The sequence below is a fragment of the Vigna unguiculata genome, chromosome 6, assembly GCF_037176805.1.
Source record: "Vigna unguiculata cultivar grain cowpea cultivar isolate G323 ecotype 2 chromosome 6, ASM3717680v1, whole genome shotgun sequence".
Taxonomy (NCBI): Eukaryota; Viridiplantae; Streptophyta; class Magnoliopsida; order Fabales; family Fabaceae; genus Vigna; species Vigna unguiculata.
This window is the reverse complement of record NC_140797.1, coordinates 48,578,346-48,692,364: the sequence shown is the minus strand read 5'-3', so window position 1 is coordinate 48,692,364 and position 114,019 is coordinate 48,578,346. Positions and strand designations below refer to the sequence as shown.

General features: G+C 32.7%; 14 protein-coding genes and 1 pseudogene across 19 annotated transcripts; 9 read left to right on the top strand and 6 right to left on the bottom strand.

The window, feature by feature from the left end:
* Positions 1-2,245: 2,245 nt before the first annotated feature.
* LOC114187887 (potassium transporter 7-like) lies at positions 2,246-8,042 on the top strand. Its single transcript, XM_028076285.2, has 10 exons — positions 2,246-2,689; positions 3,414-3,642; positions 3,724-3,972; positions 4,176-4,226; positions 4,548-4,808; positions 5,166-5,218; positions 5,325-5,439; positions 5,527-5,781; positions 6,342-6,864; positions 7,114-8,042. The coding sequence occupies exons 1-10, from the start codon at positions 2,438-2,440 to the stop codon at positions 7,646-7,648; spliced, it is 2,523 nt and encodes an 840-aa protein (XP_027932086.2). The 5' UTR covers positions 2,246-2,437; the 3' UTR covers positions 7,649-8,042.
* A 1,992-nt stretch (positions 8,043-10,034) lies between these two features.
* Positions 10,035-17,333, bottom strand: LOC114188135 (protein FLUORESCENT IN BLUE LIGHT, chloroplastic-like). 5 transcript variants are annotated; one of them, XR_003605381.2, is made up of 8 exons: positions 17,035-17,332; positions 16,884-16,937; positions 16,570-16,723; positions 14,266-14,375; positions 13,247-13,409; positions 12,673-12,996; positions 12,181-12,536; positions 10,035-10,386 (listed from the first exon to the last, which is right to left on the bottom strand). XR_003605381.2 is itself a non-coding variant. In XM_028076681.2 (7 exons), exons 1-7 carry the CDS (start codon positions 17,254-17,256, stop codon positions 12,334-12,336), a joined length of 1,230 nt encoding a protein of 409 aa, XP_027932482.2. In that variant the 5' UTR covers positions 17,257-17,332; the 3' UTR covers positions 12,077-12,333. The 5 variants fall into 5 exon arrangements, 3 of the variants coding, with proteins under 3 accessions (XP_085530949.1, XP_085530950.1, XP_027932482.2); XR_003605380.2 differs by having other exon boundaries at positions 10,035-10,380; positions 17,035-17,331; XM_028076681.2 differs by lacking the exon at positions 10,035-10,386 and having other exon boundaries at positions 12,077-12,536.
* Positions 17,334-20,468: 3,135 nt separating this feature from the next.
* LOC114187131 (calmodulin-binding transcription activator 2-like) lies at positions 20,469-31,732 on the top strand. Its single transcript, XM_028075263.2, has 13 exons — positions 20,469-20,639; positions 21,908-22,027; positions 22,601-22,716; positions 22,887-22,975; positions 23,527-23,569; positions 25,115-25,247; positions 25,596-25,721; positions 25,824-26,128; positions 27,078-27,611; positions 28,638-29,329; positions 29,549-30,131; positions 30,823-31,146; positions 31,237-31,732. Exons 1-13 carry the CDS (start codon positions 20,600-20,602, stop codon positions 31,348-31,350), a joined length of 3,219 nt encoding a protein of 1,072 aa, XP_027931064.1. The 5' UTR covers positions 20,469-20,599; the 3' UTR covers positions 31,351-31,732.
* A 5,731-nt stretch (positions 31,733-37,463) lies between these two features.
* On the top strand, positions 37,464-40,973 carry LOC114188278 (putative protein phosphatase 2C 10). The gene is made up of 6 exons (XM_028076879.2): positions 37,464-37,760; positions 38,098-38,247; positions 39,155-39,394; positions 39,729-40,005; positions 40,194-40,348; positions 40,459-40,973. Exons 2-6 carry the CDS (start codon positions 38,221-38,223, stop codon positions 40,597-40,599), a joined length of 840 nt encoding a protein of 279 aa, XP_027932680.2. The 5' UTR covers positions 37,464-37,760; positions 38,098-38,220; the 3' UTR covers positions 40,600-40,973.
* Positions 40,974-41,529: 556 nt separating this feature from the next.
* On the top strand, positions 41,530-47,704 carry LOC114186677 (outer envelope protein 64, mitochondrial-like). Its single transcript, XM_028074654.2, has 13 exons — positions 41,530-41,941; positions 42,037-42,189; positions 42,316-42,440; positions 42,935-43,060; positions 43,502-43,684; positions 43,919-44,060; positions 44,229-44,397; positions 45,267-45,401; positions 45,514-45,711; positions 45,941-46,068; positions 46,147-46,198; positions 46,556-46,625; positions 47,260-47,704. The coding sequence occupies exons 1-13, from the start codon at positions 41,718-41,720 to the stop codon at positions 47,340-47,342; spliced, it is 1,788 nt and encodes a 595-aa protein (XP_027930455.2). The 5' UTR covers positions 41,530-41,717; the 3' UTR covers positions 47,343-47,704.
* Positions 47,705-49,361: 1,657 nt separating this feature from the next.
* Positions 49,362-51,983, top strand: LOC114187903 (alpha/beta-Hydrolases superfamily protein). Its single transcript, XM_028076309.2, has 4 exons — positions 49,362-50,245; positions 50,506-50,598; positions 50,933-51,000; positions 51,099-51,983. Exons 1-4 carry the CDS (start codon positions 49,610-49,612, stop codon positions 51,268-51,270), a joined length of 969 nt encoding a protein of 322 aa, XP_027932110.2. The 5' UTR covers positions 49,362-49,609; the 3' UTR covers positions 51,271-51,983.
* A 161-nt stretch (positions 51,984-52,144) lies between these two features.
* LOC114187902 (metacaspase-1-like) lies at positions 52,145-54,084 on the bottom strand. The gene is made up of 5 exons (XM_028076308.2): positions 53,589-54,084; positions 53,141-53,477; positions 52,929-53,046; positions 52,645-52,833; positions 52,145-52,554 (listed from the first exon to the last, which is right to left on the bottom strand). Exons 1-5 carry the CDS (start codon positions 54,013-54,015, stop codon positions 52,495-52,497), a joined length of 1,131 nt encoding a protein of 376 aa, XP_027932109.2. The 5' UTR covers positions 54,016-54,084; the 3' UTR covers positions 52,145-52,494.
* Positions 54,085-56,472: 2,388 nt separating this feature from the next.
* Positions 56,473-59,837, bottom strand: LOC114187901 (metacaspase-3-like). The gene is made up of 6 exons (XM_085675147.1): positions 59,432-59,837; positions 58,711-59,233; positions 58,203-58,536; positions 58,004-58,121; positions 57,557-57,736; positions 56,473-56,994 (listed from the first exon to the last, which is right to left on the bottom strand). The coding sequence occupies exons 2-6, from the start codon at positions 59,213-59,215 to the stop codon at positions 56,935-56,937; spliced, it is 1,197 nt and encodes a 398-aa protein (XP_085531273.1). The 5' UTR covers positions 59,216-59,233; positions 59,432-59,837; the 3' UTR covers positions 56,473-56,934.
* Positions 59,838-61,145: 1,308 nt separating this feature from the next.
* On the bottom strand, positions 61,146-65,063 carry LOC114187900 (uncharacterized; annotated as a pseudogene). The gene is made up of 4 exons (XR_014995907.1): positions 64,186-65,063; positions 63,948-64,086; positions 62,545-63,711; positions 61,146-61,536 (listed from the first exon to the last, which is right to left on the bottom strand). The product of XR_014995907.1 is annotated as an uncharacterized LOC114187900 (transcript).
* Positions 65,064-69,809: 4,746 nt separating this feature from the next.
* On the bottom strand, positions 69,810-72,708 carry LOC114165587 (protein FAR-RED IMPAIRED RESPONSE 1-like). The gene is made up of 4 exons (XM_028050173.2): positions 71,361-72,708; positions 70,331-70,691; positions 70,051-70,242; positions 69,810-69,974 (listed from the first exon to the last, which is right to left on the bottom strand). The coding sequence occupies exons 1-4, from the start codon at positions 72,704-72,706 to the stop codon at positions 69,810-69,812; spliced, it is 2,064 nt and encodes a 687-aa protein (XP_027905974.2). The 5' UTR covers positions 72,707-72,708.
* Positions 72,709-82,610: 9,902 nt separating this feature from the next.
* LOC114186798 (7-deoxyloganetin glucosyltransferase-like) lies at positions 82,611-84,716 on the top strand. The gene is made up of 2 exons (XM_028074820.2): positions 82,611-83,163; positions 83,619-84,716. Exons 1-2 carry the CDS (start codon positions 82,641-82,643, stop codon positions 84,560-84,562), a joined length of 1,467 nt encoding a protein of 488 aa, XP_027930621.2. The 5' UTR covers positions 82,611-82,640; the 3' UTR covers positions 84,563-84,716.
* An 8,827-nt stretch (positions 84,717-93,543) lies between these two features.
* On the top strand, positions 93,544-95,619 carry LOC146885953 (7-deoxyloganetin glucosyltransferase-like). The gene is made up of 2 exons (XM_085675313.1): positions 93,544-94,106; positions 94,563-95,619. The coding sequence occupies exons 1-2, from the start codon at positions 93,587-93,589 to the stop codon at positions 95,504-95,506; spliced, it is 1,464 nt and encodes a 487-aa protein (XP_085531439.1). The 5' UTR covers positions 93,544-93,586; the 3' UTR covers positions 95,507-95,619.
* A 2,411-nt stretch (positions 95,620-98,030) lies between these two features.
* Positions 98,031-99,948, top strand: LOC114187072 (7-deoxyloganetin glucosyltransferase-like). The gene is made up of 2 exons (XM_028075196.2): positions 98,031-98,619; positions 98,887-99,948. Exons 1-2 carry the CDS (start codon positions 98,076-98,078, stop codon positions 99,834-99,836), a joined length of 1,494 nt encoding a protein of 497 aa, XP_027930997.2. The 5' UTR covers positions 98,031-98,075; the 3' UTR covers positions 99,837-99,948.
* A 2,059-nt stretch (positions 99,949-102,007) lies between these two features.
* On the top strand, positions 102,008-103,846 carry LOC114187972 (7-deoxyloganetin glucosyltransferase-like). Its single transcript, XM_028076426.2, has 2 exons — positions 102,008-102,654; positions 102,751-103,846. Exons 1-2 carry the CDS (start codon positions 102,126-102,128, stop codon positions 103,692-103,694), a joined length of 1,473 nt encoding a protein of 490 aa, XP_027932227.2. The 5' UTR covers positions 102,008-102,125; the 3' UTR covers positions 103,695-103,846.
* Positions 103,847-103,854: 8 nt separating this feature from the next.
* On the bottom strand, positions 103,855-106,465 carry LOC114187973 (Aldolase-type TIM barrel family protein). Its single transcript, XM_028076427.2, has 6 exons — positions 106,097-106,465; positions 105,711-105,923; positions 105,466-105,561; positions 104,671-104,816; positions 104,236-104,455; positions 103,855-104,153 (listed from the first exon to the last, which is right to left on the bottom strand). The coding sequence occupies exons 1-6, from the start codon at positions 106,247-106,249 to the stop codon at positions 103,971-103,973; spliced, it is 1,011 nt and encodes a 336-aa protein (XP_027932228.2). The 5' UTR covers positions 106,250-106,465; the 3' UTR covers positions 103,855-103,970.
* Between the last annotated feature and the right edge of the window lie 7,554 nt (positions 106,466-114,019).

Here is a 114,019-nt window from a genome sequence, read left to right as displayed (position 1 = left end):
TGATAATTAAAGAGAATCTTTTAATTCATTCATATGAATAATATAAAATAACAAATTTTTTCTGTAATATATATTTTTATAATATAATTCATAAAATTTTATAAGTTTACATCCTAATAAAATCTGCATTAAACTTTCAAGATCAGCGAATTTAACCAAATGTTTAATGTAAATATTCTAAATTATTATACATTTCCTTTGAATCCCCGAGACTGATGACAAAATCTAAGAACTGGTTTCTCAAGCCTTATCCCAGTGATGGATATCCGTTAAATATGTAAGACGTTCATCTTTTTTTTTTTTTTTTCTCTAAAAGACAACAATTTTTTGTTTCATTTTTATATAATATATCTCCAATACTGTGATAAGATAATTCGAATTTTGTCGATCTTACGAAGCCCATGCCCATTATCATGGCGCACAGCACAGTTAGTTTCGTTGCTTCTGTCGCATTCTCTGTAACGCTTTAAGACGGCGAAATCCGGAAAATCTGCTCCTTCTTAATGTCATAATATTACAGCTTATATATTAAGTAATCTTTCAAGCATTTTCTTATTACACTTCTATTTGAAAAAAAAAAATCAGATGAAATATAATATAGTAATAATTTTCTTAGACTAGAATGGGATAAAACCAAATAAATAACTTCATTTATTCTATTAAGATGAAATTATAATTATTCATTCACATTTTTCACATTAGGTCGTTACATATTTGACATTTGAAATAGTAACTATTGAAAAATCAAGTTCCTCACTTTTGCCTCTTGTTTTTATTAATTCAAATTAATATATTAAATATCTTATAATTTTTAAAATCTCGTGGATTTCACATGTGTGAATACTAGGAATTAAACAAAGTAGACTCCCAAATCTAACTCAACTTTGAGTCAAATGTGATAGGAACTAATTTTTCTTATTATAATAATACCTATAGTTTGAGTCGATGATACGCCAATAATTTATGTGCACTCTTATTTAAAAATACTTTCAAAAGTCAAAGTTAAGTTTTAAATCAAATATACTTCAACTGTAATAAAAGTTAGCTATGTCTAAATTTAGAATCGTCAAAACAGGTAATCCAGCCTGATCTACTTCGACTCATAATGGATTGATAATTTAGTGAGCTAAACTAACTCGATTCATGTTTTAGTGAGTCAAAAAAATTCGAATTCGGTCCGGTTCACCACGGGTTGACGGGTTAAACGGGTTGGTTCACGGGTTCACTTAATTAAAAAAAGGTTAAATATGTTTTTGGTCCCTCAAGTTTTAATGAATTTTAGAATTAATCCCTCTTCGAAAATTGATACCAATTTAGTCCTTCGTCTTTAGAAATGTGTGGATTTAGTCCTTATTATCAATTTTTATTAAGTTTATTTGATGTTTCAAGCGCATTTCATGATAGTATTTGAATTGTTTACCCTGTTTGACACACTTTCGCTTCAATGTTAACTTAAATATTATCATAAAATGCATTTACAATGTCAAATAAACTTAACATAATTTGGTAAAAAGAACTAAATCCACACATTTCTAAAGATGAATGACTAAATTGGTATCAAGTTTCGAAGAGGGACTAATTCCAAAATTCACTAAAACTTGAGGGACCAAAAACATATTTAACCCTTAAAAAAATATAATTTTTTTATTTTTTTTTCGATCAAAACTAAATTATGATTCTAATTAAAATCTAAATAAACTTTAATACAATCCAAATACAAACCAAAATAAAAAAATACAAATTATTTATATGTTGACAAAAACAACAACCTAACATGACTCAAATGTAAAACCCAACTTAATAAAAATTAAACACTTGTGTGACCTTTTTATTTGTGGGTTGGTGAGTCAACTCGACTCACCACAGGTTGAACCCGGGTGAGCCGGGTTCTTAATGAACCGGGTCAAAAATCAATCTATATTAAAATTTGTAAAAGAATTTCAACCCAACCCATAATAAACAAGATTAGCTCGCGGGTTCCAACCCATTTTGACAGCTCTATCTAAATTTATTTGGACAGTGGTAAAAACAATTCATGTATTTTTCTAACATGTAATTTTCCAATTAATTTTAGAAAAAAAAAAAGTAGTTATATCTCTGAAGTAATTATTCTCTTTTAAGTGGATATTTCCATCAATAAAAATTCCTACTAATTTAAACAAATGAAAGTAATTAAATATGATTTGAGAAATCCAAACAGGGCAGTGTGGGGCCCCATAGAAAAAGTTCAGTCAGATGCCGTTTTGCATTGGTATCACTCTCTCTCACTCACGCGTGATCAGCACCACCACCTTGTGTTGTTGCGGAAAAGAATGGCATGGAAGCACAGTCCCTTCATACAGTGTTATGTCCAATTCATGCCAAAACCCTCTTCCTGAAATTCACCCATTTCTCCATGTGAAACCCTAATCTCCATTTTCCGCATCTGGCTAACCACATGGCCGACGAGATCAATCGCGGAACGTCCTTGGACTCCACCGAATCGCGCTGGGTTATCCAGGATGACGACGACGACTCCGATTTGGAGAACTTCGACGCGGATTCGAGATTTGGACGCCAAGCTGCCGTCGTTGATTCCGACGAGGAAGAGGACAACGCGGAGCAGAGACTCATCCGCACTGGTCCTCGAATCGATTCATTCGACGTGGAGGCTCTTGAAGTTCCCGGTGCTCACAGAAGTGACTATGAGGTCTCTTTCCTTTTTCTGCTTTTTATTATTATCTTATAATAATTCAAAGGAATTGCAAATTTTAAGTGCGCGGTTATGTCGCATGAAGTGATCATGGCAGGTTATTTCTTAATTGTGTAGTTTAAGTTTTTTTTAGTCGGTAGGTTGAAATTTATATAGGATATATATTTATATTGACCTTAAATTTTCTCTATCTCCCTGTGGGACCTTGTGAACTGTGATTGTTAATTTAGTGTTATGACCTGCTCCACGAATGGAAAAAAAGTGGAAGGAAATAGATGTGGAATACATGATTCAACCTGCTGTCTGCATTCACGGACAACGACTGAATGTTTAACGTGGATGTTGAAAATTAAACAAAGTAGCTCCTGGAATCCCGATACAACCAAATTGTTGTGTGCATTGCAACCTCAATGACGATCTTACTATTTATAGCATTTATTGTCTAGGAGATGCTTATATTTGTTGTTGTCCTTCTTCTTTTATAGGTATGTGTGTTGTTTTTCTTGTTAAGTTTATGGATTATGTGAATTTTGGCCTTAAGCTTTGGGTGTTGTTCCTTTTGTTTAGTTTCCGGATTCTCGGAACTTTAGTTTGTGATTGACTGATGTATTCTACTTGTACACCGGCATGTGGTTCCGTCCCTTAAAATGTCTTACTATTCATCATGATATTATGTATATTAGTAATTTTGGCTTTTTGTCTTCGTTATATATCATTGCAGGACATCAATGTGGGTAAGAAAATTGTATTAGCTATTCAGACGCTTGGTGTAGTCTTTGGTGACGTTGGAACAAGTCCCTTGTATACCTTCAGTGTTATGTTTAGAAAGGCCCCTATTAATGGAAATGAAGACATTCTTGGAGCTTTATCACTTGTCTTGTACACATTAATCTTGATTCCCTTATTGAAGTATGTCCTGGTGGTTCTGTGGGCCAATGATGGTGGTGAAGGTATATTATAAGTACATGTTCTAAAGTAAAGCTTGTGGTACGAACATCCTCAAAATAATATTTGTTCTGGAACCATTGCAGGTGGTACTTTTGCCTTGTACTCGTTGATCTGTCGTCATGCTAAGGTTAGTCTTCTCCCCAATCAGTTACCATCAGATGCCCGTATATCAAGCTTTAGGCTTAAGGTGCCATCCCCCGAGCTTGAAAGGTCATTAAAAATCAAGGAAAGACTTGAGAATTCTCTGACTCTGAAGAAGATTCTACTAATATTAGTTCTTATTGGTACTTCCATGGTGATTGCTAATGGTGTTGTTACACCGGCAATGTCAGGTTTTTTACTGTTCATACTTCATTTATACCTGTAATTTCTTCAGACTTTCTTTGGTCACAACGTGTTCACAATGATGTCAATACCATATATGCATTGATATAATGATATGTTGTTGCTAGTATTCATGACCAACTATTGTTTTCATTAACCTATCTACTGTTTAGTTTACAATAATTTTCTTTCTATCTTTTCTTTGTTGCAGTACTGTCATCTGTTGGCGGTTTAAAAGTTGGGGTAGAGGTTATCGAGAAAGGTATTATGTAACCTATTAATGAACTCTATTATATGTAACAGTTATTAATTACTTGATTTGTAGTTGGTGTCCGTAGACATGCCCGAAGTTTTCAGTTTAGACCTTTTCATCTTTTCTTCTTTGGCTGATCATGTAAGCTTAACATAATATCAGTAGTGCTATCTATCCACTTGGTTTGAGAGATTAGAAAGCATTTTTTCATGTAATTTTTTATGGCATGTGTTGTTGAGTTGGGCATAACTTTAAGCTAGTTTATGTCTTTTTGTTGTAGTCATGTGTATAGTTGCTTGAAACCTTTTTTTTTCATTTTCGTCTATGCAGATGAAGTGGTGATGATTTCAGTTGCCTGCCTTATCATTTTGTTCAGTGTACAAAAGTATGGAACAAGTAAAGTGGGACTTGCAGTAGGACCTGCTTTGTTCTTATGGTTTTGTTCTCTTGCCGGCATTGGGATATACAATCTTCTGAAGTATGACAATAGTGTCTTAAGGGCATTTAATCCTATTCATATCTACTACTTCTTCAAAAGGAACTCAACCAAAGCGTGGTATTCTCTTGGGGGTTGCCTACTGAGTGCAACTGGTAAATACATACGCTCAAGATCTTGATACTACAAATGCAATAGTACTGTACTTTTGACTTGTCATGTGTAAATTTGGTTCTACTGGTCTGTTTTTATTTGTTTTAAGGACAATTTGTTGTCAGAAATTTTGATGATCAGTGCATGGGTTTTCATTTAGTGTTTGCTGCTATTATCTGAGGAGAAATAGTTCGAATTTTGAGGTTATTAATTAACTCGTTCTATCACTGTAATCCCTTCCAGCCCATGGCAACTTAATATTTTAATGTGGTAAAATTACTAGACAGATGAATCTTTTGCTGGCATATGCACAACCTATTCAACTGCAAACATATTTAATGACTGTTATCATGTTGCAGGTTCTGAGGCCATGTTTGCAGATCTTTGCCACTTTTCTGTCCGATCAGTTCAGGTAATAAATTTTATCTGTCATATTTATTTGTTAGTCATGCTTCTTTTATTTGCTTTGTGTGTCGGTGAACTAATATGCTGGCGAAGCTGATGGTTCCAATTTGCAGCTTTCATTTGTCTTCCTTGTTTTGCCGTGCCTAATATTGGGTTATTTGGGTCAAGCTGCATACCTTATGGAAAACCATGCTGATGCTGGTCAAGTCTTTTTTTCTTCTGTTCCGAGTAAGTGTTGATAATATTACTCCTTACTACCATGTGTTGGCTTTGTGTTTTACGTGTTCTTCAAGTAAGGATATTCTCTGTATGCAGGTGGTGCGTTCTGGCCAATTTTCCTTATTGCCAACGTGGCTGCACTTATTGCTAGTCGGGCTATGACAACAGCAACATTTTCATGTATAAAGCAATCAACTGCACTTGGTTGTTTCCCTCGTCTTAAAATTATTCATACTTCTCGGAAATTTATGGGCCAGATCTATATCCCCGTCATAAACTGGTTCCTCTTGGGTCTTTCCCTGGTGCTTGTCTGCACTATATCTAGCATTGATGAGATTGGAAATGCCTACGGTAATGAACTTATTCATTCTGTTTTAATTTTTGGTAAAACATCAGCCATTTTCAAGTAACAGTCAAATTGTAACTTGGTAGTAATGTTAATATCACAATTTTGTTGGTATGAACTATCTCAATAGAATTGTTTGCATCAGGACCTTATATTTATATTATTATTTTGAAAGGCATTAAACTGCTCACCTAGTATTTATTTATTTATATATAGTCCTTAATATTTCTTTTGAATGTTCTCAACTACAGTTGAGAAATAATACAATACACAACTGGAGCCTTGGGTAGGTGGGGGCAATTTGCTTAGAAAAATCCACAACCCTAAATCTTGTCATTTTATTGCTCTTTAAATGGCGGCTGTGGTCATATATTTTTGTTAAATTTGAGAAAAATCATTCGAGTTTATAAAAGTTTTGATCCTATTTGATAATAATTTGATTGTTCAAGCTAGATAGGGAGGTGTGGACTGGTGGAGAGTTTAGCTTTAAGGCACTGAGCTTAGTTCATTGTTATTATGTTATAGTAATGTGTTTGTATTGAGCTTGTTCCTTGTCCCCTTTCAGGCATTGCTGAGCTCGGGGTGATGATGATGACCACTATTTTAGTAACCCTTGTTATGCTACTTATATGGCGGTTACACATCATCATAGTGCTTAGTTTCGGGGTAGTCTTCTTGGGATTGGAGTTAACTTTTTTTTCATCTGTCCTGTGGAGTGTGACAGATGGAAGCTGGATTATATTGGTCTTTGCCATAATCATGTTTCTTGTAATGTATATATGGAATTATGGAAGCAATCTCAAGTATGAAACTGAAGTCAAGCGAAAGCTGTCAACAGATTTGATGAGAGAATTAGGTTGTAATCTTGGGACAATACGAGCTCCTGGGATTGGTTTGCTTTATAATGAGTTGGTCAAAGGAATACCTGCAATTTTTGGCCATTTTCTGACCACACTTCCCGCAATACATTCTATGATCATATTTGTGAGTATCAAGTATGTTCCTGTTCCTATGGTACCGCAAAGTGAAAGGTTCCTTTTTCGGCGAGTCTGCCCCAAAAGCTACCATATATTTCGTTGTATTGCCAGGTAACTAGCTTTATTATTTTACATTTGTGATTTGGGAGGTATTTTGATCTGTGGCGGAGAATGGAGATGTGAACCTTTTATATTCATTAAAAAGTGGCGGTCTAGTGAAAAGTCGAATTGATTGTGAAAATGAGGCCCTAGATATTACTTTTAAAAACACTTTCTGAGCATCTTATCAAGGATCTTTGGTGAAATAATGTATTTTATCTTATTAATAACAAATGTCTTTGTCTGAGTGTTTGTCAACAGGTATGGTTACAAAGATGTTCGGAAAGAAAATCACCAGACTTTTGAGCAGCTGCTGATTGAGAGCCTAGAGAAGTTTATTCGTCGTGAAGCTCAGGAGAGGTCATTGGAGAGTGATGGGGATGATGATTCTGATTCAGAGGATGAGTACCCTCGTTCTAGGGTTCTCATAGGTCCCAATGGGAGTGTTTACTCACTTGGTGTTCCTCTTCTCGCTGATTATAAGGATACAAGCAACCCCGTTTTAGAAGCAAGCACATCAGAGGTGATAAGCTCCGAATTTCCTGACCCCAGTGTGTGTGACGCCGAGCAGAGCCTTGAGAGCGAGTTATCTTTTATTCACAAGGCTAAAGAATCTGGTGTTGTTTATCTTCTGGGTCACGGTGATATAAGAGCAAGGAAGGACTCGTGGTTTATCAAGAAGTTAGCAATCAACTATTTTTATGCTTTTTTGAGAAAGAACTGCAGAAGGGGAATCACGACTTTAAGTGTACCACACTCAAATCTTATGCAAGTTAGCATGACTTACATGGTTTGAAAATCAATTTTGCAGCCCAAATAAAACAAATGGCAATATTCTTGAAAACTACAGTTTGATATTAGTGTGAGTGGGCATCGGAAAGGTCTAAAATGTTGGATCCAGCGCAACAAACCAGAAGTTGACCTGAGGTATGTTTGGTTGTGGGTTCGCCATCTGCACATATGAGATTGGAAAAAAAGGCTGATACCAAAAAGAAAATATTATAAACTACACATCCTTACACTTTTGTGAATGTGTCAAATTCCACCTAAATGCAAGAACCATGGACACCGAGTATTGTACAGAGACATTTCGTTGCTCTTCTTTTTCTTTCTACAGCCTTAGTTTGTTGTCCACCTTCCCAACTCTGATAAACACAAATGAGATCATATTTATTTTTTTTATTTGAAAATTTTCTCATCAAGGGTCTTACCCTTTTTGGTATTTAATATACTAAATTCGCAATACAGAAGATATAAGCTTTACGAGTAGGAATTAAGACACTTGTGCACTTTCATCACGAAAAGAAGGTATGTTTCTAAATTTATCTTAATATGAAGTGTTTTTTATTAATAGAATTAATATGGAACTCTTATAATTGATTGTGCGGGTGGTTTTTCTTTATTTTTTCAAATACTCCATGCTCCCTCAGCCAAAACTAATATTATTAAATATAAATATAATTCATGACCTATTTTCATTTCTTATAAATATAATTCACAGTTATATTATATTTTGGCAAACTATTAGTCTATGTAATAGTAGAAAATACTTGTATCTATAACTTCCGGTATAAGTTAATAAAAATGAAAATACTCATATCTATAACTTTCAAAGTTAGTTTTAATATATGATGTACCGATATTTCAACTTAGTTCAACTTAGATCACGTGTCTGATATTTTAGAATATTTTATCAATATTTATCAATAAAGTATCTAATTTATAAAGTTGTAGTCGACTACAATAAAATGTTTGAATAATGATTAATTTTAGTGACAAAATAATTAGTCACTATAGTGATCAATTTAGGTATCAATTTATAAATTAAACATTATTAGCAACTAAAATAATTCAAAAAATTATAATTGGTCCCTAAATTGGTAACTAAAATAATTTTTATTATAAATTTTGGTCATTAACATTAACTACTAAGATTTAAATTTGGATTCACATAATAACAATCATATATTTATTATGTTTTTAAGAATTATTATACATTTTTCAATATTCATATGTGACGTATCTAGTACATATTCTATTTTATTATTTGTAAAATAAACAAAACAAATAAACATATCGACTTAACAATCACATTTGTACATCATAAATGTTAATATACATTATCCTGAAAACTCAATATTAATGTATATGCAGAAAAGTAAAAAGTAAAAAACCCTAAAATCATATTATAAACAAGTAAAAAGTAGAGAACCCTAAAATCATATTATAAACAAGTATATCATAATTTTTATATTAACATAAATTTTTGTAAATAAATTTTAGTTTATGTAAAAGAAACTTTGAAGTGAACATAAATTTTAAAGTGTATTTTTTTTATTTGATTTAATGTTTACCAAGTAAAAAGGACAAATCTCAATTATATCTTTTAGTATCAGTGGCACTAAGATTTAATAAAGAAGGAAAAGGTTGAGAATTTTGTCTCTTTCATAATGATGTAAAGAGAAAGTAATACATTCTACAATGTTGACCTTGATTTAATTAGTATAGTAATTAATAATTTTAAAAAAAAGTTTAAGTAAAGCATAATCCGATGTCTTAAAGTACGATGGATCCAGATACGTAATCAATTATGTTTCCAATTTAAATATCTTTTATGTTTCTTCATTTTCTCATTATACTCTTTTATATAAAAGAAATTTAGTCCTGATTTATGCTATTAAGAACATAAAAGTGTGACAATTAATAAATATTACAATATTAACATGAAAAGTATATTTACACACACACAAACACATATTACTAGCAAAAGATTTTTTTCAAATTTAAAAATTCCTTGATTTTGATTATTCATTATTATCTACATCCATTTAGTTTTATAGAATGTTATCAACGAAAGAATTTTTCCAAAATTAACAACCCATCGATTGTGATATTTATAATCTTTTTAACTTTCAATCTTTAAGACACTAATGAATCAATTAAGTTTTTCGGAAAACTAATATGATTGTGTTTACTACTTCTAATACGAAAAGTTTAGTGAATTTTGTTTTTTGGTACTTTCCACTCTTTTCAATATGTGACCAAAGATAGTGTATGTGAGCCACGAGAATAAACAGAAATTGTGTTTCATGACTAGAGACTGCAAAGTTGATTGTTCCTTCCATTATTCATCCAGTGTATACTCTGCTTTTAATTCTCAATTATGCTATGCTATGGAAATCTTCACATTGAGTTCTTCATTGCCAAGATGTAGATTAGCATTTGTCAAACAAAAAATGCTGCAAGTATCATACAAAAATCTCAAACAACATAGCATAAAGTGGAATTCTGGATAACTACAGGATTACTAATTATAGATTTGTGCATTGACAAATCTCCCACACACAGGGCATCATCGCTATTGACAATACATACTTGATATAAACCTGTCTTGTATATCTGAAGAACCGAGGATATAAGATTTGATAACAGCCTAGTTCGTTAAAAGAGACATCGTTGAGTCCATGTAGCCACTCTTCTGCATTTATATGCTGAAGAAATAACTGCTTCAGTTGCTATCTTCTTTATCTGCCACTTAGTCCACCAAGGATTAAGTAAATAAAATTATAGTAGTATAGTATTCAAAATGCATAATGATTGCCAAGCGAAGAACATGATCATATTTCAGATTTAAGTTTTTTATTGTGTGATTCATATTTAAGTGAACGTATATTACCATTAGAAGGTAGGTATAACCATTTGCAGGAGCATGGCTATTAGTTAACAATACTAGAGATGCAAAGTTAGTTTTAAGTCAAATATCTAGAAACTCTTATTTCTCACACTGTCTTCTAACAAGCACGCAAACCAACACTACATGAAAAATCAATATTTGGTTTCTTCAATGAGTAAATTTACCGACAAATTATTTCATGGAAGTCAATTCATCCTACTCATGGGTTAGCTCACTATGGATTAAGTTAAAAATGAATTATCTCAACTGGACTCACTTTTTAGTAGGCCAGAAATTTTGTAATACTATTCAACCCATTACAAGTTAGTTCGTTAGCTAGGGTAACTCACTTAAGCATGCTTTGTTTTTCCATCTTGTTTTATATATTTTATTTATTACAGTGGATTGGTTAAAAAGTAGACTAGTGTAATTCCATCTCACAAAATCCGACTTGTAAGATGAGATTTACACTCACTTATATATTATGAATTGATCTTATCTTTTAGTCAATATATATATATATATATATATATATATATATATATATATATATATATATATATCGAGCGTAAAACTAGACATTATTGGGTGATTCAGTAGCGGCTGGAACAATAAACCCGAGAAACAACAAATTTTGCTAAGATAGGCTCTAACTCATGGTTGTGATACCATGTTAAGAAGTGAACTTTAAGCCTAGCTCAACCCTCCAAACTGACTTGTAAGGTGAGATTTGCACCCACTTATATATTATAAACTCATTTTATTTCTAGTCGATGTGAGATCTCCAACACCCTCCCTCACACCGAGGTATATACATCTCGAGCATAAGACTAGATATTAATAGACGGTTCGATAGCAGCCCGACAGCGGGTGGCACGATAAGCCCAACAAATAACAAATCTTGTTAGGATAGGTTTTACCCATGACTTTGATACCATATTAAGAAGTGAACTTTAACCTACATTTAAAAAACTAGATTTTTTTTCCAACCTAACTCAACTTACATGAATCAAACATTCAAACTATTCAAATATTATTCAATAGCATTATAATATTCAAAAAGATCATATTACCAACCTATATAATTAGAAGTAGTAAATAAGTATAAGAAAAGTGATGAAAAAATGACAAAATGATAAAGGATTATTATCGGTGAGTAACAGATCAACTCACCTTCAACCTAGCTCTAAACCGACAGGTTCAATTTGGCCTAATTTAAAAAACTAGATTTTTTTCCCAATCCAACCGTGCTCAAACCTGTGGGTGAAATTAGGTTGGCTCACTAATTTGAACCTATTTTGACACTTCTATCCATGAACTACTGTATTGGTATATTACCAACAGATTAATCCATTGATAAATCTGAGGAAAAGCTTGAAAATTATCTAAAGAATTCATATAACTGACTAGCAATACAAAAATATCCCTACGTAATATGCAATCAATTAATACCTGCTGTATAAATCATATAACATGCATTAAATTCAATTCAACTCAAGAACACCTAAAGATAATATATTAAGCATTCAAACATCAAATTCAAACAATATCTTTGAAATTATAAAACTATCTACTAACATTAAGTTCAAGTGATATCCATAACAAAATAAAAATGCAAATAAGAACAATCTAATCTAATATATAACCAATCTCACCTTAAGGACTAATATTTCATTCTTGGAAACATGCTATATCCTTTTCGCCGAAGTCTCAAAAAGTCCATTTACGCATTTTCGATCAAAAAAATCAATCACTTCAAATAGGGTGGATCAGAAAGAAAAAAGAAAATCCGCATGAAACATGTCATCTTAGTCCTTTTCTAGTCTTGCAATATACTTGTCATAGAAATGGCCTGCTTTCTCAAGCTCTCCAAGCTCAGTGTAACAATCAGCAATTGCCCCAAATGCCTCTGTATTCCCTGAGTCCTCCCCTTCTCGTTCAGAGATGGCCAAAACCATGGAATGGTATTTTATAGCATCTCGATATTTTCCTTGTCTTTGCAATGAAGCTCCTGTAATGCAATATTTCAATTGTATTCATGGAGCACCATGTAAAATCCTTCATCCATCTAACACACGCACACAACAAACAAAGTGATAACGTAGGAAGCCCTCTGACTCATAAGCAAGATAGGAAAGATAACAAACCTAGACCTCTGGCAGCCTTTTTTTCTTCGATAGGATCCTTTAGATTCTGAGCAAGCTGAAGTGCATTCTTAAACTCTATGAATGCTTTATCCAACTGTTGATTCCTTAAAAAGTTCTTTCCATTTTTCAACTTAGAAATTAATTCTTGCTTCTTTGGGTCAACAATAATTTCATTATCAGGTATCCTACCACCACCAATGGGAGCATAACTCAAGCTAGGAGCATAAGACTCGATTTTGGCTTGCTTCCTTAATGCTGCATTGATTTGGATTAATTGCTCGTTTACCCGTTGTAATTCATTTCTTCTTTGCCGAGCAAGCAACCCTAAAGACAAATAAAAATTAAGCTTTCATGATGTACTCATGCCTCACGTTGCCTAGCCTCTTAACTTTCAAATGAGTCTCGTGCATTTAATGATTTGTAGTTGCATACAAAACATATTTCAGTATGCAACAAACAAAAGTCATTTCTGCAAACATCTTGCAACTAAATGAAGTTCCACTTTTGAAGTCCTTGGAATAGAAAACACATATAACAAGCTAGTATAATGTACAAACGAATCTCGCTACCTTACCTCCAACTGTGGCTCCGATGAGGGCTACCGCTAGCAATATAGGCATATTGAAAAAAGAGTTATCAGCCTCACAAGTTTCAGCCAAAGCTGTATTAGGCATAGCGAACATCAAAATATTGCTCGCTACAACTATTAGTGATGGGAACCTTTGGTGCATGTCTTCCTAGCAAGGCAAACGATTTTACTCAAAAGTCAATAGAGAAAAATGCCACAAGACAGAAGAAACTGGGAACTGACAGGATGTAGAGAAACAATAAGCATAATCCCAACATACAAAAGTGACCAACAAAGAGGGACTCAATGTACAAAACAATATCCATGGTTGTGAATTTTTCCAATAAAGTCATTTTAAATAGAAGATCATAAACTTTAAACTTCAATATTTAAAAATACGACATTATTTTAACACTAGGGTAAATAGTCAATTCAGTGCAGCAAGTATTGACATATTTCGTTCTTAATACAATAAAAAAGAATTATTATCTCAGTACAAAAACTTTCGTTAACTTTGTGTGAACTTCATTAATGGTTAAGGTAATTTAACATATGTTTGGTCTTTAGTAATTGTTATGTGTATTTATTAAAGCGAAGTTAATGTTGATATGCAATTAACTTTGAAAGAAGCACAAAGTATTTTAAATTTACAAAACAAAAGGCAAAGGTTCCTTCAAGGTTAAGTGCATATTAACACTAACTTTTTTCTTTTATAAACACACGTGACAATTATTAAACGAACATGTGTTCATATTACCTTAATCATTAAGGGAATTCAAACAAAATTAATAAAATTAAAGTTTTTGAACTAAAAGTGTAATTTTTTACTTATTGTGATAAAAACGAAATATGTCAATACTTATTATACTGAACTGACTATTTCACCTTAAAACTTCCATATTTGACGATTAATGTCCATGGTATTGTGTAGAAACACAATTATAGTTAAAACTAACATTAAGAAGAACTTAGATAAAATGATTCAAAGTACATAGCAACAAGAATATCATTAATCACCACCATACCTTATACTTTGAGTAGTGCAACAAAGTTGAAACCTTAGAAGACCCATCAAGTGTATATTCAAAGCGTGGAACAATCTTGTCCAATTTTAACGAAAGACAAGCCAATTTTCCTGAATCATTAAAAAAGGTTCAACTTTGCCACAAAATTCTCATACACAAACACAAAAGGGGTGTTTTCAAAGCTCAAACATAACAAAATTTACAAATTTTAAATAATTTGAAAATTGAATGCAAAAAATAATTGACCCACAAGTAAAGGTTTCGGGGGGGTAGCAAAGAATTGTAGTTGTGAAAAGCAAGGATGAGCAAAAAGGCAAGAGCAACACCGGAGTGGCTTCAATTCTCCTTCAATCTACCTTTCAAACCTATTCCCCTCTCCTCATCAACCACTATGCTTTCGCTCTCTACAATGTCATTGCAATTCCTTCACCCTAGTGGTTGTGCCTTGACCACCGCAAGTAGGGGGACATCTTCTCCTTCAATCTACCTTTCAAACCTATTCCCCTCCCCTCATCAACCACTATGCTTTCACTCTCTACAATGTCATTGCAATTCCTTCACCCTAGTGGTTGTGCCTCGACCACCACAAGTAGGGGGACATCTTCGATGTCTTCATGCGCCCTGTCTCTTCCATAACCACAATAATCAAAGTCTAATGATAGATGGCCTCTAGTCCCTATATGTTGCCAATGCGCCTTGCTCCACATCCTTGTCATCCACTTCAAGCTTGAGTTGGACAATGTCACACGCATGCCATTACAAATGTTCCATGTTTTGAGAATTGACAAAGTTCAAAGTCTTCATTGATGACACTAGAGTTTACCCCTCTAAGGGTCAAGAAGCTTGTGCTCTAGGATACATGTACTAACAAAGGGGGCAAGTGGTAATGGATTGAGGTTAGGGAACAAGAAAGTAAGGTCCCCAAGTTAGGTATTTGATTGCGATTTAGGTGAGAGACAAGCGAGGTGAGAGACAAGCGGATGATGATGTATTAAGAGATTTGATTTAGCGAATAAACAGAGGGAGAAGCTATTGAAGATGTATCAAGGGATTTGATTTAGAGATTTACCAAAGGATAAGAGGTTGGAGGTAATGAAGAAAAAAGATACAAATTTTTGGTACCAAATAGCGTAGGAAGGCAAATAGGGATTGTTGGTCAATGGAGTAAAAAGCGGTAAAATACGTGAGTGTTCTCAAGAGGGCAAGAAGGGGATTTGCAAATTTTGGCCAATTTAATTTTATGTCTTAATATTACTAACAAATGTCACGAAATAGGGCTCCTCTTTTTTAGTTGCCCTTCACTCTCTATTCATCTCCATAAATAATACATAGCATATACCACTATTAATGATAATTGATCCTAATTCCTGATTTTTACAACCTAAATTAGGAATCCTAAATATATGCAATTATTATAAATTAGGAATCCTAAATATATGCAATTATTATAAATATGCATATAACATAATAGCAGATTTTTCGGAAAATAACAATAATGGTCCAATAGACTCATTGCCTAACAACAAATAGGATAATGTTACCCACAAATTTCTTTTCCTTGACTTCCATTTTGAGTAACATTCCTTCCAAAGCACATTCTTAACGCATTGCTTTCTTCTATAGAATTAAGATTACTAACAAACATATCCATTAGTAATATGAATTTACATACAAATCCCATGCCATGGATAATTATATGTAGGAAAATCAGCTTAACAAAGTACACAATTTTAAGAACTCAATTATTCATTTTACAAATATCAACAAAGATGTATTGAGTGATAAACTCAGGGGTAAAGAATGTGTAAGCATTGTACATGAAAAGGAAAATATGCATGCACCTCTCTCGCACCTTCCCAACAATCTTCATTTGGTCTGCTGCGGCAGGGGCAGCAGGGTGGGGAGTTTAACTCCACTATGTTGAATTGAATGTGGTTTCATGGGAGAATTTTAGTATAATTCCAAGGTTAGGTATGGTTTCAAGAAATTTCATCTGTATAACATGCCTATGATGTCTATAAGGGTTATTATACTGTTATAATTTCATTTGATTTTTACCACATTTTTGTTCATCTGTGGCTCTATTATCTCTCTTACTCGATTTTCTTTTATCGCTTTCTCGTTTCTGCTTAAAGATTAGGACGTACCTTCCCTCTCTATAGACTCAAGCATCACCACGTTAGATATTACCTTTTTTCTATATTGTATAAAAGTTCATAAAAAAAATAAAAAATACAGTGACATTTGCAACATTGAGCCCCATAAGAAAACAAATAGAAACAATAAGAATACGATAAACCACACCTTGAAGGGTAGATGTAAAACCACAGGTAGTTAAATGCTCCGCAAGTTCCTCCCCTAATTGCTTTAGATAATTTGGTGCCGTTTTTTCTTCAGGTGCAGGCGAAACAATTGCTATCTCTGATGCCAAATTTACACGAGCAGACAACACTTGAGGCTGTCCACTCCATTAATCATTAAACACAACCAAACGCATGATAAGAACATAAACTTAGGTTACATTCGAAGTTATAACAGCATGCTGTTTAGTGATTGTAACACATGGAAAAATTGAAATTAGAACAACATAAGGACTGACTGCTACTACTATCACTTACTCGGCTTTCTAAAAGCTTTTTGACGCTATTAGCGCATCCTTCGCACATCATTCCCTAGAAAGAGAGAGAAGTGGATTTGAATTTCTACATTTGATTCCGTTTGAGAAAATTATAAAAAAAAATGAAGCGAGGAGGACAAAGTCGAACAAACCCCAACGTGAAGGGTGATGACAGCGTCGTCCGCGGCGGAAGAGCACCGGAACAGCGTAGCGGAGTTGAGGCGGCGATGAAGCGGTCTAACTGTGACTCCGCCTCTGACCAAAGGACGGTGGTGCTTCGGAGGTTTGGAAAATGCCATATGCGGCACCGTCACACACGACGGGGATTCCAGTGCGAACGGAATGAGGATCGGAAATGAAAGAGACGAAGCCATAGGCACCTCACAACTGCAGAGCCAGATCACTCAGTTTCTGATAGCTTGTTTTAAGGTATGATTTTTATCCCTTGATGTGATAAAGATAAAAATTGTTACTTTCCTGAGAATAATAGCAGAATTTTATAACGTTATTACAAATACAGAAATATAATTTCTTTCTACTACTTGTGTTATTGCTATTACTTACACTGAAAAAAACAAACTAGAATATCTGGTGCAATTTTAAAAATATATGTTCTTGTTTTAAAACTCCAAAAATATTTAGCGTTTAATTGAATTTTCATAGCCTGAGGTTTTATAATTTTAAAAGAAAGATGATTTAAACTTAAAGTCACAGCTTATATAATGAATGTAATCGCTTGAATAATCAGTTAATTAAACACCAGTGTTTTGTAGAAGCATTAAATGCAGGTTTAAGCATCATTAGTTAGTAGGGATGTAAAAAAAATTTGTAATCGTGGGTATCTGCGGATAAAACCCGCAACGGGTAGAAAACGAATATTAAAAATGGATATTCGCTACCCGTGATACCCGTATGTTAATGGGGCGGATATGAATATCATAGTATTCGTATCTGTGGATATCCGTACCCACTAAACTTTAATTCGGAAAAATACTCTCATATATATATGTATATATATATATATATATATATATATATATATATATATATATATATATATATATATATATATATATTAGTAAAAAAATTATGAGTTTTCATTAAATAATGGTAATCAGATTCTTACCCCTATATCAGAGTATATTACTTCCAGATATTGTGGAGGTGGAGACATTAATGTGTCTCCAAGATTCGTTATGGACCAACATGGGAATGTAATGAAATTAACACTTTTACTTAAATATTTTAATTAAGTGATTGGTAATGAAATTAACATTTTTACTTAAATATTTTAATTAAGTGATTGTTATAAATTTTTAATGAACTCCTTATGTTTTCCGACTCTTCTAGATGAAATTTGAACAACATGAAACTTTATACAATGTTGTAACATGTGGACATTGATGAAAGTTAGTAATTTCTTTAATATTTCATTCAAAAATAAACTACAATATAAATTGTTAGTGATTTTTTATTTGTTTGTTTTTCAAGAATCAATATGAGAAAGTTGACTTGTTGATCTAAGCACTAATTATGGTTAAATATTTGTTTTTTAAATATGTTTTGTAAATACCCGCGGGTATCCGTGTCGTGGATATGAAAAAAAATAGGCAGGTACCCATATAACGGATACCCGACGAATATGGGTACAGATACGGGGTAAATATTTATCTAGCGAGTAGAGTACAGAGAAGCTACTACCTGTTACCTGTACCCTATCCGCCCCGTTGACATCCCTACTCGATATATTAATATAAAGTTTAACTAACATATGAAAAAAAAAGGAAAGAAAATTACTCAAAAAATTCTCCAACTAAAAATTCAACAAATTTTATCAATTTTAACCAATTTTAAGTACTAATTGCAACATTTTTTTACAATCAAATCCATTCTTTTATTAACCGAGCGAGTGTGTAACGCTTAGAGACAGGTCGAATTGATTCTTCGACAGATTTGATTCTTATTGACGTGAAATTTTTAGTTAATTTGACGTAAATTTTATAATTTAAATCAATTACATGTTCGAATGATGCAAACCAAATGTACTGTAGTTAGTATATAAATTACAAATATTTAACTCAACCACAAAAATTTCATTCATCTGTTTCAAATCATATTCAACTTCATAAACAAAAAAATAATCTTGGAATTCAATAAATCAAATGTAGATAAACTATTAAAGATCTAGTTTACCTCCTTTTTACTTTATAGTTATTTGTTTTGCTAATAATAATAACTTCAATACGAAATGAAAGTATTATCATCATCATTTGTTAATAATTTAAATGGTGTTAATAAATTAAATTAAACAAAATTATCAAATATTAATATCAAATATCAAATTAAAATAATATATTATTGTTCCAATTTTGATCGAAGTTCGTCCGGCAGTCATCGTTAGGAACAATTGTTACGTTGTTTAGGTATTGTTTGTTTGGTAGGAGTATTTAAATTTCAATTGACCTCGACTCCTAAGCGATATGAAATTTATTAAGTATACTGGAACAAGCCCCCAGTTGAGGACAAGGAAAGTTGAAGGGGAGTTGTTCGTCCCCACGATGGGCGCCAATGTTCCGATTCAGTCCAAAGTTCGTCCGACAACCATCATTAGGAACCATCACCGCGTTTCCGAGGTATTGTCCGTTTTGTAGCGTTTGAACTCCGTCATAATTTTGTCCTTAAAAAATTCCTCGGACGGTGCTTGACCTTAATTTCTAAACGATATGAGGCTTATTAGGTATATCGGAACAATTATGATGAAATTGAAAAAATCGAATAAAATTAAAACAATAGTAAGTAAACCTTGTAGTTCTGTTTATTTGATTCCAATATTCGTTCACATCTTAAATTATTAAGACATATTTCGTTTATTAAGTGATTTAACATCCTAAATTTTTTATTTTTTAAAAATGAATTTTTAAGACAAGCATTTATTTATTTATTTCTATTTTTCCATAATTATTTAAAATTAATTAAATTATTATTCAATATTTTTATAATTATAATTGTTTTTTATTGATATTTGATAGTGAAACAAATTTATTTATTTTTTATATCTAACATTACATAATACTATTTTATTTGCTGTAATTTTCTTTAATAAAAAAATATTTAATTAAAGTTTAAAATAATAGATGGAAAGATAGAAAATGACGTCAATTTTAGATTGAGACATCACGGGATGGGTTTACCTGTTCCTAACGCGTTATTCAACTGCTGGTCTCTCAAAGGTCAAACCCCATTTGCAAAAAATAACCGCTTCTTGCAATTTTTTATTTTATTTTATACTTTTTCTTTGCATAACTTATTTTTATTAAACACAACTTTCCTTTTCTTTAACATTTGATTTATTTTTTTGCATTAATAATTCTATATAATATTTATGCAGAAATGACCTCATTGTTTTGCAAATCTAATTTTCTTAATATTTAAATTAATCAGAAAATCTAAAATGAAAAATGAAATTCATTAAGCAAAAAATTGAGATAAACATTTATGATTTTTTAATTAATAATTAAAGTTATACTACTAAATGTGTGTGAGCCAGTACGTTAGTCTGTATAATATAAATACCAAAAATACAGTATCAGTTTTTCACTTTATCACGTCACTGGAGAGTTGAGGGGGAAAGAAAAAAATAAAGAAAAAGAAAAGAAAAAAAGTCTCTGTCTCTCTCGTCCTTCGTCGTTCGCGTTGATCTCAGATTCAGTCTTCGCCATGGCGGAGGGAGCTGCTTATGGATTGCGTCGTCCATTAGGTCATTTTCTAATTGCCTTTTTCATTTTGCTTTTTAATTTCTCGTGCAATGTTTCGATCCTGTAAATTCAATTGTTTTTTCGACCCAATTTCTTGTTGCGGAGCTTCAGCTATTGAACTATGTTTACTTCATTGAGTGCATTCTTGTTATTGGGTCTAAGTGTCAGGTACTGTTAATGGCTTGACTAATGAATGGACCTAAGGTTTGGCCCTTACTGAGGTTGGCTAAAACTGTGCCCAATTGATTTGGGGAAATTACCATTTTGGTACTTTTTGGAGTCTTGTTACGCCTTTTTAGGTGTTACAGCGTATTTGGAACTAGGGTTGTGTGATATGAATGATTCATAGGTATTTCTTCACTGCATCGATTTTTCACTGCATCGATTTTCCACTTTTTCGGATCCAGAGTGGTGAAACTAACTAATATGCAGCTTCAATCCCCCCAAATTAGCTAACCTAGTAGTATTGCCAAATTTGTAACTATTTCTAAATGGTTTTGTTGGAAAAAGCACATGCACTAGAGGGATTTTCCTTGCCAAAAAAGAAAACTAAATACAACTAAAAAGAGCATTATGATTATGTCATGATTGTGTTTTCCTATAAACTTTTACGAATAAGAAAGAGTGCGTTCTAAAGAGTAGGTTGGTAGCACTCCTCTATGGGTCAATATAAGCATAACGAAAATTACCCATATAAATCTACGGATATAAATTTTGAGTTCAAGCTTAGTTCAACGTTATTACTTATAAAATATTTTCCTTATCACATGGACATGTTTGTGTGTAATCTTGCTTCATTTGGTTGCATCTTTCAATTTACATCTTTAATCCCCCTCCCGGTCTCATGTAAGAGATTGATTCTGACAACATTGATCAAAGCAGTTTTTTTGGTCAAAATCTCGTATTTTTTATTTTAAACTTTTTTTAACACAATTTATGCTGTTTCAAATAATCACATAAAGAAACAAATCTGAAGATAGGAATATATTTGGTGGATTAATTGATTTTGTTTGGGGGTTGGCTTATAGGATACTAAATTTATGTACTGGATACTTTGACCTCGAAATTGCACTAGTGAATGGCATTAGCTGTTATTTTCATATGTCAGTTTATGTTTCATTTTTATTCTATTATTACAAAAATGTTCTTATGATCCATGTGAATTTTACGGCCATGATTTGATTTTATAAGCTTGCTTGAAAATTGTATTCTGTATGTGATATAATTCATAATGAAATAGTTGACCAAATGCCTTGATATCAATTTGCAGATATTCAACAATTACAATTTGAAGCCCAGCATCGGTGGTTGCGACCTGCAGAAATTTGTGAAATTCTTCGTAATTATCAGATGTTTCAAATCACTTCAGAACCTCATAACAGGCCACCAAGTATGGTTACTGCATGTTACTTATATATTAATTTGCACCAGTATATACTTTTTATATATGGATTAGATGAATTGCCCAAGAAGCTTTCACTAAATGATTTTCCTTGACTTGTTTGGTGCAACTTGGTGTTCATGAACATTTTGGCCTGAATTAATCATATCTTTCTAGGTGCTGAACAATGTGTTTCAAAATGGAAGTATTCTCCTTCTTAAGTTTATTTAACTGAATTTAATTATTTTTAAAACTGTATGAAGTTTTTTAATTTTTCATTATCTGAACTTAAGGTATTCATGTTCCGATAGATCCTTTATTTCAGTTCAATGAATAAAGGCACGTTATTTTTCAGTAAAAAAAAAAAATCGTGAAGCTTGGTAGCAAAAAAGCACCTTATGTACTTATTGCATAATCGTCACAATTCAGTAGGATTTAGGATGTTATTATTCGTATTTTGTTGTTTTCTTATAACTTGCTTTGTTGTTATTTTCACTCTATCTTTTAGCTTCTAATCATATTCCTATATCATTACTTTGTGTTTACAAAGACATTACTTTGACTTTTATTTCATAATTTCAGGTGGTTCACTTTTTTTATTTGATAGAAAGGTTTTGAGGTACTTTAGAAAGGATGGACATAATTGGAGAAAGAAAAAGGATGGAAAAACTGTGAAAGAAGCTCATGAAAAGTTGAAGGTAATAATTTGGTTAAATTTTGTGTTTATAGTTAATCAAATCTGTAAAAGATTAACTTATGCATAAGATGATTGGAATTTTTTCAATTATTCTTCCCTAATTGCAAAGAAAGTCTCTATAATATTATATAATTATTCACTGGGGTTGTAACATCATTTAAGCAAATTTAGGTTGGAAGTGTTGATGTGTTGCATTGCTACTATGCCCATGGAGAAGATAATGAAAATTTTCAAAGGCGAAGCTACTGGATGCTAGAACCGTGAGTATGAATTAATTTACATACAATATTTTGTGTAAGTTGTCTTGGACATTAAATTGTAGTCATATTTCATGTGTTTGTTACTTGTAAGCTTCTTTCCAAGTACTGCATTAGTACATTTGGTATCATATCTCATGTCAATTTATAGATAAAAGTGTTTAAGGTTGTTTCGTTACGGTCAAGCTTAGTGAGTAGCGCATTGGAGTTACATTTTTCGCTTTTTCTGGTGTTTCTATACTTCAAAGGAGTTTCTAGCTTTAGACATGTTGGTTGAGAAGCTTTACTGCATCTTTCTTCCCTTTCTCTTGTGTTTAATGTTTTTGAAGGATTTCTTATCCTACCTCTAGTTGTGATCATCAAATTCAGCCATTTGTTCCTAATGTAATTTCTTCTTTATCTACAAATTGCAGATGGCATTTTTTAATCTTATTGTGTTTTAAATAATTTGCCGCATCTTTACTAATATGAGCTTTCAATTTACATCTACCGTGATATTCATGTCTTATAATTAATCTGGAAATGGTTTTCTTGTTAATTTTCTTTCATTCCAGGGATATGATGCACATAGTATTTGTCCATTACTTGGAAGTTAAGGTATTTTCTTCATTTCTTTATATTTGTTGCTGTTATTACCTTTTCTTGTTATTTATTACCTTCCAATGATTGTGTTTTCTTATCATTTATAGCTCTTTCATTTCTAGGTTTTGGACTCTATCTATTATTTACTTTTGTTAGAGCATTTTTCCTCTATAGCTTGAGTTTTGGTGTTTTACAAAATATGATGATGCAGTTGAAAGGGAAAGAATGAAGCAGCTGCCGTTCTTGTAGTTTATGTTGAGCCATCATGAATGATTAATGATATTATTGCCATCCATTTTTTTTTTTATTATCTAATAACCATAGCTCTAACTAGTGTTGCTAAAGGAGTTAATGAAAGTATATGCAGGATGAGTTTTTTCATACTGTCAGCAGCCACCGAAAGAGTTCAATTTGATCAGTTGTCAATGTCAATTTTTTAATACTTTTAGTATCACCTACTGGCATGGCAATGTGCCATTAGAAGAGTTTGAGTTCAAAGTTGTGATGGTCACACTTCCAATTATCAAATTAAATGCATTCAGATTATATTCAAGTTTTTAATTAGGACATTGTTTGTATTTGTGGTTGGGTTCTGATAACCCTTTTGTAAGCATTTGTAGAAGAAGAAAATAAGAAGAAAAAATCGAACAAGTTTCTTCTATAAGTTCAAATAAACTTTCATTGAAGTTACAATGAGAGAGTTTCTACAGATTATGTACAATCTAATTTTATTGAGTAAGAGAAACTTATTTCGTCTTTCATTAATTTTTTTTATAAGTGATTATAGAAAAAATTACCAAAATAGGGTATAGTTACATTTTTTGTGGGATTGGTTTTCTTGTACAGGGCAAGGATGTGGGAATAGCGTTCAGACATACCCATGAAAGGATATGGCTGTGTCAATTTACAATAACTAAACAACACACTTTTATGCTCAATTTAGGATTTGATCATTTAAAAAAAAAATCAGTTTTATAGGTCTCTCAAGCAGGGTTTTAATTAGTGGTGTCTAGTGCAAAGTGGCCCCTGCCCACTACGTGAGCTGCTGTAGCACGATGGTTTGGTACAGTGGCTGTTGCAAGACCAAATAGCAGGCTGAACGGTGGTCTTATCAGGCGCTATAATGGCACTGTTGATTCCAAAATCCATCTGAACAGAGAAACTAAGGCTATTTATGTTTTTTAATTCCCGTAGATGGAGGGGATTCTATTCCCAAAGGGTCATGGGGTGTATGTATATATGTTGGGTTTATGGGTTGGATTCGAGCCAGTGGTCTGTGCTCAATTGCTTGAATGGGAAAGTGCTTGTGTTTGACCTAGTATTATGAGTCAAAAGTTGCATTGCATCTCTGCCGTATGGTGATAAAAACACTCTTGGCGATATCATACCATCCTTTTTTAAAAGATCTCATAATCTATTCTTTTAATATTCTTCTTGAATTCAAGCAGGAAGACTTTGGAGCTGTTCAATATAGAAGAATCTTTGTTTTGTAGTCCTGATCTTAATTCCCTTGAGTGCATGAGTTACTTTTTCATAGATTTATTTTGGTTTATTTCTCAGGGTAACAAAAATATTGTAGTAAATACTGAAGGTGATGAGGTCCCGCCAGATTCCCAAAAGGTTACTTCACTTAGCACAGATTCCATCAGCCCATCATCCAGTTTAATGTCTTTACGTGAAGATGCTGATTCTGGTAATTCTGCTTAAATTTATTTCATGAGGTTTGAAAAATTTTATGTTGTCTGTGAAGTGAATTAACATGTTAAGAATGTGTTGGAATAAACTTCTCCATAAAAAAGTATAAAAAAAGAAAAACAGGAAGGAAAAAGGAAATGGGTTTTTCGGTACGTTAATAATAGTTTATATTTAAATTAAACTGTAGAAATTAGTTTTAGCTTAAAGAGAAATTTATTTTATTTTCCTTGTTTTTTCTTCTCCTATACTTTAATTATCTTGGTGCACTGATACAACAAATATTTGGGTAATACTTTGGACCATTTATTTCATCACAGTTAAATTTTTTGATCACAATTTTTTCCAGAGGATGTCTACCAAGCTAGTTCTGGGTTGCGGCCATTACATGGGTCACAACATATAGGGAATGGTCCATTGCCAGAAAAGATTGATGCTGGTTTGAACAATTCATATGATACGAGTTCCTTTTCAGGTTTCTCCTTTTTCTCCATTTTGGTTGTCTCAGGTATTTTGTAACTTATATTAGGCAATCTTTGACACATGTTTATCCCCATATATCTTCAATAAATTTTAGGTGATCATGGACAGTCATCAATTTCCGGAACAGATTATATCCCAGTTTTCGATGGGGATAAATTTAGAGGAAATGACACTCCTTATTTTGATGGTGAGAAAGCACATGGCGTGGCACCATGGGACACTGTCTTGCAAAGCGCTGCCAAATTGCATAATGATCCTTCTCTTGCATCGTTTCCTTCCATCCCTCCTAGTTCAATGGGTCTTGAACAAGAACATACCATTTTTGGTGACCTTTTAACTGGCAAAAGTGATCTCACCGAGGAAGAAGAGAGCTCTCAGTCTTTCCAATCGAGTTGGCAGGTACATACTGTTATCTGCATAGTATATCTACCAGTACCATCTGCGACTATTAGGGCCTGTTCATTTTCATTTTGGTTTGATATATTCAATTTCTTAAAACAAATTCAATATCTTCAAAAATACTGATGCAATGACATTTTTGAGATTTTCATGTCTTTATATTCATTACTTTCTCTCTCTTGGAAACTTGGGACCATTCATTTCAATAAGACAATAACTAGTTCTGTCCATTCAAGTTGTGCATTCTCTCCAAACCATCTCGTGAACTGATTGTGACCTATAACACTGCCTTATAATCAAATAGTCAGATGGATATTGTTTTGGTATGCATGTAAGTTAGGATGTATGTTCTACGTCAATATGAGTGTTTCAGTCTCAGAACACAAGCTGCAAGTTAGAGGTCATTCAATAAATAAAGATTACAAATTACACTGGAAATATTTTTTGAAGAAAACCAGAACATGATAAGCAAATCTAAACAAAAACATTTTCAAATTAGTGAAAACTTGAAAGTAAAGGAAATTCTTAGAAAATGAAAAGGATAGCATTTTGTCGAACCAAACACCTTTTTTCTTTATGGAAAAGACGTAATATGACAGCTGTAGTGGACTATCTGGTATTGGGCTGCATGTGTCATATTAAAAGGTTTTGAATTGTTTCTGAACTTCAGAACTGCTATAATATAACTCTAGAGTACAGTTTCTTCATATGTATCCATACTCAATCTTTTGTTGATATATGTACTTTATTAGCTTGAACTCTTCCTAAATAACTTATTGGGTGGCTATTATTGGGTATTGGCTTGGTGTCTGTTTTATCTTTTGATTGCTTAATTTGAAGCTGATATTCTTAACTTCAGTTTCTCTTGTATGCAATTTCAAACTACTAATTACTTAATAGATTTAGCCAAAAAATATAACTACTCATTTTGTTATTTGATTTGATGCAGATTCCTTTTGAAGACAATTCGGGAGACATGCCAATGTCAAGGCAGAATCAATCATTTGGTCTGCATTTTGGATCTGATTATGGGACCAATTTACTAGGGTATGAAGCTCGTAATGCAAGTTCTGAAATTGCTCCGATCCTGTACAGTTTTAATGGTGATCCAAAAGAGCAGCCTATGCAGAAAAACTATCCACACGAGCATGCAGATGGACAATCTCAACATACTCTAAAATCCAATTCTGCAAACAAAGTTCTTGATGAAGAATCTATCAACTATGGCTTAACTGTGAAGCGTACATTATTGGACAAAGATGAGAGCTTGAAGAAGGTTGATAGTTTCTCTCGGTGGGTTACTAAAGAACTAGGAGAGGTAGCTGATTTGAATATGCAGTCCACACCTGGTATTTCATGGAGTACAGATGAATGCCAGCATGTGATAGATGATAGCTCATTGAGCCCATCTCTCTCTCAGGACCAACTGTTTAGTATAAATGATTTTTCACCTAAATGGGCTTATGCTGAGTTAGATATTGAGGTACTGATCTATTTGAAAATCTATATAAATGATTATTCTCCCTTCCAATTATTTTCCAACCCTTCTTTTATATTATGCATTATTGTATTAATATAATTTTCTATATTTAAAATATTTTATTAGAAAATAATGTTGATACTAAAATAATATAATTATACATATTATAATAGAATAAAGTAATATATTATAATATAATATATATGATTTTCTTTTCCAGTCTATTTTTCTGTTAATTTAAATTAATCTTGTCTTGCTTATTTCCAACTTTTTTGCCTATTTGTAAGATATTTTTCCCCTTGTTTGAATGATTTTTTCTACCTCGTTGAGATGATTATTTTCTTCTATTTTCCCGCTCATTTGCGTGAAGTTTATCTTATTCCTTTAAATGAATCCACCACAGTTTTTCACTGTTTGCAATTTGCATGGTTTTTCACTCGTATGCTTGCTCAACTTTATATTTTGTATCCCATTTATTTAAATAATTTTTTGCCCATTTTTATGGCTTTCTGTTACTCATTTTTTTTTGCTGGCTTTTTGGATCATTATCATAATTTCCCTACTTATTTTTCTCACATATTTGTGTAATAATTCAAATACAATTTATGTTTTGATAATAATTTTGTATGCACATCAAATGTAGGTAATGGATTAGGATTATACGTATATTTAGTTAATCTTGTATGTAAAAAATTATAAATATGGTCTATGTTCTGTATTAATCATTTTATAAAGTAAAAGAATTATAAAACTGTGACTATATATATATATATATATATATATATATATATATATATATATAGCTGTTAATTATATCATTTTCAGTGTTCTCGATTTGTATTTCTTCTACATCTTGGTATTTCTCAACGCATCTGACAATCTTCATTCTTTTTCCCCTCTCCTTTTGTATGTTGTATATGATTATTGGATTTGCTGCTTTTTATTCAAGATTGAGTCAATGTTGCTTGATAAAATGAACAAAAACCGGATATAGTTTGATTGGCATCTTATCCTGTTTAAAAAATATAGGTGTTGATTATTGGATCATTTTTGAGGAGTCAACCAGAGGTGACAACATGTAACTGGTCCTGTATGTTTGGGGAAGTTGAGGTTCCAGCTGAGGTTTTAGCTGATGGAATTTTGTGCTGTCAAGCTCCCCGTCATAAAGTTGGACGGGTCCCATTCTATGTAACATGTTCCAATAGGCTAGCTTGTAGTGAAGTGCGGGAATTCGATTTCAGAGAAGGCTTTGCTAGAAGTGTAGATTTTGCAGAATTTTTTGGCAGTTCAACTGAAATGCAGATTCATTTGCGACTGGAGAGTTTTCTTACTTTAAAGCCAGTGAACCCTTCAAACCATTCTTTTGAGGGTGATATGGAGAAAAGGAACTTAATTTTCAAGCTTATTTCACTGAGAGAGGAAGAGGAATATTCTATTAAGGACGAACCAACTACAGAATTGGATATATCCCAACACATGGTGAGGGAGCATCTTTTTCACAGGCAGGTTAAAGAGAAGTTGTACTCATGGCTTCTTCACAAAGTAACTGAGAATGGTAAAGGACCAAATGTATTAGATGAGGGTGGGCAAGGTGTGCTTCACTTAGCAGCTTTTCTTGGTTACGACTGGGCCATAAATCCAATTATAGCTGCTGGAGTTAATATCAACTTCCGAGATGTGAATGGATGGACAGCTCTTCACTGGGCTGCATTCTGTGGCAGGTAAAGTTCCTTGAGATTTTACCCCTCTCTATTGAGTACAGTCATTGAGCATAAGTTACGTCTTGTAATCTGGTTGAACCTTCTTTAACTGTTCTGATATTCTTCATATTTTAGACATTATATCAAGGGTGAAGTTGTTCACAAAATTGGTTTTTTCTCAAATATACTGTGTTCTGCATAACATAATTTTTTTCTTGTTATTCTTTGTCCTCTTCTCAGAGAACGGACAGTTGCTTTCCTGGTCTCCATGAGAGCAGATTGTGGAGCAGTGACAGATCCATCTCCTGCATTTCCGTTAGGTAGACCAGCTGCAGATCTTGCCTCTGCAAACGGGCACAAAGGAATCTCTGGTTTTCTTGCTGAGTGTTCATTAACTCAGAATCTTGAATCCCTCAAAGTGGATGATCAAAAAGGTGGTCGGCAAGAAATTTCAGGAATGAAAGTGGTGCAGACAGTTTCAGAACGAACTGCAACACCTATGCTCTATGGTGATATGCCAGATGCCCTCTGCCTCAAGGATTCGCTCACTGCTGTCCGAAATGCAACACAAGCTGCTGATCGTATACATCAAGTATTCAGAATGCAGTCATTTCAGAGGAAGCTGTTAACTCAGTATGAAGGTGATGATGAGCTTGGATTGTCAGATCAGCAGGCTTTGTCTCTTCTAGCTTCCAGGGCTTACAAATCTGGACAAGGACATGGTTTAGCCAATGCTGCTGCAATACACATACAGAAAAAGTTTCGTGGTTGGAAGAAGAGAAAAGAATTCTTGATGATTCGGCAAAGAGTTGTTAAAATCCAGGTTCGGTTATCTGCTCTTTTTATTGATTTTTTCATTTTTAATACTGTACATCTTTCTTTTTAAGTAAAGCAGAATATTGTTGGATGTTCTTAAGTTCTCATCAAATCACTGTATCAATTATATTGGAGAGATTTTGATTGATACAATCTCAGGAAAAAGAATGGAAAGATGCTCCTGTAAACTGTTTCATCTCTTTTCTCCTTCTTTAACCGTTGTATACATGTGGGTCACACATTGGGATTGTCAAAATTTGGAGAAAACAATCCAAAATATAAACATGCATTTACTTGGTGGGTTGGTGTTTTAACAGTCATAAGATCATGAGCTTGAAGCTTTAGCTCCTAATGGTCTTAAAGGCAATTATACATAGCACTATTGCTTACAAGTCTTTCCTTACCCGCCCGTCACTACCTGCAAAGGAAATTGATATTTGCATTCTTTTTTAGTTTAGGAAGCTACCAGAAATGGTATTCAGAGGACACCCAAAGCTTTTAGTTCAATTATCTATGGCCTGAGTCTTTTAGGTGTGAACTTGATGTTTGGCAATCAACTTTGCCCTTCCCTACTGTGCTACTAGTACCTTCAATGTGACTACTTAATAGACTGTCGTGTTCTTTTCATTTTTCTTTTTTCATATATTTTTCCACATGACATGCTACTCCCACTGACTATTGAATTCTGTGGTATGAAGGCCCATATAAGAGGTCACCAGGTACGGAAACAGTATAAACCAATCATCTGGTCTGTGGGGATCCTAGAAAAGGTCATATTACGTTGGAGGCGCAAGGGTAGCGGTTTACGTGGATTTCGACCAGATGCGCTTAATAAAGTCCCCAGTCAACAAAATGATTCTCAGAAAGAAGATGATTATGATTTCCTCAAGGAGGGACGGAAACAAAAGGAAGAAAAGATCCAAAAGGCCTTATCAAGAGTGAAGTCCATGGTTCAGTATCCAGAGGCACGTGCCCAATACCGACGTCTGTTAAATGTTGTCGAGGACTTCCGTCAAACCAAGGTATTTGCTAACTTCTGGTAGGGTGGTTACAGAGTCATTAATATTTGGGTTCATGATATGATATGCTCATAGCCATTAAATATCATGCAGGGACCTAACGAGGGTTTGACCAGTTCTGAAGGGACAGTTGATGGTGTGGAGGATTTAATTGATATTGATATGCTTTTAGAAGACGATAATTTCATTCCTATAGCATTTAACTGACCCTGCGCTGCCTACTCCCATCTTCACCTCTGTAAATACATGGGGCCAGTTTGCCTATATTTCGCATGCACTGGGGAGTCCTAACATCATCTTGATGTATATATTTGTGATCAAAATTACTTGTATCCAACGCTGCGTATAAATAGATTATGATACCTAGCACGCACTTTGGTTTCACAGTTCAGATGTTGTAGTCTAATGAAACATGTTTTTTTTATTTTATTTATGGTTTAATTAGTATAACAGGATAATTCTGTTTATAGATGGTTGGGGGTCATGACATAATGATGTAACTTGCTAAAGTATTAAACTGCAATTTGTACAAAAGTCCACAGTGGCGGAAAAATTATGTGATTATATACTAAGTGCTAATTATCAGGCCTGTTTTATTGCTGAACTATTTAAATTCCGTTTTGATCGGTTAGTCTTATTTCTGCACCATGCCATTTTAGTTGTAAGCATATGTGTTTTTCCTAGTGAAGGAATTGTTTTTTAGTGATTTTTTTTTTCTTGCAGTAAAATGTTGGTGGGATATTGAAATTTAAAGAAATTGAATATTAATTACTTTATTTTATAAACTCACTTTAGGCATTATTATAAAATCTTAACATTTTAACTAGGTTGACATACATGAAAAGTTCATAAAGAAAAAGAAAAATAAAAAGATAAAGAAAGCATGAGGAGACACAATTTAAACTCATGCCAAAAAGAAAAATTAAAAGATATAGAAAGCACGGGGGACAAAATCAAAACTCGTAATATTCAAGTCGTCTAATTTGAAATACATCATATCCCTTCCAAATAATTCAATATACATATGACTCTTAATTAATAAAATAAAAATAACTTTTGGACTCCACATTATAGTTGAAATACATAAATAAATATAATAAGATAGCTTTTTAATAATTAAGAAAAAAATTCTCTTCCACCTGATCATTTATTTAGTATTTTTATATTAATAATGTTGAAGTTTCTTTTAAATCATAGTATATTTATCTATTTGTAATATAATTTTATTCCTTCTTCGTATTGTAGTAATACTTTATATTATTAAAACCAATATTTTTCTTATGGTTATTTGTAATGGTACCCACCAAATGTAACAGTTAATCTAATGTGATAGAATATCAGAGAGAACTTTCATAACATTATGAAAATTAGTAAAAAGAAATATATTCCTGTAATTGGTTTTTGATGTGCATATTTTTTTATAACTTTGATAGAAATTTTAAAATTTATTTTTCATTCTAATAATTTTTTAATAACATATGCTTTTTTTTATCATAAAAGAATTGGGCTCATTTATTCAAAATAAGGTAATTCGACTTAGGTTTAATCTAAAAGAATTGTTATAGTGTTATAGTAAATTAGTTTTAATCTAATTTAAAAAATTTGTTAAAGTATCATTTTTCTTTTAAAAAAATAGCAACAGTGCAGTTATTGTGGTCAACTATACTCAGTGTGCATTCTTGATTCAGTCTTGTCAAATCAAATCCTCTTTGCATTCTTCTCTACTGCTCATAAGATTCCATAAATAAATACTCATTGCATTATTTTTATTTTTTTTATGGAGAAGTGACTTTGAATTCAATCTATAAAGTGTTAATTTAGGTTCAAAACCAATTTTTTATTGTTTCAAATCCCGTGTTATTTTCAAGCATGATTGCCCTTGATCTAATTTTGACTAACTGACATGATTTTAGCTTCACCTAACTTAGAGGCAAGTTATCAATTTTGAAATGTAGCTTAATTGAATTTCTTGGACATTATCTCAAATTCAAATTTTAACACTTGAATGAAATTTAAAAACAAAAAAAAAAATTATTATATGGTTGAAAGAAAAAAATTGTTTTGATTGTACGATGTGATAATACTAAACTAGTTTTATTGTCCTTCATCAACTCTTACACATTCAAACTCTCATTTTATTCGTTTTAGAGAAATACAACTTTTTTTTTATCATATTTCCTTTAAATCTACCAAATCAATAAATTTGATTTGTTACTAGTTTGGAATATTTTATCATACGAAAAAAAAGTTTAATTTTTTTTATAACTCTTTCTTCCTGATCTTTTAAGATACATATTAATATTGTTTGTATGTATAATTAAATATTAATTCAACCAAATGATTTACACAAGTGCTAATGTATCTATAATATTTGATTACTAGATATTTAACCATCATAAACAATTTACATAAAATTGTTAAAAGTACATCACATTTTCACATTGTAAAAAATATAAATATAAGAGTATACTATATTGAAGAGATCTTATTTCTCTAACTGTCCGTCTAAGTAAAAAATTACATCGCAAAGATCCCACCTTTCAAGATTAATAACTCGTTTTGACAAGATAAATTTGATTGATGACTATTTTTACTAAGAACATATACAACTTAAATTAAATTATCATATTTGATTTAAAATTGTAATCGACTTTATACTAAAAAATGTTCATGACTACACTTTTAACCACAAGAATATATAACTCTTTACAATTATATTTGATTACAAATAGTGACATAATTGTCAGTGTAGTTTAGAAGTGAGTGTAGTATGGTTTTGGCATTCTTGTTGCCGTTGGTTTAAGATAATTGATAGCAGCACAGGAAAAGTTCATCTGTTTTTGTGTAACAGAGCAACAGAAACAGAGAAGGAGGAGACATCAACACGGGTTGTACATGTGGCAAAACCCCACCTCGTACACCTAGGTCACTGTTTGTTTCCACGCGTGTGAAGTGGTGACATGTTGATTTATTAACGAATAAAAAGAATTCGAACCTTGCCGATCCATCACGGATAGATGGATTAAACTGGTTGGTTCATGAATTCACTTAATTAAAAAAGATACATTTTATTTTTATTTTTTCAGTCAAAACTAAATTACAATTTTAATTAAAATCTAAATAAATTTCAGTACAATCCAAATACAAACTAAAATCACAAAAAATACAAATTATCTATATATAGGCTAAAAAAAATAACCTAACTTGACCCAAATACAAAATTCAACTTAACAAAAAATACTTGTGTGATCATCTATTTGTGGGTTGGTGAGCCAACCTGGCTCACCACGGGTTTAATCCGAGAGAGCTGGGTTCTACATGAACCGAGTCAAAATCAACCCGTATTGAGATTTAAGAAAAATTTTCAACTCAACCTAACTTGAATCCGTGATAAGTCGGGTTGTCTCGCGAATTTTACCATATTTTAAAGGTTCTAGTTTTTCTCATGGCACAATGAGAGTAGCCATTTTAAGAATTAAGCAAAAATAACTTCTCCTATTGTTTTGTTGTGGTACCAAATCTGAATGGGATTTGACTTGGCTTTGTGCTATTCACTGATCCACCAAACACTGCACTAACCAATGCATGCAATGCAATCACGGGGAGTTGACCTATTCATGGTTGTAATAATAAGCACATCCACTTACTTTTTTTTTTCTTTTCTCTTTTCCAATTGGAGAAAGTCTTATTCATTATCCATTTTTCAATCTTTTACAGTCCAAATTCATCAACTGAATTTCAAATATTCATCATTGTGTGATGAGATGTCTGAATATCTTTTCTTGAACAAATTTAGACACTCGTGCTTGTTTGTAATCATTCTATTATTGATTATCTTATGCAAAGTGATGATCAGCACGTTTTATATAATAAAAATGTTCATTATGTTTGTAATGATTTTATTGTGAATGTAGATTTTTTTTTTTAATTTTGATTAACTAAAACTAATCTTAAATATGGTATTTGAAGTGCCGTTTAAGTGTAGTTTATGCAACATTGTTCCTTCCTGCCTTGTAATCCCTACAAAGACATTTGACAGTTTTAAATTCTTGAGGTTGTTTAATTTTATAATTATAATATAACCAGTTCAGTATTAAAAATAGAAAATATCAATTAATATAATTAACTTAAAAAAATAATATTTCATATTTTTTTTTCTGGATATATAGTTTAATTAAGTTATAACTTATTATTTAAAATAATGTATACAAACTTTAATTGTCTTAGTTATATATTTTATAAAATATAAATTGTAATTCAATTTTTAAATTTTCCTATATTATTTTTGTTACGTTTCAATCAATTAAATCAGTCTATGTACTTTAAATAGATATATTATATAAAAGGTTATAATAATAAAAAATGAATATCAAATTTAGAATTAGTTAAAAATTACAAAGGGTCCTAAATTCCAAATTGAATGAAACAAGGAGATTCAAATTTTATTTGAATATTTGTTTTAGAAAATGTCAATTAACTGTTGAAGGGTAAAGAAAGGACAATTGAGTTTGAACTGGTTTCTATTGATTTTTATTTTGGGTGATTGAAATTGAAACAGGACAAATTTGGAAGAGATGCAATTATGGTTATGGAGGAACCAAACAAGTCTTTAATTTGACCATTCAGCTTTTACTATATACAGAACAAAGTGGTTTCTGACTTTCTCAGATGTTTGTCATCACCCTCTGTCTATTATCATCTACCTAACCCTAACCCTAATTTTAACCCTAACCCTAACCCTAACACATTTAACTTAATCTGAAATTAAATCTGAGCCCCACCCAGCAGAATCCTTGTCTTCAAAGTTCAGTTCTTTACTATTTACATTTGGCATTTAATGTGTTGTTTCAAAACAATATCTTTAAGATTAAACCTTTCTAGTCAATTGCCAATTGTACTGTTTCTATGCACAGAGTTAATGTTCTGTCTCAGAAATCTAACCTGTGGCGTTGACTTCTTTATTACAGATCTTATTCTCTCACTATACTATACTATACTATATTATATTATATTATATTATATTATATTATATTATATTATATTATATTATATTATATTATATATATATATATATATATATATATATATTTATTTATTTATTGTATGATATTAATTCTGTCCGTCTTACTGAACCAAGAGATTATTATAAGTATTGAAAATTTAATAAATATGTTATCTTATTAAATATTTTTGCTAAGATGATCTCATTTTTTTAATGAACATATTACTACTTTGTTATAAATAAACATAATTAATTTTAAAGTAAATTTAAGTGATAATGTAATGTAAGAAGTTGTTACAGTGTTACTGCATGCTACTACTCATGTAAGAAAATAACAATATATCTAATATATTTAAGTGATTCCTTTACTCCTATTAAATATCTTTCAACGGAAATTAAGAAAAGCTATTAGCATTTATTAAGGACCAACCTGATTCAAATATTGATGCAGGTTTTTTAATATTTATAAATGTATCATTGAGTAAGTATTACAGTAGTATTATTTATTAAAAGGAAAAATGTTTAAGTTTAATATTTTGGTTGAAATAGTGAAATAATGTAAATAAAAATTATTTGTTTAAATGACAGAAAACATTAAATGAAAAAAAAAATGCTATAAAAGCACCGTTTTATGTCAATTTTGTTTTTCTTTTACATATTTGAATTTTAATAAAAGATTTATATTTTAATTTACTAAAAGAAGAGAAAAATATTTGAGAAAATTAAATATATATGAAAAAATTTCTATTTTATTTAATGATGCATTTCAATAATATATTGAAATAAATTATTTTCGTACCACTTTTATTTTTTATATCAAATTTCAAGCAAAAGACAACATACTTTTAACTATCATTATTGGAATTAAATGATGGTATTAATTAAATTTCTTAATTAATACAAAAACGAGTTACTTTGTTTAGAGTTGGAGAGAAGTTTTTAGTGAAATTATCATAATTTTTTTATTTACATATTATTAGTGAGAAAATACATTATTACTCAAAAAAATACATCCCTACGATGAAATTATAAATTATTTATCTTTGTCTATAATTAACTTAAAAGTGATTCCTATTATAATTTTTTTTATTGGTTACAGATTTTAAAGCTCTTTACACTGCATAAAAAATAATAAATTTTTATTATATGATACATGGTAAAACTCTTTACACTTATCACTAGATTGTGTTGCTTGGTCAAGCAAGTAAGAATATAAAAAGAAATTGGTTCATTGTAAAATAAGATTGTTTGTGTTATCCTTTGGGGACAAGAGCTATCTTAGGAAAAATAAGAGAATGGTTAGAAGAGAGAGAGAGTATGAAGAGGGTAGAAAGAAAGAAAGTGTTGCTGACTTTTGAAGTCTTTCACAAGTCCCCACCCAACCCAAGGCAAAGCAGCCACCGATGGGAGAGAAGAGAGAGTTGAGAGAAGAACTATGAAATGAAACCTCAAAACAGCTGTACGTAATAATCAAACAAAGTGTGTCAGCATAGCAATAGCAATTACAATAACATTCACACAACAAAACAACAAACACAAAACTGCAAAGTCAATAAGGGCAACCTCTGCCTTTTCGCACCCATTGCAGACCAGACTTTCTCAACAAAACCATAAGGTTACCTTACCACCCCTCCATCTTCTTTTCTCTCTTCTTTCTTTTCAGAATCCTCTTTTCATCACAAGGGGTGTTTTGTTATAAGCTTTTCTTGTTCCTTCGTTATTGCTTTCTCTCTTTTTCTTCATTTCCTATAGAGGAGACCACCCACTTCTCCTGTCCATCTCTCATATCTTTTTCTGCCAAAAATTTCAAATTTTTGGACTGGTTGTGAATTTTTTAAGCCTGCTGATTATCTGGGTGTTGGAAAGATTTCCTTTTCCCCTCTCTTTTTTCTGGGGAGGATTGTTATAATTGTTTGCTTCAGTGATCGGAATGTTTTGCTGATAATTCACAGTTGTTGGAGAGTTTTGGAGTTTCTCTGCCGTCAAGTTTTTGTTAAATTTCCTGTTCTGAAGATTTGAGAAGAGTTTGATGTTGAGCAATAGAAGGGGAAGGTGAGGCGGGGCAGAATTATTTCATGGATTGCTTCTGTTGCTTCAATCAGGTCAGAATCTGTGGCCTCTTCATTATTATTCTAAACTTTTGCCTTTGGAATAGTCAATCTTCATGAATATACAATTTCTTAACGTTTTAAAAGGTTTTCTTGTATCTTAGAGGGGCCTTATGCAGACTTTGTCTATCTGCGGATTGAGTTTTGCTGGGGCAATGAATGGCTTTGGTGTGTCCCAAATTTTATTTTTCTAAGCGTACTTGTTAATGAAAATTGAAACATGCAATTTTCTTTTGTGCTTTTAATCTGTACCCTCGGAAAAGTAGCATTCCGCGTTGGATTTTCTGCAGTAAGCGACTTTCGAGACATAGGGCTCATTTCAAATGGTTGCTATAAACCAAACTGTCTATTTAATATAATTTTGACTCTTGAATGTTTTGTCAGTGTTTTTTCAGTCTACTATATGAGCAAGGTTTTAAATTGTGTTCATGGTCCCCCTCACAATTGTTGCCACGATTCTTGATATTGTTGGGAATTACAAATGCGGTTGATGCGCCACAATTGCAGTTGTGCTGTTGGGGTCACTGATCCAAAAACCTTGGCTTTGCATAAAAATTTGCACCCTGACCATTTTTCAAAACCATACTTATTATGTTTTATTTATAGTTGTTGGTGCTGATAAATACTCAGTATTCTGTGGCTGTGGCATTTTAAGTCTGACAGTGAACCAGATAGAATTATCTAGTACAGGGTTTGTTTCTCTGATTTATTTCTGAATGCTGTGCATATTGACAGCTTCCTACTTCCTGGCTTCACATTTATGCTATGTTTCCTTGCATAAACAATCATGTTCCTTTGTCTTTTTAATAGTTCCTTCAATGCTCCAACCATGTTCCTTGGATGGCATTTTATGTTAAACACTAGATTTTTTGTTAGTGTATCTTGACTTGAATAGTTGTAGGTGGTTGGAGGGCGGTCTTCATGTAGCTCCGGCAAGGGCAGAAGCCATCTGTGGCCAGTTAAGTATGGTTTTAGCCTAGTTAAAGGGAAAGCAAACCACCCAATGGAGGACTATCATGTAGCAAAAATTGCCAAGTGCGGAGGGCAAGAGTTAGGACTTTTTGCTATATATGATGGACACTTGGGAGACAGTGTGCCTGCATATTTACAAAAGCATCTCTTTTCTAATATCTTGAAGGAGGTCAGTTACTCAACCAAACTAAAATGTATCATGCATTGATTTATCATGAATTCAGATTCTTTGCTGGATTTTTCTGTACTATTCCTCTGTTGTGCTTGCAAAATACACTGATAGTATCTGATTTTGAAGTTTTAAAATATATTAAAAAGACTTTTAAAGTATCAACATAGTAGATTTTTAATGTCCAGCACAAGACCGTACCAAAGAGTCCGGTAGAGAAAGAAATGTGATCTTATATAACCTCTTTATCGTCAGAAAACCCTGACGTTTGGCCTAATTTTCTTCTTCGAACTTTGTATTTTGGAATTACAAATTGTACTCTTGACTATTCCAGGAGGACTTCTGGACTGATCCTGCCAGTTCTATCATTAAAGCTTACGAGACAACAGATCAGGCCATTCTTTCTCACAGTTCTGATTTGGGGCGAGGAGGATCTACTGCAGTCACTGCAATTCTTATCAATAATCAGAACTTATGGGTCGCAAATGTTGGAGATTCTCGAGCAGTTTTGTCAAGGAAGGGGGTGGCCATTCAGATGACCGTTGATCATGAGCCAAATACTGAGAGGGGCTTCATCGAGAACAAAGGAGGCTTTGTCTCCAACATGCCAGGTTCTTTAATAAACCTTAGTCAGTTAATGTCTGTTAGATATTGCTTACACGACCAATGCAGGGATTTATGCTGTCATTCTTATATTTCAATAAGATGAAGTGTTTAAGGTGTTTGTGTAATTTGTGACATTAATAGAATTGTTGTGTAATTTGGAGGAGTTTGTTAACGTGTTAGTGGTTTATATCAGGAGATGTTGCAAGAGTGAATGGGCAGCTTGCAGTTTCTCGAGCATTTGGAGACAAAAATCTAAAATCACACTTACGATCTGATCCTGATGTACATCATTTTGATATTAACTCAGATGCTGAGCTTTTGATACTTGCTAGTGATGGTCTTTGGAAGGTTCTCCATCATTCTAATATCTTTCTGTCCATTGTTTATGCAGCAGCACTTCAACAATTTCTACACCACTTGAGTTGTTTTTTCATCAGTTGCATTGCATTGTATTGCAGGTAATGGCAAATCAAGAGGCAGTTGATATTGCAAGAAGGATAAAAGATCCACAAAAGGCAGCAAAAAAGCTAGTTGCAGAGGCATTGGACAAAGACAGCAAGGATGATATTTCGTGCATTGTAGTTCGTTTCAAGGGTTGAGATTGATGAAAGAGGGAACACAACACAACACCACACAACACAACTATTCCCTATATTTTCTTGGTATATATTTCATAAATCTTAGACTTCCATTTGTTTGGAGATCTCGTGATATCCATTTTCTACAACATAGGTTTTGCTCATTCCTCTGTAAAATTTCAGTTCTTCATCAAATTAGTTCCTGCCATTTAGTTTCTCATCATTTGTTTTCTGTAGATTAATTATTATTACCATCATTTTTCTTTGTAATTTGCTTTATTACATGGAGCAGTGTGAAGTTGAACATAGCTTTTAAATTTGATCGAGGGAATTATGCGTTTGTTATGAACAAAAGTTACAATATACTTTGAATAGCCCTACCTTTCCAATGCCTAGTTTTTTCAAGTGTCGACACCAATTGTTCCATTTTTTTTTTAATTTTATTTGTTTAAATCTTTTGACCACTTCAACTGAATGTAAACAAGGTTTGGTTGGACATATCGTACAATTAATTCAATCCATGAACTTTTCTTCTGCTCCAAACTTCCACATTTCATTTTCAACTCGAAATTAATGTTAAATTTTGTTCAAAATGAGAATGTCGTTTTCCTCATCTACAAGTACAAATTTCACATTCACTAAAATTTTAAATTTTGTCACGCTTCAAATAATCTTTTTGTCGAAAAATTCAACAAACTTCTATATTTCAGAATCTTATCATAAATAAAAGTCTATGATTGAGTTGTGATATGATTTTTATCATCAACTTATTCAAATTAAATTCATTTAATTAGTCCAACATGAGAACATCAAACTTCTGACTAAATATTTAATAATCAAGGCGCTAGATGCCGTGAAAGAACAAAGTGAAAGACACATTTGTTCGTTAAAACCTAAGAAAAGCCGAAAAACAATAATAATCCGTAGATATATATGCTGGGAATGTTTTGTAATCTGACTCTTTAAAGAAAAAAAAAAAGTGGGAATGTAATAAAATAGAGTATGCTAGATTCGCGCGAATGTACATTAGGTTGAAAATTTATTTGGGAGCGGCGCATGATAGCGGTGACATTCCCTCCTTTCTGTAAAACCCTTTCGTTGCGTGTTCACTGTATCATCGTCACGTCACGTTGGCGATCATGTCTAAATCGTTGAAGCTCAATGCCTCCAACCCTAAAGTCTGGATCCTCATTGGAATAGGACTCGCCGGCGCCGTCGTTCTGGCCGAGACCCGCCGGAGGCGACGGCGGAAGCTCCCCAAAGAGGACTTCGGTGCATTCGTAGAGCGTTTCGAACTTCTCCCCATTCCTCAACCCGACCAAACGCAAACGCTCTCTGCTCTAACCTTCGGCATCAAAGACATGTTCGTTTCGTCTTTCATTTCTTTATTTCCCTCTGCTTCAAATATTTTTGCGTACTAGTATTAGACGAGTTTTAGTGATTGCGTGTTTGCGGCAGATTCGATGTGAAGGGGTATGTGACGGGGTTTGGGAACCCTCATTGGAAGAGGACGCACAGTGAAGCTGGGAAGACTGCCATTGTCATCACTGCTCTCCTCTCCAACGGTGCTACTTGTGTTGGCAAGACTGTTATGGATGAATTCTCTTTTGGGTGTGTAATAATAAGTGTCAGTGTGTAACCGTTCGTCATCGTTGAGATATATCTGTTATTAACGTTTTGATTCTGAACTCGTTTACTTTACTCATTTGTTGTTGGCTTGCGTCGTCGGCATTGCAGGATTTCCGGTGAGAACAAGTTTTATGGAACGCCAACTAATCCTTACTTGCCCTCATCCATCCCTGGCGGTTCTTCCAGTGGTTCGGCTGTTGCTGTTGCTGCACGTCTCGTTGACTTTGCTATTGGTGAGTTTAGTTTACTTGCTTGTCAAGTAATCTTTCATTTGAAAATGCTATTCTCTCAATTTGTGTATGTATTCTCACTTATTAGCTTGCCTATTCAATGTAATAAACAATCATCAATTTATTTTGTTCTGGACATTGGAATTGTTCTTGTGCTCAAATGTATTCCTGGAAAGTGGAAAGTGTTCGTTTGTGTGTATTATTTGGTCTTATACAGCTGTGAAATAGTTTTATCTATGCTCACACTTATTAAAAGTTCAGTTCCATGGTTATGGGGATATACAAATTATATTTGGATAGTTGCATTCACAATTTCAGGATTCCAGCTCGTAGTTTATTATTGTGATCTCATTCATGTATTGTTGCAGCATGGCTTGTTGTGCATAGTCTGTCACTGTCTTATCCAGATATGAAAACTTACAAATTGCACTTACTTTGTGATCATAAAAATCATTTGCTATTGTTTTCTCTATCAAGTATCGTGCTTGCTTTTGTAGGTACCGATACAACAGGATGTGTGAGAATTCCCGCAGCATTCTGTGGTATTCTTGGGTTTCGACCATCTCATGGTGTTGTATCCACCATTGGAGTTCTTCCAAATGCACAAAGCTTGGACACTGTTGGTATGATGCTTAATTGTGTGATTTACCGCCATGCTTTTAATTTGTTTTTTCATATATTAAGAGGTTTTATTTGTTTGAAATATCCACATCTACCTTTAATCTCTTTCAAACTATTAAATTCTGTATCAATTTTCCATTTGACTAGTATTACGTGGATAAAATTGGGGAATTACATTCACGGTTTAATAAATTTTCAGATAAGTCCTATATAACAAGATATGATGATTGGTAATCGGTATTGCTTTCCAGTTTCTACAGTATAACATGTCTAGTTAGGTCTTGGTCTGATATCCCAGTGTAATATATGCTTACCTTAATTATAAGTTACTGCTCATTGGGTTGAATTAGGATTCCACTGTTGTTCTTTTAATGTGAGCACAATTTTTTTTTAATATTCTCTTCTTTAATTGTTTATTGCCTCATTGCATAACTACATTGTAGGATGGTTTGCTCGGGATGCTTCTGTACTACGTCATGTTGGACTTGTTTTACTTCCAACGAATTTGGTGGAGCTCAAAAGGACAAGGCGTATTATTTTTGCAGATGATATTTTTCAACTATCTAAAGTTCCTTCACAGAAAACAGTATATATTATTGACAAAACAATTGAAAATTTGTCTGGTTGTAAGTTTCTTTACCTTCGAAGACTTATGTATGATTCCTTTATACATATTAATATAATTTTTATGGTTGATTCGCTTGATTGTTATCACCAAGTGTAAAAAGGCTTTTGTTGTTGTTGTTGTATGGTTGATTGTTGATACAGCGAGTGATAAAACATTGAATGTCTTGACATGATAAAGGGAAGTTTGTGTGCTTTATGAACAATGAAGTCACTTGGTCCAATTGCTTTTGCAGATCAGTCCCCGCAACGTATGAATATTTGCCAGTATATTGCCTCTAATGTTCCCAGTTTAAAGGGATTTCATGATATAACACACCAACAAAATGGAGTGTCCATATTGAAGGATCTCGCTTTGGTTATGTTTTCTTTACAAGGGTATGCTAATTTATTCTTTAGTATTTTACTAGTAAATATATACTTTATGTTTCCGTATGGTTGATGAATCATTTCCCTCGTTTGCCTTTTTTGATAAACATATTGCATTTAAATTTTTTTTTAGGGTCTTGTTTAACCCTTTATTGCAATTTTGTATCTGCTCTTCAGATATGAATTCAAAACCAGTCATGAAGAGTGGTTTAAATCAGTCAAACCCAGGTTAGGGCGTGCTGTATCTGAGCGTGTTATTGCAGCCATGAATAGTACACATGATCATGTGAAAACCTTGTATAAAGTAAGAACTGAAATGCGGGTTGCTTTCCAACGCTTGTTAAAGGTACTGTAATATCTGCAGAAATTTGTCAGTAATGCTCAAGCTTAATGTTTTCAACTTTCAAATGATGTTAAAACTAGCATGGTGAAATGTGCAATGTGTGGAGTCGTATTACATATTATTTAAAATATTAAAAAAATAAAAAACTGAAAACTAAAATGACTTTTAATATATCATTAAGTTTTTTTATTTATAAGCAAAGCTTTTTAGTGTAATACTATTCATTTTCAAATATAAATTAAAAAGAAATTGAATAAATGAAATATTTATGAATGCATCACAATATTATGTTACTGAAGTCATCATGGTAGAAAATACTTATGGCTACGTAAGAAAATAGTCGTGGTAGGATTGTGCCGATACTTGTCGAAGAATATTAAAATATAAGCATTTTGTATGAAATAGTTGTAAAAAAGAAAAGTTAATAATTTTAAAAGGATTAATAAAAGAAAAAGGAAATTATAGAATCATAGAATAAAATATAGAATTAAATCCATAATATATACGAAAAATATATTTTAAATATTAATCTATCAGTATAATTTAAATACTAATATACTCTCTTCAATGTTTTACTCTAGTATGATGCCGTGTGTATGCCTGTCATTGCTATTCGTCACTGTAAGTAAACTTTCCAAGTTATAGCCTTGAGTTTTCTTAACTTGTTACGGCAAGATTAGGGAAAATGGAAAGTAAACTAGTAGTCCTATATAGCATTGATTTTCATATCAATTTTTGAAAAACTGATTTGTCCTAAAATTATTCCATCAAGATATTCTGATTCTTATTATTAAATGTCAAACAGGCTTTGTTAATGTATTGTATTTATTTATGGTATGCCCTTATCTCCTCTGTTTTTGATTGTCTTGCAGGATGATGGAATACTAGTTATTCCCACTGTTCCAGATGATCCATTAAAGCTTAATACAGAGAAAGGATTTTCTTCTGAGTTTCATGACAGAGCTTTTGCATTATCTAGCATTGCTAGTATCTCTGGATGTTGTCAGGTATCTTGTTATCTTTAGGCTTTGAAGAATGAATGTTTTCCCTCTTCTCAACTTCTATTTATTTATCTGAAACTTCTGATGATTTTTAATTTTGCTTATGCATCATTTGCAGGTTGCAATTCCGTTAGGATGTCACAATGATTGTTGTGCTTCTGTCTCGTTCATCTCAGCCCATGGAGCTGATAAATTTCTTCTTAATACGGTTTTGGATATGTATACAGCAATTCAGGAGCAAGCTAGTGTTGCTTATGCTTTGCCACTGCCGGATACAAATGGTGGTATAGAAACTTCCGAGCTTTTGAAGGAGAAGGTTAGTTCTACTTCAGCATTTCTTTTGTATTCTGATAAAATTCTTTTGTAAATAAGGTCATCTTGTAAAACCCGTTAGACTTGATCACTTGATTAATAATGAATGTATAATATAACTGTATCAAAACTTCTCAAAAAGGGTCAATGGTTTTATATGGGGTAAAGGTGTTGGAATGGTGATAGGTTTTCAATATGTGGCATGGATCACTAAAAGGCATTTTTTTTTTCAGGGAAATGCAGCCTTTAAAGGAAGGTTGTGGAATAAGGCAGTCGATTACTACAGTGAGGCTATTAACTTGGATGGGACAAATGCAACTTACTTCAGCAACCGGGCAGCTGCTTACCTGGAGTTAGGATGGTACAAGGTTTCTCCTGTTTTTACAATTGGGTCTTTCATCATTTCTATGTAACTGGTGTATACTGTGAAAATATGCAGCTTTCAGGAAGCTGAGGAGGACTGCAATAAGGCCATATTATATGATAAGAAGGTGAGAAGCTAGGGCATGTGACAACAGTGCCAAAATCGTGAAAAACTTGTATTCTAAAACTTGCCATGTATAATAATAACCATAACTAATGAATTCTAATAACTATATGTCATGATAAGGTATTCCTAATATTATGGTAAATGTATTTCTTTGAATACCTTAAAATGTCTTACCTGATGGGTATCTGTCTTAGGAGAAGCTTAATAGTGTTCCAGTTATCATTTATTTTTGCAATTTACATTTAGTAGATCCCTGTATTTCGTAGTACTTTTTGATTTTGACATCTCAATCTAAAAGAATATCTACAGCACATATGGATGTCATTGGGGATTGTTGTGTATTGTTATTTTACTGCAGAATGTGAAGGCATATCTGAGGCGTGGAACTGCTAGAGAACAACTACTTCGTTATAAGGAAGCTCTAAAAGGTGCGTCAATTTAAAAAATAAATAAAACTGTCTTTCATGTCATTTGAATCTTATTTGAGATGGTGTAGGATAGTTCTTGACAAGGACATATATCATAGAATAGAACAGTCATTACTAATCAATTTTGATATTGCGCAAGCAGTCCAATAATGTTTGGACTTCTTTTTTAAAGTTTGTTTTCTTGATTCTGATGCGGATCCTATGGAGCATGATGACGTTTAGAAACAGGTGTGGAACAAAACTGTTGAATACAAAAAAGGCAGAAATGAGGATAATCATATTTAAGTGTGCCTGGTGTGTACCTTATTTGGTCTCATTAGATCTTTTAATTAATCTTTAAGGAACTCACATACTTGACCATGGGTGAAAAAGGGTTTTGTTTGAGATAGAGCACGTAATTGTTAGACTTTCGGATGTCTTAGTTGTACTCGAATCTTGTACTGTTGTGGGATGAGGTATTCGTTGTGTCCCGTAATAGGGAATTTTGATTCTTGGCCTCATTGTCTGACCATTACCATAGAGACTATTATCAGGCAGGCTAACTAGGTGTATTTGATAGTTTTTTTCTGGATCATCTACTTCTTATTCTTAATGATTTTCCCTTTCCTCTGTCATTTTCTTACGTTTTCTCCAGATTTCCAGCATGCTCTCGTTCTTGAACCACAGAACAAGACTGCTAGTCTTGCAGAGAAAAGACTCAGAAAAAACAGGAGTTGATACTAGCGGTTCTTTCGACACTGACCTTCATACGTCTCAAGAATGTTAATGGCTGTCGATTTGGCTCATTTCTTGCACTTTATACGAGCAACACGGGGAAGACTAGTCTGTGTTGGTGGGATGCTCCATTTTTTGATCTCATCTGGAAATTTTGTTGTAAAAAGTATTAACAAAGGCATAGAAATTTGGACCCAAGTATACGCTGTCTCACTCACCTCCTTTTCTTCCTCCCCTCTTTGTTTGTGCACCTGTTTAAAAGGCAAATGAGGTCTGCGTAATAGTTTGGTCTAACAGGCTCCTGTCAATTTTAGATGTGACTAAAAATGTTTGTGCGGAAAAGAAAAGTTAGTTTGTTTCAGACACATGTTTTGACAGTCAATCTGTGTATATCATGTTATCTTGATCCAAATACTAGATCGATCCAAATTATATGAATTTTAAATTATATGAAATTATACCAATTTTAAGTTTAACTCACTTTCAATTTTAAAACTGAGTTTTAAATAATAATTATATTTTTTATGTATATAAATTTATCCTTTTAATTATATTATATATATATATATATATATATATTTATACAAGTAGCATTAATGTTGGAGAAAAAATGTTGATTAAACTCCTTTTATTTTATACATATATGAAATAGTGACTTATTTCCAAATTTATGTTAAACTTCTTTACACCATTATTAATTGAAAATTATATTTGTTTTATAAATTAAAATTATATGAATAATATTTTTTAACAATGGAATATGTTTCCTTAATCCATTTCATATAGAATAACACATTTAACTTTTTTTATTGATATTAATGAATTACCTTTTGTTTTTTATATAGATATAATGGTTTTGATTTTGTAATGATATTTGAAGAGATATTTATTAAACTAATAACAATACATTTTTGATGATTTATTAGAATAATAGTATCGTCGATAAAAATACTGGAATAGTTAGAGTTGTCAAAATGAGTTGGAATCTGCGAGCAAACTCAGCTCACCACGGGTTCGGGTCGTGTTGAAATTTTTTTTGCAAATTTTAACATGGGTTGATTTTTAACCCGACTCATCTAGAACCCGGCTCATCAGGTTGAACCCGTATTAAGCTGGGCTGGCTCACCAACCCGCAGATAAAAGGGTCACACAAGTGTTTTTTATTTTTTTTATTAAGTTGGGCTTTACATTTGGGTCATGTTAGGTTGTTTTTTTATCCAACACATAAATAATTTGTATTTTTTTTATTTTGGTTTGTATTTGGATTGTATTAAAGTTTATTTAGATTTTAATTAGAATTACAATTTAGTTTTGACTGAAAAAAAAATAAAAAAAGTTGTATTTTTTTTAATTAAGTGAACCCATAAGCTAATCCATTTAACCCGTCAACCTGTGATGGACCGGGTCGAGTTCGAATTTGTTTGACTCGCTCAAAAATAAGCCGGGTTGAGTTGACTCACTAAATTATCAACCCATGGTGGGTCGAGCCGGGTCGAATCGGGTTACCCATCTTGACAACTCGAAAGAATAGTATTTTATTTATTAAAATTTATCTTCCAATTCTTGAATGTATAAAATCATTTGTTAAATGATTTAATATATAAATATACTTTTTAACGCTAAGGCTATGAAATGATTAGTTCAGATGTAAAAGAATAGATTTTTGAATAACTGAAAAGAATAAAACAGTAACGTAAAAAAGAATTGAAAGAAAGTAACACAGTTGGCATAATTACGTAACTTATTATGCATATTTACACACATTAATTGTAAGTTTAATAGTTGATTTTCTAATTAGTAAAAAACTCTTATTATGCATTTACACACAATTATTATTTTCTCAAAATGTCCTTAATGAGTAAAATTATTTTGAAGAGTTATTAAGCAAGGGCTTTTGTAGCCTAACCTAAGATTGACCACGAAGTAGTAAGAGTAGTCCTCTGTGAAGTGTGTGGCATTGTCGTAAAATAAAGAATGCAGAAAAAAAGGAGAAAAAAGAAGAAAATAGTAGAATTGCATGTGTCACATGAAATGGCAGTCCGCGTTTGTTGCGAACTGATGTCGTGTTGGGAGACCCTTACCTCGTATTCTCCTTCCTCTTCATCACTAAATTTTATTTCACAAATAACAAACATCTAATCATATCCTAACGTTATTGTCTCTTACGAATTTTCATTTCATTTCCTTTTCTTCCTCTTCCCTCTCTTCCTCATCGTCTCCTTCCCTTCCTCCAATTCATCAACCCTTCAACCCTTCAACCAACGCTTTCCATGTTGCCCAAACTCTCCAAATGCTTCAGCTTCACCGCCTCGCGGGACTGGGTCTACCGCCACCTCTTCGCCTCCGCGGGGCTCCGCTCCGTCGCCACGGACCTCGGCGAGGGGACCACCATGCACTGCTGGGTGCCCAAGCTGCAGAAGCCATGCAAGCCCAGCCTCGTTCTCGTGCACGGCTTCGGCGCCAACGCCATGTGGCAATACGGGGAACACGTGCGCCACTTCACCGGCCACTTTAACGTCTACGTGCCGGACCTAGTGTTCTTCGGGGAGTCCTACACGTCGCGGAGAGATAGGAGCGAGTCGTTCCAGGCGGAGTGCTTAGTGAAGATGATGGAGGCTCATGGGGTGCACCGAATGAGCCTGGTGGGGATCAGCTACGGTGGGTTTGTAGGGTACAGTGTGGGTGTTCAGTTCCCTGAGGTTGTGGAGAAGCTTGTGCTGTGCTGTGCTGGGGTGTGCTTGGAGGAGGTTGATATGCAGAATGGGTTGTTTAGGGTTTCCACTTTGGAAGAAGCTTCAAGCATCTTGTTGCCACAGACACCAGATAAACTCAGGGAGTTGATGAAACTCTCCTTCGTTAGACCCGCCAGGGGAGTCCCTACCTGGTTCCTTCAAGATTTCATTGAAGTATGCATCTCTTTCTTTTTTCCAATTTCCCTTCCAAAAACGTGAATTTGTAGCTCAAGTTCTTTTCTGTATGTCAAAGTTTTCTTGAAAATTGGCCTCAGCTTTGAGTTTGATTGTGTTTGTGGTAACCCTTATGTCTCTGTGTCTGAATTTACAAAATTTGGTCAAGTGAAGCAAGCAGTTTTAATCAAGGGTCATGCTGGTATAAAGATCAAATGATTTAGGACGTTAAACCAATTCTGTGTTTATTACTTTTGCAGGTGATGTGTACAGAATACATTGAAGAAAAGAGAGAATTGCTTGAGGCGATACTGAAAGGCCGGAAACTTTCCGATCTTCCTAAGATACAACTGGTATTTATTCTTTCTTTAAATTCTTATGCCTTTAGTTGATACTTTTAGACTTTATCATACAGTATTCTACGTGTGTGTGTGTCTTTATAAACTTCTTTTGTTGATCAATCATGAGCTTGTTAATGTTGTTTTTTATCATCTATACTTTTCACTACTAGAATCCATGCAAGCAATACTTTTCTAAAACAAACCTCACTGTTTTCGAAATAATTGTCATCTTGTGATGCATCGATCTGTAGTTATCTCAGAAAAAAATTCCAAGCAACTAGATTATTTGCTTCACCTTCTTTGGAATATTAGAATATTGACAATTTTGTGGTTTACATTGGAGCAGCCTACTCTAGTTCTATGGGGAGAGCAAGATCAGGTATTCCCTCTGGAGTTAGCCCACAGATTAAAAAGGTGAGAGATTTCAATTCTGTGGAAGCTCATGTTCTTGGTCATGACTTGCATTCAAACATGATCTTAGAGTGTTAAGTGTGGATTTGACTTTGGAGCAGGCATATAGGAGAAGATGCTCAAATGGTAATCATCAAGAACGCAGGGCATGCAGTGAACCTAGAAAAGCCAAAAGAGTTTGGGAAGCACTTAAAAGCATTCCTTATAGATACAGGTACTGCAAAGTCCTGTCCCACGTCACCGCTTGCTTCTGAGGAGAATGTCCATTTTTAACTTTATTAGCACCTAGATCAAACTTTCTTGGGTTAAATATGTTTTTTTGTTCTTCAAGTTTCAGCGAAATTTGGAATTAGTCCCTCATCAAAATTTTTGACCAATTTAGTTCTTTATCTTTAAAAAATGCATAAATTTAATCCTTTTAACCAAGTTTTGTTAAGTTTATCTGACGTTTCAAACGCATTTCATGATAGTATTTGAATTATTTACACCGTTTGAAACATTTTTACTTCAATGTTAACTCAAATATTATCACAAAATACGTTTAAAATGTCAAATAAACTTCATAAAATTTGGTAAAAAGGACTAAATCCACGCATTTCCAAAGATGAAGGACTAAATTGGTATAAAGTTTCGAAGAGGGACTAATTCCAAAATTCACTAAAACTTGAGGGACCAAAAACATATTTAACGCAACTTCCTTGCCGGAAATTTCTGCTTACTACAGATCTAATTTTCTATACTTTCCGACAGGATTACTCTCTTTTTTTTCTTTGTTTTTTTTTTTTGAGGGGAGAAGGGGGATCATTTATTTTTTAATTTGTTGATTTAATGAAAAAAAAAAAAAGGCTTAGCATACTAGTTTGTTCCATTTTTTTTCACCGTTGGTCGAGCACGAGGTTCTCCTTTATTTACCTTTGTTTTTCTGAAAATTTATGTACAATTGACAATATATCTCAAGACATACATGGCTTTATTTCGCTGTGTCAGACTGGGTTGCATTGCCATTGGTTTTGTGGTCTATTATCAGCATTGCTCATCAAAATGCTGCTGCAACAATAGCCACAACTAACATTTCCTTAATTTAGTAAACAAAACAAAGCATCAAGTAACCACACGAAACGTTTCCATCATAAGCCACAGAGACAGAGACAGAGAGAGGTAACATTTTTTTCTTATTTTTATGAGTATGACAGTACTACCATAATGGTTCCCCTGTTTAAAGCCAAACCTCTTAGCAATCAGCATTCCTTTATTTGTCTCTTTCCAACCTGGCATTATTCTTTCCTCCAACAACACTATCCTTGTGTCGAGCATGTTAATATACTAAAGCAGAACAAGCTATAACCTTAATCTGTTACTAAACAAGCCATAATATATAACCTTAATAGTTGGGAGATGTAAAAGTCATTAACAAAAACTTGTCTGTCGATTAAGAAAAAACCTCACGTGTCCCTCTTGGTTTCTTTTTACCCTTTTTTCAGTGCAATACCAGTTGTGTCAAATAACAATTGACTTTGTATAAATATCAAACTTCTCAGAAGACGTGAGTTGAGGCTCCTGCAAACAAAACCCAATTAAAATCAACTTGGCATCAACTACTTAGTGTTTTATGCAAGGAGAAGTGAATGAATGAATTGATATACATACATGAGCATACTGCATGCGACTGTTCATGCCAAGCTGTTGATCGTTTGGGCCAAACGTTTTTTCTTTAGCCCCACGGATTGTGGAGCGAATGGAATTAAGCAAGTTGCCATAAGTCAAATTAGGTTCTTCTTGCATGGCTCGGATGAAACTGAAAGTCAAAGCACCAGCACTTTCCTCACCGCTAAAGGCCTAATAAAACAGACACAAACTATGTTCTATAAACAGTTCTATTCTAATTTACACACAAACCACTGGAAAGGAAAAAAGATGCATATATAACTAACCGATGTATCTGCTGCATTTCCATCATCATCACAAGCTGAAATGCAAACTGCTAACCCTCCTCTCGTGCCTTTGTAAGCTCTAGGATTTCTGTGATCCTCCCATCCATAATAACCTTTTCTGTTTGTTCTCAACAGAAACAAATGATTCAGAACAAGATATAAAACATTCCTTGTTAAACGAGGGTGAATAACACATTCGCATGTTAAGTAACCTGTTCATTCTGCACATAAATGGTAAATCAAGAACTGTGCCACTAAAGCAGGTATCAACAAGGGCATGAAGTTTGGCACCACGAGGGAGAGGCCTGACGATTGTGGCGTTGATTTCATCGTCAACTATCTTTCCCTCGTGCTCGTAATCAACGGGGCATATTGCTTCATCATATCCATCAACCTCATCCATGTTCATATCTACTTCCCTCGATCCGTGCCCAGAGAAGTGAAAAAACAACGAGTCCCCTGATCTGCAACCTTCGACCAACCACCTCAATGCCATTCGCATGTTATATTTTGTTGGAATTCTCAGCGGGTTTTTCTCCTCTGGGTCATCTGCACAACGTGGTTTCTCACTCTTATAAACATATTAAAAATCACAACTTTCATTTCTATCTCTAAACTAAAATTAGAACACTTCATATTGCATGGTAGATAAAAGCATACCTGTGAGGATGCGAATGGAATCAGAAGGGAAATCCAAGTGGTTAACGAGAAAGTATTTCATGCTCTGAGCGTCACTGACAGAACCTTTGAGACTGTTACTCAGATTGCCATAGCTAATACCAACTAACACAGCCCTTTTGTTGCCAAAGGAAGAAGAAGGGGTCAACGGAGGAGGTGGTGGTGGAGCCATCAGTTGCAAAGGCTGAGGATAATAGAATTGGTTGTATGACCTACGTGCATAACCAGGACGAGGAGGGTAACTAGGTGCATTATTAATATTGTTGTTGGCAAAATAATAATTTTGTGGAAGTGCATTCCGAGCTTGGGCTTGGCATGCATAACACATAATGGACATGCTATAGGCAGCTTCCATTGGCACCACAATTGGTCTTCCACACTGCATGCATCGTACTCTTAGGCTCGCCATCTGTTTGTTGAATTGAACCTTCCAACCCTGGATTCACTTCTCAACCAACATCAACTTTATAATAACAATTTAGAAATTGAATGAATGAAGGAATGATTTTAGCTTGATTTCGACGTGAGATGATGCATAGTTTTGGGAGGTGACGATGTGTGTGGAGTTGGGAATCACATTCTATTTGCCTTTTTCTGATATGGGACGGAGAATCTATTTATCAATAACCCACTTTTAATTAAAATAAAATATAGGATCTATACGATTGTTTCAGAGAATGAAAATGAATTCATCTCCTACGCTCACTTCTTCATCATGATCTTTGATGATGTATGGAACTTTATGGCATTTGAAAAAAGATGTACTAGTGGTGGTGATCCAATGGATGCTTTCCATGTTGTTCTTTGGAATCTGAACATGTTCTGTAAAAAATTAATTTAAAATTTCAAAGGTTAAGAGCTTATAGTTGATTGATTTGTCATTAGTTTCGTCCGCAAATTCAATTTAGTTTAGGTTATAGTCAAAACAATTATTCTGATAGATAGTGTTCAAATAAATCCATTTTAATAAATAAAGTAATGTTAAAAGAATATCCCAAACGTCATAAGTTTTTCTTTTCATCTTTCGCATCAATCAAATTATAATATAGAATTGAACTATAAATTTTACTTTATAAATTAATTTTATGAGATCGAATAAAATTTAATTATCAAAAGTTATTCATAACTAATAACTCTTGTCAAATTCGTTTGCTCTTGTGTCTAAATCTTTAGATTTTTCTTCTTCAAGTAGAAGAACAGAATATCAGCTGTCAAAACAGGTAATTCGGCCCGATTCGGCTCGATCCACCACGGGTTGATGATTTAGTGAGTCAACCCAACCCAGTTCATTTTTTAGCGAGCCAAAAAAATTCGAACCCAGCCCAACCCACCACGGATGGGTGGGTTAAACGGGTTGGCTCACGAGTTCACTTAATTAAAAAAAATATTATTTTTTTTAGTCAAAACTAAATTGTAATTTTAATTAAAATCTAAATAAACTTTAATACAATCCAAATACAAACCAAAATAAAAAAAATACAAATTATTTGTGTTGGATAAAAAAACAACTTAACATGACCCAAATGTAAAGCCCAACTTATTAAAAGAAAATAAAAACATTTGTATGACCCTTTTATTTGCGGGTTAGTGAGCCAATCCGACTCACCACGGGTTCAACCCGGATGAGCCGGGTTCTACATGAGCCGGGTCAAAAATTAACCCATATTAAAATTTGTAAAAAAATTTCAACTCAACCCGACCCGAACCCGTGATGGGGAGTTGGCTTGTGGATTCCAACCCATTTTAACAGCTCTAGCATCTGTGATCTCCATTTGAGATGAGAAATGATTTTGATGAGGGACATGGTGTAGATAGAGTGGAAGGTAGAAGTTTTGCCTCGGCATATGTTTTATCCATTATCTTATTCTCATTGCATTATCAAGAATTAGATTCTTTAAAGTGTTCAAACTGCATCCACTTTTTATATTATTTTATAAATAATGTTTAGTTTATAAATATTATTTCCTTAATATTTAATAAATAATGAAAATTTTATTTAAAGTTCATTAAGAAATTTAATTTGTTTCGTTCCTACTATTATTTTATATTATATTGAGTCTTTCTAGTTGAATTTATTTTCTAATCTTTTAATTAACATATGTTAATTGAGAAATAATTTTATCGGAAACAATAAAATCTTTTAATTATCATTGACTGAAAAAATGACCATGTTAATGTCGATAGAGAAAATCATTATAATTATTAAGGTTGGGCGAGAAATAACATTAATCTACATATCATTGATAATAATTCCAAATGACATCAATCTAAACGAACATATATTGATATTAACGTAAAAGAAGTTATGATTATATTGATAGAAAAACATTATTGATAATGACAACAACATCAAGTTAATATCAGCTGAGATTATCTGTACTGATAAAACAAATGATCACATCATTAATAATGCAAAATTAAGCATGATCAAATCTAATCTAAAAAAAAACTTTCACCAACATTAATAGAAAAAAACAATGTTAAGTTTGTTTTAACTTTGGTCAAACCGATAACATCATAATTGAATTTGAGTCACAGTATTTTAATTGAGATTGAGCTAAAAAGACTTTAATTTTAAATAATCAAATTAATTTTATAATTTTTTTAAAATTATATATACACAAATTTTATTTTAGATTCTTTATTTAAAAATAAACTTTTTAATAGCATTTTAAATAATGAATTTTTAAACTTTTTACTATCCCGTGATTGGCATCCAAGTTTACGGTGAGTTGCAAGATTGGTTTTGAGGGAAGGAGGGTGTAATTATATTCATTGCTTCTTAATGTTCTTTACATGGTTACCAGTGTGTATGTATACAAAACAAACATAAATAAGAGAACATAGACACTTAGAATATTTAAAATATTCAATCAAACATACAACAGTGATTTATATTGCTCAATAAATTTAGATCAACAAAAAAAGTGTAAAAAAGTATTTATTAACAATACTTGAGTGAGAAATCAAAATCTTTGAAAACTTGATTCACTACTGCAGTAAAGATTTTTTGTCCTGGTTATTTTCTTCATTTTATTTCGGATCTGGAATCGAGGCATATTAGGGCGAGGTCAAAAAGCACCATTTTGGCCTCGGTTCTTACAAGTAAAGCTCTGTTATTAGAGGTGACTATTACACCTTTTAGGTATAAATTGATAGAGTGAAACAAACCTAAAGTCGGTACAGATTTTATTGTATCAGAAGAATCATATTTCACCATGAATGATATCTTCTGTCATGAGACAGCTATGATGAATAGCCATTAATATCCTGTCCTGACTTTACCAACCAATTAACCAATGAGAGAATTGTCTTCAATCATAAGTGCTCACAAAGTAAATGGTGTTCTATCAATATCAAAATTTACAGATGATGATAAGATAGGATCCTGCAATTTACCAAACAAAAGACTTTTGGATGAGTTGAAAACACAAGAAAAGTTTATATAAAGACTTAATTTTAAGTCCCTCAAGGAGTTTTTGTTTTAATATTCAAAGAACATTTTAGATACCAAATACATGATACAATAATTTTGTTTTAAGTTCTTGAGATTATTATACAGTATACATTCAAAACAAATTGATCATACATCTTATTTAAGTCTAAATTCTTGATGCTGCTTCAAGTAGATAGCATTCAACTTTTTCATATATCATAGAAGATGTAATTTTGAGCATAAAACAAATCATACTTCATACTGGTATATGTCCTGATGTAATGTGCAGACAACAATGCTCGGATGAAAGAAAACCAGATACTAGATTTCTAGAATGGTTTGAGTTTATGTTATACATTGCAAGGATAAAATCTACTAAAACATGATTTTTGAGGATTATGTCTGGCATTTCACTCTCTTAGGGACAAAAAAACTTGCATTTATGTGAGGTAAACAAAATCTTGGATTGTTAAAACTTAAAAAGCAATGGCAACTAATGAAGATGGAACCGTACCTGGTCTATTTTCCGATGAAACATTCGTCTCAGGACTCTGTTAGAGAATCTGCTTTGGTGGATCTGTCCAAGTTCCCCATGTATCTTTTTCAGTAAACTGCCATATGTTATTTGAGGATGAGCTCTGATTATTTTTGAGAAAAAATAGGTCATAATACCGTTATACTTGTCTTCAAAAGCCTGCATGCAAATGTAGGTGACGATTCAGAATTCAAGATGTAAACCTAGTTTTTCTTTTTATCGGTCAATTAGTTGTTAGTTTTTGTTAATAAAAGGAGTTAAACGCACAACCTCTCCAACTCTCCCTTTTAAACTCATCAAACTAACTTTATGTCTGGACATTGTTAGCAGGAGATCGAACCCACAACCTTTCCTTTCCATCTAGATTAATTTATAGCATTGCATCTCACCAAAGGGTCAGATGAAACACAAAACAAAGATTCTTACTGCGGTATCAGCAGCCACCTGACCATCTTCACAAGCACTGAGGCAAATCGCAACTCCACCACTTGTTTGTTTCTCTTTACTATGGGGTGATCTGTTTTCGTTACATTTCCAAATGTCTCTGCAAGCATGCAAAAGAGACCAAATTGGAATAGAAACATAAAATTAAACGAAAGAAAGCATTGGATATGAATGCATTTACTTTTCTTTTTTCCACATGTACACAAGATCAAGTGTTGTTCCACTATGACAAGCATCAATAATAGCATGAAGTTTTACACCTTCCTTGAGTGGTCGAACAATGATAGAATTAATTTCATTGTCAGTGATCATTCCCTCTCTCAGAAAATCAGCAGGACAAATAGTCTCATCAAGCCCATCAGTTTCATCTCCTTTCTGTTGTTCCGGTTGTTGCAGACCATGTCCGGAGAAGTAGAACACCAATGACCCCTCTGACTTGCAATCACTCACTAGCCACTTTAAGGAATCCAGAATGTTCTTTTTTGTTGGAATTAAATTCGGGTCGTTCTTTTCTTCTGAAATTTACAAGTTCTGGAAAGTTCAAGATCATGTGAAAGTAGATATGGCTGAGATATTACTTGAATTTTGTATGCATTCAAGCAAAAAGGAAGCATAAAAAAAGTAAAATTGAAATGGATGTGGATCATATAAAACTCACATACTAATCAGAAAAGGACCAAAGGAGATACCTGAGAGGACACGTATGCATTCATTTGGGAATTTAAATATATCCAGCAATAGACTTTTCATGTTGTTGACATCATTAATGGTTCCTCGGAGCTTGAACGTCCTTTTCCCGTATGTAACTCCGCATATAACTGCACGTTTGTGACATGGCGTGGAGAAGGACAAGGAAACACTAGGTGAAGGAGATAATCTTCTGGGTAAAGTTCCATTTGTGTTGCTGTTATAACTATTTGGTTGATGATCATGTTTGAAAGATCCAAGGTCTTTGGTTGATTGCTCAGAAACCGAAGAAGGTGAATTGCTTACTCTTTCACAATTGTAGCAGCGGTATGCAACTGGAATTTTAGCTAATGTAAACTCGCGTCTGCAACCACTGCAGCTAAATGTGTGTTCCGCAACACGCTTTGAACTATTAATCCTTGTGGAAACAAGGCAACGAGTTGTGGTAATGTTTGAAGGAAAAGGAACACCCTTTCTCCTTGCTCTGGTTTTATTTCTGCCATCCATGGTTTGAAAACTTGTTTTCTTCACCAACCATGCAACCAATAAGAACGATATATACACACACACACACAAAAGACAGCACAGTTTTGACCTTTGTTCATGCTTTTCCCTTGTTTTTATAATTAGCTAGCAATCTTAGCATCAACATTACATACTTTATAATTGATAAAAATAAGCTAAACGAGGAATCCATTCCCACTGTCTGTTGAAAACACTGACCTTTTTTCACGGTTCTGAGTTGAAGATGAGACAACTCTGTTGCCAAAACACAAGTTGAATACGAGATAATATCAATAACGTAAAAGAAGAAAGACGGCAAAATTAGTATTTTAGATGAAATTATCATAGAAAAAATATAACTCTACGGCACATCTCTTTTTGCGTGCTTTATCCATTATTCTCGGCACACATCATCAAGAACCAGATTCTGATAATTTCTTTACCTGCCCAACTACGTCCCCTTTCCATATTCTTTTTCTACCTGCATATGGTTTAGGTGCGCACAAGATTTCTCATGAGAAAAATCTCTCTATACATGTTTGGACGCACAATTTAACACCACAAATTAGAAAAAGTGAAGAGTATGAATCTACGATATTTGATACCTCATACCCACATTTACATTATAGTTTCAAAAGTATTTCACTGAATCAAAATAAATTATAAATTCTCGACAATTTTTGAAAAATTTTCTCTTCACACACGTTTTCTCTATCACCCAAACAAGAGTAAATTCATTTAATACATCCAACGAAATTACTAGTCGTTTAATACTTCAATTATCAGCTCCCGCTTTCACTCGACGCCGTGTATGTCGTTCAAAAGTTAAACAAGTGACTTATTAACAGCAATTAATTTAACATTACACTATTATTTATGCCATTTGTTATATACATAGAAAAGCTGATCGGAAAAAAGACATTTCACTAAAAGTAATACTAATAAAAATATCTGCCGACATACGAATAAATATTTCACATCAATGATCTAACAAAAAGCATCACTTAAATAAATACTATACATTTTTTGCATCATTTAATTGTAATTATTTTCATGAAGTGCAGTAGATTATAACTTCTTTTATAATCATCTTTCGAGCACGAAAGATTTATCCATTTTTTGGTGACTAATTTTCTAAGAACTCTGATTTAGCTTTTACTTTTAGTATGATCGTCTTTTTCAATCACAATTTCTCTTTCAAAATTCGAACAGGAATCTTTGCTTAAAAGAATTAAACTGAATCCTACTAAAACCAAGATAATTGTACTAATTTCACCTTTCAAACTACGATCAAAATTATATATTGATTTGGTGTAATTTAGGAATACACTCTCTAGTTATGTAGGAAATTCAAAATTTAAAGACATGCACTATTGCAGCAGGTGTGTGCATTAGAGAAAACAAACAGGACAATGTACGACAATACAACATACGTGAAGAATAAAAACCACAGTACAATAAATTAAGTATTCCATCCCAAATGCTGTCTTCTAGTTCATCATCACCTCCTTCTACTGTCTCTCGAAGATCATTCAGCACCAAAAGTTAGAAGCTCTATTTGAAGTCGACACGAATTATGATACAAGGTTTTGCCTGTCACTACAGGTGTGACAAGTACAACGACAACGAGAGTAAATACGTTATAGATTCATTCTGAAAAGAATTAAGCATATTTAAGTCCCTTCCCCCTTCCCCCCTCTAATAACTGCAATTTCTATGTTAGTTTGGTCTGTTCAATGAGATTTTTATGTTATTAGTTTGAGTAACTATAAAACCAAATTAGCAAGTTTAAAATACTAAAATAGTGCTCTCACCTCAGAATTAAGTGACTAGAGTATCTCTCGGTTAGACGATCCTAATTAAGAGATAGGATAGGATGGCGGAAACAATTCTAATCAAACTATTAATCTACGGAGAAACAGAAATTACCAGTCTATAGACAGCCAGCATTTGGTGATTCACAGTCCAACACCAGAGATTTTTGCTTTACAAGCTGGACACATGAATCCAACGGAATCTGGTTGTATTTCAGAATTGACGGAGTCATGGTTAAACTCTATTCCACACCATACACACACAGTTGTAAGCTGATCTCTGCCACCAATATTTAGCATACCCTCCTGTGATTCAAACTGAACTGAGGACGAATACGTCTCTTCCATCACTGTGTTATTGGCCAATTCAGCTGATACAGCAGGCAGAGAAGGAGAATCCTGAATCCTTGCAAAATCATAATCAACACTATCTATTTCATCAAACCTCAATTCCTGGAGACCCTTCACGTTATCATGTTCATTGTCAAGACTGCAAAACTGTTTTCCTCCCTGTCAATGAGCAACAACAACAATTTTTCAAGGTTAAAGTTCAGCACTACCTACCAGTTGAGACTTATCATGGCTGGGTAGTAGCTAATTGCTCATAAGAGATTTACAGTTAATCATTCTAGATTATAATAATCACCATAACTAGCTTTTAGCATGAGTTCAACCGAAGAAAGAAAAAACGTTGAGAAATGTACAGTGCACAGGCACATGGTCATCAGCTAGCAATTTCAACTTCCTCAAATTTCCAGCACAAGACACGGCAGGCTAAGGCAGGGCAAATATTGTTAATCTGTGGACTAAAGGCAGGTTACACCTGCGATTCCTTCATCTCTCCCAAAAACAAACTAATTCAAATAAACAGATTTGTATTTTCCTCCATGTAAAATACATGGAAGGCCAGAATAATAAGAATAAGAAATTAAAACTACATAACATTGAAAGTCAGCATTGGGTTCAGAAAGAATGGACCTGTTATTCAATCAACAATTAATAAAAAAGTGAAAGAATGCTTCTATAAATCATGTTATCCTTAGAGGGAAATACAAATGCTGAGAGCAAATGACTGACTATTTGCTTAGTGTAGCAATATAGCAGGTTAAAGTGAAATGGTTACGGATGGAAAAAAAAAATATACTGCTAGTGTTGCATAGAAGAGCATTAACAATTGTGCAATGATCACTATGGAACAATAATTGACCAGACGACAAAACTGGTTCCTAAAACCACGTGTTGTTGAAAAATTAGAAATTTGTGCCAAGGGCATTGTAAATAATAAAAAATTACAGCAATGGTTCAATACAAAGTAAAACCAGAATACATTCAGAGACGCAAATGAGGATAAGCACAGTAGTCCACATGCCATGTCATGCATTTGCATGCACATACAGGTGACCTCATACCAATCACTTTCTAAGAGGAGCTTGGTATAATATATGTAGGACTATTCCCTCAATTTTTCAACATATATGGAATCCTTAAAATAAAGGCATCCGTAGTTATGCCTTATACCTTATCAGAGCTGAATGCAGGCAAACAATCCATAGGTTGTTCTGCGGATATAGTGGAGTTAAAAGCCCTAGAATGTACCACATTTTCTTCAGAAGCTGCCATTACCATCTCTTGGACATTAGTGCTAACGGTAACAGGTACATCCTTCAAGCAATTTAAACCAAATTCCAACTCACTCTTGTTACTAATGCCTTCATCAGGTTTAAACTGAACCTTAGCATTAGAAGATTCAGAATTTTCACCCTTTTCAGATTCTGGTATCATGTTAAGTTCAGATAAAGGAAGTATACGAACTTCAGAAACACCATCCAAATCAATCCCAGATTGATCCAGTTCCTCAATAGTCAATTCCACATCATCTTTTACTTCAGAAGTCTCGGATGCTTTAACATCTTGCTTATTTACAGATAAAAAACCCATGTTATCAAGAAAAGTAACCATTTTTACATCTATCACATGGTTATCATCATCAACTTCCTCTACCTTTCCATCCATTCCCTGATGATCCACATTTTTTTTAGTCAAGCTATCTTCCATCTGCTTTTCACTGATTGGAGACTCAGAGTTTCCATCTTGGTCCAAATAACCAACAGCAATATCCGAAGCAGGAATCCCATTCAGTTTAGCTAAATGATGGGGTTCCGTGACACAACCCTCCATAATAGAGTTTTGAGCAATTTCAATGAGGGCATCCATCTTAGATATCCTTAAAGGCACGTCCTCCCTGACTGGAGACTTGTCATCTGTCCTCTGGACATTTATCTGACCTGGTGAATCTTCTACTCTCCTCACATAATTCCTAACATGAATCCCCACGTGACCATTGTAGCGACGCCTTTCTAGAAACACCTTATGGCAGAACTGGCACTCAAACTTCCCATCTTTAATTATAACTCCATCTCCAACAGACGAACCAAGCCGGTACCGCCTTGTCGTCCTCTGGTGAACTGACAACAGGTGCTGCAAGTACGAATCCTTCTCGTCAAAACTCATATTGCACTTGCGACATTCAAACAGATCTTGAATCTGCACATCTGCAAGATTTTCAATTCCCAACAACGCAACCTCCTTGACTCGTTCATGAGCACCCGCAAACAACCCTGGCACCTCCGTGTTCACGGCAACAATCTGTCTCTGATCTTGACGTTCAGGAGTGACACCAGCAGACTACAGCACAAACACACAGCCCATAAACCTCACAATAACATTTAACAATCTTTAATGAGAAAATCAACTGTTAAGATTGCAATCAATTCTAAGGTTTTTGATAGCACGTATATAGTTTCATCACAATACTTAATCACTGATTCTCTAGTCAATTGTAAGTGCACTTTGTACTCTATAAATGCTCCAAGAGCCAAACCCTTGACAAAATCAACCACAACAACAAAATGTGTACTTACATTTTCAGCAGGCACTATCTGTTCCTGCACTACATTTTCACTCCTGCGACTGCTTTGCGATTGCGCATCACCATTACCCAGAAGAGACTGTAAATACGAAGAAACCTCTTTGCAAGACACAAAGTGCTGTCCACTAGGGCTGCACGGCGGAATACCAATTATAGGATAAGCACTAAAGAACAGTAGAGTTACAACGAAAAAGAAAGTTACCAAGTGATGAAGGAAGAAGAAACAAAACCTAATGTATCTGCGGCAATAGATCCACGCACGACCGTCCTTCCTCTTCAAACCGAGAAGAATCTTCCAACTGAGCGGCAACACATCGCCGAAGTCCGCGGCATCAACAATCCTGCGCTTCTTCCTACGACTCCCCCACTGACCAGGCAAATCCCTCAAAAACCCTAACAGCTCCTCTTCGTTGCTCAAACCCTCTGTGCGCCTCTTGAGCTCATCGGCGAAGGGGTCTTGGGAGGTGGCCAACTGCGAGAGATCAACGGCGACGCCGTTTCGGTTAAGAATGTCGATTCCGCGGTAGCAGTCTTCCAGGTGGAGTTTGAGCTTGGGCTTGCGGCCTCGCTTGCGCTTGACGTTAGGTTGGGGAAGGGAAGGGGAAGCGAGGTGGACCTGGTCGAACTTGGGGTCCTCTCGGATGAGTTGTTTGAGGTAGTCGATGATGAGGCGGTTTTCGGCGTTCTCGGGGTCGTGAGCGGGGAGGGGAGGGAGTTTGGGGGCGGGCAGTAGGCCGGCGAGGCGGCGGCGGCGGCCCGTCGGGGAAGACTGGGGGCGGGAGTAGGTCTGGCGGCGGGAGCCGGCGCTCTCGTTGAAGAGCGCGGGGTCGATCTTGGGTGTGACGAGGTCATTGGTGGCGCGAAGGTCGAAGGCGCAGAGAGAGGAGAGAGAAAGGGCGAGAAGCTCTGAGTGAGAGAGAGTGGTGGAGTCTATGCACGCAAGTGACTCCACTTTCAACTCTGCGGCTTCCATTTGTGAAGGATGAAGTTGAGCTTAAGCTTCCAGGATTTCAAAATCTGTTGCTCCTTCCTTTTTCTTCTCCTTTTCTTTCGCCATCTTCATTTTTTCACACTTCTTTCATGACTTTAATGGATTGCTGTTTTTTCATTGTCAGAACTGTTTTTCTTTTTTTTAACTGAAGAATAAGATTATACATAGGAGGTATACGATTTGAAAACCAGAAATAATTTTCACCAAGTAATTAAAAAAAAAATATCTCTGACTTAGAAAATCGAAAAATTAGTTTTAATTTCTGAATTGTATAATTTAAAAATAATTTTTAACTTTCTTATCGTACGATCTACAAATTAGAAACTTCTTTAATATCATTATCCATATATGAAACTGCAATAAACAAGCTGCCCTCTTCAAACCTAAAAATCTTGGAAATTTGATCCTACACCTCTATGATTTTTTCAGCACCTCCGAAAATTTTTAAAACTCAAAAATATCCTTTAAAAATTTGAAGAAAAATAAATATAAATTTATTTTTGAATGTCAAATTTCATTGATTGTTATGATTTAATGATTGTGCATTAATTTGATACATTTATTCATACATGATTGATATTTATATGATTCATTAAATATTTGTATTAAATAAGTTGATTTGTTGATTTGTTGCCTTTATGAATTATATGTTGAATTTATTAATAGAATTTTTCATATCAATAATAATATATAGATGACTTACTCCATAATCTCTCATTTTCTATTTTATGTTGTTACTTTTTCTCTATTATATAATTATCTATTATTCTACTACTCTCTTTATTATTCGCTTTATTTCATAACATCTATAATATTATTTATAAATATATATAATTTTTTTATAATGTATCGAAAAGTAAATAAAATTAAAAGTAATTAAACTTTAAATTAAAAATAAATAAATGCAAAAAAAAAAAATATATATATATATATATATATATATATATATATATATATTTGACATCTAAAATTTTAATCGGTTGTCGAATTTTAGAAGTATCTTTTATTGAAAATAGACATTCAAAAATAATTTTGAGGGTATGATCTATGTAAATTTATTAAATAATTAAAGGATATTTTTGAAATTTCATAAATTTTTAAAGGTGCAGACAAAATTCTTGAAGATGCAGCAAGAAAGCCCCAAAATCTGGGGGGCTTCTCCCTGCACCTCCAATAATATCTTCAGTACCCCCAAAACTAATTTTATTCCCAAGTTTGCCCATGGTAAAAATGAAGAGTTACTGAATGTCTTTTTTTACCGCGTCTCTGCACCCCAAAAGCTCACACTCTCGCCCCATGCACCCCCAAAAACGTACCCCTATAAAGTAAAGAGGAATCAGATTCCCTGCACCCCCAACAGAGAATCTTGTTGACCTAGGTACGCGTAACACTCGCCCTCTTCTCCCTGGTCTTCTCCCACGCAGACACAGCCTTCCTGGTCTTCTCCCACGCAGACACAGCCTTCATCTTCTTCGTCTTCTCCCAGACAGCGTCCACTCTCCCCACCCAGCATTATTTTCTCCTCCAACCCGTTCTTGTTCCGAAGCTGCGCAGCACCCTTTTCTCCTCCACGCAGCCTTCTTCTCCCCTTCTCCGGCAGGTCCGTTTTCTCCATTGGCGGAAGTCCTCTTCTCCATCTTTTACAGGTAAGTAATGCTATTTGAATATTACTACAGTGCATACCTAATTGATTTTACACTTAGATTAGAAGATGTGTTGGTTTGATTTATTTTCCAGATTTTCCACGAGCATGAAACGGAATTCAAACCTTTTTTTTTTTTTAAAGGAAACGGAATTTGGAATCCGTTTCCCAAAAGGGTGAAACGGAATTCCAAACCCGTTTTTTTTTTTTTTATTGAAACGGAATACGTATTCCGTTTCTGTTTTTTTTTTTTATTGAAACGGAATACGTATTCCGTTTCTGTTTTTTTTTTTTTTATCGAAACGGAATACGTATTCCGTTTGTGTTTTTTTTTTTATTGAAACGGAATACGTATTCCGTTTCTGTTTTTTTTTTATTGAAACGGAATATGTATTCCGTTTCTGTCTTTTTTTTTTTATTGAAACGGAATATGTATTCCGTTTCTGTTTTTCTTTTTTTATTGAAACGGAATACGTATTCCGTTTCTGTTTATTTTTTATTGAAACGGAATATGTATTCCGTTTCAAGTTTTTTTTGTTTTTTCTCACACTCGTTTTAGCGTGTTTTAAATTGGATGGAGAGGTAGAGGGTGTTTTAAACTGATTGGAGAGGTGGAGAGAAGAGTATTAATGATTGAATTTGAATTGGTAAAGGAACACGGAAGAGTGGGGTGTGTGCATGATTGATGGTTTAGGGTTTGTGCATGGGAGAGAGAGATTTGGGAGACGGAAGACACATTCCGTTTCATTTTTATTTATTTTTAGGGAAACGGATTGTGTACTCCGTGTGTGAGGAAGGTGAAGTCTATGAGTAATTTTAAAGTGGTTCGTGACCAATTTAATAACAAACATTTCTTCCATGAAGTCTAGAAGCTGTAGAGGAAATTTGTCTTCATCACGAATCAGTAAAAATTTAAATTGAGAAGTTGTTACCTTTGGTACGACAGAAACTGCATTTGTTATCGGAATTTCCGTGTCATTTGTTGTTTATTTAATTTATTTTTTTTTTCCAGAAAATTTGTATTGGATTCTAATGTTTGAAAATTTGAATTACAGATATGGTCAGGACACGAGGAAATATATCTAGACGTGGTTCAAATGATGCACCCGAGAGTTCCAGACAAGGTGCTGCACGAAAGAGACCGACAGCATCGGCTCGTAGAAGGGGTCAGCATGAGGCTAATGTCGTTGAGGATGACATTGTTGAGAATGAGGTTCCTGACGTTCATCGGGAGGACGAGCAGGTCATTGATAACGATGGTGGAGGATTTCCTGGTGGGCCGTATGATACATCTTTATTGACGCAGTACCAGGATCATGTTGCACGCATGATATGGGATGGTCAGGTCAGTAAGAAGTTTTTATATAGGTTTAATTTTATTTTTGTTAAGTATTTTTATTGTTGTTTGTTTCTTCTGGTAGGATCGAGCTGTGAAAGTGGTCTCCCATATTAAAAAAGTTAAGAAATTAGGACGTCCTCACCCTGCTGTTGCACCTTTTGTGTTAGCTTCGGGATTATCGCCTTTGTGCGACATTTTATATGAATATATCGACCTTGGGTTAGTATTGGGTTTCGTGGAGAGATGGCATCCCGAGACTAACAGTTTTCATTTACCCATTGGGGAGATGACCATCACTTTGGATGACGTATCGTCACTTCTCCATCTTTCCATCAGTGGAAACTTTTGCTCCACTGAAAATCTGGAATATGAAGATTCTGTTCAGATTTTGACGACACTTCTCGGTGTTGACCGGGCCATGGCATGTGTGGAGCTGAATCAAAGTCGGGGTGCACAGGTCCGACTGAGCTGGTTGAGAGACTTGTATCACAGCTGTTGTGAAAACGAGCTAAGGGAGTTTGCTGCACGTGCATATCTTTTGCACCTCGTAGGGTGCACCATATTTGCTAACAAAAGCGCCACCTATGTTCGTACACATTATCTCGACCTATTTAGAGATCTTTCCACATGTCGTACATATGGTTGGGGAGTTGCTGCTCTTGTCCACTTATATGAGCAGCTAGGAGATGCCAGCTTTGCAAATACAAAGCAATTAGCTGGATATCTACCTCTTCTGCAGGTACCCATTTATATAACATTTTATTCTTTATTTGACTTGTTTTTAGTTTGATATGATAATGGTTAAATGAAATATTATTTGATACAGGCTTGGATATACGAGCACTTCCCTACATTGGGAAGGAAGCAAGTACGGGATACATATGTGGAGACCGAACCCCGTGCTCTACGTTATGTCACTGGACGCGCCATTTCCGCTATAGCTGATGTTAGAGTCCAGTTGGATGGCTTGACATATGATGGGATGATTTGGAACCCATATGTAGCACACAGAGCTGCACGACAACTGGTAACACATAGCATGTTTTCTGGCTTCCTGAGGGTTGGGACCGTCGTACAACGTCATTTGCCTGAGCGTGTGTTGCGACAATTTGGGTTCATCCAGCCTATTCCACGACCGCCTAGTTCGGTTCCCATGATGGACTTTGAGGCTATTGATGATCGGTGGAAAAAGCACGAGCAGTTTGTTATACATCAAGTGGTCCAAGCACCAGCTCCCTTTTCATGTTCGGATGGATATTTGCAGTGGTTTAGGAGAGTCTCCCATCCATACATTTTACGTGGAGCTGAGGCCGACCGACCCAGCCTTGTGCTTGTGCCCCGACTTCGTCGGAATTTGCCAGATGACATAACAGTTCAGAGGACGTCACCGTCATCATCTTCCAGTGGTTTATTGGTATGTCACACATTTAGTTGTTAATATTATTAGTAACTATTAATATTTGACATTAACTTGTTATTATGACAGGGTCTCGTGAAACGCATTGTTGGTGGTCTTCAGCGAATGATAGACTGCAGAGATGTTACTGAGGGCACAGTTGCCTGGGATCGCACTCATGAGTTATTGCAGATGGCTCAAGATGGACTTGAAGAGGAAGAGACTAGAGGAGGACGTAGAGTTCGAGGTTGACGACCATCTACGTCTGGATAGTCGATTTATTTGTATTTCATGTTAGAGTTGACATTTGTATTGGATTTTATGTTAAGATATTTCATCTATATATGGTTTTTTATATTAAGTTATTTAATGTTAGCAATGAGGCCAAAATATATTCGTCCCTTGGCCAAAGGAGTTAGAATTTTATATATTGGTAAAATTATTACAAACTACAATAGTGAAATACTTAAATACAATCAACAAATATCAGTCTTCCATGAGATCTACATAACTACGATCCACTATGTGTAAATCTAGGAATGCTTGCATCCTATCTCTATAAAATGATGCCCACCCTTTTGCCTTTGGGTAACAATTGCTAGATGATATGATATCCACTGTCGGTAATGGACAGCCTTCTTGTAGACTAACCTGTAAATACGCAATTAGTCAATAGAGAAATAAAGTTATTTATAAAAATAATATATATATATATAAACATATATACCTGAACAAAATGAGAATTGTAAACATGTCCGATACAAATTAGTCGATGTTGACTTTGCGAAGTAGGTGGGGATGTACGAAGTGGGAATATAGTCAAATTCTGAACTGATGACATGCACACGAGGATTACATTATACCGATTAGCAATCGCATACCCCATGTCTGGTATAGTCATCCACTTGTCTCGATTGGCCTGTATATAATTAATTACATTATAATAAAACAAAATCAAAAAAAATTTGTAACACATAAATTTCAACAGTGTTGCATAGAAGTTATACCCCCGATGGTGATTGAACTAGCAAAGACTTTCTCAGTTCTTCCAGACGATCATAGCCTCCAACTAGCGTTGCATATTCATCTTGCCATTGGCTAAGTTCTTTGTATAGATCATGTCTGATTAGAGGCCACGACTCCTCACCCATACCCAACAATGCAGCAATGCATCTATATCCACAATGACCGTCCGCCACAACATCGACAACATCGACTATATAAGGATGAAAAACAGGATTGAACTGTTCTAGCATGGGTATTACTTTCTCTTCAATGACACATTTGCTCTTCACCTTGTTATCTGTTTTTGCAACAAATGTGTCTTGTGTTGAGGACTCTATGAAGGCGTCCACATGCTCAAAATAGCAGGGATCACGTTTGGTTGACTTCTTTGATCTATGACTCTTAGCTGCACCTTTCGTCTTAACTTTACTCGGTGGTGGTAACATCGATGTCATGGAAGGGCTAACTATGTCAACTAATTTATGTTTTATGGTAACTTTTCCTGCAATATCAACTTGTTTGAAAAGATTAAGCAGTAGATCAACCTCCCTCTGAATAGATAATTGCCCTTCAGATTGTGAAGACGAGACATTGGAGAAGCTCAACCTAGTCCACATGACATGAATTTCTTGGAGAGGAATAATCCCAGGATCATATCGTGCTAATTCACACGCACATGGTAGACCATAAATTTGTCTGAGAATGCAGCCACAACGACTAGTATCGAATCCAATCTTTTTTACTCTTTCCAACTCCGGAGCAAGGAGTTCTAAGGCACATCTAGAAATATTTCCCACTAATCTTCTATAACTCAATGCCTTGAAAGAGTCACTGATCAGATTTATACTTCTTTCAAAAGACGCTTTAATTTCGTTATGTTGCAAGATAATGACGTTGTGAATGCCATCCCAACACGAACAAAGGTCTCCCATACTACTGCTAAGAACTTTCTTCAGACTCCAGTGAGCAGACTCAACCCTAGTACAATTTATACAAGGAAATCATATAAACCATTAATAAATAAATTTAATTAATACCAAAATGCAAATATACCTGTTTGATGTTGTATTCCCCAAATGCATAACTTTGTTCGTCCATGCCTTCACAAAGAATTTCTTGTAAGGAATGATCCACGAGTCCTTAACATATTCAAAGAATATAGGCCACGGCTGGCAAACAAGCTCAAGACGATGAACACACTCCTTAAACTTTAATTCATCTTCACAGTCCATGACATTCTCCCACGCTTGAAGTACAACATCCCATGCGTCAACAGAATTTACTAACATTTTGCACTTTGCCTGCACATTTTTTTGAATGTGGAAACGGCATAGAAGATGATAACACTCAGGGAACACAATGCCAATAGCATTCATTAGAGCAAGATCCCTATCAGTTACAATTACTTGTGAACCACCCTCGCACGTCATAAACAGACCTCTAAGCCTTTCAAGAGCCCAAATGAAATTATTTTGCTTCTCACTAGATAAAAATGCAAAAGCGGCTGAGAAAGTTAATCCTGTTGAGGTCACACCAACAATCTCAAGTAATGGCAACCGATATTTGTTGGTTTTATAGGTACTATCCATTAAGAACACAATATTGAATGAATTTAACAACTTGACAGCATCAGGATGGGTCCAGAACAAATCGCTAACCACATCAGATTCATCAACACATCTACTAAAATGGATGTAGTGATCACGTTCCAACATCAACATTAACTGTTGTAACTCAGTTCTAGAACCTCTTATTGAACGTTTGTACCTATATCTTGCATTATACACTTGCTTCATGGTTGTAACATTAAACTCATCTTTTTCTTTCAGGGTGAGAAGTATATTTGCAGGTTTGACTTGACTTTTAGTCATATCAACAAGCAATGAGTGTTCAGTAGACTTCAACCTACCAGCATAGGGGTGACCAACTAGAGTACATGACACATCGTGATTATGGTAACCACATTTTACGTTCAACACCCATCCCTCCCCTTGAGAGATGGGTCTCCCTCTCAATCTAAATGGACAATCACATTTTCTTGTCCCAGATAGACTCGGTTCTGCATCAGACTTGTATTTTCTATATTTTCCACCTCTTTCACAACCTAATAATACATGGGTTTTTCTTCCTGGTTGTCCATTATATTTATCTGATCTTAAAATAATGACAACAAATCCAAGATTATAAGCAACCCCTCTAACCCACTTAATCAAATCTTCACGTGTTGGGAAAATATCATCGGTTGTAAAATGAGATGTATAATCTTGTTCGCAGATATCATGAACAAAATCAGAAAAGTCTGACATGAGACTACAATTTACTTGAGAATCCGCTTGAGAATCCAAAAAACTCAAATAACTAAATTCATGATCTTCCATGATGAACTATAATAAAAATAAAGTATTTTAATACGTAAATTACTCACATAAGAATATTAAAAAAGAATGCAATTAAAAGAAATGCATAAAGAATGAAAGACGAATCACATAAGAGAAAAACAGAACACATATCAAAATTGGAAAACTGATTACATGCTCATATTCATAACTGATTGCATAATTTAGGTTATAACTGATTGCATAATTTAGGTTACAAAATTCACCCGTCATACAGTATAAATTCACTCACATTAAAAATTCACCAATAACACAACATACATGTATCAACATTCAATACAGTTTCCATTTCATATATTTCTCAAAAGGATTCGGAAACGGCATACACTTTCCATATCAAATGCATTTCAAAAATTTGTGAAAAAGATTCCTCTCTTAAATTAACAACTTAGAGCATCCCACAACGAACATGTAAAACGGATTACACAATCCGTTTCAAAGTATAATGAGACAGATTGTGTAATCCGTTTCATAAAAAAATCTGCAAATTTTTTTATGAAACGGATTACACAATCCGTTTCAGAGTATAATGAAACGGATTGTGTAATCCGTTTCATAAAAAAATTTGCAAATTTTTTTATGAAACGGATTACACAATCCGTTTCAAAAAAAAATTTACAAATTTTTTAATGAAACGGAATACAGATTCCGTTTCATAGGTTTATGAAACGGATTATGTATTCCATTTCGCATACATTATGATTCTTTTGTATTTCACATAAGCAAGCAAACAGAAAAATAAAGTTCAACCTGGCTAACGTGAAAACTACTACAGACAGAGAAGATAACGCACTTCCTTGCAACCACCTTCCTTCAACCTTCCATTACAAGATGAACAAAACGCAACAAAACGCTAAGTAAATACAGTGAGTGAAGAAAGTAAAGAAACTGAGTGATACAAACCAGGGATCAGGGACCACGAACCAGACAGAATGAAGGAATGACACAGAAATTAAATCTTTCGGAAGCAGGACCACCAACACAGAGAATGAGAGAAAAATCTTAAATGAATGTCGTCTGCCAAAATGAAATGCAGCGAACAAATAACGTTTGGGGGTGCAGGAATTGGTGACGCAGTAAATGAAATTTACTGCGTCCAACGCACTTTCACCCACTCTTAATTAATAAGGGTATAACAGTACTTTTGGGAGATAGATAAGAATCCTTTGGGGTGCAGGGAGAAGCCTCCCAAAATCTGTTATGAGCAGACACTTATTTACGTGGGCTTTGTTTGCGCTGACGGATCCAAAGGACTTGGCCCTCATTCTTTACTACTTTCTTTTTCTTTTTCTTTTTAATTAACTCTTTTACTTTACTTAATTATTTATAAAATTAAATTTAACACTTTTGTTTTTAAAAATTCAATTTAAAATCTTTGTTTCCTATAAGAAATTAACACTGTCGTTACGTCCAAATTGAACCATACATATGGCATTAAATGTACCGACCGAGATTGCTATTGGAACTATTTAAGGCGTTTCCCAAAAGTGTAATAATGAACAACTGGAAAATGAGATCAAATAGGAAAAAGGAAACCAAATCTATTTTTGTAAAAGAAAATTGAAGGACGAAAATAATATTTTTAAAATTTATATATTTAATATTTTTAATATATATATATTATTTAGTATTATTATTCTAAAAAAATGGTAATTTAAGTTATATTTGATATTGATCTTATTTTAAATAAATTTTTTTAATTTTATTTATTTCACTCATCGGTTGTTTTTATATTTGAATTTTTTTCTGTGTAATAATTTTTGAATAATTAATATGTAATTTTTCTGTGTAATTCTTTGGATCTTTAAGTAAGGATTTCTCTAATTTAACCATTATACTTTATTATTATATTTGAAAATATGAAAATAAATAAATTTATAATGTTTTCATTCGTAGGAGTATCTTTTCTTTTATAACTTTAAAAAAATTATTATTTTATTCTTCATCTATTTATCTATTTTAGAAAACAAAATTAAAATTAAAAAATAATTTATCAAAATTTAATTAAAAAATGATAATTACTAAAAGACAAAATTATAATAATCAGATCACAATCAAAAAGTAATTGTGAAAAAATTGATAATACATAATCTTTTATTCTATGTTTATAAAATAATAAATATAAAAAAAACTCTTAAAAATAAATAAATTAAATATTAAACTAATATTTTAAGAGATAAAAGATAATTATATTTTTTTATCTTAAAAAAAAAGAACATAACAAAAAAATAATTCGTGTCTAATTTTTTATTTTATTTTACTTTTAAAATTAGAAAGAAAACATGCAAAAGTGAAAAATAAATACAATATATAAAAAATGTAGAAAATAACAAAAGAAAAAAGTATATCATAAATATATTTATTTTTTATCATTTTTTAACATTAAATATTATAATTTATAAAAAATAAAAAATTTATCTAATTTAATTTTAATCGATATAATACGTATCATATATTTAAAAAAAATATAAAAAATTTGGGGACCACACAACCTACTTATATCGGGCTGTCAACAACTATGAAACGTGAAGAATGAGATAAAATAAGAAGAAAATGGGTGGTCATAGTTTCACAGTGGATTAGATTGGGTTTAATACCTTCCTAAACCTAAATAGAAAAAGAAAGAGTATATATACAAACTATGCATATTGGATTGTTGTTAGACATGTAGAGTTGGCTTCTGCCATAAAAGACTGATAAGTCCAACAAACATGGTCGCGTTGCTAATTTTGCTGCTCCGGTAATATAGTAAGTTTATAATATAGCTATTTTTACTTTTATATATTAAAAAAATTTATAATATTATAAGTAAAATATATTTTTTTAATACTCTTAGTTACCATATTCTAGTTAAAGATATTAGAATGGATTCTAATATGTGAATCATTTCGACTTATCAGGAGTTTAAGTCATATTAGCTTAAAAAAACTAAGTTTTTCTGTATTAAAAAAGTTCAAATTGAGTTGAAAATTATTCATTCGTAATTTATAATAACAACACCCTATTTATGTTTTATCATTTTTTAAAATTTTTTATTAAAATTATTTAATATTTATAATTATATAAATTCATAATATTTGAATAATTTAAATATTTAATTTATTTGTTTATCAAGATTTTATAAATTATTATCCTTAAATTAAATATTAAAAACTTTGATTTCATTAATATAAAAAGAACGAATCAAGTTAATTTAATTTTATTGTAGTGTATATGAAAAATAAATTACAAAAATAATATATTTATAAATGAATCAACTTAATAATCTGTGATAGTAGATGTAGGTTACCAGATTTTTAACTTACCAAAATCTAAATCGAATTAAATTAATTTTGTTAATATAATGTTTTTTAACTCTCCTTATAATGAGCGAATTGTGTGACCTGAGTTGGTGGTATGGACCCGTTAATTCTGGCTAACTTTACTTAAAATAATAAGTACGTTGTATATTTCAAGGGCTGACCATTAGTATTGTATCTGATATTTTTTATCAGCATTTATTATGATATTTGTACAGATATTTTCTTTTTCGACCTGACTCGACTTATTATGAGTTGATTACTTAATAAATTAAGATAATTTAGTTTATTTATTAGTGAGTTATAGGGGTGGGCAAAAAATCTAATTTTCTTAATCCAATCCATTTTTGCTCCAATTCAATCCATTTATAATCCATTTTTTAAAAAATTCAATCCATTTAAAATCCATTTAATAGATATGGATTTCAATCTAATCTATATTTTATATATTTTATGGATTGGATATCCATTTATAAATCAAGATTTTTAAATGTGGATAATCCAAACAATCCAATCCAAATTTTCAATTTAAATTTTAGTTGGGTTAGACTAAAGATTAAGATGGACTATGCTAAATTCAGACTTGGACGGGCCTTGCTCGACAACCTATACGGATCGGGCAGGCCCGACGACCATAAGAGGTTGGGCGGGCCTAAAGATATAAACGGGCTAGGCGGGCTCGACAAAGCGAACGAGTCGATCGAGCCCAACGATCCGGAAAATTCGAGTGAGCCCGATGACCCGAATGGGGCAGGCGGGCCCAATGACCTGATGAGCCAGGTGGGCCCGAAGACCCGAATGAGCCAGGCGGGTTTGAAGATCCGAACGGGCCAAGCGGGCTCGAAAACCCGAACGGGCCAAGCGGGCCCGATGACCCGAATGGGTCAAGCGGGCTTGAAGAACCGAACGGGTCAGGCAGGCCCGATGACCCGAACGGGCCCAAATGGGGTGGACGACCTGGACGGGCCCGACGACCCGAACGGGTCTGACGACCTACATGGGCCTTACAACCCAAATGGGCACGATGACACGAACGGGCGCGTCGACCCGGACGAGGATTACGACCTGGACAGGCTCTACGACCCAAACGAGCTCGACGTCTTGGATGGGCCCTACGACCCGGACGGGCCCCACGACCTGAACATGCTCGATGACCCAAATGGGTCCGATGACCCAAACGGGCCTAACGAACTTGACGTACCCAGAAGGGCCCCACGACTCAAACGTGCTCGACTACCCGATTGGGCCCGACTGTTTGGACGGGTCCGTTCGAGTCGTCTGGCCCGTCTGGCTCGTTTGGCTTGTCCAGGTCGTCGGGCCCTTTCGCGTCATCGAGCTTGTTCGTGTTGTCGGGCCCGTCCGTGTTGTTTGACTCGTCCGGGTCGTCAAGCCCGTTTGGGTCGTCCGTGTCGTCGGGCCCGTCCGGGTCGTCGAGCCCATCCGGGTCATCCGGGCCTTAATGACACAAGTTTTAAAAAATTCAACTTAAATTTCTTTTATAAAAAATGGATTGTGGATTTTGAACTTGATCCAAATATTTGGATTGGATTTAAATCTTGATCCAAATATTTGGATCTGAATTTTAAAAAAATCCAAACTATTTTTGCTAAAAAAATAGATTTGGGTCAAAAATCTAATCCAATTATTTGGATCTAAAATGGATGTGGATTGGATCATTAAAATTCCAATCCATGCCCACCCCTACATCCAAACATTTTTTTCCACATATCGAAATCACCAAATACACATAAATATAGAATTTGAACACATTATCAAGAAGAAAAAAACCAATTTACATTGTTAAATGACGTAGGTTTATGAAAAATTAATGTAAAGTTAAATTCAATAATATAATTTTAAATACTCAAATATAATGACGAATTCTCAATAAATGTTTTAGGGGTGTTAAAGCTTTTATAAAGATATAAAAAAAATAAAAAAATTGGGATGCCTAGGCCTCACTCTATCGATACTAAGTTCTGTTTTTGTTGAAATATCTCCTCTTACAATATAGGTTGTTTGAGTTGTTAAGATGAACTTTTAACTCTAACAATACTTATGGATTTTAAATGAGACATAAGTCAATTTGATAAAGAAGATTAAAACCACTTCGATTCAAATTCTTAAACAATAAATTTATGACTTGATATCTGTATTGTACTAAACTTTCTCCTTTCTTCTGAACTATTGCGTATGTGTGTATGTATTTTTTAAATATGCATGATATTATATTAATAAGTGATAATAATATAATGTTATTAATTTAATATATAAAATAAAATTATTTATTAAAAATAAAGCAAAACATATAAAAAAAATATGAGAGAATAACGGTTGATAAATAAAGAAAAAAAGAAGAAACAAAGATAGACCATTTTATAAAAAAGCTTATAAAAGTAATAGTTAATTTTCAAAAATTTAATAAATAATAATATTTTAAAGGATAAAATTAGTATTTTGAAATGTAGACAAAAAAAAATCTTCTATATTCTTATAGATATAAGTCTTAAATTTACCCTTAAATTTCCAATAAATAATATAACATAACGGAAGTAAAAGGTGCACTGAACCTTTGCCCTCACTTACATTTTTCATTGTAGCCTCGCACTGCTATTGCGCTCTCATGAACTCAAGAAGTCCTGAAGTGTCGTGAAAAAGAAAAAAAAAGTTTATCTTCACAAATTGATTATATTGAGAAAATACAATAAATAAATTTCTATGATTCCTATTACAATATCTAACAGGGTCTTAAATATAAAAAAAATGGTGGATAAGAAAAGGAAATGAAAGTTTATAAGAAATAATTTAACTACAATTAAAATAACAAATAAATATTCCAATTATTAAATTACTTTTTAAATTTATAGTAAAAAATTAAATTACAACACACAAAATTATTTTAATTGTGACAATTTTTTTAAATACTATAATTTTTATTTAGATATAGATAAAATATTATAAATTAAAGAAATAAATAATGAAACATCAAATATACAAAAGAACAATAGAAAGAATACTAATTGACGGTCGAAAGATCTTTTTACTTAATTAGTTATGATTGTAACTCGTGAAACATAACTCGAAATAAAACTAGCAATTCTAATATAACTCAAATTTATAATAAAAAATAATTATAACAAAATTTATTTTTCACTTAATTTTTTCTTAAAATTAAAATTTAATTAATGGTAGAGACAAACGAGTTTGAATTGAAAGAGATAATATATATATATATATATATATATATATATATATATATATATATATATATATATATATATATATATATATATATATATATATAAAGAAGATTATCTTATACAAATAATCATAGAGAAAAGGATACAGGTTGACTTGTTTGAAAGAAATTTTGTTATAGTTAAAATTTATTAAATATAAATTCAAAGAAGAGAGAAATTATTGAAAGTGTCCAATTATGAGAGGGAAAAATGTTTATTTATAATTTCTAATAGTTCATAAAATAATGTTTTGTGTATGTGTACAATTTAGAGAGGGGTTTGTAATGTATGGCATTAGCTATGAACACGTTAAAAATCAGTGTGGTCGTTGAAACATACGCATCTGATCCTTTTAAGAAGAAAATGAATAATCTTATTTATATATAATTACAGAAACCATGAATCTAAATAAACATATTTTATCTGACGTTATACCGTACACCTTAAATTAAGAGTCGAAATTAAAATCAGAATTCAAAATTACACGTAATTACAAAAATTAAAAATTGAAATTACTGAAAAAAAATTAAGTATCAGTATTATAAAATTCATAAAATACTAAATATAATAATATGATATATGTTAGTTGGGGATATAACATTTGAATGTTTGTTGATGACAATTAGATGTTATGTTGATTATGTAAAAGAAGTCAAAAGAAGATAGATCCTATCTAAACTAATAATATGAGTTAAAAAGAATTCCAACCTCACTCGGTTCACTGTGGGTTGGTGGATTAAACGGATTAGTTCACGAGCTCATTAAATTAAAAAAAATACAATTTTTTATTTTTATTTTTTAGTCAAAACTAAATTATAATTCTAATTAAAATTTAAACAAACTTTAATATAATCCAAATACAAACCAAAATCACAAAAATACAAATTATCTATGTGTTGACTAAAAAAAACAACCTAACATGATTCAGATACAAAGTCTAACTTAAAAAAAAAAATATTTGTGTGATCTTTTATTTACAGGTTAGTGAGCCAACCCGTGGTGAGGCGGATCAAAAATCAACCCATATTGAAATTTCTAAGAAAATTTCAACCCAACTCAACGTTGGACTGATGAAAATAACATGTTTTGAAAAGTCTCACCTCACCTAAGACAACCAACGAAGTGAGTGTTAGTGACTATATAATAGTTCATGATACTCCTTGTCTCGAGTCAAAGACACTTCAAATTTATATTTTACTCTTCTTATTTCTTTTCTTAATACTAATAAAAGCATTGTGAAAGGTTTGGTTAAATTAGGACTTTGGAAAGTGTGAATGTATTTGGAACCAAAGGACATGAGTATGTTGTCTATGTATTTCTTTGTATTTATTATATTTCTCTATTAATAAATTGATTTTCCGAAAACTTTTTCTAATAATGTAGTAAGTCAGATTAACTCGGGTTCTAACTCCGATAGATACATTTTGACGACCCATAAGAAGACCGAAACCCCAAAATGATGGAGAAGATCGAGCAACCTAACAGAACCAGGGAGAGAGATACCGGTCTCTGTAAGAAAATATGGGTGCAAGCATTAATATTTCATTACTGTGTGCACATGAACTTGTAAATGAAACTACCGGCATATCGACTGACATACCCATTATTCTTTGGCATTATTTTTCAGCTCTACTGCTTCAAATTATTTTGGTGACATTAATTAGTAATTTGTAAGGGCTGGTGAATACGTGTAAGATTGAAACTTGGGGAGTGCAAACATTAGCAATGGCTATACACCATCCATTACCAGTGATACGTTGTTCCTATCTCTACTCCAGGATTTGTATTTTTGTCTGAAATCATTTCAATCTCAGTCAGATAAGACAGGACTGTATAAGAAAGCAACATGCTCAACATCATGAATGTCCTAGAAACTTTGGAGTGAAAGACGAATGTGGCATTTTCTTTTCTATTATTTCTTCTCGCCACCGTCAACGAAAGGAGAAGTCTTGTCAACTTTTTAATTTTTTAAGATAAGGGATTCCTGTTAGATCGTACAAAGATAATACATGAAAAATAATAAAAACAAAATCAATAGTAATGATACACCAATGAATTCTGATATGATTTCCGTTATGTGACACTTTGTAATTTATCTCTCTTCTTTATTATTACTAAGTTTTATTTTTTTAAATTATATTCCTATAAGAAAATGTTAAGTGATGTTAACTGATTATTATAAGATAACATTTCTCTCTCTTTCTACTGGTATATATGAAGTCTAACGTTTGTCATGAGATTAAACATCTCTGTCCAAAATATCTTTAACAGCGAAATATAAGCTTCTTTTTCTGTTAACCTCTGTTTGTTTCTGCAGTTTGTACTGTTACTACATGTTAGAGACGACGGATTTAAAAATAAGTTGCATTCCCATTCAGTAATTTGTGCAAAAAAGAGAAGATGGATTCATGAAATTTTTACCAAAATCCATCTTCTCAACAATAGAAAAATTTGAATAGAGTTTAACGATTTTACTTTCATACCCTTTATATATATATATATATATATATATATATATATATATATATATAATTATTAATCATAATATACTATAAATAATTTGTTTTCTATTATTATTTTATTATATATAATAATAATTAAACATATTTATAAATAATTAACAATACATATTATAATTAATAATATATATATATATATATATATTTAATTATTAATATAATACATGCATAATAATAATATTTATTATTAATTATATATAGATATATATAATAATTGAAATATTATTAAAATTTTATATAATTTTAATATTTTTTTAATTCGTATTAATTAATTATAATTATTTTTATAACATTAAATTACAAAATTATTCTCTTTTTTTACACAAGGGTATTATAGTAACTTAATAAATATATCTATTTTAACATATAATTTTATTTATCACATCAATCAAATCTTTCACTAATTTTCATAAAAATTATCTCCAAATCCACTCACTTTACTCTCTAAATCCACTCAAAAAAACACAAATATCCATCCACCTAAATCTACACAAATTCATCTTCACACTCTCCCCCATATCCATCTAAACAAATATCCATCTACCTAAATCTACACTTAATATATACACAACTTGTTGCACATTGAAATTGTGGAGATATCTCTAGCCTCAAATTCAAATTCCAAAAACCATGAAATCGTACTGATGAAAGCAGCAGAGTTATCTACAGCCTTCATTTCTTGGCCACATATTAGTTGAGTTGGTTGGCTGGAAGCAGGACCACAAACTGTTGTCCTTTTCTCGGTGTCGTTGTGAAAAGGTAAGGTTATCAATTCTGTTACCACGTTGGAAAGTTTATAAATTTGTGATTTGTGTTATGTGAAGATATATGTAAGTCTTTGCTCATCTTGACAGAGAAGATGAGTTACAACATGTCAGATAGAAAGCCTCACGCTGTGGTGACTCCATATCCATCACAAGGCCATGTAACCCCGTTGTTCAAAATAGCAAAGCTGCTTCACCAGAGAGGCTTTCACATAACCTTTGTGCACACTGAGTACAACTACAAACGGTTGCTGAGATCAAGGGGTGCCAATGCCCTCGATGGCCTACCGGATTTTCGCTTTGAGGCCATCCCAGATGGACTTCCTCCATTGGAGAATGATGATGTTACTCAGCCCGTACCCGCTGTTTTTGACTCTATCCGAAAGAACTTCCTTCAACCCTTTTGCGACCTTCTTCATAAACTAAACCATTCTTCATCTCAGGGTCTCATTCCCCCAATTACTTGCTTAGTTTCTGACGGTTGCATGCACTTTACTGCACAAGCTGCCCAACGATTTGCTCTCCCTGACGTTATCTGTTGGACTTCCAGTGCCTGTTCACTGTTGTCTGCCATGAACTTTCCCACTATGGTCCAGAAAGGTCTCGCACCACTCAAAGGTTGGTGTCAACACATGTACTTTCGTTCCTAAACTCTTTATGTATGGTTTATTAAACACGTGTTGTTAAGTACATTTTTAGCATAAAGAGAATAAAGTTACAAAACAAAGTATGCTTATCAAGCACAATTTCCCTAAAAAGTAGATACGGAACAAAATGGTGTAAGTCAAATATAACTTGTAGATTAAAAAGTTGTAGGGCACTACTTTTTCATCAGGTCGAACTTTTTACCTAATTTTGGAATCATCTTACAATTTGACTATTGTGATAACTTTTTCTAGAAATTATGTCAGAATCTTAAATTTTTGTCATAAACAAGTATATATACGAAAGAAAAATAAAGAAGTTAAAAGTGAATTGGATTGAACTTTTCTAGTCCGCGTTATAATCAATTTCCCTAATATCAATTCATTCATGGAGCTTTAAGCGATGGTTTTTGTGTTTATGATATGCAGAAGAGAGTTATCGGACAAACGGGTTTTTGGACTCCAAAGTGGACTGGATTCCTGGAATGGAGAACTTTCGGCTGAAGGACATGTTTGGCTTCCTATGGACAACGGATCCAAATGATGTAATTTTGCAGTTTTTCATTGAATTTGCAAATACAGTTGATAAAAACTCGATCTTTCTTTTGAACACTTTTGACGAACTTGAGGAAGATGTACTGAATGCTCTATCCTCTATGTTCCCTTCTCTTTATCCCATTGGTCCGTTCACTTTACTTCTAAATCAAAGTCCACATCAGCACTTGGAACCTTTAGGTTACAATCTCTGGAAGGAAAATACGGAGTGTGTTGATTGGCTTGAATCCAAGAATCCTGGATCTGTTATTTATGTGAATTTCGGCAGCATCACAGTGATGTCCGCAGAGCAAATGTTGGAGTTTGCTTGGGGTTTGGCCAACAGCAAGAAACCGTTTCTGTGGATCATTAGGCCCGACCTTGTGGTGGGTGGTTCCGTGATTTTGTCATCAGAGTATGTGAATGAAACTAGAGACAGAAGCCTGATAGCAAGCTGGTGTCCACAGGAGAAAGTGCTGAACCATCCTTCAGTTGGTGGTTTCTTGACTCACTGTGGATGGAACTCGACGATGGAAAGTGTTTGCGCTGGAGTCCCAACACTGTGCTGGCCATTTTTTGCAGAACAGCCAACAAACTGTAGATATATGTGCAGTGAGTGGGAGATTGGGATTCAGATCGATAGCAATGCGAAGAGAGAGGAGGTGGAGAAGGTGGTGAATGAATTGATGGTTGGGGAGAAGGGAAAGAAGATGAGAGAAAAGACGATGCACTTAAAGAAGAAAGCAGAGGAGGCAACAAGACCCGGTGGTCGTTCATACATGAACTTCGACAAAGTAATTAAGGAGGTGTTGCTTAAGCAGAAGACATCACTTGATTGAAGGTTATTTCTTTTTTATAATGTTGGAGTCTAATAATTCATGTAATCATGCATGTTCACAATAGTTCCATTTGTATGATTACAAATTTTTATTATATTCTTGATTTTGACGATTTTCACTATTTTGAATGGAATAAAATTTAGCATGTTTCATACCTCTCTCCTTCTATTGTTTTTCTCTTAGGCTAGATGTAAAATTATGAGAGAATATCTAACCGGCTCTGCCAGATTTATATTCTCATAATCTTACGTTAAGGTTTTTATGTTTCCTTCTTTTACGTTTCTTACTTTTATATTTTTCTACATATCTCGCTTGTGTTCACTTAAGTTTATGAGAGAATATCTAACCGGCTCTGTCACATTTATATTCTCATAATCTTATTTGAGCGTTTCCCTTCTTCACCCCCTCCTCCTTCCCTGGTATCAGAGCGAGAAATCCTTGGATACCTTTTGAATATTTGTGTAATTGAAGTGGCTTGTATTCGCTAGGATACCCTTTGTAGATCGGGCAAGTTATGGCCAGGAGAGCCAACAGAACCATAAGTCCCATTGGATCTGCCTTTGTGGGTTGAGGAATACTTTGCATATTGCGACACTCTTTACACCTATATTTTCTTGTTTATATGCTCTTTTATTTTTCTGTAAATTTATATGCTCTTTTAATTCTCTGTAAATGCTTTTAATATTTTTTTATATATCTGACCAAACACAATCAAATACTATGCGTATTCTGGGTTATATTGCTTGTTGTGGGCATATAGCTTCGGGGTATATATTAAGAGGAGTGCTAAACAGCACTTGGGTATAACAACCCGTTAGCTCGCAGTTGAGGTATACGAAGTCAGATAATAATAATAATAATAATAATAAAAGAGTTTTTAAGCCTTATGATTATTTATATTCTTTTATAAATATTACTTTCTAGAGTATTTCGTGGATCCCTGCCTTTCTATCTCTCACTACTGTTTTTCCGCTATGCTTTCTTACTTTCTTGCTTTACTCTCCCTGCTAATTTTTCTTTTAAAATTTTTTTAATGGATAAAACACAGTCTTTCCTAGGCAGTGATTACAAATCAGCCCTAACTGCAGTTGAAAATATTACAAATTCTCCTTCGATAGGTTATAAAAAACCTACTCCAGAGGTAGACTCCGTACACACAGTCCTTATTGGACAAAATAACACTATAATAGCACTTCTAGAAGAAGTCTCTAGAAAATTGAATCATTTAATTGATTCCACTAAAAAGACAAATTTGTCCCAAGACATAAATGATCTTGTAAAACAAGTATCAAACCTATCTCTAGGAACACACACACCAAAACAGTTTTCAAAAATTCAAAAAAAAAATATTAAAGTTACAACCAAAAAAGACACAAAAGCTGCAAATACCAACGCAGCAACCTCTACAAATAATAATAATAATAGTTTAAAATGATAACACAACCTAATTCTTCCTCACAAACACAAACACAAACTGACAGTGTTAATATGAATAGTACAACAGATTCTACTAACACACAAAGATTCCCTGGTAATCCCAGAAGATTAAGGGAACATCAAACCAGAAGTCAAAATCTCATACAACATCTAGGAATTTTGGATAGATTCCTAAACAGACAAAGATCTACTAACATCAGAAGGTTAGAGGATTTAGTAGATATACAACAAAATACAGATGTAGGATCTAACTCAAGGATAGATTCTCTAAATCCCAGACAGTTATACAACATAGGATGGTTAAGTTCTGAACGAACTAGCCTTTATCGATATAGGAGAATAAAAGATTTTCATCTCCAAGACAACATCTATGAGATAATCTCTTTGATATCTCCACAAACAGGTAGATAATTACAAAACAAACATGGAAGATATGTCCACATGGGATTAATTACTATTGGAGTCAGATCCCTAGCTAGACATATGATCGGATCTACAACTTTGATAGTTCTACACGATTCAAGATTCCAAAATAATGATTCACAAAGCATAATAGGAATTTTAGAGGTAGATTTACCTTGCCCCAAATTTCACATTAACTTTACAAGATTTTATAAATCATATAAATCTTGAAGTACAAACGATAGGTTTTAGACCCAACTGGATGGGTGAAAATCTACACTTAGACATAACCTTCATAGGAAGAATAGGTAATCATATTTCTTCTATGTATAGGATAAACACAAGACCATTAGAGGAAGCTATTAGTTCCTATGGTACACAATTCTTACCAGCCCAAGCCTTCACAGGTAGAAATGAAGGACATTTATGGCAAACACATCTACCTAGAGAAGAAAACAATCTAATTACAGCCCCTTCATCTGTTATTTTACATAACAGGTCTAGAGGACTTAGTCTAAGTTTTACAGACTACACAAATATACCACGAATTGATCTAGAACAAGATGATAGGTCAACCGAGAACAGGCATAGTACTTTAGCCATCCCTAATAACAAACACATTTCTATGATGAATATCATAGAGTATGAAAAAGAAGACGATGATATGACTGATGAAGAATGGAATCATCATCAGACTATCATTACTGAATATAGACAAGGATCTTTAGAATCCTCTACAAACACAAATATTGAAGATATTCACGAAGAAGATATCATAGATGATTTTCTTGATAGTCTGTGTCTAGATAAAGAAGATACCTCTTCATTAATATCTGAACCTATATCCACGATAGGTTTCGTTAATACGAGTGTAGGATCAGTAAATCCTAACAGTTATCAGTTAGAACATGTTGGTACACAAAGTTATTCTACTGGATTCATACCCAGAGAATCCCCAACAAGTGTCTTTGAGCGACGCGTTGTCTCGCTCAGGCGAGAATAACTCGCCCAAGCGAGTTCTCGAAGAAGAACCTGGTGCTCTGCTTGCGACCTCGTCCAGGCGAGGGGCTTTATTCTTGGGCGAAGGGCGATCTCGCCCAGGCGAGCTGATGCTCGCAGAGTGCCACTGTTACAAGCCTCGCTTAGGCGACAATGCCTAGCCTAAGCGAGACAGTTGCTGCAGCTTAAACGAGGACTTCTAGCCTGGGCAAGAATAGCGCATATTTATATGTTATATCTCTATTTACCTTGAGTGTGGCTATTTATCTCGAACATGCATGATTACGATGTGTTTGCATGAGTTGTATGAGTTGTATACACTGAAAGTTGTATGTTAGCATGAGTGATATAAGGAACTCTGTTTGGTTGGTTGAGAATATGCATGAGAATCAAATGTTGAGATGATGAGGGGTGGTTGTGGCATGAGAGACATGAAAATTGTATGTGATAGGCGTAATCCCATGCGCTTTGTGGGGAGACTTCATGGTGGCGTGTAGTGTATATATTAAGATATGGATTCAAGTAAGGATCGCATCCCGAAACTCTAAAGGGTCAGTGAGTCTCAGGTAGAGCAAACTGACCCAAGTGGTGAGAGTGGCGGGAGGCCTTAGTCTTTGGCAGGATAATGGCCTTAGATGCTTGAAGGTTAACCTTGTGCGTGGTAGGGTGAAACCCATTGGCAATGGCTCTGTAGAGCAGTAGAGGCCACCACAAGTGCAAGCGTCCAGTGAATCCGATCTTAGTATATTTATCCGGATAATTGAGTCATAGTGTCCTGCTTATTTGCTATAACGTGATTCTCTGTACCTACTGTGTTGAATGCTTGGTCTGTTTAAGGACTTGTTTGCTATGCCATGATGCAATTTATATTACACTAGCTTACCCTTGCATTCCTGTTATGTTCCTGTTATGTTTTCTCTTTTGCGATGATCACCCTTGGTAGGAGCAAATGGAGGAAATTCCGGGAGTAGGCCTGGTGGTAGCAGCGGTGCAGCTTAGGGGACTTGTATGTGTGACTCTCTGGAGCAGTCCTATGGCCCTAAGTGCCTTTTTTTGCAATTTCATGCTCTAGAGAAGCATCGTCTTTTGTAAAACTGTTAACTTTCCTTTGCGTTTGTTATGGCATTGTGGTATGCCTAAGTTTGCTTTCACAGTACACTCTTGGATGACTGTAATAGTTACCTTTCTTTTTTCTGTGTTCATCTGATTGCTTCTCATTATTATGATCATGTGATATTTTATTAAGTTGATTATTCTATTTAAATGGGATTTCACAGAAAAAATAATTATTTAAATTTTAAATATAATTGAAAAAATTCAAATAAAGTAGAAAATAATATACACATTGATTATATAAATAAAATAGTTATAAAATTATTTATAAAATAAATCAATTCAAAAATGAAATTGAAAAATAATTCAAATTAAATTAGTAAAACTTTAAATTAAAAAATGAAAAAATATATACGTATTGCTTTTTTAATTACATTTAATAATATATGTTTAAAAATAAAAATAAAATTAAGAAATATAATAAATTAAAGAATAATTAAATTTAAAACTAAAAGAAATTATTTTGTTTTAAATAAAATAAATTATTTATTTTGCAATTTTTTAAATTAATTTTTGTTTTAAATTTATATATTCTATAATGTTATATATATATATATATATATATATATATATATATATATATATATATATATATATATATATATTTTGCATTTTTTTTAAATTTAAAGTTTAATTACTTTTAATTTTATTTCATTTCAATACATTATAAAACAAATTTTAAAAAATGCAAAATATATATATATATATATATATATATATATATATATATATATATATATATTTTTTTTTTATATTCGAAAGTCTGAAATTTTAATCGGTTGTTAATTTTTGAAAGTATTTTTTATCAGAAGTAGATATCCAAAAATAATGTTTATGATGTGATCTACGTAACTTCCTTAAATGATTAGAAGATATTCTTAGAATTTTATAAAATTTTAAAGGTGTAGAAAAACCTCTTGGAGGTGCAGGAAGAAAACCTCCGAAATCTGTTATGAGCATACACTTATTTATGTGGGCTTTGTTTGCGCTGACGGATCCAAAGGACTTGGGCCTTCTTCTTTACTACTTTATTTTTCTTTTTCTTTTTAGTTAACTCTTTTACTTTACTTAATTATTTATAAAATTCAATTTAACCCTTCTGTTTTTAAAAATTCAATTTAAAATCTTCGTTTCCTACAAGAAATTAACACTGTCGTACGTCCAAAATGAACCATACATACGGAATTAAATGTACTGATTGCTGTTGGAACTATCTAAGGCGCGTTTCCGAAAAGTTAATAATGAACAACTGGAAAATGAGATCAAATAGGAAGAAGGAAACCAAATTTATTTTGTAAAAAAAAAAAATTGAAGGACTAAAATACTATTTTTAAAACTTATATATTTAATATTTTTATTAATATATATATATATATATATATATATATATATATATTTTTTTTTTTTTTTGAAATGTCTTTGTATTATTATTCTAAAAAAATGGTAGTTTTAAAGTTATATTTGATATTGAATTTATTTCAAATAAATTTTTCTAATTTCATCTATTTCACTTATTGGTTATATTTATATTTAAGAATTTTTTTATATAATAAATTTCAAATAATTAATATAAAGTTTTTTCGTATAATTTTTTGAATCTTTAAGTGAGAATTCCTCTGATTTAACCATTAGACCTTATTATTATGTTTGAAAATATGAAAATAAATAAATTTATAATGTTTTCACCTGCAAGGAGTATCTTTTCTTTTATAATTTTAAAAAATTATTATTCTATTCTATTTACCTATTTTAAAAAAAATTAAAATTAAGAAATAATTTATCAAAATTTAATCAAAAAAATCCTAATTATTAAAAGACAAAATTATAATAATCAAATCACATTTAAAAAGTAGCTGTGAAAAAATTGATAATACATCATTTTTCATTCTATATTCATAAAATAATAAATGTATAAAAAAATTATTGAAAAGAAAAAAAAAACTAAATATTAAACTAATATGTTAAGAAATAAAAGAATTATCTTTTTTTATCTTAAAAAAAAGAACATAACAAAAAGAATAAATTTGTGTCTAATTTTTTATTTTATTTTAATTAAATTAAAAGGAAGACAAACAAAAAAGAAAAATAAATGAAAAATTAAAAAAAGACATATCTCAATAAATTTATTTATTTTTTATTTTTTATTAACATTAAATATTATATTTTATAAAAAATAAAAAATCTATCTAATTTAATTTTAATCGATATAATATATATCATATATTTAAAAAAGATTTAAAAAATTTTGGGGACCACACAACCTACTGATATCCTCCCGTCAACAATTATGAAACGTGAAAAATGAGATAAAATAAGAAGAAAAGAGGTGGTCATAGTTTTACAGTGGTTTAGATTGGGTTTAATACCTTCTTAAACGTAAATAGAAAAAGAAAGAGTATATATACAAAATATGCATATTGGATTGTTGTTAGAAATGTAGAGTTGGCTTCTGCCATAAAAGACTGATAAGTCCAACAAACATGGTCGCGTTGCTAATTTTTATGCTCCGGTAATATAGGAAGTTTATAATATAGCTACTTTTACTTTTAGATATTAAAAAAATTTATAATATTATAAGTAAAATATTTTTTTTTTCAATACTCTTAGTTATTGAATTCTAGTTAAAGATGTTAGAATGAATTATAATACGTGAATCATTCCCATTTATCACGAATTTGAATTAGATTAGGTCGAATAAAATTAAAATTTCTTTATTAGGTTGAAAGTTATTCATTTATAACTTTTATTAGTATTTTTATTATTTGTTTTGTAAATTTTTTATTAAATTATTTAATATTTATAATTATATAAATTCAATAATATTTAAATATTTAAATATTTAATTTATTTGTTTGTTTTAGTATAAATTATTATTCTTACAATAATATTTTGAAGAATTAAACAATAAAAACTTTGATTTCATTAATATAAAAAGAACAAATCAATTCAATTCAATTTTATTGCAGTGTATATGAAAAATAAATTACAAAACTAAAATATTTATAAATGAATCAACTTATTATTAATATGTGCTAATAGGTGTAGGTTACCAAATTTTTAACTTACAAAAATCTAAATCAAATTAAATTAATTTTGTTAATTTAATGTTTTTTAACTCAATTTATAATGACCTTAGTTGGTGGTATGGACTTCTAGCTAATTTTACTTAAAATATTAAGTACCTTGTATATTTCAAGGACCTACATGAGATTCTTTGTCAGTCTTTATTATAACACTTGATATCAAACTCTCAAATCAAATAGTTCAGTCCGATCCTTTATCACGGTTGATCATTTAATAAGTATATTCAATTTGGTTCAATTATTAACGAGTCAAAAAAATTTTAATCTGACTAAACTCACTGCGAGTTGGTGGATTAAATAGATTGGTTCACGGTTCACTTAATTACAAAAATACAATTTTTTTATTTATTTTTGAGTCAAAACTAGATTGTAATTCTAATTAAAATGTAAATAAACTTTAATACAATCCAAATACAAATCAAAATCACAAATCACACCAATATAAATTATCTATGTGTTGGCTAAAAAAAATAATCTAACATGACCCAGATACAAGTGCAACTTAACAAATACTTGTGTGACCCTTTATTTGCGGGGGTTAGTGAGCCAACCCAACTCACCACGGGTTTAATCTGGATGAGCCGGGTTCTAGGTGAGCCGATTTAAAAATCAATCTGTAGTAAAATTTGTAAAAAAATTTCAATCAAACTCGATCTAATTCACCACGGATTCAATCTAAATGAGTCAGATCAAAAATCAATCCATATTGAAATTTATCTAACTCGACTCAAACACGGCCAGATTCACTCGTAATCTATTTTGAGAACTCTAAGAGATAGGTTTTGAGGACCCCTGAGAAGACCGAAACCCCAAAATGATCGACAAGATCGAGCAACCTAACAGAACCAAGGAGAGAGATACCGGTCTTTGTAAGAAAATATGGGTGCAAGCATTAATATTTCATTACTGTGTGCACATGAACTTGCAAATGAAACTACCGGCATATCGACTGACATACCCATTCTTCTTTGGCATTATTTTTCAGCCCTACTGCTTCAAATTATTTTGGTGACATTAATTAGTAATTTGTAAGGGCTGGTGAATACGTGTAAGATTGAAACATGGGGAGTGGAAACATTAGCAATGGCTATACACCATCCATTACCAGCGATACGTTGTTCCTATCTCTACTCCAGGATTTGTATTTTTGTCTGAAATCATTTTAATCTCAGTCAGATAAGACATGGCTGTATAAGAAAGAAACATGCTCAACATTACTTTTTCCACCCATGAATGTCCTAGAAACTTTGGAGTGAAAGACGAATGTGGCATTTTCTTTTCTATTATTTCCTCTCGGCACCGTCAACGAAAGGAGAAGTCTTGTCAACTTTTTAATTTTTTAAGATAAGGGACACCAGAAGGTTCCTGTTCGATCGTACAAAGATAATACATGAAAAATAATAAAAACAAAATCAATAATGATACCGATGAATTCTGATATGATTTCCATTATGTGACACTTTATAATTTATCTCTCTTCATTATTATCACTAAGTTTTATTTTTTAAAATGACTATATTACCATAAGAAAATGTTAACTGATGTTAACCGATTATTATAAGAAAACATTTCTCTTTCTTTCTACTGGTATATATGAAGTCTAACGTTTGTCATGAGATTAAACATCTCTGTCCAAAATATCATTAACAGCGAAATATAAGCTTCTTTTGTTTTTAGTAAACTTAAAATATACACAACTTGTTGCACATACAAGTTGTGGAGATATCTCTAGCCTCAAATGTAAATTCCAAAAACCATGAAATCGTACTGATGAAAGCAGCAGAGTTATCTACAGCCTTCATTTCTTGGCCATATATTAGTTGAGTTAGTTGGCCGGAAGCAGCAGGTCCATAAATTGTGTGTCCTTTTCTCTGTGTCGTTGTGAAAAGGTAAGGTTGTCAATTCTGTTACCACGTTGGAAAGTTTATAAATTTGTGATTTGTGTTATGTGAAGATACATGTAAGTCTTTGCTCATCTTGACAGAAGAAGATGAGTAACATGTCAGATAGAAAGCCTCACGCTGTGGTGACTCCATATCCAGCACAAGGCCATGTAACCCCGTTGTTAAAAATAGCGAAGCTGCTTCACCTGAGAGGCTTTCACATAACCTTTGTGCACACTGAGTACAACTACAAACGGTTGCTGAGATCAAGGGGTGCCAATGCCCTCGATGGCCTACCAGATTTTCGCTTTGAGGCCATCCCAGATGGACTTCCTCCATTGGAGAATGATGATGTTACTCAGCCCGTACCCGCTCTTTTTGACTCTATCCGAAAGAACTTCCTTCAACCCTTTTGCGACCTTCTTCATAAACTTAACCATTCTTCATCTCAGGGTCTCATTCCCCCACTTACTTGCTTAGTTTCTGACGGTTGCATGCCCTTTACTGCACAAGCTGCCCAACGATTTGCACTCCCTAACGTTATCTGTTGGCCTGCCAGTGCCTGTTCACTGTTGTCTGTCATGAACTTTCCCACTATGGTCCAGAAAGGTCTCACACCACTCAAAGGTTGGTGTCAACACATGTACTTTCGTTCCTAAACTCTTTATGTATGGTTTATTAAACACATGTTGTTAAGTACATCTTTAGCATAAAGAGAATAAAGTTACAAAACAAAGTATGCTTATCAAGCACAATTTCCCTAAAAAGTAGATACGGAACAAAATGGTGTAAGTCAAATATAACTGGTAGATTAAAAAGTTGTAGGGCACTACTTTTTCATCAGGTCGAACTTTTTACCTAATTTTGGAATCATCTTACAATTTGACTATTGTGATAACTTTTTCTAGAAATTATGTCAGAATCTTAAATTTTCGTCATAAACAAGTATATATACGAAAGAAAAATAAAGAAGTTAAAAGTGAATTGGATTGAACTTTTCTAGTCCGCGTTATAATCAATTTGCCCTAATATCAATTCATTCATGGAGCTTTAAGCGATGGCTTTTGTGTTTATGATATGCAGACGAGAGTTATCGGACAAACGGGTTTTTGGACTCCAAAGTGGACTGGATTCCTGGAATGGAGAACTTTCGGCTGAAGGACATGATTGACTTCCTATGGACAACGGATCCAAATGATGTAATTTTGCAGTTTTTCATTGAATTTGCAAATACAGTTGATAAAAACTCGATCTTTCTTTTGAACACTTTTGACGAACTTGAGGAAGATGTACTGAATGCTCTATCCTCTATGTTCCCTTCTCTTTATCCCATTGGTCCGTTCACTTTACTTCTAAATCAAAGTCCACATCAGCACTTGGAACCTTTAGGTTACAATCTTTGGAAGGAAAATACGGAGTGTGTTGATTGGCTTGAATCCAAGAATCCTGGATCTGTTATTTATGTGAATTTCGGCAGCATCACAGTGATGTCCGCAGAGCAAATGTTGGAGTTTGCTTGGGGTTTGGCCAACAGCAAGAAACCGTTTCTGTGGATCATTAGGCCCGACCTTGTGGTGGGTGGTTCCGTGATTTTGTCATCAGAGTATGTGAATGAAACTAGAGACAGAAGCCTGATAGCAAGCTGGTGTCCACAGGAGAAAGTGCTGAACCATCCTTCAGTTGGTGGTTTCTTGACTCACTGTGGATGGAACTCGACGACGGAAAGTGTTTGCGCTGGAGTCCCGACACTGTGCTGGCCATTTTTTGCAGAACAGCCAACAAACTGTAGATATATGTGCAGTGAGTGGGAGATTGGGATTCAGATTGATAGCAATGCGAAGAGAGAGGAGGTGGAGAAGGTGGTGAATGAATTGATGGTAGGGGAGAAGGGAAACAAGGCGAGAGAAAAGACGATGCACTTAAAGAAGAAAGCAGAGGAGGCAACAAGACCCGGTGGTCGTTCATACATGAACTTCGACAAAGTAATCAAGGAGGTGTTGCTTAAGCAGAAGACATCACTTGATTGAAGGGTATTTCTTTTTTATAATGTTGGAGTCTAATAATTCATGTAATCATGCATGTTCACGATAGTTCCATTTGTGATGATTACAAATTTTTATTATATTCTTAATTTTGACTATTTTGAATGGAGGAAAATTTATCATGTTTCATATGAATTAATTCGCTAAATTTATTATATTTTTATGTAATATTGATAATTAAATATATGTTATAAGGTATATAAAAAATAATAAGAGAATGAGATTAGTGAGAGATTTGTTATAATTATTGGTAGGAATTAGTTTGGAATTTGTTACAAACATTTTATTAGGAATCAGTTTAGAAATTTGCTGCAATCACATTGATAGGAATTTACTACAAAGAGTTTGATAAAAATTAACTAAAAACATTTTGCTAAAAATTTGTTATAACTAGTTTGTTAGAGATTAACTACAACCAATTAGTTAGGAATTAGCTAGGGATTAATTGCAACTAGTTTACTAGATATTGGTCAGGGATTAGCTATGGAATAGTTTTCTCACTAATTAACTACCTACAATTTAACTACAATTCAGTGTTCTCGATGTTTTCTCACTAATCTTTAGTTAAATTGTTTTGTGAGGGAGTAGCTAGAAATTTTTCCCTTGCAAATATGAAAATGTGTTGTAATGTTCCAAGTCAATGAGCATCTGACTTTAGATTTGTTCAACTAACTCATCTTTAACCCCAACAAATTTGCATAATTCTACAAAACATGATTCTGCAGAGCACAATTATATCTTCCCAATCAAGTCTAAGCAGCTCTATACAAACTTTTAAAATATTTAATAACAAACTAATTAACAAATATTCAATTCAAAATACTGAAATTTATAAGAGATTTAAAATTAATTAAGTCCATAATCTATAACATTAACAAATGAATTTATTTTTCTATATACAAATTCTTACCATTTTGCTTTCTAAACAATTGTTACTTTAAATAAAATAATTATCTATAATTAAAAAAATTACCTACAAAATAAATAAAAACTACTTATTATAAAATTATAATATTTTTAATAATTTTTTAAATTATAATTTAAAGATGTTCTTTTATTTAATTATTATTATAATAGTTTTTTATTTGTTGATATTATAGAAAAAAAATGGACACACATGAATGAAGATCAAGTAAACATAAATATTGAATTAGTGTGAGTGGAAGTTATTCTCCATGTGATAAAGATGATTATTGTATAGACTTATATATTGGATTTATTATATTAGAGATTATTTTCGAATTATTAAGACTTATATTCTGATTGTTTATATTTATTTTTTATTCAGTTATATAATATTGTAATCAAACAATTGGTTAGTGATAGTTATTTATTCTATATCTCAACCAACTTACTCTATGAATAATGATAAATTATATCTGTAAGATAAGATATGAATGTCCGGAATGTAGTAGCTCAATAAATAAAAAGTGTATGTAGCTCAATAAATAGTGTATGATAGGAAGTACATAATGGCGAAGAAAAAGAAAATAAAGAATAGAAATGATAATGAGATGTTAGGTGCCCAACTTTCCGTAGTGTGAAATGATTTTGGTGGCAGAATTTTCACCTTTGTTGAACTCAAGTCCATAACCACACCGATGACAGATTCTTCACAATCTGTCTCTTAATCCAGAAATATCAAGTGTGATTCAAATCTTTTATATTACAAAAAATAGATAAAGTTAAACACAATATAAAAATAAAGATTCATAATCATATTATCTTAAGATTTTGAATTAAAAAAGGTGTTAAATAACTTATATGTGTAAGACTAATGTCATATAACCATATGGAATTACAATGGAATTCACTTTTGAGGAAACATTATCGGGAATAGTCCAAGTGTGAGTCAAAAGTTTCACATTAGATAAAATAGACAAAGTTAAACACGATATAAGAATAAAGGTCCATAACCACATTGCCTTAAGATTTTAGGTTAAAAATAGTGTGAAATACTTTATGTGTAAAATTAATGTCATATAATCATATAGAACCATAATCTCTCGATAACTATAAACATCTGCGAAAAAATATAACCCATTAAAATAACATCTCTGTATTCTCTTAACAGGCTACTATGTAACCATTAGTGGGGACTTAGGAATCATGTACTAACCCAAAAACGAAGAATCGTTCTGTATATACTCCAGACTTTCAGCATAATTACTACAAAAAAATCAATCAGTTTACGTAAGACCCTGCGTTGTAATTACTTTATTGTTTGTATCTTGGCGTAAGATTTAGTAAAAGCCTTCGGCTTATGTCCTCATTTGGCATATTTAATTCATTAATAAGATGTTATTGGTTGTCTCTCAGCTTCAGATTCACGAAAGACAAAGTTGCAGATGAGTATGTACAGCTTAATAATGGTCCTCATTCATTAAATTTCATATCAATGAATCATCTTCTTCCGATAGCCTCCACATTCAATAATAATAATAATAGTATTAAAAAAATGTAGATCCGTCCAAAATAATCAATCCCATAAAATATGGTCTTGGAAACCCTTAAATGGGAACTTGTGCTTGCTAGAGCTCATTCATTTCTATTCATGGAAAGATCAAACATGAGTTGCTTTGCAGAGAGAAAGGCACACGCTGTGTTCACTCCATATCCACTTCAAGGACATATAAATCCCTTGTTCAAACTAGCGAAGTTGCTTCATCTCAGAGGCTTTCACATAACCTTTGTCCACACTGAATACAACCACAAACGTTACCTCAAATCAAGGGGTCCTAATGCCCTTCAGGGTCTCCCAGATTTTCGCTTTGAAACCATCCCAGATGGTCTTCCTCCTCTGGATGACGATGGTGATGGTGATGTTAGTCAACACATACCCTCTCTCTGTGACTCTATCAGAAAGAACTTCCTCCAACCCTTTCGCCAACTTCTTGCTAGACTCAACCACTCTGCAACTACTGGTCTCAACCCCCCAGTTACCTGCTTGGTTTCTGACTGTTTCGTCTCTTTTCCTATTCAAGCGGCTCAAGAACTTGGAATCCCTGTCCTTCTCCTTTCCCCACTCAGTGCTGCTGCATTCTGGTCTTTTATGCACTATCGTACTCTCGTTGAAAGAGGAATCGTACCCCTCAAAGGTATACAGTTATGTTCTTCATCCATTGAATATATAGTTAGCATCTGTAGGATAAAACTTGTTTTAACTTCTTCCATCCACGTACTTTTGAACTGTGGTGAATTTTTTGACTGTTTATGTCACCAGATGAGGAACAAAATTGATCATGTTTCAGAAAATAGAAAGACCAATTTTCTTAGAATCTTAAGGAACTTAAAACAGAAATTACATTTTAATGTGTTCATATATGTATCTGACAGCGATTGGCCTTTGTGATGATGACATGCAGATGAGAGTTATCTGACAAACGGATATTTAAACAACAAAGTGGACTGCATTCCAGGTCTGGAAAATTATCGGCTGAAGGACCTGCCGGACTTTATGAGGACAACAGATCCAAATGATGTAATGTTAAACTTTTTCATCGAAGAAACTGCTAAAATTCCCAGCGGTTCTGCTGTTGTTTTTAATTCTTTTGATGAACTTGAAAGGGATGCAATGAATGCTATCTACTCTTCCTCTATATTCCCTTCTGTTTACACCATTGGTCCTTTCCCTTTACTTTTGAATCAAAGTCCGCAAAAGCATTTGGCGTCTTTAGGTTCCAGCCTCTGGAAGGAAAACACCGAGTGTCTTGAGTGGCTTGAATCCAGAGAATCTGGAAGCGTGGTTTATGTGAATTTTGGCAGCATCACAGTTATGACTGCAGAGCAAATGTTGGAGTTTGCTTGGGGTTTGGCAAACAGCAAGAGACCGTTTTTGTGGATCATTAGGCCAGACCTTGTGAGTGGGGGTTCCGTGATTTTGTCATCAGAGTATGTGAATGAAACCAGAGACAGAAGCCTGATAGCAAGCTGGTGTCCACAGGAGAAAGTGCTGAACCATCCTTCGGTTGGTGGTTTCTTGACTCACTGTGGATGGAACTCGACCACTGAGAGTATTTGTGCCGGAGTGGCAACGTTGTGTTGGCCATTTTTTGCAGATCAGGCAACAAACTGTAGATACATGTGCAGTGAGTGGGAGATTGGGATTGAGATTGATAACAGTGCGAAGAGAGAAGAGGTGGAGAAGGTGGTGAATGAGTTGATGGTTGGGGAGAAGGGAAAGAAGATGAGAGAAAAGACGATGCAACTGAAGAAGAAAGCAGAGGAGGTTACAAGACCCGGTGGTAGTTCATACGTAAACTTGGACAAAATAATTAAGGAGGTGTTGCTTAAGCACAACACATCATTCGATTGAAGGGTTTTTTTCTAATTCGTAATGTTGTACTGTAATAATAATTCATTCCTTTAGAATTTGTTGCAATATGTTATAGAAATAATGCACCGATTACAAGTACTAGTTTTTGTTTTCTATGTTTTAGCACCGTAAGTCGCATCAGAGTCATAAAATAAATATATATATATATATATATATATATATATATATATATATATATAGAGAGAGAGAGAGAGAGAGATAGAAAAAAATGTTATTTTTACATCATTTTACGTGAAGAATTGTATAAAATAGCGTTAAATGATAGTTAAAAAAAATCTAATGTCCATACATGCACACATGGTCCAAAAATCCCACTGGAACAATGTTTGATTGTTTGTAAAAGGCTCGTGATAATGTAAAAGCGTGAAAAGTCTAACCATTATCGAATTGGGATATGTTTATTCTCTTAAATCTATATTAGGTTTAGTCATTTCTTTATTATATTTCTTTCGACAATAATGATATTTTTATAATTAAATTGTTATAATTCTTTTATCATCTAAATTGATATTTTTTAGATGATTTTGAAATATGAAAATAAAAAATCACTTAAAAAAGATAATCATAAAATAAATATAAAAAAGTTATTTTTTTATTTGTGTAATTTTTTTTATTACTGGAAAGGGTTTTGGGATAGAAAAGTATCGTCCGGTGTCACCTTTTATTTTTGGACAATGATACGTTTAAAAATTGACAATTTTATTTTACAATATCAGGTGATTTCTTTTAATTGGTTTTAAAATACAGAAAAAAAAATAAAAGATGATAAACTACTCAAAAAATATATATTAAATTATAAAAAAAATTGTTAAAATTTAATTCTTAAAAAATTATTTTTTGTTTATTATTTTACCTCGTTTGGTGGTGACCTTTTATAATAAAATAATAATTTACGAATTTATAAAAGGGTGGGAGTAGCATATATTTTGGGATTTAGCAGCTGCGTGTTCTTTTCTGTTTTCTTTGTGAACTATAGGAGTGAGGACGCCTAAGATTCCTTCCTGGTTTTGGCCGCATTATTATACTTGTGAGATGAGACAATGCATTAGGACGGCAATTAAGTTTCAACTTTTTGACTCCTCTTATTTCCTTTTTTAATCTATTTGAATGTAGAAAAATGTTGCACCTTCATTTGTTTGGTGTATGTTAACAAATCATATTCCTTAGTTTCAATGTTCTTTTTCACATGAATATCAGAGTCCCCTTCAAAAAAAATTGTATGCTTATTATTACTACGGTATGAATATAAATTAAAATGTAAATCTAAATATTAAATTAAATAAAAATAATCAAGGTCAATAACGTATTAAAAAAAATTCAAACTAAAAAATGCTACTATCTTTCATATATATTTTGTTGAGAATAGTCCAAATATGAGTCAAAATCCCACATTGAATTAGATAAAAAAGACAAAATTAAACACTATATAAAAATAAAAATCCATAACAACATTACTTTAAAATTTTGAAATTAAAACAAAATCTCTCGATAACCATTAACCATAACCCAACATATTTTTAGAAGGATCATTAAATTGAGGTGTCTATTTTCTTTTTCACCTCATTAGAATTACCTTTTGCATTGTCCTGCATCCTCGTGAATGGTATCTGAAAAGATAGAAAAATGTTATTTTTACAGTGCACTTTTTTAAATACATACTCTACAACTATTTTTAATAATAAAATATTATATTATTATATTAATATAATAAAATAATATTTTACGTAGTTGTCAACCGATACAATCCAAAAAAATAGGAAGTGGTACCCTAGCAAGTGAAAATGCTACAACGGACCTTCGTACCCTACCTCACCATTCCCGCGTATACTAATCACTCATTCAATATCTTGTTTTCATTTTTTGAATTCAACATCTATCCAATCATATAACATTTTTTAAGAAAATATTGATACAGTTCAAAATAAGAGCGTTGTGACGTGCGGATGAAGTAATTAGGAGAACCACCAATTTCCTTTCGTTAAAATAGTTTTTAATGTAAGTCAAAATTTGATGGAAACAAACAACTTTGGCGCAGATATTGGAATCCTGTTTTCATACATAGTAGCAACTTTTGTTGAGTTACACTGCAGATCCACAATAATTAAAATAAGAGATATTGCAACTGTCTTCATCTACCAACCGGTGCCAGAAAAGTATTGCTGAAACAATAACGTTCATTGAGTGCGCTAGTGCTATATATGTTGAGGCAACGAAGAGCCTTTTCCTCTGTCTTCTCCTTTCATTTTTTCTTAGAAGGGAAAAACGAAGATGAACACCATTGCAGAGAGAAAGCCACACGCTGTGCTGGTTCCATTTCCACTTCAAGGCCATATAAACCCTTTGTTCAAACTAGCAAAGCTGCTTCATCTCAGAGGCTTTCACATAACCTTTGTCCACACTGAATACAACCACAAACGCTACCTCAAATCAAGGGGTCCTAATGCTCTTCAGGGTCTCCCAGATTTTCGCTTTGAAACCATCCCAGATGGTCTTCCTCCTTTGGATGACGATGCTGATGGTGATGTTAGTCAACCCGTACCCTCTCTCTGTGACTCTATCAGAAAGAATTTTCTCCAACCCTTTCGCGAACTTCTTGCTAGACTTAACCACTCTGCAACTACTGGTCTCAACCCCCCAGTTACCTGCTTGGTCTCTGATTGTTTCATGAGTTTTCCTATACAAGCTGCTGAAGAACTTTCTCTCCCTATTATTCTCCTTTCCCCGGTCAGTGCAGGTGCATTCTTGTGTTTTATGCACTTCCGTTATCTGGTGGATAAGGGAATCGTACCTCTCAAAGGTATCAATTTATGTTCTTCCTTCATTTATCTTTCGTGTATAGATTCGTTCGTGTACGGATCTCACAGTTACAGGTTTTTGTGGTTATAATGTGCAGACGAGAGTTATCTCACAAACGGATATTTGGACACCACCAAGGTAGAATGTATTCCGGGTTTGAAAAATTTTCGCATGAGGGACCTTCCTAGCTTTGTAAAGACAGCAGATCCAAATGATTTCATGCTAGAGTATTTCATTGAAGTAGCTGCTAGAGTTCCTACAGTCTCAGCTATTGTTTTTAATACTTTTGACGAGCTTGAGAGAGATGCTATGAATGCTCTGTCTTCTATGCTTCCTTCTCTCTACACCATTGGTCCTTTCCCTTCGTTTTTGGATCAAAGTCCGAATAACCACTTGGCTTCTCTTGGTTCCAATCTTTGGAATGAAGATCCCAAGTGTCTTGAGTGGCTTGAATCCCAGGAACCCGGATCCGTAGTTTATGTGAATTTTGGCAGCATCACTGTTATGTCTGCAGATCAACTTTTGGAATTTGCTTGGGGTTTGGCCAACAGCAAGAAACCGTTTTTGTGGATCATTAGGCCTGACCTTGTCATTGGAGGTTCCGTGATTTTGTCATCTGATTTTGTGAATGAAACCAGAGACAGAAGCCTCATAGCAGGTTGGTGTCCACAAGAACAGGTGCTGAACCATCCATCAATTGGTGGATTCTTGACTCATTGTGGATGGAACTCGATCACTGAAAGTGTTTGTGCTGGAGTCCCAATGTTGTGCTGGCCATTTTTTGCAGATCAGCCAACAAACTGTAGATATGTGTGCAATGAGTGGGAGATTGGGATTGAGATTGATACCAATGTTAAGAGAGAGGAGGTGGAGAAGCTGGTCAATGAGTTGATGGTAGGGGAGAAGGGAAAGAAGATGAGAGAAAAGACGATGGATTTCAAGAAGAAGGCAGAGGAGGGAACAAGACCCGGTGGTCGTTCATACATAAACTTGGACAAAGTAATTGAGGATGTTTTGCTTAAGCAAACATCATTTGATTGAAGGTTTTTCCTTTTTATAATGTTGTACTGTAATAATTCATTGATCTTCTTTTCTCTAAACTTTATTTGAAATCCAAATAATGCGCCGGTTAAGAGTGCTAGTTTGTGTTTCCTGTAGTAAACTTTTACGGTATCATTACATTTTTCTGAAGATGAAGCAATGCGAAAACGAAATTTTTATTATAAACTTGTCTTGAAACTGGCACATTTATTGTTATTCCGAGCCACAACCATTGTACATAACTTAAACATGCTCTCCCACTCGACATTTGACAATCTAGTTTAAGTTTTGCTGTATTATAAGCTGTGCTCCTTCAACTAGCTGCTTTACCACTTCTCCAGCAGGCAGAATTTCCTTAATGAGACCAACACCTTCGCCAGCAAACATCACCATGCTCTCGAGATCTCCTGTAGTTGTAACGTTTGGAACAGTACCTGCAAAACGTCGTATATCTTTGCCCTGTTTCATGCAAAAAGTATAGTCAAACACAAATGTTGTAGACATAACAGTTGCATATAAGAATGTTAGCTTTGTTACATACCACGCCATTAATCGTTGAATGGCCAATGATGGGTTGGTTGGCTTCGTTTTCGTGTGCCGGAAGCGATCTCCATTCCTTATAGAAAGGTGTCTGCAAGACACGATGAGGAGCACCAGGCCATCTTGCCCTCCCAAACACATCCGTGTATGCAGTCTCATCAAATTCAACCAATTTTCTTTTGTATGTGGAATGAGCATTGCTTTCCTCAGTTGCCACAAACCTGCAAACAATACTCTTGGCATGAAAACTTATTTGAAAAGGTGTAATAGTGTTAGAAATAGGAATGCCAAGATTTATAGCCCCCGCAATAGGCTTCTATCATGGAGGCAGAATTCTTGATTTAAGCACAAAAAGTTGTAAATGTCAAGATATTACAGCAACAATAGGAGAGGAATTTACTGAAATATGATTAATGTGAAAGTAATGTTTCAAAACCTGGTGCCTAAACAGACGCCTTGAGCACCAAGGGCTAGAGCAGCAACATAACCCCGACTATCCACAATTCCTCCAGCTGCAATAACTGGTATCTCTCGGTCACCAACCAGATCGACCACCCTTGGCACCAATGTAATTAGACCATCCTGCAATTACATGAAAGGGAAAGCACTGTCTCTGAGTGCCAAAAATGGAAAGTAGTAGTGTGTGGTACACAATTGAAAAAATATGATTAGCTATAGTATGCTCCTAGGATTCCGAGTTTGATCTCATACTGAATACGAATGAGCCTAAAAGCAGTAGATGAAAGAAGACTTATATTTATAGTTTTAAGGTTTAGGGTTAAAAGTAATGTTTTAACTTTCTTATATGAAATGTTTGAGTTTGGTCTTATATTAAGTAGGAATGAGCCTGAAAAAGTAGTCTATAAGAAAAAAGACTCACATACTAGGTTGTAGGTTGTGAGAATGTTACATATACAGCATCTGCAATCACAACTACTACATAGACTACTTTATCTAAGTACAACTTGTCTCACTTGAAGTTTTCATTATCAAAGACAGATATGACAGACAGTGGGACACCAATGTTGTAGTCCATTGCGAATGTAGGTCTTGTGTATGGCACTAGCCACTTCACTCACGCTAAAAATTAATAAACGTAGTCAGCATTCTTTTCTTCCATCTTACGGTTGAATTCAAGCAGAAAATTAACAATTATTAGTTAATCATCAACACCAAAACAAGACACTTATACTCTATAAATATACATCAAAATTATTATAAGCATGCACACCTGACCCAATACATGACCACCAGCTTCAAGTCCTTGTACAATTATCCCATCGACACCTGCTTCAATCGCCTGTTTCGCACCTTCAATGTTCCCAACCTGTAACAGGTAACAGGTTAGATACCAATAACAGAATCATTAATTTGCAGAGCAAATAAAAGGAACACCAAAATAAGAATATAATCTTGTCTTAGGATTTGCGTATAGTTAGTAACCTAGTACTGTTAATAAATGAACAGAAAACTCACTTGAGGAACAACTTTGACCCCAGCGGCGTGAGCCTTATCTACTAACTCCGTTGTACAATCACCCCAGGAAATTTGCAAGACTGCAACTTTTTCTTCCAGAATGACCTTCAAATTCTCCTCAAAGGGAAAGGCCAGAACGACACCAACCCCGAAAGGTTTATCAGTTAAGGACCTAGTCGTCTTTATGAGTCCCCTCAAATAATCCGGCGATTCCTGTTAGAGTCGAATCAACAAATAATGCTTATGCACCTCAGAACAATTAACTTGTAGAAAAAGATTTCAAATTTACACTGTGTAATGATATTCCGAGACAGATAACAATGAATTGATGCAGGAATTGAAGAACAGAAGGCAACGATAAGCAACAGAGGGAAGCATGAGCATACCCAATCAGGGGCCCTAAGAAGACCAAGAGCACCAGCATTGGCAACTGCAGCTACAAGGCGAGGACCAGAGATATCAGGGCCTAATGGTGCCTGAACTATACCATATTCAAAACCCAGTATCCCTCTCAAACCCATCTTGTCCTCCGAGTTCATCAATCTTTATCTTCCTTCACCAATAAATGGATCTAATCACTGACATGACCACTATGCACACTACATGTGTGGGGCTTTTAAAAGTCAAGTATGTAACATTACAACATGTGCCTTTATCAATTTAACGTAAGCAATCACGTCCTACCAGGAATGTTCAAAATTGTTGAGCTGCTGAAGCTAAGTAGAAAAATAGTTTCATGAAACTAAACTCAACTAACCAAAACCTAATTCAACAATATTTTTAGTTTCCTTAATCGTATTTAACATTTTTAAACTGAATCAATCTGAAATATATTCTTGTTACATAATGATCACATTTATATTATTTTTATAAACTGATCACAAGTATTGGAGTTGAACTTGAACTCTTTTTAATATGATAGAATTATAGTGACATAAACTCACACTATACAATTCATATACGACACTTCTCAAAGAATTGTAAACTTTTCTCTTTCTTACTTTCACAATTGACTTGACTGTACATGCAAGTATCGTTTCTCATAAAACTTCTCAGTATAAACATGAAGTTGGAGCATCACAATTTCAGTAACCTGAGCATTTTGTCTTCATTCAAATGATCAAAACTTGAACGTGCTTCATTTGTACTTTTATTCGATTCTAACATAGTTTAAATGGTTTTCTCAATTTGCTTTTTACACGAAACTAGATTAATTTTGATTCAATCAAGCTAATTATCCTTTTTACATCTCATAGAGTAGATAAACCAAAATGATTATAATTACTTATAATTGGTAAATTGAAGAAGCATAAGTCAAGTGGAACTCAATCACTAGAGGTATTTAGCAAAAAGATTCAACTCTCCTTTTGGAACTTTATATAGGTAATGAAGATAAGTGATTTTGTCTTCTAGTTAGTGTGCTTTCCCCTAACATTACTGTATAGGTTTTAAATATTTTAATATGCATCATATCTTAATAATATATTATTACCATTTATTTCAATGTTTAATTCTGTAAATAATAATATTTAAGTGCTACTTTCTTTTAGTTTTTGACAAAATATTTATTTTAAAGGCAATAATGTTTCATTTTTCTTATAAAATTCTCTATTTCTCTTTTATAATATTCACTGTGAAATAATGATATGTTTCTTTTCGTTTTAGACATACTACTTAAATATCATTTGTTTATTTAAACTTGCTTTTTATAGCCTGTTATTACTCTTTAAACATTATAAATGATTGAATTTATAATAAAAGGATGGTATTATTAGTCTTTCCCTTACATTAATCTGATTTTACAATTAAGTTTTTAATTAAATTTTTCCAAAATAAACAATAAAAGTAAAAAAAAAAAAAAAAAAGTCATAGATGAGAGATATATTATTTTTCTCCCCTCATATATTATCTTTTCTCGTTACATTATATCATATGTTTGTCAGAATTTGTTTTCAAAAAGGTTACTTTATTATAGAACAAAAAAAAATCTTCTACTTTCCAACAATTTGAGAGTATTTTTTTTCTCAATAGTTTTCTGCTACATTTGTTATAAAGTATAACCAATTACTCGTTATAATTTAATATATTTTTAGAACATAACTCAAAGACCTTCCGTTAAAAATTGTAATTATAATAAATATTAAATTTTATTATAAATTAATAAATATTTTCTTGTAGTATTTTGAAATGGCATTTGTAAACCATTTGAGTTTTTGAAAAAGATGTTTAACTTATCTTCTAACCTTTTCACAATAGTTATAACACGACAAATGAATGTTGTGGGTTTAGTGCATCTTCAACTTCATGGTTCCAAAAATAATTAATTAGTTTTATATTTGCATTAATGCAGTACTTCTGAAAAATATCCATTGAATTGAAAAGTTTTACAACATTTTTTCGTACAAATGAATCTTAATGGGCCACAATCGAACTTTCTAATTTGGGCCATAAATTCTCAATTGAAAGCTGGCCCAGTCTTCTAATAAATGTGGAGATACTACTACTGATAAATATAGGGGCTTCTCCCTGCACCCCCAAACCCTTCTCCTGTACTCCCAATAATTACCGTTTTGACCCTAATCAAAAGTATGAAACGGATTTCGAAATCCGTTTCATAAATTTTCATGTTTTTTTAATGAAATGGATTTCAGAATCCGTTTCAGAAAAGTATGAAACGGATTCTGAAATCCGTTTCACAAAAAAAAATTAAAATTTGTGAAACGGATTTCGGAATCCGTTTCAGAAATGTATGAAACGGATTTTGAAATCCGTTTCACAATTTTATTTTTTTTTTGTGAAACGGATTTCGAAATCCGTTTCATACATTTCTGAAACGGATTTCGAAATCTGTTTCACAAAAAAAAAAAAATAAAATTTGTGAAACGGATTTCAGAATCCGTTTCATACATTTCTGAAACGGATTCCGAAATCCATTTCACAATTATTATTTTTTTTTGTGAAACGGATTTCAGAATCCGTTTCAAAAAAGTATGAAACGGATTTCAAATTCCATTTCAGAAAAGTATGAAACGGATTCTGAAATCCGTTTCTAGAGAAAAAAATTAAAATTTGTGAAACGGATTTCGGAATCCGTTTCATACTTTTCTGAAACGGATTCTGAAATCCGTTTCACAAACAAAAAATTAAAATTTGTGAAACGGATATTGAAATCCGTTTCAGAAAAATATGAAACGGATTCCGAAATCCGTTTCTAAAAAAAATTAAAATAAAAAATGTGGTTGTCGAAGGTAGTGTGGCGAACGAGGATGAGCTGGGGGGAGGGTTGGGGAGGCCCATGGAGAGGGCGGGGAAGTGGGTGGAGGAGGTGATGAGGAAGGCGAGGCCTTCGCCGGAGGGGCAAGAGGGAGATGAAAGGATGGAGAAGGAGAAGCGGGAGGAGAAGGAGGCGGTAGAGTTGGTTTGGCGGTGAAAAAAATAGAGGGTTAAAAAGGTAATTATTGGGGGTACAGGAGAAGATTTGGGGGTGCAGGGAGAAGCTCCCTAAATATAAACTGGGGAAGAACTGGCTTTAGCCACAGTAGGTATTTATTTGGCATGTCCAACCATCAAGCATCTATAATAAAATAAGGGTCCAATTTTATTTATTTTTTGTATAATTATATGATATTTTTTATAAATAAGTTAATTATTGTTTTATTTTATTTATTTTTCAATTTCAAATGTGATAAATAATAAAAAAAATATTGTTATATTAACCATCTAATCTTATCATTATGTTACGTTAAATGTGTAAATAAACAAAGCTTTAATTTACAATAATATATTAAGTCTAATTTATGTATGATAATATATTTATAGTGTTTGATGTTTTTAAACTGATAGAGACATAAATAAAAACTTAAATTATAAAGAAAATAAACCTAAAAAGTTAACATTTTAATAAAGAAAAAAGTATACGTACAAGTTTTAATGTAAAATGTCATTTTTGTTTACAACCGATAATATAATTACAGTTATAATATTTTATTTCAAAAAATATATAAAAAAAAACAATGTTTTAAAATATGTAAGTAAATCAATGTCACAAAAGAACGTGACAATTTTTGTGTTTATTTATCCGAATACGGTAAAATCAGTATAAATGAGTTTGAAAAAGTATATATTTATTTATCTTTTTAAAACTATAACTTTTCTGTATGATTGAATTGAAAAAAAAAAAATTGAGTATGTTCGGCGTCAATCTTATTGCCACGCTTATTTTTATACATCGATATTTATGTATATCTTCTTTCTTATATTTGTATTTGAACAGTAGATTATAGCACAACAATAAAAATTTTGTTATATTTTTAAAATTTATTCATTGAATCGCAAGTACAATTAAAAAATTAATTAAAGGTTTTTAAATTATTCTTTTGGTCTTTTATTTGTCATGAAATTTTAGTTTGGTCCTCAAATTTTTTGTTGTCTCAATTTAGTCCTCATTTTTTTAAAAATGACTCAATTTGGTCTTTACCGTTAACTTTGATCAAACAGTTTTAAAGTCAATATCACGTGTCAATTTTTTGTTTTTTTGTTTTTTATAATATTTTTAATTTTTTTTTATTTTTTTATTTTTGAAGAAATTAACAAAAATAAAAATAATAAAAATAAAAAATTTCAAAAATTTCAGAAAAAAGTTTCAAAAAATTTAAAAAAAAATCAGAAATTAACATACATGGACATGCATTAACTTAACACCGTCTGGTCAAAGTTAAATGAGATAAAAAGATCGTAATTTAATCTTGAGAAAAGAGAAAAAGTTTTGTGATGTATTTTATTTGTACGGCATTTTTGTGGTCAAGATTTCAGACATTGCTGCTGTGGCGAGTGGCACTGAGATATCACACTTACATAGTCAACTTTGGATGTGAATCCTTCATTTATTGTACTCCACAGAACATCATGGATTGAAAAGTCTCTGTCTTTTTGTGAAAAAACAGGTAAAAGTGTCTTCTTTCAAAGACTTTGGCACCATAAACCAAATTCTAAGTCAAATGGGTTCTCAATAATTGAGTTCAGTTTGAACTTATCCTCAATCTTCCAATCTTCTAATCTTCAAGATTCTTCTTTTACTGTCACATTCTCGAAGCTGTTTCCTACTAAGTACCCATCACTTCCAATATTGTCTCCTAATGAATACCTTTCTACCTTGGAAAATTTGTTCTTGAAAGAGAAAGATTATTCAGCTTAAATATAGACTTAATCAGATTTTATAATTAATTAGTGATAATGTTTGATTTGGACCTAGTAGCCATCAAAACAGAACCAGTGTGATTATATCTGGATTAAATGAAGCTGGTTGCATGTCAATTTTTGGCTTCTTCGATATTAATTGTCATGACAAAGTCAAGTTATTAAATAATCTGATTGATACATACTGTTCACAATATTAATGAACATTTACTGTTTAATGAACCAGAAATTTTCACATTATTACTTACAATTGAAATTGAATTATCTATAAATAGATTATAATTATATGAATTCTAGACTACGATATTAAATAACACTTGCATAAAAGTACAAAACATTACATAATAAATATTTAAAATGGTGTTTACAATTCATTGGAAATGAGTGATTGATTATTGAGAAAGAGATTGAAAGAAAATAGAGAGAGAGCATTTAGGTGTTACATGATGACTTTTTCCTAATACATACGCTATCCAACAATTTAGATAAATGAAAGGTAAGTTTTCACAAACAAATTAATAGAAGCATAATAGTTCCACAATCTTAAGCCACACAACTAATGTATGGGGTATTAGTTCAGAAATTATGGTCACATATCCATCTCACCCCCTAACATGTTATGGTTTAATCACTTGTATTTAATTTTTGAATTAAATATATTTTTATTCTTTAATTTTTAGTGGAAATTAAAATTAGTCTTTTTTTTTTAACTTTGATTTAGTTTAGTTTCTGAATTTTAAAATGGATTTAATTTTTTTAATAAAATTTTGTTAAGTTTATTTGACGTTTCAAACACATTTCATAATGATATATGAATTAACATTGAAGCAAAAATGTATCAAACGGTGTAAACAGCTCAAATATAATCATGAAATACGTTTGAAATGTCAAACAAAATTAATAAAATTTTGTTAAAAGAACTAAATTCATACAATTTTAACACATTTTTAAAGATAAAAAATTAAATTGGTTTAAAATTTTAAAAATAGACTAATTCTAAATTTCAGTTAAAAGTAAAAAAAAAACATATTTAACCTTAATGTTTTAATATTAATTTAAAACTTAACTTTTGTTTCTTTTAAATAGTTGAATATTAAATTTCAGAGGAGAAATTAAATATAATATTATATATATATATATATATATATATATATATATATATATAATAAGCATAAAATTATTAATTTTTAAACGAGAGATGATTATCGGTCCATCCCATTTTGGTTGCTTCTCATTTTGGTTTAGTTTGCAAAAGTTGAGTTAAACCGACTTCTTTCACATAAAAAAAATATACCCATTTTGCATAACATTTGATCGGTGAATCTATAATAAACTTGTCATCTAAAATTTTAAAGTTCATAATTTTAATAACTTTACTTTTAATTAATTAAATTCATAAAAATAATAATTTTTATAGATTTATTTTTTAAAGTAATTAATATTCACAAATTTATAATTTATAATTTTTAAGTATAATTTTTCAAAAAAAAATCTAAAAAATGTATATTACTAAAATAATAAACAAAAATTATATTTCTAAGTAACTAAAAACAAAATTAAAAATTGATAAAGACTGGTATGAAAACAAATGTAATTAATGAAAAATATACATTATACTCATATTAATGAAGACATCATAAGTTACAAATATATTTTGAAATAAATTTACACAATTAGGACTATGTATGTAAAATTATACAATGCTGTCTAAACTTCTAATTATGTTGTGATGAATTGATCATTTGAAATAAGTGATGGCATTTGGGAGGGCCCGAAGACCGGAGTTGCATTTATAAGACGGGTCAAATGAGAATGGTTGGCACCGAAAGGGACGAAGAAAATACACATTAAATTCTAAGACACTGGATATACCCCACTGTACTCTCCATGTTTTTCATCTTAGAAAACTTTATAAGTATGGTTAAATTTTAATTTAATTTTATAATACATTATAAAAAGTTGTAATTCACTATAAAATTAATTATTAAAATAATATATATGATTAAAAATTTCATATCAATTAAAAATAAAATAATTTTATAATATAAATAAGATGTAGATCTTATTTTATAAGTTGATTTTATAAAATTGAGATAAATTTAAAATTTGTTATTTGATTTTTCATGTAAACTTAATTGATTCAGTATTCCTGTGAAATCTCATTTTTATAAAAGTAGAAAAATATAATACCTTTTTATTACACTTCTTGCAGTTGTTTTATTTGTCTATCACATTACCTATTTATTTTATATTTTGTCATATTTTTTAACTTATTTTTTCACAAAAGATTATCAGACACAGTAGAGTGATGTAACAGTACTAATAAATGGTCGGACAAACACGGTCTAGTTAGGTTTGACTTTATACAATTTTGTAATACCCTATTAGGTATTTTTATGTACAGAAAAGTATTTTTATATGATAATAATATAAACATTTTATTAACAAAAGATACGACAAAAATATTACTAGTACCGACTCTGTGGGGCAACTTGACTGACTATACTGTTTTTAGGTTTTAAATAAATAAATAATCTATTATATATTTAAGTTACAAGTTATTAATGTATACCGTATATAAAGAGAAACGTATTTTTTACACTTTATATTTTTCTATTTTATTTTAATAATATAATTATTAATTTATTTATTAAAGACATTTGTATAACATTATATTAATTTAATTTTTATTATTTTTATTTCTTCAACTAATTTTTATTTTTAATTTGTTTAAAAAAAATAAAATTTATTTATGTTTCATTTAGTAATATGTTACGAGTTTGTTGAACTTTTAATTTTAGATTAAAACTTTTACTAAAATTATATATTTTCAAATTTGAATTAAAAAGTTTAATATAAATTATTAATATTCTATTTAATAATACTTTCGTAATTAACCATTTTTCAATTTTTCAAATTTTTACTTTTACTCATTTAAAATTTTTTATTTAGATTTTTTATTTCATGTCCTCATAAAATTATAAAAATTAAATCATTTTAATAATTTTATTATTATTATTTTGAACATCTTATTATATTCATATTAATCAATATTCTAAATACACCGTTTAAGATATAATTAATGAATATTCAATTTTGTAAGATAATTAAAA

What these genes read in the sequence shown, in the direction of transcription:
- LOC114187887 (XM_028076285.2), top strand. Translation starts at nt 2,438, where the DNA reads ATGGCCGACGAGATCAATCGCGGAACGTCCTTGGACTCCACCGAATCG. An exon ending in TGTTACACCGGCAATGTCAG is followed by an intron (nt 3,973 to 4,175) that starts GTTTTTTACTGT and finishes TCTTTGTTGCAG; the next exon opens with TACTGTCATCTGTTGGCGGT. An exon ending in TTGCCTACTGAGTGCAACTG is followed by an intron (nt 4,809 to 5,165) that starts GTAAATACATAC and finishes ATCATGTTGCAG; the next exon opens with GTTCTGAGGCCATGTTTGCA.
- LOC114188135 (XM_028076681.2), bottom strand. Translation starts at nt 17,256, where the DNA reads ATGGCTTCGTCTCTTTCATTTCCGATCCTCATTCCGTTCGCACTGGAA. An exon ending in CATCGGAGCCACAGTTGGAG is followed by an intron (nt 12,997 to 13,246) that starts GTAAGGTAGCGA and finishes ATTTGTCTTTAG; the next exon opens with GGTTGCTTGCTCGGCAAAGA. An exon ending in AAAGGCTGCCAGAGGTCTAG is followed by an intron (nt 12,537 to 12,672) that starts GTTTGTTATCTT and finishes ATTGCATTACAG; the next exon opens with GAGCTTCATTGCAAAGACAA.
- LOC114187131 (XM_028075263.2), top strand. Translation starts at nt 20,600, where the DNA reads ATGGCGGAGGGAGCTGCTTATGGATTGCGTCGTCCATTAG. An exon ending in ACGTGAAGATGCTGATTCTG is followed by an intron (nt 25,248 to 25,595) that starts GTAATTCTGCTT and finishes AATTTTTTCCAG; the next exon opens with AGGATGTCTACCAAGCTAGT. An exon ending in AGGACTTCCGTCAAACCAAG is followed by an intron (nt 31,147 to 31,236) that starts GTATTTGCTAAC and finishes AATATCATGCAG; the next exon opens with GGACCTAACGAGGGTTTGAC.
- LOC114188278 (XM_028076879.2), top strand. Translation starts at nt 38,221, where the DNA reads ATGGATTGCTTCTGTTGCTTCAATCAG. An exon ending in GCTTCTGTTGCTTCAATCAG is followed by an intron (nt 38,248 to 39,154) that starts GTCAGAATCTGT and finishes GAATAGTTGTAG; the next exon opens with GTGGTTGGAGGGCGGTCTTC. An exon ending in CTAGTGATGGTCTTTGGAAG is followed by an intron (nt 40,349 to 40,458) that starts GTTCTCCATCAT and finishes ATTGTATTGCAG; the next exon opens with GTAATGGCAAATCAAGAGGC.
- LOC114186677 (XM_028074654.2), top strand. Translation starts at nt 41,718, where the DNA reads ATGTCTAAATCGTTGAAGCTCAATGCCTCCAACCCTAAAGTCTGGATC. An exon ending in ACCTTCGGCATCAAAGACAT is followed by an intron (nt 41,942 to 42,036) that starts GTTCGTTTCGTC and finishes TGTTTGCGGCAG; the next exon opens with ATTCGATGTGAAGGGGTATG. An exon ending in TCTCGTTGACTTTGCTATTG is followed by an intron (nt 42,441 to 42,934) that starts GTGAGTTTAGTT and finishes TTGCTTTTGTAG; the next exon opens with GTACCGATACAACAGGATGT.
- LOC114187903 (XM_028076309.2), top strand. Translation starts at nt 49,610, where the DNA reads ATGTTGCCCAAACTCTCCAAATGCTTCAGCTTCACCGCCTCGCGGGAC. An exon ending in TCCTTCAAGATTTCATTGAA is followed by an intron (nt 50,246 to 50,505) that starts GTATGCATCTCT and finishes TTACTTTTGCAG; the next exon opens with GTGATGTGTACAGAATACAT. An exon ending in ATCTTCCTAAGATACAACTG is followed by an intron (nt 50,599 to 50,932) that starts GTATTTATTCTT and finishes ACATTGGAGCAG; the next exon opens with CCTACTCTAGTTCTATGGGG.
- LOC114187902 (XM_028076308.2), bottom strand. Translation starts at nt 54,015, where the DNA reads ATGGCGAGCCTAAGAGTACGATGCATGCAGTGTGGAAGACCAATTGTG. An exon ending in TTCCATTCGCATCCTCACAG is followed by an intron (nt 53,478 to 53,588) that starts GTATGCTTTTAT and finishes CACGTTGTGCAG; the next exon opens with ATGACCCAGAGGAGAAAAAC. An exon ending in GAAATGCAGCAGATACATCG is followed by an intron (nt 52,834 to 52,928) that starts GTTAGTTATATA and finishes CTGTTTTATTAG; the next exon opens with GCCTTTAGCGGTGAGGAAAG.
- LOC114187901 (XM_085675147.1), bottom strand. Translation starts at nt 59,215, where the DNA reads ATGGATGGCAGAAATAAAACCAGAGCAAGGAGAAAGGGTGTTCCTTTT. An exon ending in AGGTGGCTGCTGATACCGCA is followed by an intron (nt 57,737 to 58,003) that starts GTAAGAATCTTT and finishes ATTTGCATGCAG; the next exon opens with GCTTTTGAAGACAAGTATAA. An exon ending in TTCATCGGAAAATAGACCAG is followed by an intron (nt 56,995 to 57,556) that starts GTACGGTTCCAT and finishes GGTAAATTGCAG; the next exon opens with GATCCTATCTTATCATCATC.
- LOC114165587 (XM_028050173.2), bottom strand. Translation starts at nt 72,706, where the DNA reads ATGGAAGATCATGAATTTAGTTATTTGAGTTTTTTGGATTCTCAAGCG. An exon ending in TAGTTCAATCACCATCGGGG is followed by an intron (nt 70,243 to 70,330) that starts GTATAACTTCTA and finishes AATTATATACAG; the next exon opens with GCCAATCGAGACAAGTGGAT. An exon ending in ACAATTCTCATTTTGTTCAG is followed by an intron (nt 69,975 to 70,050) that starts GTATATATGTTT and finishes GCGTATTTACAG; the next exon opens with GTTAGTCTACAAGAAGGCTG.
- LOC114186798 (XM_028074820.2), top strand. Translation starts at nt 82,641, where the DNA reads ATGAGTTACAACATGTCAGATAGAAAGCCTCACGCTGTGGTGACTCCA. An exon ending in AGGTCTCGCACCACTCAAAG is followed by an intron (nt 83,164 to 83,618) that starts GTTGGTGTCAAC and finishes TATGATATGCAG; the next exon opens with AAGAGAGTTATCGGACAAAC.
- LOC146885953 (XM_085675313.1), top strand. Translation starts at nt 93,587, where the DNA reads ATGAGTAACATGTCAGATAGAAAGCCTCACGCTGTGGTGACTCCATAT. An exon ending in AGGTCTCACACCACTCAAAG is followed by an intron (nt 94,107 to 94,562) that starts GTTGGTGTCAAC and finishes TATGATATGCAG; the next exon opens with ACGAGAGTTATCGGACAAAC.
- LOC114187072 (XM_028075196.2), top strand. Translation starts at nt 98,076, where the DNA reads ATGGAAAGATCAAACATGAGTTGCTTTGCAGAGAGAAAGGCACACGCT. An exon ending in AGGAATCGTACCCCTCAAAG is followed by an intron (nt 98,620 to 98,886) that starts GTATACAGTTAT and finishes GATGACATGCAG; the next exon opens with ATGAGAGTTATCTGACAAAC.
- LOC114187972 (XM_028076426.2), top strand. Translation starts at nt 102,126, where the DNA reads ATGAACACCATTGCAGAGAGAAAGCCACACGCTGTGCTGGTTCCATTT. An exon ending in GGGAATCGTACCTCTCAAAG is followed by an intron (nt 102,655 to 102,750) that starts GTATCAATTTAT and finishes TATAATGTGCAG; the next exon opens with ACGAGAGTTATCTCACAAAC.
- LOC114187973 (XM_028076427.2), bottom strand. Translation starts at nt 106,249, where the DNA reads ATGAACTCGGAGGACAAGATGGGTTTGAGAGGGATACTGGGTTTTGAA. An exon ending in TTCTTAGGGCCCCTGATTGG is followed by an intron (nt 105,924 to 106,096) that starts GTATGCTCATGC and finishes CGACTCTAACAG; the next exon opens with GAATCGCCGGATTATTTGAG. An exon ending in GGGTCAAAGTTGTTCCTCAA is followed by an intron (nt 105,562 to 105,710) that starts GTGAGTTTTCTG and finishes TACCTGTTACAG; the next exon opens with GTTGGGAACATTGAAGGTGC.